At 40.4% G+C, this 144179-nt stretch overlaps 2 long non-coding RNA genes across 8 annotated transcripts; both read left to right on the top strand.

The window, feature by feature from the left end:
* The first annotated feature begins 30206 nt into the window (after nucleotides 1–30206).
* LOC107180494 lies at nucleotides 30207–97328 on the top strand. 7 transcript variants are annotated; one of them, XR_006220802.1, is made up of 10 exons: nucleotides 30207–30463; nucleotides 32514–32641; nucleotides 35651–35741; nucleotides 36409–36487; nucleotides 37789–37922; nucleotides 59529–59636; nucleotides 61673–61790; nucleotides 63093–63239; nucleotides 64572–64683; nucleotides 69887–70414. It is a non-coding gene; the product is annotated as an uncharacterized LOC107180494 (long non-coding RNA). The 7 variants fall into 7 exon arrangements; XR_006220804.1 differs by lacking the exons at nucleotides 59529–59636; nucleotides 69887–70414 and adding an exon at nucleotides 96829–97328; XR_006220806.1 differs by lacking the exons at nucleotides 59529–59636; nucleotides 69887–70414 and adding an exon at nucleotides 77710–77774.
* Nucleotides 97329–108423: 11095 nt separating this feature from the next.
* LOC107180497 lies at nucleotides 108424–132913 on the top strand. Its single transcript, XR_001511256.2, has 5 exons — nucleotides 108424–108557; nucleotides 111338–111384; nucleotides 111465–111568; nucleotides 127109–127177; nucleotides 132192–132913. It is a non-coding gene; the product is annotated as an uncharacterized LOC107180497 (long non-coding RNA).
* The last annotated feature ends 11266 nt before the right edge of the window (nucleotides 132914–144179 follow it).

Raw genomic sequence — 144179 nt, 5'->3', positions numbered from 1 at the left:
TGCTCCATGAGGGGTAAGTATTCTAGGTTTTCGAAACCCTAAGAATGGCCCAAGAACCGCAGCTTCTAAGGTCATGTGGGAGCTTGTTAAAATTGCAGAATCTTGAGTTCCACCTCTCACCTTCTGAACTAGAATCTGAATTTTAAAAGGTCCCTTGGGGATTTGTATACATATTAGAATTTTTTAAGTATTGTTCTAGCAATGGTTCTCAAACTTTAACCTGGATCAGACTCTTTTGGAGGGTTTACTAAAAAAAACTGCAGGGTTCTATCCCTAGAGATTCTGATTCAGTAAGTCTGGGTGCTCTCTGAGAACTTCTGTTTCTCACATGTTCCCAGGTGATGCCAATGCTACTGGTCCAGAGACCACACTGAGAACCTCTACTCCAGGCAGTGCTGTCTGATAGAATTACGATGTGAGCCACATATGTAATTAGAAATTTTCTAGTAGCCACATTTTAAGAGTAAAAAAATGAAATTATTTTTAATATCTTTTTTTAAAAATTTAAATTCAGGTTAGTTAACAAACAGTGTAGTTTTGGCTTCAGGAGTAGAACCTAGTGATTAATCTCTTACATATGACACCCAATGCTCATCCCGAAAAGTGCCATCCTTAATGCCCATCACCCATTTAACCCATCCCCCCACCCACCTCTCCTCCAGCAACCCTCAGTTTGTTCTCTGTATTTAATAGTTTCAAAAAAAAAAAAAAGAGTCTCTTATGGCTTGCCTCCCTGTTTTTATCTTATTTTTCCTTCCCTTCCCTATGTTCATCTGTTGTGTTTTTCAGATTCCACATATAAGTGAATATCTGTCTGTCTTTGAGTGATTTATTTCTCTGAGCACAATACACTCTAGTTCTATCCATGTTGTTGCAAATGGCAAGATTTCATTCTTTTTCATTGCTGAGTAGTATTCCATTGTATATATGTCATATATATAGATATATATGATATCTATTTATATCTATCTAATCTCTCTCTCTCTCCACACCACATATTCTTTATCCATTCATCAGTCAATGGACATTTGGGCTCTTTCCATACTTGGGCTATTGTTGATAGCACTGCTATAAACATTGGGGTGCACGTGCCCCTTCGAATCAGCATTTTTGTATCCTTTAGATAAGCACATAGTAGTGCAATTGCTGGGTTGTAGCGTAGTTCTGTTTTTAATTTTTTGAGTAACCTCCATACTGTTTTCCAGAGTGGCTGCACCAGTTTGTATTCCCACCAACAGCGCAAAAGAGTTCCCCTTTCTCTGCATCCTTGCCAACATCTGTTGCTTCCTGAATTTGTTAATTTCAGTCACTCTGACTGGTGTGAGGTGGCATCTCATTGTGGTTTTGGTTTGTGTTTCCCTGATGATGAGTGATGTTGAGCATCTTTTCATGTGTCTGTTGGCCATCTGGATGTCTTCCTTGGAAAAGTGTCTATTCATATCTTCTGCCCATGTCTTCACTGGATTATTTGTTTTTTGGGTGTTGAGTTTGGCAAGTTCTTTATAGATTTTCAGTACTAACCCTTTGTCCAACATGTCATTTGCAAATATTTTCTCCCATTCTGTCAGTTGCCTTTTAGTTTTGGTGATTGTTTCCTTTGTTGTGCAGAAGCTTTTTATCTTGATGAGGTCCTGCAGCAACTTCTTACTTGACATGTTTCCGGAGGCAAGGGAAATAAAAGCAAAAATATCTTTTATTTAAGGTAATATATCCAAAATGTTGTCATTTCAACATCTGATCAATGTAAAAATTATTAATGAAATATTTTACATTCTTTTTTGGTATTAAATCTTTTAAAAAATCCAGTGTGTACATCTCATTTCAGAGTAGCCATATTTCAAACGTTCAATAGCCACCTGTGGCTACTTGGGGCTACCTTACCAGACAGCATTACCAGTACCTTACCAGTACTAAGACATTGGCTTTCCAGTGTTACTTCAAGGACTGTCACTGTGAAACTTGCACAGACCTCGGGAGAGTTGAGAAATGTAAATTGAGTTTAGTGCATTTAAATGATGCTCCTTTATTCCGAGATTTCCTTTCCTCCTATTTGCCGTTGAAATGGCCTCTCTTCAGTCCTACTGAATTAGCAACTCTGCTAGGGGGGCCCACCGGATCTGCGTCTTAATAACCCTCGAGGTGTTTTGATGCATGCTAAAGTTTGAAAATCATTGCTTTAATGGAATGATGACAAAATAAGGGGTAGGTTTTAATTATTTTTTATAACTGTAATTGGCAAAACAAGAAATTGGCAACTTTATGATAGTCCCTCAATTAAAACATGTATTTTTTGTTAGTTCATGGAATCTGAAAGTCAGAAACCAATGTACTGGAGGTCAGTTAAATAATATTTTGTGCTGCTGTGGATAATAAATAGTTCAAAATTAGGAAGAGGCCAGGAAAATGATTGTGTATATAAGCATACAAATGAGTCCCAGAAAGTCAATGCTTGATTCTCATTAGTAACACCTTCATGCAATTACTGCTGGAAAATAAATACACTCACTAAACAACACTTACTAAGAAAATACACATTTCCTATGCAAAATAGTGAAATTAGAAGAAAAATCCCATAAATATTGATGATCTCATTCTCTCCTCTAGTAATTAGTCAGTATTTGGCTTTTATTGCAACAAAAATTGTTCTACAAAAATTATAATATCTGATCCTTAAAAAATCAGGACACAAAACATTTACCAATTGTATATTTCCTTTTAGAAACCTTACTAAATAAAGCATAGTGTTAGCATATTATATTTGGTTCCTGCAGCCAACTGAGGGCTGGGAGAATATTGAAATGAAATAGAGTAGGTGAAATATGAAAAATAATGGAAGGAATTAAGCATGAATAATTAGACAAGTAGAACCAAAAGAAAATCTAATAACCTTCAGAAACATGGACATATGCTCAGGAGACTCAGAATCTCAGACCTGGGCTCAGTTTCTGTCTCTATATTTGATGTTAATCATTCTATTCTAAGGCTCAATTTTCTTAAATATACATGAATTGCAATGGCATATTATATCAAGATTGTTGATTAGTGAACCAATGTGTTTGTTTGTTTTTTTTTTTTGTAACCCAATGTTCTTAAAATTTTTTAGATCCCTGAGGAAAATGGGAAAATGGGCTTAAGAAGTCCAAAGCATTATTATTTCCCTTTTACAAGAAGTTCCTGTTAGGCCTAATCCAGAGGAAATTCAGGGATATAAAGAGAAAAGATGAGATAAAAATGACCGGTTCTATTGTTCTCTATGAATAAGGTACCTACCTCTACTTAATGCTAAAATTAGAAATCTCCTTTGTAGTTTGGAGGTCTAATAGGCCTCTGGGTTTGGTGCGTGGGTCTGTTTTTAGACTTTAAAGCTGAAGCCAAGTGGATCTTTATTCCTTTGGAGACCATAAAGCTGTGCTGTCCAGTGTGTAGTCACAAGCCACATGGGGCCGTTGAGCACTTGAAATGAGGCTAGTCCTAAAGCATAAGAGACTCTTAAAAACTGAGAACAAACTGAGGGTTGATGGGGGGTGGGAGGGAGGGGAGGGTGGGTGATGGGTATTGAGGAGGGCACCTTTTGGGATGAGCACTGGGTGTTGTATGGAAACCAATTTGACAATAAATTTCATATATTGAAAAAAATTTAAAAAAATTAAAAAAAAAAGAAATGAGGCTAGTCCTGATAGAGATGTGTTTTAAGTGTAAAATACACACTGAATTTTGAAAATTTAGTATGAAAAAGAATGTCAAGTGTCTCATTAATAACTTTAAAAATATTGATCAGATGTTGAAATGAGGCTACTGCAAGTTTAAAATTACATCTTTGGCCTATGCTATATTTCTATTGGACAGCACTGCCATAGAGTGATATTTCTTGAGTATTATGAGTGCTGTTAAGAATTTAAGGGATATGCCATAATCTTCTACCATGCTTTGAGTGACTGAAAACCTACACTGTTTAACTGAAACCTGTTACTAAATATAGAGGGGTTGTGCATAAGATAGAAAGCTCAGGTTGTGGGACTCCCTTTTACAGGTGTGAAAGAAAAAACTGAAATAATTATTCTTCTAATTCAGGAAAAAAATAGTTTTGTCTGAAAAATTCAGATAATCAAGGCAAATGTCAAATGTTTTTAATCTCATTTTTTACTATAAGATATAGTGGCATACAAAAGAATGTATGAAAATGTATGTGTACAGTTTAAATTCTTTTTTTTATATTTTATTTTATTTTGAGAGAGAGATAGAAAGCAAGTGGGGGAGGGGCCAAGAGAGTGGGAGACAGAATGCCAAGCAGGCTCTGTGCTGTCAGTGCAGAGCCCGACGTGGGGCTCAAACTCATGAACCGTGAGATCATGGCCCTGAGCTGAAGTCAAGAGTCAGACACTTAACCGACTAAGCCAACCCGGTGCCCACCCTTATCTGTGTACAGTTTGAAGAAAACTAGAACAGATTCCTCTATATCTAGCACCCAGTCTGAGAAATAGAACATTACTGTAACCTAGAAATACCCATGGTGTCCTGCTTCTCCTCTGGCAGTATCTGCAATTCTGACTTTGTTAATCCTTTCCTTGCTTTTCTTTGTGGTCACCACTGACTATTTATATGTTCCCTGAACATTATATTGTTGAGTTCATACCATTTAAAAATTTTACATAAGTAAAAACATACCATACAGATTCTTCTGTGTCTTGCTTCTTTAAACGTTTTATTTATTTTTGAGATCCATTCGTGTGGGTTTGTAGCTGTAGTAAACTAATTTTTATTGCTGTATGGCATTTGATTATAAAAGTGTACCACAACTTACTGATCTCGTCTGCTGAATATATTGAAGTTGTTTTCCAGTTTTCACTGCAATAAACAATGCTGTTATACATATCCTTCTACATGTCTCCTACACACCTACAGATGTCTCTAGGATACACACTTCCGAGTGTGAACATGAGATCATAGAGTACATATGCATGCTTAATTTTACTAGGAAATGCCTAGCTATTTTCCAAAAGCATACCAATTTCCTTTCTTGCCAGCAGAGTATGAACATTCTTATTCTCATTCTTGTAAAGGGCTGGAACAGTTTTGGAACAGTCTTCCTGGTTTGAAATTCCATGATTTGCAAGGAAGGAACACCTTTTCTTGTGTTTATCGGCTATTTGTGCTCCATTATTCTATTTGGTTGTTTGTCATTCTTGCTGATTTGTAGAAATTTTAATATATATTTTGCATTATGATGCTTAATGTGTTACAGTTTTCTTCTCTCAGTTGGGCTTGTCTTTTCACCTTTTATAATGCTTTTCAATCAACAGAAGACATTAATTTCCATGCAGTGAGTATTTTCCTTTAGATTTTGAACTTTTTATGTCTAGTTTAAGACTTCTCCCTACTTGAGACCATAAAGATGTTTGACTACATTGTCTTCTAAAAGGTTTATAGAGTTATCGAGTTACCTTTCACATTTAAGTTTTTAACTTACCTGGAACTGATTTTTATTTATGTATGAAGTAGGAGTTTAATTGTTTCATACTGATAACAAACTGCTCCACCACTATTTACTGAAAAAAATCCATCATTTTGCACTGATCTGCACTAGCACCTCTGTCATATATTAAATGGCAGTTTATGTGCGGTTTGTTTCTGGACTCTTTATGCTGTTGCGTTGGTCTAAGATTCTAACCCCCTGGATTCTTAAAAATTATATGCCACATTGTATAGCTCTCATTCATTAAAGTCTTCTTTAGTATCTGTCAATAAAAATTTGCACTTTTTCCCTTAAAGATCTTGCACATCCATTGTTAGATTTATTTCTAAGCATGTTGTAGTTTTGATGCTGTGAGAAATGACACATTTAAAAATTTTTTTCTGCCTATTACTGGTATATAGAAATACAATAGAATTTGCATAATGGTTTTACACTTAGCATATACACTGAATTTTTTATTTTTATAGCTTGTATTTGTAGACAATCACATCATTTTCAAATAATGAGAGATTTGTTTTTTCTTTCTGAATCCTTATACCTTACTTCTTTTTCTTGCTTTATTGGTCTGGTCTGGACCTCCAATTTAATTTTGCACAGAAGTGGGGAAAGTAGGTAAACTTACCTTATTCGTGATCTTAAGTGGAATGCTTTGAAAAAAATTTTAAATTGAATATGTTGTTTGCTATAATTTTGAAGGTAGATATTCTGTATCAGATTAAGGGAATTCATTTTAATTCATGATTTACTAAACAATTTTACTATTTAGGAATATTGAATTTATCATGTGCATTTTATGCATTTGTTGAGATAGTCATAGTTTTCTCCTTCTATAGATTAATGTAGCCAATAACATTACTTATTTTTCCTTTTTTAATTCATTTTTATTCCTGAATAAAACCACTTGCTCATTTGTGTGTGTGTGTATTTTTTTTTATTATTAAATTTTTTTTTAAAACATTTATTATTGAGAGACAGAGACAGAGCATGAGCATGGGATGGGCAGAGAGAGAGGGAGACACAGAGTCCCAAGCAGGCTCCAGGCTCTGAGCTGTCAGCACAGAGCCTGACGTGGGGCTCCAACTCATGAACCGTGAGATCATGAGCTGAGCTGAAGTCGGACGCTCAACTGACTGAGCCACCCAGGCAACCCGAGAACCAACTTTTGATAAATCTTTCATTTTCTATCTACTTAGTTTTCTCCTAGCTTTATTATTTCCTTTCTTATCTTTTCTTTGTTTTTTTTTTTTCTGTCCTTTTACAAACTTTTTAAGATAGGCATAGTTTTCATTTTTTTTTAGATTAAAAAAATTTTTAAAGTAGGGGCTCCTGCAGCGGCTCAGTCAGTTAAGGGTCCAACGTCAACTCAGGTCATGATCTCACGGTTCGTGAGTTTGAGCCCCATGTCGGGCCCTGTGCTGACAGCTCAGAGCCTGGAGCCTCCTTCAGATTCTTTATCTCCCTCTCCCTCTGCCCTTCACCTGCTTGTGCTCTGTTTCTCTCTCCCTCAAAAATAAATAAACATTAAAATTTTTTTTTTACTTAAAAAAAACTTTAAATGTTTTATTCAGTTTTAGAGAGACAGAGACAGAGACAGAGACAGACAGAGCATGAGCAGGAGAGGGGCAGAGAGGGAGACACAGAATCTGAAGCAGGCTTCAGGCTCCAGGCTCCAAGCTGTCAGCACAGAGCCCAACATGGGGCTCAAACTCACGAACTGTGAGATCATGACCTGAGCTGAAGTCAGATGCTCAACTGACTGAGCCACCCAGATGCCCCCCCACACAAAAAATTTTTTTAAGTAATCTTTATACCCAACTTGGGGTTCAAACTTACAACCCCGAGATCAAGAGTCGCATTCTCTATGGACTGAGCCAGACAGGTGCTCCAGTTTTCATTATTTTTTAGCTTTTCTTATTTTCTATTTTAAGTTTAAAGCTGCATATTTTCCTCTAAGTTTCTTTAGCTCCATAATATAATAATTTGTATGTTACCAATATTTTGATATGTAATATTTTGTTTGTTATTCAGTTCTAAAGGTTTTCTGATGCCATTGTAATTTCTTCTTTGATCCTTGAGTAATTTAAAAGGTTGTTTCTTAATTTCCAAACATATAGGAATTTTTATAATTATGTGTTTTTGGTTGCAAATCCATGGGTTGGGGAATGTCATCTGTATGATACTATTTTGGGGGGGGGGGTAGATTTGTTGAAACTTTTTTGAAAACAGCATTTGACTAAAATGTTTCAAGAAAGTTTGGAAAGAATGTACATTATGAGCCCTTAAGTGTAGTTTTCATATGTATTCATTAGTTTAAATTTATTCATTGTGTTGCTTAAGTTTTCTATAAAACTACTGATTTTTATGTTAATATCTCAACAGTCAGTTGTTGAGAAAGTGTGTTGAAATCTTTCAGTATGGTGGAGGATTTGTCAATTTTCCTTGCTTTGTGTATTTCAGGGCTTTAACTAGTTGTAGGCAACTCAGAATTGATATCTTCCAAGTGAATCAAATTTCTGACCATTATATAATTTTTGTTTTTGTGTCTAAAAAGTTTGTCTATAAATGTTTTCATCCATGGAACTGGCTACATCAGATTTCTTTTGTTTGGTATTTACCTTGCATATCCTTCTGTATCTTTTTACTTTTATATTCTCAGTCTGTGTTTTTCAGCTTTAAACATTTCCCTTATAAATAGCATAAAGAAAGATCTAAAAAAGTTTAGCATCTTTGTCTTTTAACTGAAGTAATTAATCTGCTTATATTTGATGTAATTTCAGAATATTTAGATTTATTTTTATTGTCTTCTACATTTCCATTTGTCCTACCTTTTCTATACTAATGTTCTGTATCTGATAATTTAAGAATTTGAAGTGTTTTGGGTTTGATTGTGCTAACTTTTGTTTCTGTTGGCTCTTACTCATTGCTTTGACTCCTTGTTTAGTAATTTTGACACTTACATTCTTGAATTTTCCTTGGAAAATTATCCACTGAGATTATTTGTATCCTAGAGTGAAAGAGACAATTTCCTACAAAGGATTTTCATTTGCCTTTGTTAGACACCCTGGGGCATTACTAGTCCAGGACCACTTTGAATAAAATCGACAGGTTTTATTTAGGTTGCTTCAAAAGTGAAAATTTGTTGTGCAAACTTGTGGGAGGGTAGTTTGTGGTTATAAATTCTCAGGATATAATTTCCGCCACTCTACTCACTGCCAAGTTTTGAGACTGCTAGTTTTCCATGCAATCTTTTCGGAGGGGTGGTGGAAATGGGTAGTTTATTTTAGTTCCCTCTTTCACTGAGTTTCTGTGTTTGGGCCCCAGTTTTATGAGGGTTCTAATATAACACACTCCGACGTGGGTGGTCCCAGGGTTTTGTTTTCTGTTTCCAGAGCACAAAAATCTGTGCTCAAGTTCATTGGGTTCAGCAAATGCTGTGAGGGTAGAGTTGATTGAGTAATGCCTTTCTAGATATTCCTTATTCTTTTGCTTTCATATGGATGCATTCAAGATGTTCTTATATTATATCCAGCATTTTTAGTCACTTCCAGGAAGGGTTGGTACTGATACTTAGTCTGATATGTTGCCAGAAATTCAATTATCTTTTTTTTTTTTTTTAATTTTTTTTTTCAACGTTTTTTATTTATTTTTGGGACAGAGAGAGACAGAGCATGAACGGGGGAGGGGCAGAGAGAGAGGGAGACACAGAATCGGAAACAGGCTCCAGGCTCCGAGCCATCAGGCCAGAGCCCGACGCGGGGCTCGAACTCACAGACCGCGAGATCGTGACCTGGCTGAAGTCGGACGCTTAACCGACTGCGCCACCCAGGCGCCCCTCAATTATCTTTTTTGAGTTAGAATTATGCAGATAAATTCTCACTTTTGATAAAGGTTTGCTTATCAATTATGGATTTGTGGAGGGTCATCTTGGTAGGTAGAGTTTACATAATCATTGACTCCCTTCATTCCTTGAACTTCCAGGTATAGCTGGCAAGGGAAGGAAAGGCAAGGGCAATTTAAAAAGACATGATATATAATTCCATACAGTTTGAGAGGAAAGTGTGGAGAGGAAACTATCAACCTCTGCTTAATAAATATTAAATCATTTATGCTAGTCCTTCACCCATGTTATCTCACTATGATACTCTTATAAGGCAGACATAATTATGGATCATTTTACAGATGACATGGCAGCTAATATTAGTGTTTACTATGTGTTAGGTCATTGCCAAGTAACTTACATGTATTTTTTTCAATTAGCACCATTTTATAGATGAGGAGACAGAGGTTTAGAGAATTACTTGCTCAGTGTTACTCAGCCATGAACCAAATACCCGGAAAGTCCTTTTAGATAATGGTATTTGTACTATTCAGAATCTCACCTGCTTTGCCTCCTCATGTCTTCAACAGAATAGCACTAAAGTATTAACAACAACTAATACCTATTATGCACCAGATACTCTTCTAGTGGCTTTATGTGTATTACTCATTTATTCCTAATAACAAATCTGTAGAGTGGGTCTTATTATCATCTTCATTCTAAAAATAAGGAAATTGGAGTTTAGAGAGTTTAAGTAACTTGCTCAAGGTCATACAACTAATAAATGAGGAAGTGGATATTTGAGCTCAGGTGATCTGTGCCCATTGTCTGTGCTCTTGAGTACCATGCTAGACTGCCTCTCAAAATGTGACCCAAGACTTTGAGAATGGAAAGGAGATTTTACTTTCCAAGAACATCAGTATTTCTTTTTTTTTTTTAATTTTTTTTCAACGTTTTTTTATTTATTTTTGGGACAGAGAGAGACAGAGCATGAACGGGGGAGGGGCAGAGAGAGAGAGGGAGACACAGAATCAGAAACAGGCTCCAGGCTCCGAGCCATCAGCCCAGAGCCTGACGCAGGGCTCGAACTCACGGACCGCGAGATCGTGACCTGGCTGAAGTCGGACGCTTAACCGACTGCGCCACCCAGGCGCCCCAGAACATCAGTATTTCTTGCTAACAAGTAGCCCAAACATATTCACTGCAATCAGGGGGTGATTAAATAAGTGAGAGGATAAGGAAAAGACTGGTATCATGTTTTAGAACTCTTGATCTGACAGTGAATTATGGAATGGGAAGGCCATCTGCCACTGCCAAGATTGATAACCAGTGAGAAAACTGTTGTGTTGGGGAGAACAAGTGCACAGAAATGAAGAGATCATTGGAGAAAAACAGCTCTCCTGAGACCCACTGTCAATTTCTTCTTGTACTTGCATTTAGCCAATTGAAAATTATCCAGTGAAACAGGAAAGAGTTACTGGAACTCTGGGGTATGTTACCAATCTTAGAAGTAGCATTCATAAGCTACTCTTTCATCCACTGAGACTGAGGGCCCAAAGAATTACCAATGGGTTAAAATATTTTGCAATCTGTTTATGACACCGTTAAATATAAGTGGTTCTGTTTGCCTGGCTTAAATACTCATTTACTTTGTGAGAGTGAGCAACTGGGAATTTTAGCATTCATGCTTTCAATTATTTTGGTGAAATTTTATACCAAAGGAAGAAATATAATGACTTGCTCTAGATAAAAAATTTATTTCTCCCCAAATAATAAACCCAAAACTTGAACCATAGAAGCCTTTTCTAGAGGAAACTGAAAGAGTATTTTTTCTTCCATAGTTGGCACTTTCATTTAGCCTTCCAGTAGATGTGATTAATATATAGGGGGATCTCAACTTGAGCCTGAGCTGGGGTTTGACTATGTGTGGATATGTCTGGTAGATGCATGGGACAACACCTTAAGGCTATATGAAAGGGGGGTGGGGAGCTACCCAGGGGGAGAACTCATTTTAAAGAAAGGAGGAGCCAGGCACACCTGGCCCAGTGATAGAGTTAATCTGCTTCCTGTGGGGGAACATGTTGCCTATAAAAGTCAAAACACAAACAAAACCTAAAATTCTTTTTTTTCCCCATTTCTATTTATTTCTCTATTACATTTTTATTTTAATTTCAGTATTGTTAACATACAGCATTATATTAGTTTCAGGTGTACAATATAGTGAAAAACCTAAAATTCTGTATGGCTCAGTCACACAAACATCACTATGTTGGAACTTTTGAACAGGTTGTAATGTCAGCGTTCATCAACATCACGCAGGTGTTGGGCATCATCCAGATCCCACTGCACATCTCTGGTTCCTCTGGTGGCAGAAGAGCAGCAGTGTGGTCTGGCAGAGAGTGCAAGCCTGGTGACATGGCAGTCGTGCCTGGTGACATAGTAGTCTTACCTGATGACGTGGCAGTCGTGCCTGGTGACCTGAAAGTACCCGGCAGATGCCAGAGAGGACCACAGCAGATTCTCAGATTATTCATGAGCATGCCTGAGTTCCAGAAGCACCTGACTTTGGGGAACACTTGTACTTCCAGAAGCACTTGAGAAATTGTATAGGTTGTTGAGGTCCTGCCGGGTGGACTCAAGGACCATAGAATTTGAGTTCTAATCATTTGTGTGATTCCGTTTATATTCACAGGTTGATGAGGCCTGGGGGAGCTCAGGTTGCAGTCTTATTTCACAAGAAAATTGTTCAGCACAACTAGAGGCCACCAAACAGATACAGTCATGCTGCTGAGCATATGGATGCCATAGGATTTGTTATCCTTAAAGAGCTTTCTAAAATAGGCAAAGGTGATCAAAAGCTACAAACTTCCAGTTATAAGATAAGCAAGTTCGGGATGTCATGTACAGCATGGTGACTATAGTCCACAATACAGTATTGTATAGTAGAAAGCTGATGTTTACTTAAAAAGAAAAAGGGGGCTCCTCGCTGGCTCAGTTGGTAGAACACCCAGCTCTTGATCTTGGGGTTGTAAGCTTGAGCCCCATGTCGGACATAGAGATTTCTTTAAAAAAAAAAAAAAAAAAAAAAGAAGTTGTGAAGAGAGTAGACCTTAAAAATTCTCCTTATGAAAAAATATTTGTAACTATGTAAGGTGATAGATGTTAACTAAACTATGGTGGTAATTATTTTGCAATATATACATGTATCAAATCATTATGTTGCACACCTAAAACTAATACAGTGGCATATGTCAGTTATATCTCAATAGAACTAGAAAAAAAGGGCTTTCTAAGCATGCATTAATTGACACATCACTGATTGGAAGTGTGGCATTGTTATATATATTCTTAGGCTTTGTGAGAATAGAATCAGAATATAAGAGTAAGTTAAAGACTTTATGTTAATGATCCTGTAATATTTGGATTTTATTACTTTTCATCTCATGTTGGGTAGAGAAGGCTTTGAGGAAGAAGGGCTAATCGTCAACAGTCAGAAAAAGAATTAATGGGATGCCTGGGTTGCTCAGTGGGTTGAGAGTCCAATTCTTGATTTGGGCTCAGGTCATGATCCCAGAGTGGTGGAATTGAGCCCTGCATGGGCCTCTGTGCTGAGTGTGGAGCCTGCTTAATATTCTCTCTCTTTCTCTTTCTCTTTGCCACTCTCTTTAATTTGTGCTCTCTCTCTCTCTAAATAAAAAGAAAAAGAAAAAGAATCAGTAGTTTTAAAATTTCCACTGATGAAATAGTTCTTTCCTTTAAAAATTTTTTTTTTATGTTTTATTTATTTTTGAGACAGAGAGAGAGAGAGAGACAGAGAGTGAGCAGGGGAGGGGCAGAGAGAGAGGGAGACACAGAATCCTAAGCAGGGTCCAGGCTCTGAGCTGTCAGCACAGAGCCTGACCTGGGGCTTGAACTCACAGACTGCGAGATCATGACCTGAGCCGAAGTTGGATGCTTGCTGACTGAACCATTAATTTACAACTTTCAGGTCACCTAACAATCCTGAAGTTTAAAAACAAATTAAGAGGGGTGACTGGGTGACTCAGTAGGTTAAGCATTGACCTCAGCTCAGCTCATGATATCACACTTTGTAAATTCAAGCCCTGCATCGGGCTCTGTGCTGACAGCTCAGAGCCTGGAGTCTGCTTTGGATTCTGTGTCTCCCCCTCTCTTGGCTCCTCCCCCACTTCCACTCCCTGTCTCTCTCTCAAAAACAAATCAACATTAAAAAAATAATTAAAAAAATAAAAACAAGTTAAGAAGACTAAGTGTGAGATCAGAAAAAACCATGAATGTGCTTGACTGCAAAAACATACCATGTGACATTTTTTTGTTAATCTCTCTCCATATTCTTTTTTTAAAAATTTTTTTATTTACCTTTGAGACAGAGAGAGAGAGAGAGAGAGCACAAGAGAGAGCGGGGGGAGGGGCAGAGAGTGGGAGACGCAGAATCTGAAGCAGGCTCCAGGCTCTGAGCTGTCAGCACAGAGCCCGACACAGGTCTCAAACTCGAGAACCCCAAGATCGTGACCTGAACCGAAGTGGGAGCTTACTTGACTGAGCCACCCAGGTGCCCCCTCCATATTCTTATTGTACGTCCATTGCTACTGCAGAAACAAAAGCTCTATAGGTGTGGTATAAACTTTTCTTAGTTATTAGTTTTTGTTAGTGAAATTAGAACATGTCTGATTTCTATTTAATTTTACTTGATTTTATTTGAGCTTTACATAATTACCCAGAGAAATTCTTGTGAGAGTGGACAGGAAGCTCTGGGTGGTCCAGAGGTGACCATTTTTTCTGGGGGAAGCAGGGGGCAGGGAGAAAGGCCACAGTCAATTTTAATGAAGACTGTGGGCAGGATTGGGTTAATCCTAGCCCCATCAGACACTGTAAATTTTTATTTCATTACCATTTGGGTTAACGACTGAAATAATAGAAATAGAAATTTTATGACAAAATGAAATTTACCTGTTGACTATTTTGGTGGAAAATGGAGAATAGACTGCTAATTTAGGAGACTCTGTCTTCATTATTATAAATCATTACAGTAACTTTATAGTCCTATTAGCATTTATGAAGTAGTTACAATGCTAGGATCTATAGCATGACGATTTGAGAACTTGGTGTAAGTCAAGGATGGGTCTGAACTCCGTGCCCTTCAAAAAATGTCACAGCAATATTGTGTAGTTTTCCTCTATTGTTTTTCTTGTTTTGTACTAGTAATTGCAATTTTGAAATGTTCTTGTATTGCATTACCATACTGACAGTGCTGATTGAAAGCTATGTTGGGAGTTTTGGGAAAGGTTTGGTAGAGGGAATGTACCTTTTCACTTTTCTACTTTATTCCACACAGATTTTTTGGGAAAAGCTCAAGAAAATTACCTACTTGGGTTTCTTTTTTTTCTTAAAAAATTTTTTTTAACGTTTATTCATTTTTGAAAGACAGAGACAGAGTGCGAGCAGGGGAAGGGCAGAGAGAGAGAGGGAGACACAGAATCTGAAGCAGGCTCCAGGCTCCAAGCTGTCAGCACAGAGCCTGATGTGGGGCTCGAACCCATGAACCTTGAGATCATGACCTGAGCCGAAGTTGGACACTTAACCAACTAAGCCATCCAGCCGTCCCCCTATTTGGGTTTCTTTAATGTCTATAATCCTCTTTATTTGAAAAGTCTATGAAATATCTATGCAACTGTAAACTGTTATTTATCAAGCCTTTATGTCCTGAATTAGAAGGCACTTCTCGATCTTCTTTTTCTCTGTTCCTGCATTTTATAGTCTTCAGCACTTGCTCCTTTATTTAAACAAACAAAAAAAACCCAGTTAAACAAAAAAATTTTCCCCTAATTTTCAAAGTAATACATGCTTATTAACATAACGGTGAAACACATCACCCGTAGTGCCATTTCCCAGCGATAAGAGCGATGACTTTGATTTCTTTCTTTCTAGACCGATGTGGATGTACAACTTTTGGTTTTGTTTCTAAATATTGGTATTGTAAGGGATCTATGAGCAGGTACTGGCTCCCAACCGGTTCAGTGTTGTTTTATTAGAAATGGGTCTTACCTCTTAAAAACTGAAAACAAACTGAGGGTTGATGGGGGGTGGGTGTTGTGTGTTGGGGAAGGCGCCTGTTGGGATGAGCCCTGGGTGTTGTATGGAAACCAATTTGACAATAAATTTCATATTTAAGAAAAATAAATCTGTAAAAAAAAGAAAAGAAATGGGTCTTACATTTCATTGGTTTATTTACTTCTAAGACCTACTCAGAGAAGTGGAGTCTAATTATTATAGGCTCATCTCCTTTCTTATGCTTAGGAAGATAAACCTGAACCAATAATAGGAATCAAAACATTCCTTTAGCCAAGTCATGCTGATACATAAAAGTTTTCTGTAATTTATTTACTGAAAGCAGAGCATTATAAACTAAAACATGTTCGTTATGACTAATGGTCTTTTCCTAAGGCAAGATAATCACAACAGTATTCTTAAGAAAATTCTCTATATAATTGGAGTCAAGCTCATATATAGTTTTGTGTCTGTGTTTTCACTCAACGTTGCATTACCAGCATTTTTCATGTCACTAAGTGTTTTACAAAAACATTATTTTTAATGGCTTCATGAAATTTCATTGGATTGGGGATACCATCATTTACTTAACTATTTCTCTATTTTTGGATATTTTGGTTGTTTCCATGTTTAGAAACTTTTTTGCTTTTATAACACTGTGGGGAAAATACTTGTGTATAAACCTTTGACCTTATTTAAGACTATTTCCTTGAGAATATGTGCTTTAAGGATCTAATAACTTCTTAATTGGTCTCCATAACTTCAGAGTCTATTCTCCTGCCTACTGCTGCAAGACGAATTTTCCTCAGACATCAGTCACGTCACCCATCCCATGCTCAGCCCTCAATGACTTCTTGTTGCCTCCAGGAAAAATTCTGTGGATTCTTCAGCTTGGAGATTGGAGTACTTGACAGTCTTGTTCCTTCCAATTTCTATAACCTATGTACCCTAAGTAACTAGGCTCTGTGGGATGATTCTGCTCTTCCACAGCGCCCACCATGAGGACTTTCACTAATTATTTTATTTTTTTATTCTTAATGTTCATTTATTTTTGAGACAGAGAGACAGAGTGCAAGTGGGGAGGGGCAGAGAGAGGGAGACACAAAATCCGAAGTGGGCTCCAGGCTCCAAGCTGTCAGCACAGAGCCTGCAGAGCCTGACGAGGGGCTTAAAGCCACTAGCCGTTAGATCATGACCTGAGCTGAAGTCGGATGCTTAACCAACTGAGCCACCCAGGTGCCCCTCATTAATTATTTTTAACTCTCTCCCTCCCTCCCTGTCTCAACCAAACATAAATTATAACTCCGACAGCTCCAATAATGTATGGGTTACATTGCCTGTCACAAAATATTTATCCTCAAATCTCTCAGTGCTGTCCCCAAAGGTTCTCTTCTTCCAATAAATCTCCTGCCCCCATCCCCAGCTTTTCTGGTTTTGCTAGTACTCGTGTGTGTGCATGTCCATGTATAAATGCATTGTGTAAGGTCTGAAAGGGCACATATGCCAAACTTTACCTATGAGAAAAGGCTCTGGGATAGAATTTATTGACAGGATTAAGGGAAACTTTCACTTTTTACTCTGTATACTTCTGTATGGTTTTGAAAATTTTTACAAGTGTTCATTTATTTTTAACTTAAAAGCAATAAAATTGTATATATTTGTTTAAAAAAAAAACCTTGCATGGTTATAAGCTATAATGGAGGTAGGGTTTATGAAATTGCTTTCTAAAGTTTTAAAGCTCAGGGCAAGTGCTAATGTGGTTCCATCCCTAGCTTTGTTCTGATCACCTAGGAAGCACTCTGTGCACACTTCAACTCCTACCTATCTTTCAAAGCCCAGTTCAGTCTTCAGCAAAGCCTGCTGAAACCCACAGTTGTCTCTACAAACTTAAATTCCTATGACATCGACTTCCTTGATCTTCAGTCTGGGGCATATGATGATGGATAAAGAAAGGTATGTTTAGCAGCAATCTAAACCATGAAAAAATGGTTCAGCATAGCTCTCTCTTCATGTTAACTCTTTTCTACAATTTTTTTTTTTGTGCTTCATATATAAAGGTTATTTATTTTTGCTTTTTGTGTTTAGTGAGGGGCAATGATTGCAAGTGCACTGACTTCTATGTGATGTAAATGTCACAAGTGCTTCCGGGATTTCTTCATCCAGAATATGAAGGGATTGAATATTAGGGATCTTCCAATGTATCTCTGGTTCAAAAAGATTCTGTTAGATGATATGATCTAACACCATCTGTTAGATGATGTGATTCTGTTAGATGATATGATCTTACCTGATAACTGGCTTAATTTGAAAATGGTTACTTTCTCTTAAAAAATGTCATTTCAAATCTTTGTATACGAAGAGATTAAATAGGACAATTCAAAGTAGTAATCTATTTGATAGGGTGGGAAGGACATTGAAATGCAAAACACCTGCATTTGAATCCTAACTCCACCATTACTAAATTCTGTTATTTTATTTATTTATTTATTTATTATTTTTAACATTTATTCACCTTTGAGAGACAGACAGAGCACAGTGGGGGAGGGGCAGAGGGAGAGGGAGACACAGAATCTAAAGCAAGCTTCAGGCTCTAAACTGTCAGCACAGAGCCCGATACGGGGCTTGAACCCACGAACTGTGACATCATGACTTGAGCCAAAGTTGGACACTTAACCGACTGAGCCACCCAGGTGCCCCAAAATTCTGTTATTTTATTTATTTATTTTTAACGTTTATTTATTTTTGAGACAGAGAGAGACAGAGCATGAACGGGGGAGGGTCAGAGAGAGAGGGAGACACAGAATCTGAAACAGGCTCTAGGCTCTGAGCTGTCAGCACAGAGCCCTACACGGGGCTTGAACTCACGGACTGCGAGATCATGACCTGAGCCGAAGTCGGACGCTTAACCGACTGAGCCACCCAGGTGCCCCAAAATTCTGTTATTTTAGACAAATCACTTGACTTCTTTAATCTCAGTTTCCTTATTTATAAAAATGAGGATAATAATCTTTATCTCCCTTAACTATCCATGTGAATGTACCCAAGACAATTCCTGATACACAGTATGCTCTCAGGAAACATTAGTTTCCTTTCTTTTTTCATTAGTAACTTTGATGTGTGAAAGGTGCATCGGGCTCTGTGCTGACAGCTCAGAGCTGGAGCCTGCTTCAGATTCTGTGTCTCCCTCTGTCTGCCCCTCCGTGCTCACACTCCATCTGGCTTTCTCTCAAAAATAAACAAACATTTTTAAAAAAAGCAGCAAATGCTACTTTATATATTTATGTATCTACAAAGGAAATTCAAAGAGAATGAAGTAGGTGCTTTAAAACTGAGGTCTGGAGAGGTGCCTGGCTGGCTCAGTCAGAAGAGCAGGCGTCTCTTGATCTTGGGGTTGTGAGGTTGAGCCCCATTTTGGGTGTAGAGATTACTAAAAAAAATAAATAAATAAACTTAAAAACCCTGAGATGTGGTAAGTATGAATATGTGCACAAAGTTTGTGTAACCCTCCTCCAACTGTGTGCTGGAATTGCAGAGCTGCAACAGGCCTGCATATTATTTTCTTTCTTATAGGACTTTAGTCACAGGAGGGTTAGAAAAGTTGAATGCCTCTTTGATGTCATTAAATGAGTTGCTTAAGTAAGTCATATCAAATATGATAGTACCTCAAATACTTTCAGGACTGACATCTGCTGGACACAGTAGACACAATGCCTGTGGCCCACGATAGTTTAGGGACCCATGATATTTCTTTTAATTTCTTTTAAAATCAGAAGAACAGAGGTGCCTGAGTGGCTCAGTCAGTTAAGCGTCCGACTGGCGCAGGTCATGATCTCGTGGTCTGTGAGTTTGAGCCCCACTTTCGGTTCTGTGCTGACAGCTCGGAGCCTGGAGCCTGCTTCGGATTCTGTGTCTTCCTGTCTCTCTGCCCCTTCCTTGCTCGTGTTCTGCTTTCTCAAAAATAAAAATAAACATTAAAAAAATAAAATCAGAAGAACAAAATGAGCTTTTAGGTCAAAAACTATTTTAATATATAACATTAATATATACATCTTTATACCAATCAATTGAAAAATGTAATAAGTATGTATGTGTGTGTGTATAATGAAGGAAGGAGACCACAAAAGTCATAACATAGTCCTGGATGCTGTAATGAAGTTTTAGATTTTCTCCCAGGAAACACATCTTCTGAACAGGCTGAGTAGTGTTTGTCTATGCCATTTTCATCCTTTCCTGAGCTGCACCAGGAGAGGAGTCTCATTGGGGTGCTCAGAGACCCATTCTACTGCATGGGTCTTTCCGTTTTTATTCCTGCCCCATATGAAGGTAGGAGATAAACCAAACAGAAAAACAAAACAATAAAAACAGGTATTTATCCCAAGCCTCAGATTCTCCTAATATGAGGTTAGAATCTTAAGAACAGAATCTTCCTTCTTATCCCAGGTTTACATAAATTTAATATATAAAGTCTATGAATATTAGTAAATTTGTAAAGGAAGTTTTTGGGAAAAAAATTCAACAACAAACACACACATATACACCAAGATTGATAATCTAATTTTGGCTGAATAAAAGAACATATGAACTGCTTACAAATAAGATACATAGAGTAGGACTGACCTTCTGAGATATGGAAAAGCAGATACTGTGAGAAGGAAGCTGTGTGGCATAATATCTCCTGCAGAGGACTCATGTAATGTAGGACGTTGGGTCAGTAAATGAGCTGGCCTCAACTCTGCCTTTTAAGAGATCTTTTGGCAGTAGTCAGTGGTGTTGTAATAGTGTTGTATGTTGATAGAGGGTAGCTTCACTTGTGGTGAGCATAGCATAATGTATAGAGTTGTTGAATCACTATGTTGTACCACTGAAACTAACGTTATAATGTTGTGTATCAATGGTACTTCAACTGAAAAAAATCATTATGCTGAATAAAAGAAACCAGATGTAAAAAAAAAAGAAAAGGAGAAGGAAAAGAAAAGAAAAGGAAAAGGAAAGAAAAGAAAAGGAAAGAAAAGAAAGGAAAAGAAAAGAAATCTTGTGTTATTAAAGGGTGGGGCAAAGTGGAGACCAGTCACTGTAATTCTGTTTTTTTTTTTTCCCCAAATATTATATTTTGTTTGTTTGTTTTTTTAAGGCTATTTACTTATTTTGAGAGAGAGAGTGCAAAGGGAGGAGGAGTAGAGAGAGAATCTTATGCAAGCTCCACACTGTCATCACAGAGCTTGACGCGGGGTTCAATCCCACAAACCATGAGATCATGACCTAAGCCAAGATCAAGAGTCAGACACTCAACCTACTAAGCCATCCAGGCATCCACTGTCATTGTAATTCTAAGCCAACTGTTCCTGACAGTGTGGATCTGCGAGTCTGTCTTAATTTGAAAGGCAGCCTTATGTAAAGGGGACTTTAAGGTGGTTGGAGAGGAAAAGTAGAAACTGTTTTTTCTCACCACTGGGTTTATGACCTTCGCTTTTAGATTGATCATTTTGGTTAATAATAATTCATGCTAATAATAAGCAACATATCAGGAGCACTTACTATGTGCCAGACACCTAGCTGAACACTTCACATGGATTGACTCTTTAATCCTCACTGCAATCCTATCGGGTAGAAACTATTACCATTCCCATTTTACAGAAAGAAAAGGAGCTTAAGGAGGTTGAATGACTTATTGGAGTTGTCACAGCCAGCCAAGGGCTCTGATTGGACAACTGGAAACTGCATTCTAACCTCTGCCATTACCAGCACGGAACCCGTCTTTGCAGACTATATAATCAAGATGCAAGAGTGTTAGAGTTACGGGCTGAATTGTGCTCCTTTCCAAATTCACATGTTGAAGATGTAAAGATTTCTTCACATGCCTAGTACCTAAGAATGTGACTTTATTTGGAAATAGCATCTTTTAGAGGTAATCAAATGAAAATGAGATCATTATAGTGGACTCTAATCCAGTATGACTGTTGTCTTTATCAAAAAAGGAAATTTGGACACAGAGACTTCCATAGACATAAGATGATGTGAAGAGACGGAGAAAACAGCCATCTGCCTCCCAAGGAAAAGATGCCAGGAACAGATCCTTCTCTCACAGCCCTTAGAAGGAAAAAACCTGCTAACACCTTGATTTTGGTCTTCTAGTTTCCAGAAAAGGATGCAATAAATTTCTGTTGTTTAATCCACTCAGTCTTTGTGTGGTGCATTATTATGGCAACCCTGGAAGGCTGGTACAGGGGCTAAGACATCTTTTGTATGGACCAGTCCTACAAGAAGATAAGGTCCCAATGCTATTTTGGAGGGCCTGAGCAGACTTCTTATTTTCCTTGTAGGTAGAGAATAATCAAATATAAGTAACAGATATTTTTTTCAAGAATTTTGAACAAACTGAAAATAAATGTAGTCCAAGGATTTGGGGTTAATGGTGTAAGACCCCCCTGAATGGCTAATTCATGGCAAGTTAAGACTTGGTACACAGTAGAATTAAGTTGTCTTCTGTGCTTTCAAATAAATGACTTCTTTAACATAAGACATTATTATCCAAAATGAATTTTCAACTCAATCCAAATACTTAATGATGGTGGTAACAATGGTAGAGTCATTTGTGCTTAAGGACATTTGGACACCCTTGGGACCGAAAGAAATTAGACTGAGCTGAAGTGTTTTAATCACAATTAAAGATGTATCCAATGACACTTGGTTCAGATTTCATCAGATGCACAGTTATTTTGACATAAACAATTTAGTGGAAAATATGGTAGGATAAGAAGAAAAAGTTTTTTTAATTTTTCCAGGCAGATGAATTTAAAAAATTTCTTTGTAAGAGACTTTCTGCATTATAACTCATTTGCTCATATTCTTTGTGTATAAATAATTTATTTGCATGCTAACAAAGAGAGTGATTTATTTTTCCTAAATTTCTCCCCCTTCTTTCGTAGCACTGGATATCGTGCTCGCACTACTCTGTTGAGAAAGTCAGTCGTTTGTGTAACTGCCTTCCTGGCACAGTGACTGCCTAGAGAGCTCGCTTGGTTTCTTAGTGTTTCCTTAGAAGCCCTTATTTGATATTTATTTAATTCTGCTAATCTAGAGGCGCTTCAGCAAGCAAAAGTTATCCAGAAGATCAGCTGTTTCTTTCTTTGATGAATGCTTATTGTTTGTAAATGAAATTCATAGGTGAAAACAAATCCTTAAAAAATTATATACTATTATTAGATAATGTTTTTTTTTCAAAGGAAACCAGTGATCAGGAGGTATTTTCTCTTTGGTTGTGACTTGAAGACAGTTCAGACATATTTAACTGTAATTTTGGTAGCCACATTTGAGTAGGAAATAGTATACAAGACATTTCATTGCATATGGTAAGTGTATCAGAAATCTCTTTTGTGCCACCTCAGATGCTTTGCCTGTCTTGCTGGAGCTCTGGACGTCTCCCACTGCAGTTGCTGGGTGGTAACTGACTTGGTATGGCTCCAGGATCTAATAGATGGGAGGGTGCTGATGGGTAATTTATCTTTCTACCCCTTGATGGACTGTTCTGAGGAAAGCTTTCTCTATAGCTTATCCTGGGAGACTGTCTCTTTGTGAAGGGGCTAATTTTGAAAGACAATATCTTGCATTTGCTTCCCAGTCTTACCTGCCTCAGCTCTCTTTTCCGTTATCACCCTCACCTGGGATTCCATCTCCTTATGAAGCTTAGAATTTAAGCCTCAACCAGGCTCAATTTTCCAGGGCATTTATTCCAGGACTGTAAAAGTTCTGTAAGTGTTTAGTAAATTGAAATGAAGAAAAAATAGAGTCTGGGCTAAATGGGGGCTTTTGTTTAATCATTTTCATCTTTCTGTGCTTCAGAAGCACTTGGTCTGCACCTCTTGACCCAGTCACCTTGTGGATTAGTAGGGGTGGTGCCTGGAAAAAAAACAACCAACATATTAAAGTCTATTCCACTGATAGTAAGGGGTCTACCAGATGAATTGAAGAGAAGTTGCATTTCCAAAAGCCTGTTTTAATAAGGGAAGAGGAAGGGCAAATGATTCAGAGTGAGAATAGTCCAGACTGGGGGCCTGAAGCCCATCTTTCCTCAGAAACACAGTGTACTTCTAGATAAGTCATGGTTGCCTTCTCTAGGTACTTTCCCTGTTAGAAAAACCCCTATGTCATTTCTGGCCTTCATTCTTCCTTAAGAAGAAAACGGAAGTGTTTCTCCAGTGTCTTTTCAATTTCATTGAATTTATGATTGATGTGTATATGAGACTTGAAAGACTGAAAATGTGAAGCTTCTGTTAAAAGGTCAAAAGGAAATTATTATTATTGTTATTTACCACTCTCTTGCCTTTAGTAACTGGGAATTGTTAGAAATTTCATAGTAACTAAGGGAAAATTGTTTCAGACATTCAAGATGTTAAAAAAAAAAAAAGATACACAGCCTCTGTTGTATATTTTAGTGCATGTTGGTACCCAGGGCCAAGACCTTTGTGCTCTTGGGAAGAAATGTAGACATTATTATTACTTTTATTGCCATAACTGTTATTAATAATGAAGAGGATTGTTACAGAAATGAAAGTAAGGAGGCACCAGCTATGCTGACCTGTATGAAACCTTTTGCAATTTAATGAAAAAAGACAAGAAGAGATAACATTTAGAGTATTATCTATTTTTGTGTGTGTGTATGAAATTGGGGTCAAGCAACTATATCTGCAGGTAACATCTTTAAGGACTATGTAATCGATCAAATCCATAGTAAATGAGGAAAGTTCTAATTTTGTATAATTTGGCAACTGAAAAGTATGAAAAGGAAAGCTGTGTTGGGAACTTTAAAAAACTCCTGAAAGGTCTGCTTTTATCAAGATACATGTTGGGGAGGTTTATTATAAATCAACTGATCAGACCATGACTCATCTTCAGGGATGTTACTGGAAGTGGCTGTTTGGATCTTACCATCACTGGAGGTAATGCTTGATCTTGTCACTGACCATAAAGATGTTTCAAAAGCAGTGACATAAGCTGCACTCAGTAGAACCCACCAAGGCCACTGCAGCAGCAGTGTATTTAAGTGTTTAGTCCAGCAAAGACATGATGTTCATCTTGTCTTTACTTCTGCTGTAAGGGCAGACATGAAGAAACATTCATTTTGGCTAACATAAAGTCATTACAAATGAGGCAAGAGAGCAGTGGAGTGTAAAGCAAGCCGTCAGTCCTTATTAGTGGGAAAATTAAGAGAAGTTGTGGTGCTTCATGTTTGTGGATGTGGAAGGAATAGGATTCACATGTGCATTCATCGCCGCCATTTGTAGACTGGCACGAATCCTGGACTGGCACGGCTGACCTGGGGTGGGCGTGGGGATTGTGCTTCCAGGCTGCATCAATGTGGGGGGGGGGGGCTTCTAAATGCCATATGTGGGGCAGAGAAGGAGTGTAAGCAATAGGTAACACTAACAGGTTTTGGGTTCAGATAGAGGAGAAAAAAAGTAGAGGAAATAAAATGTAAAGGCTGATCATCCAACCCAGACTCCTCTTCAGTGAAGAAATCCCTTTCATTGTGTCCTGAAAAAAACCACAGTCAATAGTATAGCGCAGGGGACCCTAATGTCAGTCTGGGGATTGGCTGCATCAGAATTTTCTAGGGAGCTTTAGAAATACACCGCCCAGACGTTCTGATTCACTAATCTGAAGTAGGATTTGGGATTCTGTATTTCAAAAAAATCTCTCCAAGGGATCCTTCTAGCCAGTCATGTTTGGGAATTCCTGAACTTTATTTAAGCACCAACAGTAACGCTGAGCTCATTACTATTTCGTTCCTGGTTGACTGATGTGATTATAAGTTGTTATCTTATTTCAAACCCAAATCTGCATCTTCAAAATTTTCACCCATTTTTTTAAATTCTTCCTGGAATTCTGGGAGTAATTTAAAAGTCTTGGGTCAAGTTGGAGAACTTGAATTTGTGATGGACCTCGTCATCATAGATTTATGATCTTAACCAGCAGCAAGGCAATATGGGAGCAAAGAATATGAATGATGAATCGACTCAGATATGGGGATTGGAAGATCAGCGAACTGAAGAATTTTAGGATGCTGGAGAGGGTAAAGTTGAAATGACCATACATTACCGGGGGACTGTTGAGGCCTTCAGAGCAAGTGTGGACTGGGTATGGGGAGCTGCCAAAGGACTAAGAGGTCAAAGGGTAGACTCTGCTGATGGGGGAGATTCAGTATAGGCTGGGCTGGTAGTTAATTAGCCTGCCACTGATTTCCCAGGCCTGGATGCAGTAGGTTCTCAATAGGTGTTTGTTGACTGACTGACGATGGCAAAAGGCAGATAGAGTAGAGAGGTGAGGATGGAAGAAGAAAGTGAGGAGACTGTATCAGAAAATAATTGACTAGAAATCTTAGAGGTGAAAAGTTCTTAGCGGTGGGAAAACCCAAGTTGGGGCTAAAGTGTGATGGAGTTGAAAGTGACAGCAGTTGAGAAAGGTTGTGGTTGTCATCATGGGTGATTCTGTTACTGAGAATTATGGCCAAAGATTGGGGAGAGTAACTGTCACTCAGATGTGAGCAAAGTGTTTGGAGATGATACAGACATGAAATAGAAATGGCAAAGGGCATGAGAAATGGCAGAGAGCATGAAGTGTGAGGGCCTGGCTCTGTCTTACGGGTGAGTTTGGGCATGTCCCACATCTATTCTGGACCTCTGTATTCTTTTGAGTTAATAACATCTTTTCTACCTCTCGTTCAGAGTTGTTGGAAGCTTATATGAGATACAGTGATAGGTTTGTAAAAGTCACTTTGAAAGGTTAGATGATCTCAAAGGACTGTCCTAGTTTTGAGATCATGCAACATAACTATTCCAGTTAATACAACATATCGATGTTATGATATGTGACAAAATATGTATGTATGATAAAGCTACAATTGAACTTGAAAGAAAAATATCTAAAACTAGTACTCTAGCACAAGTAGCCAAACAACAATTAAGCTAAATGACTTCTATCTCTGAAATTAATAGGTCAAGTTTGAGGAAGATGATTCTAATATTTCTTTTTCTTTCATCAAGCACCTGCTGGCACTTTTTGAAAGATCCAGAAATCTACATGTTGGACATGAATCTTGGGCTGCTGTTGCTGTAAATGCACCTTCCACAACTTGATTTTCTGTAATATCCATTACTCAGGTAAAACTATGTTGCAACTAAATGCTGCTTTGATGCTGATACTTCATTTTCAAATTTATCACAATTAGTTATAATTCTATAACTCTAATTTATAAATTCTAGTGAGTAGGCAGTTTTCCATAATGTTTCTTTACACCTCTCTCTCTCTTTTTTAAAAGTAAGCTCTATGCCCAATATGGGGCTTGAACTCACGACCTCCAGATCAAGAGTCGCATGCTCTACCAACTGAGCCAGCCAGGTGCCCCTATGTATCTCTTGAACAATGGCTCCTCTTTTGACTTTGGAATATTCAAAACTCAGCACCCAATCTAAGAGGAAGATTGCAGTTAAAAAGATGAGTCTATACAGTTCTTACATTGGCTTTACTTTCTACATTATTGTTTCTGCTGTGGAGCACAATCTCAAAGTCGCACGTATATCCAAAGTTGGATTCAGGTATGGTTTCTATTAAGTGGTCTCTTGCCCCTCATTTCTAACACAGTATTTGCAGCTAGTCCTTTAGGACGTTCAAAAGCTTAAAATATGTTCTTTTGGTAAAAGAAGGAGATATTCCCAGATTCATAGTGTTCTTCCTTGAAGTGTACTTGAGAGAAACTGGAAGTCCATTTCCAGGAGCCTAGTCTGTGGCAGAGGCATTATTTATGGCCTAAGAACATCATAAATACTGTAGGTTCTTTATATAAACCTTTCCTGAGTGGTGTTGGTTCTAAGAAGTAGAGGCTAGAGGTGAAGAGAGGAAAAACATTCTTCTGAGAAGGATGAGGTCACTGTTCCAGCATTTGGAAGGGTTTTTATCAATTTACAACTAACGCATGTCTAATGATAATTACCATGCACATGTATTACTCTTAGCAAAATAAGATAAAAAACAAGGGGCTGCGAGTTATTCCAAATTCTCTTGCTAAAGAAATAACAAATACAGAAAACTCAGGGGAACCTTGTACCTAACAGATGAACCTATTTGGTTCAGCTAGATTTCCCAGAACAGAACTGGGAGAACTGTTTTCTTTGCTTTGAATTACAGAGATTGAAAGTGGAATGATGTACATGGTGGCTTGCAGGAAAGGAGACTAACAAATGGAGAGATGGTTTTAGAACAGTAGAACGGGAATATTTTATATTACTTTGGCATTTTTCCTGGGCCCCCCATTGCTGTTATATGACTGCACCATTTCCTTATTCTGTTTTGCTCAAAGTTTTGCCTACTATATATTATGGATTAAATAGTGTCTCCCAAAAAGGATTTGTTGAAGTCCTAACCCCCAGGTCCTCAGAATATTTGGAAATAGGTTCTTTGTAGAGGTAACTGAGTTAAAATGAGATCATTAGACTGGGCCCTAATCCAATATGACAAATGTCCCTATGTAAAAGAAATTTGGACACAGAGATAGGCATGCATGGAGGGAAGATGATGTAAATCCACACAGGAGAAAATGGCTATGTGAAGATGGGGGCAGAAATTGGAGTTAGGAAGCCATAAGCCAAGGAATGCCTGGGGCCACCAGAAACTAGGAGAGCCATGGAACAGATTCTTCCTCATAGCTCTTAGAAGGAACCAATCCTGTTGACACTTTGATTTTGGACTTGCAGCCTTCAGAACTATGAGATGATAGGCCACTCAGTTTATGGTACCTTGTTATGGCAGCCCTAGGTAATTAATACACTCTACTTACACCAAACCTAGGAACTTTTCATGTTTCCTCCAGTCCTTTGCTGTCTATTGAGAAGTAAAATTTCAGACTCCCTAAAATGTCCTTAACTCTATCCTCCACCCAGTTTCCTCTGCACAGCTGTAGATGAATGGCAGGTAAATATAGTCCTCGTTGGGAGGATTCTTACTTGTCCAGAAAGGTTGAACTGTGTAAGTGACATGAATTGTAATGCAGATTACTTCATGTCAGGACCAGTAAAACCTTGAACCTTAAGCATCTCCCAGATAAAGGAATATTGACAGATCTTAACTATGGAGATGGTGTTGTGATAATAACCAATTCAACGCAGAATATTGCTTTTTTCCAAGGAAGATTCAAGTAGGGAGTCAATAACATGAACTTTCACATCAGCTAGTCCAAGATGAAATACTAGCATGGGCATCGATTAATCAAGATGGTCTTGTCCCTTGTGTTCTTGTCTTGGGAAAGAACTTAGTTCAGTATCTTTAAGATTTATTCACCTTGTATTTGCACTGATCACATTCATTGAACTGCAGACTGGAGCCAAGAACTATATTTTGAAGCTGAGCTGGTGATAGGCAGTCTGTCTCAGTCCTTGGAGTAAATCCAGCCATCTTAAATATTGAAGTGTTACTTTATGATGCCCTGGAGACATTTTCATCATGCCATATTCTTTGTGATCTGCTGAGACCAACCACTGAATTTGAATGCTTTTCCAAGATAGGTAGATTCTCTCAGTAAAAGTTACTTAAAAAGCTGGTGTGAATGACTGATAGAAAAATACCTATCTGGACATTTAAGAAATATAAATAAAATATACCTGGTGGAAAGAAAAAATTATTTTGACTTAACACGTGTATAATTATGTCCATACCCATATTCGTACACAGATTTTCTTTGAGTCCAGTTTATGCACCTATAGAGAAAGGACTGGAGCTTTAAAAACTCATTTGCATGTTCATGAGTACTTTACTTTATATCGTCATGGTCCTTTACCAGTTAGATACTGTTAATTACCACTGCTACTACTCCTAACATTAGCATTTAGTGGGTATTTACTGAGTAACAGGCAATGTGATAATTGCTCTTTCTACATAGTCCCTTTTAATACCTTTGACAACCCTATGAAGTATATCTCTTTGTCTCCATTTTACAGACTAGGAAACCAAGTCTTAGCAATATTAAGTAGCTTTGACAAGGTCACACGGTGAGTGATGATTCAGGGATTAGAGATCCAGATCTTTCTGATCCCAAAGCTTGTATTCTTATCCACTTTGCACTTCAATCTCAAGTGTACTGTTAAGTACAAAACCTCTTTTGGTAAAGGCTCAACTCTGACAGTCCACTTTCAATTGGCAGAGATCAGTTCAGAGCTGACATGTGTACAAGGAAGTAGCAGGATGCCTCAGGGACTGAGTAATGCAAAAGCAGCACCAATGGAGAGAAAAGCCATTCCTGGCACTAAACAGCCAGCAACAGCACCTTTAAATAAACGTAATGGACACCATATGCTAACTAACTTGGATGTAAATTAGACAATAAAAAAATTTTTTAAAAAGGAAAAAAAGAAAAAGGAAACGTAATGGGGACTCAGTCCCTTGTGTATACCTCATGTAGCCATAGCCAGTGACTGAGAATCTTGTGTAATGAGGGTACAATTCAGGAGGTGACCATCCAATGCAACACTACAAGGGACAGGAACATTCAGAGTGTACAGAACAGGTAGAGGAAGGCTAGAAAACTTGGGTGACTGAGAAGAAGAAATGGGTGGGATGGAAATGGAAATAACTCTTGGCCAAGAAAAGGAATTATAAGAAACCCGTATGTATTTTAAAACATGGCCATGAGTCCTTTGATGCCCTTCTTATGAAGACATAGGGGTCTATGCCTCTTCTGTTGAATTGGGACAGGCTTGTGACTGCTTTGGCCAAAAGAATATTATGGAAGTGATGCTATGTCACTTCTGAGGCTAGGTCACAAAAGACATGGAACTTCTACCTCTCACTCTTGAGCCCTGAGACTCTAGGCAAGAAGTCCTATTACCCTGAAGCTGCCATACTGGCAGGGTCATGTTCAGGTGCTCTGGCTGATAGTCCCAGTGTTACAGCCACTTGCCTTCCCCTATAAGGTGCCAGACATGTGATTGAGGCCATCTGTCAGCTGAATGCAGCAGCATGATCACCATCAACATCATGTGGAATAGGTGAATCACCCAGCTGAGCCCAGCCCAAATTCCTGATAGACAAAATCACCAACAACAGATAAGTGGAATCCCTAAGTATGAATTCATAGTTTGTTAACCATTTCTATTCATTGACCTGGCAGAATAATTGCATGTGGAACTTTTGGGCAGATGTCGAACGATAGAGGTCTCCATTGTGAGTGGGATTATGAGATCTCAGAATATATGCAGTTTTATGGAATGACATTGGTTATATGGGAAAGCAATCTGCCTGGAGAAGGAATGGATTGTGAAGATTGTGTCTCAAGTACTGGGCTAGATCTTTGTGGTTTGGATTCTAGTTTTAGGTCTCCTACTGACACACTGCCAGAACTTGGGCAAGTTCTACGGCCTTGTTAATACTTGCTAATAATACCTGCTGTACTTACCACCTAGGGAACGAAACGTGGCCTTGAGAAAAACATGAGCTAGTATGTGTGAAAGTAATTTAAAAAATAGGAAGTGCTACAAAAATGTATTACTTCTTTGTTCATTTGTAGATCTTCACTGATACTGCTGCTCAGCACTTATTACACTGTATTCCCTACTCCTTGTACCTAGAATAGTACAAAGCTCAGAATAAGTGCTTAATGAATATTTGTTGTAAGGCTTCTTAGACTTAATGCTAGATAAGGCAGACTGGAGAAAATTTAGTTGGACACTAGTGCAGATTTTTTTTTTGTAATGTTTGTGGTATAAAAAACATTAGAGATAAACCATTCCCATCCATCTTAATTTTCTAATGCATTCAATAGAATACCATATGTTTGAGCCTGACAAATATTAGTAAAAAGTCAGATGAGATCTGTCATCCAGAGGTTGTAGTAGGTATAATACTTACCAGTTCTGCCTTAAAGTAGAAAGAAGCATGGTAGGAGAGAAGGATAAAAGGAAGACATAAAGAGGTGCATCATCTCAATGGTTAATAAGACAGCATTGTCCAGATGTTTATGGCCTGGAAACCAACCTGCTAGAAGCACTGAGTGTCCTTTACTGACAGGGAAATGCCTGCATGCCCTGAAGGGTTACACAGGAAGTTCCCAGGCTGGTACTGCCCTAGTTCAGTTAAACAATCACTGTGAGCCTCTTCTGTTCCAGACCCTGCTCTGGCTGCTCAGGAGTATAGACATGCCAAAGATGCGATCCCTTCCCGTGGGAGGCTTATAGTCTGATGCGAGGACGCTGTCTTCAAGTTGTTTGCGAACTTAGTCTGTGAAAGTGTTTCAGACGCCCTCCTTCCTCTGCCCAACACTTTCTTCCTTTTAGGATTTGGGAAATCTACTTGTAACAACAGAAAGCCATGGTGAAGTTGCACAGATGTGGAAAGCCCTCCATGTCATTTTATTTCTTTTTTTTTTTAATTTTTTAATGTCTAATTATTTTTATTATTTTTATTATTTTTATTTTAAATATTTTTTTTAATGTTTATTTATTTTTGAGACAGAGAGAGACAGAGCATGAATGGGGGAGGGGCAGAGAGAGAGGGAGACACAGAATCGGAAGCAGGCTCCAGGCTCTGAGCCATCAGCCCAGAGCCCGACGCGGGGCTCGAACCCACGAACCGTGAGATCGTGACCTGAGCTGAAGTCGGACACTCAACCGACTGAGCCACCCAGGCGCCCCAATGTCTATTTATTTTTGAGAGAGAGAGAGAGAGAAAGTGGGAGAGGGGCAGAGAGAGAGGGAGACACAGAAACCAAAGCAGGCTCCAGGCTCTGAGTTTTCAGCACAGAGCCCAATGTGGGGCTTGAACCCACAAACTGTGAGATCATGACCTGAGCTGAAGTCCGGCACTTAACTGACTGAGCCACCCAGGTGCCCCCCATGTCATTTTCTTAATCATTTCTGGCACGCAGTTCTTCCTTTATAAGGTAGAGATCATAGTTTCTTAACTATGTCTGGAGTAATTAAAACAAAACACCCAGAATGCATCTAGAACTCTGCTGACAATGTCAGCCAGGTTAAAAATATCTTTTTCATAATCTCTCTTTTTCTTTCAAAGGTATTAAAGCATTCTGTCTGCCCACACATTCTGTAACTTGTGCAGCCCTTACAGGGATTAGGGATAGATTTCTATGGTTTGACCCTGTTCCTTACCTCTCTGCAGAAATGGGGCCGTGAGTGAGAAGAGTCACTGGTATTGCAAGATGTAGAGAGTATCTAAAGACTTCTCATTTCTGAATAGCTCTACCTCTGATCATGCCTGAAATTCCATTACAAATCTATTTCTTGAAGGTATTTGGTTTTTATACTCCCTATTAAGATGCAAAATTTCTAAGTCCAAAGGAGGCAGTGTAAGTAGTGGAAATGAGAAGAAGCTTTAAGCCATATAGACCTGAGTTTAAATACCAAATCTTCTGCTTTGCTGCCTTGGGAAAGTTATTTAACCTCTCTGAGCTTCAGTTGTTTCATTCATAAAATATCTTGGACGGTTGTTATAAGGCATACAAGTAATGTATGCAAAATGGTAGCCAGTCAATGAATGGTGGTTGTTCATGAGCCATTACATCAGCTAATCGAAACTACCCTAGGGTAGGTGCTCTGGGAGGGAAGAGTCAACCAGAATAGTAAAGAGGGAGAAAAAGGAAGGTAGGAAGGCCTTCAAAATATTTCCTGAATCACAGTTTATTTAGAGCAGGGTATCCATGAATTTAGATGGGGAAAAAAAACCAGAAGTCTTTATTTACACTAAGCTCTAATTGAAATGTAACATTTTCTTTTATTATATATATAGCCAACAAACGCCAGCAATATTGGCAGTATCTGTGAATCATCACCAAATTATATATATATTTTATAACATATTACAGTTGTTGCAGGTATTTCAAAATATCATTTACACTAATTACTACTTTATATATTTTTAAGTGTTTATTTATTTATTTTTAGAAAGAGAGAGAGAGAGAGTGAGCAGGGGAGGGGCAGAGAGAGAGGGGGGGAGAAAGAATCCCAAGCAGGCTCCACTCTATCAGTGCAGAGCTCGACACAGGGCTCAATCCCATGAACTGCAAGATCATGACCTGAGCCGAAATCAAGAGCCTGATGCTTGGCTGACTGATCCATCCATGCACCCCATGACTACTTTAAAATTATGATAGATATTATTCCAGGATAATATGCTGATCCTGCTATTTAATACATTAATTAAAAAGCACATATATTACTATGTCACAAAATTGCATTTAAAAATATTTTGATAACAGTCTTTTAAGATATTTATCTGCTTTTGCAATGTTACTCATTTGTTTTATGTATTCTGAGAAGAGGTCTATGTAATCACCTCCCAAAGAATTGAAATGGGGATCCTAAAGAGATATTTGCACTCCCATGTTAATTGCAGTACTATACACAATAGCCAAGATATGGAAATAACCAAAATGTCTATTGGTGGATGAATGGATAAAGAAAATGTGGTATATTTATGCAACAGAATATTATTCAGCCTTAAAAAAGAAGAAAATCCTGCCATTTGAATTGAATGGATGGGTGGATTGGGAGGGCATTATGCTAAGTGAAATAAGCCAGAAACAGAAAGACAAATACTATATGATCTCACATGAGGAATATGAAATAGGGTTACAGAAGCAGAGGGTAGAATGCTGGGTAACAGAGGCTGGCAGTGGAGGAGACGGAAATGGGAGATGGTGGTCAAAAGGCACAAAGTTTTGGTTATGCAAGATGAAGAAGTCCTTGAGATCTACTGCACAGCATAATGCCTATAGCTAACAGTCCTGTACATACATCATACATCAAAATTCACTAAGAGGGTAGACCTTATGTTACATGTTCTTTTTAAGTGTATAATGCAATACAAATGTTCTTTTTAAGTGTATTGTACATGTAAACAATTTTGTTAAAAGGTACATCTCATGTTAAGTGTTCCCACAATGAACAAAAAAGTATACAGCCACACTGGGGGGAAAAAAAAAAAAAGAAGGATTCACCAGATGACCAAAGGGGCATGGGATGAAAATTTTTTAAATTTTGTCTAGAGCAAAAGCCAACTGGCTAGTGTAGCTAATCAGAGCCATCAGGAGTTTATCTCCTTTTCTGAGGTTTGTTGATAACAATAGACATTCTCATCATTCCAGCCTTCCATAAACAAAGCAAAGGGAATCGGAGATATCTCTACCTCTGCTTCTACATGTATCTATCTTTATCTATACATCTAAGTACTTTTTTCTTATCTTTACATCCAACAGTGGTCACTGTGGACAAAAAAAAAAAAAAAAGAGAAATGTGTCACTGGAATGCATTACAAACAAAGTTAAAAAGAAAGGTTGCATTCTGGAAAACAGTGAGGAACTTCCTCAAAAACCTAAAAATAGTAGTACCATGTGATCCAGTAATTCCACTTCTGGGGGTTTCCTCGAAGAAACTGAAAGCACTATTTGAAAAGACATATGCACCCCTGTGTTCATTGCAGCATTATTCATGATAGTCAAGATATGAAAGCAACCTAGATGTCCATTGATGAATGACTGGATAAAGATGTGGTGTATTTACATGATGGAATATTACATAGCCATTAAAAATAAGAAAATCTTGCAATTTAGGATAACGTGAACGGACCTAGAGGGTGCTATGTTAAGTGAAATAAGTCAGACGAAGACAAATACTGCATGATTTCACTTATATGTGGAATCTAAAAAACAAAGCAAACAAACAAATAACAAAAACCAGAAACAGACTCATAAATACAGAGAATAAATGGGTGGTTTCCAGAGGGGGAGGGGATGAGGGAATGGGAAAATAGGTGAAGGGGATTAAGAGGTACAAACTTCCAGTTATAAAATAAATAAGTCATGGGGATGACAAGTACAACATAAGAAATATAGTGAATGATATTGTAAGAATTTTGTATGGCCACAAATGGTGACTAGACTATGGCTATCATTTTGTAATGTCTGTAAATGTTGAACCACTATGTTGTATGCCTAAAACTAATATTAAATGTCAACTGTAATAAAATTAAAAAAAAAGAGACTAAAAAGAAAAGTTGCTACTTTGTTTGGCCTTGAATATCATATCTATCTCTTTTGAGTGGGAAGGAAATATTAAATTAGTCCAACGGGGAGATGGGGAACAGAATGAGTTCATTATATTTTTATGAAACAGTTGAGATATCCAGTCTGTTCTTCCTGGTCCCCTCATCTGTAAGATGGTCGAATTATTTAGGAAATATTTTGGGGACTTTATGCCCGGCTCCCACAGTTTCTCCCTCTTCTTTTCTGTTTTTTTCAGGTGTGTTTTAATTTGTGGGGGCTGAAAAGGATACTGAACACTAGTGACCAAGGACTCTCAAATGCTATGACTGAGAAGGCAGTAAAGTAAGGTAGGGAGAGTGAGGTATGGAACTGGGTGCAGAGAGAGGGGGAAAGAGAAGATACCAAGAAAATTCACGAGCACTCTGACCTGGAAAGAACCAGCTTGACTAGTGGCATCAGTCTTGTTTTTTGCTCATATACTCCATGAAAGAATTCTGCAAGGTTCTTTTTGAGTTGACATCTAAAATTTTTTATCATAAATTTAAGTAGTTGGAAAGTACATATTAGATAATGTCCTGAATATCATATCTGTGATTAAAATATATTTTCATCAAAACTTTGGAGCTGCAGATTTAGCTCATTAACTTTATGGAGAGTGTCCATCACATAAATTAATTGGCAAAGCTAGTCCTTATTGTCAAACTGTTCTGCCAAATTGGACTTGCTTTATGTCAGAAAAAAAATCTCACTTCATTTTTTAATTCAGAGAAGGGTGTTAGCATGCAACCCTTTGAAATCTTGCTCCTGAATTCTGACTCTTAAGAAGTGAAGGAAGAGCATCTCACACTCATTACATGCCAAATAAACTATAGAACATATAAAGTTAAAAAAAAAAAAGAGTGGAGGAAGAAAAGAAGGAAGTGAGGGGAAGGAAGAAGGAACAAAAGAGGCTCACAATGAGTTTTTCTCCTGCTTTCAATATGTTTCTGAATCTTTCTTGCCTTTCTCTCAAAGGACTCTCCCTCAGAAGGAAGCCATGGATGTTCTGACACCCCAGGACAACGCACCTGAGTAGGACCGTGGTGGGCGAAGGGTATGCTTTCCTTGCAAAGTAGAAAGAGAACTACTGGAGGAAAAAAGTCCTTGTGGCATGATCTTAGACAAATTAATTTCAGAAAAGAGGACTGAAGATTTACCAGTTGATTCCCCAAAGTTATCGCTTCCCTTGGAAAGTCTTCATGCACCAGGGCAAGTGTACCTGTACCTCAACTTAAACACCCCTGAACTAGTTCAGCTCCATCACACTTATTGCAATTTGCCCCCAGTTCGTCTTGATATTAATGGTGGAGACCAGAACAATCTACTGATCCTGAACTCTTTCCATCACTACATCTGCCACTGCCCCAGCGTGCCTATCAGAATCGATATGGGTGGGTTCAAGCACTGTCGTCCCCTCCAATTAACCAAAGTTAGTGAATGATGATGATGATGATGATGATGATGTTGATGGTGATGATTTTTCTCTGTAAACTCCACATGGTAAACCAGCCTTTTTGGTTTCACAAAACATGAATGCCCTGACTCTTTCTTTCTTTCTTAAAAAAAACAACAAAACACTGCCTTTGTTCTTGTGATCCCGCTGAGAAGGAGGGGGAACTTGACTTCCCATTTCCACGCAGTCCTTGTCATTGAGCAGCAGTGGGGAGTAACACCCCTTCGAAACACAGGAGTCGTTTATGTTTGGCACGCTCAGAGGGAGAAAAGCTGAACAGATAGATCTCTTCCTTCAAGCCGTGCCTCTACACCCCACTGGAGTGGGAAGGGGAGGTCCCATCAGTGTGGTTGTTGGGCCAATTGCATTTTCCCCCATAGGCATGAATTTGCATGGAAATTGCTGCTTTGTGTTGGCAGGACTCTTCTAAACATTTCACCCAAAGAATTATACCCACCATGGGAGTTTGCCCTCTGGGTTGTATCTCTGTTGGACCAGGAAAGTGAAATTCCTCCACAAGAAAGGGCTTGCCTCAGGAATTAGCAGCAGAACACTCCAGCAGATTTCATCTGTCTACTGCGTTGTCTGTGTCCGCGGCCTGAATGCTGGGGTGGTGTAGGGGTCGTGGGGCTGAAAGGTGGGTTAGGGTTTTGATCTTGCCTTAGGGACTGGAAGAAGTATTAAAGTATTTCCCCAAATTGTCCCCAACGGGCAGGCAAAGGTCCAGAATATGCTCCAGAGTTGCTGGAGGAGTGAAGTGGGAGGACAGTAGGAAAGAAATCCAGTCAAAATTGTGCAGTGGCCGCCCAGTCTCTCTTCTCAGGTTCCTCGTCCCTTCCTTGTGGGGACTCCCGCTGACTTCATGGCCCCTATCTTTCCTCACTGGCCTCTTGCTTTTTCAGGAAAATTCCTGACACCTGGTATCTACCCCTCAGGATGGACTGATGTTTGCTGATGCTTTTCCCTGGGGAACAGTCTCCCGCACTTCCATGGTGGAATGAAAAACTTGGCCTGAGGTTTTAGCCATCGTGAACAGGTAGGGAAGTTTTTCATTTTAATTGTATTTTTTTTTTTTTTTTTTTTTTTTTTTTACTAAATCTTCAGCATATAGGTGATCACCTACTCTCTCTTGATGCAAGATTGGCCCTGTTTTTGACATCTTCTTTCTGTGAAATGGCCAGAACTCAGGACGAATCCAGGAAATGTGGGATGAAAACACCTCTCAGTGTTGGCATAGAGTTGCATTGCTGAGGTGCTAGGTAAATATCTGCAGAATTACCCCCTCAGAGAGCTTCCAGTCACAGTCATGGTTCCTCAGACAGGTTAGAACCCCCAGAAAGTCCAAAGGGCCTTCTGGAACCGCTGTCAGCTGACTCCAAAGAGAGAGGACTGGAATGTTAGCATGTTTACGTTTGTGGAGAGGAACTAGGGGGCCTCTGGGAAGTGGTTGAACAGGAGAAGCTGAAGCGACCCTTTCACCTCAAGAATTTAAAGAGAAAAAGACCACATATGTATGAGGCAATATCAAATAGGAATAAAAAATAAATTCAAGTATGAACCTTTGAAATATTAATACATCTAAAGTGGCTTCAGGAGACAGAGGAGTCTACTAGGTGGTTTTTAATGCCAGGTTTAAAAATTTTTACTCATTTTGATTTTCCATAAATTGCTGTGTTTGATCCGGGGGGTTGGGTCTTTTTATATAATCATGAAGTGGAATTTTGCTAAAAGGACAGCATTAGCGAAGGGAGCAAGGGTTTGGATGGAAGGATTAGGATGATGTGAGCCAGCACAGAGGAGGAGAAGGCAGAGAAAAAGCAGTAAGAGCATGTAAAGAAAGAAGAAGCTGACCTTGATTTTTGGGCACCACGCAGGGGTTGCAAACTGTCAGTCTTTAGGTCACACCTGCGTGTCAAGGGCACATGTAGTTTAAAAATAGGTAAAGATTGCCAATAACATTTCAAAACTGGCAGACTTCACATGAAAATCTGGGTTTCTGAGTTCTCTGGGAAAATCAGAGGAGCTGGCAACACAGACCACAATCCTATATGGTAATAAGTGGGGTAAACTGAGAAGTGGCTGGCTCTTTCTGCTGGGAAGGAACGCTACAGTTTGCAGGTGTACTCCTGATTGTCACACTCCAGATCACCTCACTCATTTACATCACCTGCTCTGCCTGTGTGGCACTTAGTTTGTAAGCTCTGGACTCAGACTGTCTTGGCTGGGGGAAGAGAGACTGGGCATTGCCTGGCTTCCTGAGGGAATTGCTGGTCTCTGCTGATGTTCCTGTTGACTCCTCTGGTCAAAGTCATCAATGTAAAGGACATCGACACTGGCTGCTCTGCCTTGCTTTCATCACGACCTGCCAGGCCAGGCTACCTTTTTCAAGCATAGCTCTGTAATACAGAACCTTGGGCTGGAGTCTCTGGTAGGCTGAGCCTTTAAATGAGGGAGGGTGTGGGCATGGGCTGTGTTGCTATACAGTATGTAAACCAATTTTGGAGTCAGCCTCTAGGGCACTGGGTGGCCTGAGTCAACAGCTGTTATTATAACTCCCCAAGTACCTCCCTCTGCTCGACACCCCTCGCCACCTTCTTTACATCTTCTATACTCCTGTGGTGTTGCTTTTCTTTCCATGTTTAGTCCATTAAATTATCATAATTAGGGACAAACTAATAAAATGCTAATGGGTACAGAAAAATAAGCAAATGGTACGTAACATCAGAGTAAGCAGTGAATAGTAATAGAGTATAATGTCAGGGGTACTCTCTGCATTGACTGGAGAGGAAAGGCAGGAAAGATGTTCTGTTGAGCATTAAAGGGATGGAGTTGTAGTCATTTAGAAAAACGTCTTCAAAAAAGAGGTCATAGTACAGTTGAGTTGGTCAAGGGCTGCTGCTGATGTCTATGGATCTGAGAAGGCAAAGAGTGTGCATCACAGTGGGGTGTTAGAAAGCTAGGAAGACGTGTCATGACATCTTGGAGGGCCCATGTGGACAGCAGTCATGAGCTCTGTTGGACACGCTTAAGATCAGAAACTGGAGGGGCATCTGGGTGGCTCAGTTAGTTAAGCATCCAACTCTTGATTTCTGCTCAGATCATGATCTCATGGTCCAGGTTCATGAATTCGAGCCCCATGTTGGGCTCTACGCTGACAGTGCTGAGCCTGCTTGAGATTCTTTCTCTCCTTGTCTCTCTGCCCCTTCCCCCACCTCAAAATAAATAAATAAACTTTTAAAAAAAGATCAGAAACTGGAAATGGCGCTTTAGGGAAAGGACTTTTCCAACTTAAATACAAATACTAAATTAATAATTTTTATAATAATTAATGTACCAATGAGGCTGTGAGATGAATAATTTTTCTGAACTTTAAATAGTTCCAGAAGTGCTGTGAAAGGCAAATATGTAAATTATGTAGTATTCCAAGAGAATAATGCATCTGAGAAATGCGTCTGAGAATACACAGATATGAATGAGGTGAAAAATCAGACCCACATGCCTTGTTTACTGAGACATTTTATTTTCACATTCATGATGCTATGAATTCCATTATTTGGAATTGTTCTTTATCTGTTTACTGAGGTAGAGTTGACACAAATGTTACATTAGTTTCAGGACATTATTATTGTTTTAAATGAATATATTCCTGTTCCTCTGCATAGTAAGACGCATTGGTCCTCCCTTACAGCAGAGGCTCATAATGGGTCAGGAGGCATTTCAGGAACTAAGATTACCCTGTCCGGGACACCCGAATTCAAATCCTGTCTTTACAATTTACTAGCTGTTAATCTTGGGGGATATTTATCTAAACACTCTAACCTAATTTCTCAAATGAAGATAACAATACATAGTACTTTGGGCTGCTGTGGAGGTTAAAGATAAATGTATAAACCACACAGTTTAATGTATGGGACCTAGTTAGTCTCAATAAATACTGACTTTTTATTATAATGGTAACAATTTGTGTTGCTATTCCAGAAACTGCTTTTGGAGGGTCCCAGATTCTCTTATGAGCCTATCAAGCTGTGTAGCATGAGACGAAGTGAGACTATGAGCACAGATGTGATTGTTGCCACCAATTTAATATCTTTTGACATCATGTCACCTTTGCAAAGCATTCATGACACTTATGTTTACTGAAGAACCCTAGTGGGTAAAGGTAGTGAAGGGAAAAGCAGAGATGGATATTTAGCACCAGGACTGCGATATCAAACAAGAGAGAAGACAGAGGCCCTTTGCAGCTCTCTAGGTGTACCTGGTAGAGAAGGAAGGCAGGAGAGAGCTGAGGTGCTGGGGGCTCCATGGTGGGACCCTGCTGATTGTGCTGGGGGAGTGGCAGCCTTGAATCCCTTACTGTGGTCTGAACTTCTACAGCCTAGAAGCTAAATAAGCCTAATTAAGCAAGCAGGCAAGCAACTTTTGCAACTGGGGGAGCTGGAAGGGAACCCATTGGCTGGGGGAGCTTTAAAAGAAAGAGACCAGGGAAGTGGCAGTAGCCTTGGCCGTGGCCAGCACTAGCTGTTTACATGTTCTCTTCTCCAGCATCAGTGGTGACTAGGGAAGGGCAGCAGGAGGAAACAGTCTACAGTAATGACACCTGCTGGAGTCAGTGGCACCTGACCCCCCCCAGTGAGAACGGCTCCAGCCCAGGGGGAGGGAGGTGCCGAGGTGTGCTCTGTGCTGGTGAAGGAGACTTCCCCAGGCTCCTTTGAACAGAAATTTCTTCTAATGGTAGTAGATTTTCTTCTAACCAAATTTCTTTGTGATTCATGTGGCCAATATGCTGCAAGTGGGGGAGTTGGTGCAGCTTATTGGGCAGTCTAAATTTCCTCAGCTTTCTGAATGGTGCTTAAAACGTGAAAATGCTGACCTGACCCGCTAAAAGAATCAAGTACAAGTATTAGAATGGACATACTTTTGAGATTTGTCGGGTACTGAGAGCTGTATTGGCTGGTCACCCCTCTCCTACTTTCCCTGCCTCCGTCTCCTCTGCTTCACTATAAATGCGGTGATGATTCCCACTTGTGACTTCAGACCAGCTCCAGTACCTGGTCCAACTGGAAGGTGGGGGAGGGGAAAGAATATAATCTAGATTATTAAGAAACTCCCTCCCACCGGAAGCAGGTGTATCTCCACGGACTCACATTGAGGGGTGCAAAGTGTGACTTCTGGGCTTCTGTGTCCTTCTCTCCCAGGGTGTGCTTGTATGTTCTCAGTTTGTCCCAGCAAATTCATTCGCCACACGTGTGCATCCTGAGCTGTGCTCTGAGGGCTGTCTAGTGTATCCCCTCCCATCCCCTCTGCTGCATCTGGCCACGGAACAGAAGACAAGGATGTGTCTGTGTGCGCCTGGGCTCACTCCCTGCCCGGCCTGCGTTGGCAGTGGCTCTGCTCCTCCTTCAGGGGGCGCACCTTCTGTTTGGTGGCCCTCTCTTATAGCCACCCCGACAGCTCTCTATGTCAAAACCCCCTGAGAGACAATTCCCACAGGCTCCTTGCCCTTGACCCAGCAGGCCCAGTGTTAACTCCTCCCTCAGCCTCACTTGGCAGCACAGTGGGTCCCCGGTCAGGTTTCTTTAACCCCGTCCCCTCCGTTGAAAATAGTCTCTTCATGAAACTCTCCATTTCCCTTTCTTGCGTGCATCTCTTTTCTTCCAGGACCACGACTATCCATCACCTGAGCCCTGGGAGCCCTAGGTGTGGTTCCCCTAGCCACAGGGTTATCTGCCTCCACCGTCTCTGTCAGTCCAGGGGCTAGCTACCTAGTTGCTCTTCTGTAAACCAAAGACTGCTTGCCTGACCTGTGTGCAGTCCCTCCCCCAGGGTGTTGGCTGCTTGTGCAGAACTGTACAGACAGATCTCCTACAGCTGCCGCTGAAGCCCTCAGACCCCTAACACTCTATTGCCATCTGCTTCTCTAGAGGTTCCCTGCCCTGCAGATCAGATCAGACAGCCTCACACCCATCTCAGTGCCCTCATCATAAGGGCTGAGACCACTGCACCCGCTCCTCCGTTGCATGCCTCCCCCCCCTCCCCCAGCCTAGTCTAGCCCCCAGTCTGTCTTCTTCCATCCGACTATTTCTCCTGCCCCCTGCCCTCCCTTGTCTTAGTGAACCTGTGTCACCAATGGCATGAACCCTTCTCCCCTGAGCTGTGAAGGAGAGCTGTCTTCCAGAGGCTTCCCACTGAAATAACACAGGCAGAGTAAGAGCTTTGCTGCTGCAAAAAGTGACCTCTGAAACTGCCCTTGAATTTGGAATGAAGATTTAAGAGGCAGAGTTGAAGAGTTAAACTGTCTTTCTCAAAAATCTGAAGCATTTTCCAGGGAGAATACGCATATCATATTTTACATCACCTTGATTTGGTATAATAGTATGTGTTTCTGAAAATATTTTCCTGAAGTTTATAGGATGAAATAAAAATGTATAATGAATATAAAAGTATAAATGTGTACATATAGTAGTCTTTTAGAGTATACTGTTAATGTATATTTTCTCCTTATCCAAGTATGATTGTATGATTATGTGCTTTTAGTCAATGAAAGCTATCAGGGCAAACTATACTGTACCTTCTCAGCTAAGGAGCATTAGCTCACCACACTGCATCTGTGGTCAGCAAGGAACCCTCCACCTCCCTAACTTGAGTGGAGGGTATTCAGCAATGCCTGTGTTTACTTTGTGCCACTTAATCTAAAGAATATGTTTAATCTCTAATTGATGATATAAAGCCACCAAGGGATAGTTCTGGACTTGCTGCAAAGAAACACAACATCCTGGGTGTTTGTGATTGGAGGAAATGTCAAGTAAGTGGTTGGGAATGAACAGTCAGTTAGGGATGGGTGAGAGGCCTTTGCCATCTTGAGGAAACTCAAAAACATTCCTGTAGCCTGGGAGGGTCATCCAAAAATGATAGCCATGGTAGCTGGAAGAAACAAGGTAAGAGACTTCTCATGACTTGAAGGGGGTTGAAGAGAACGAAGGGAGGGTCTGTCTGTGGATGGTGACATTGGTATGTTATTTCTTATTCTATAAAGAGACTATGCTCTAAGCACCAGGTCCAGCGACTCTGCCTGTTTCCAGCATGGTACCCAACCTCTGTGCTAAAAAGACTCTAGGAACCATTTCTTTTCTGCTCTTTGTAACAGTTACCCTGAATATATTCTGGTAAATGAAACAAAGGGAAGAAATGGACTTTCTATCTAGAGCTAGCTACAGCTATGCAAAAGAGGCCAAACAATGCTAGCTACAGCTTTGCAAAAGAGGCCAAAATAAGCAGCTGTCATGCATTTATCAAATTCAGGACTCTCTCAAGTATTAAATCAATCCCATCAAAACAGTTTTATTGCTGATGGATGAATGGATTGAAGTAGATGTATAGCTTTAAAAGGGCTTGCCATTTGGAGTAGGAAACTTGCTGTGAGGCCCAGTGGCTTGGTGCCACTCTCTCAGAGCCCAACAGTATTTACTGAGTAGGTTCCAATTCTGTTGCTCCTGGGCTTACTTTTCTGAATTGTGCTATTTTAAGAGTATTCTATTTTCCAAGGACTTCAGATCAAATTCAGAACATTTCCGTAATTCTGGTGCATTGTAAATAGCCACGGTCATTCACTCAAAATCATTTCATGTCTAGGCCAGTGCTTACCCCAGGTTAGTTTTTTGGTGACTATAGCAGAAGGAATAGTATCTGGGTCTAATTGTATCATAAATTATTTTACTGTTTCTCTAATTAGCAATTTGACTCTGTAAACATGGTGACACAGTGGAGTCTCTCATTGTAATTATTGGTGAAATTAAAAAAAAATTTTAGTGTTTATTTATTTTTGAGAGAGAGAGAGAAAGGCAGAGAGAGAAGGAGACACAGAATCCAAAGCAGGCTTCAGGCTCTGAGCTTCCAGCACAGAGCCCAACGCGGGGCTCAAACTCACGAACCGTGAGACCATGACCTGAGCCGAGGTCAGACGATTAACTGACTGAGCTACCCAGGTGCCCCTATTGCTGAAATTTAAATGGAAGGCCCTGTTTTATGTATAAAGACAAGCAAAGCGTAAGTTGTGTTTCTTTCCCGGAAACAATGATGAGTTTACATTGATGTACTTATTTTCTTTCACCTGTCTTCATGCTGTGTAGTAAGTGGCTGGGGTTTGTGAATTCATCTGGGACACAGTGGCTCAACTAAGTCTAGCAGCTTCAAAGAGCCAGGCTCTGTTCCCTTGATTTCTTGGGTCTCTAGGAGTGTTTGTATTTCCAAGGGACCGGCAAACTGAGTAGTGAACAACAAGTGGGCAACAAGAAACCAACTGTCACCTGTATGGTCATCTGTATGGAACAGCTTCTCGTTAGACCACTACACCTTCAGTATCTTTAAAAGGACATTCAAAGGACTTTTCTGAGGAACTTTAATGTGGGAATTAATTTGTGAGAATGAGCAGAATTCCCCAGTATGAGAAGAATTCTCATAGCACATTTGTTCATTACGGAAGTGTTTCTTTTATTAGCTCAAAGAAACCAAAAGATTTGACCTCCCTACACTTGCTAATCACAGAAGCATGTTATTCAGAGTTGAGAATACTACAAAGTACTTGTCAGCTCCCTGAAGATAGGTAGAAGTGAGTGAATTTAAACAGAACAAGACAAGGGAAAGGGCTTTCTCATTGGAGAAATTGGTGGACGTTGAAATGAGCTACTTTTAGAAGACTATGGAATTTTTTTGGTTTAAAGACCTTTAAAATTAGGCATAGATCCCTATTGGTCTGTAGTTTATTTGATTTATAGACATAAAGGAATGGACTAGAGCAGTGCTTTTTTTTAAAGTTTGTTTGTTTATTTTTAGAGAGAGAGTGTGAGCAGGGCAGGGGCAGAGAGAGAGACGGAAAGAGAGAATCCCAAGAAGGCTCCGCACTGTCAGCGCAGAGCGACACAGAGCTCCATCCGACAACCCACAAGATCATGACCTGAGCCAGAATCAAGAGTCAGATGCTTAACCAGCTGAGCCACCCAGGTGCCCCTAGAGCAGTACTTTTCAACTTGTGCTCAGTGAAAGGTTTCTCAGGGTTGGGTGGGAGAAGGTCAAGTGGAGGCTGGGATGAGCTGGTCAGACACAGGCACATGCCTCTTCTGTGAGGCATGTGCTACTAAACCCAGAAGAGATACAATCTTCATCTAGTTATTTAGTTCCAAACTTTAAAGTCAGGCAAGGGATGATCAGGAAGCAAATATTAATGGCTATAAAGCATTGAAAATTCACTTTGGAATGAGAGCATTTCTTCTTTAAATATTGTGGCTAGGAGAACTCTCACCGAGTTTTAGTGTATGTACATTAGAGATCTCATACAAAGAGGTCACTGTGTGTGGCTTATAGTAGGAACTAAATAAATGTTGAATGAATGGGTGCAGAGGAAAGGAAGTTTGGCAAAACACATTTAGCTTATTTATTACTTGAATATTATTGGTAGAAGAAACATTGAACATATTTGTTGTGTAGAAAAGGGGTCAACATATCTTTTGTTCTGTAAGTATTCAGTTTTGTGGGTCACTTTATCAATGTTACAACTACTCATTTCTGCCACTGTAGCATGAAAACAGCTACAGCTACAGGTAATATGTAACTGAATGGACATGACCGTGTTCCAATAAAACATTATTTGGAAAAATGAGCATCATGTCAGATTTGGTGGGGGCCGTAGTTTGGTGATCACTAGTGTGGAGCACAGATATGATCAAACCTCTCAGCTTCAAGGTATTTTGTGGGTAATGAATAAAAATATTAGGTGTTAGGGGTGCCTCATTGGTTCAGTCAGTTAAGCGTCCAACTCTTGATTTTGGCTCAGGTCATGATCTCACAGTTAGACAGAGCCCTGAGTTGGACTCTGTGCTGATAGCATGGAGCCTGCTTGAGATTCTCTCTCTTACTTTCTCTGCCTCTCCCTGATTGTGTGTGTGTGTGTGTGTGTGTGTGTGTGTGTGTGTTTGTGTGTGTTTGTGTGTGTGCACGCACACATGCACTGGCTCTCTCTCTCTTTCAAAATAAGTAAATAAACTTAAAAAAAGAATATTAGGTGTGAGTATCATCAATAATAGTGGCTTATTGTTTGAATCAACATTTTGTGTAAATTTCTATTTCAGGATAGCCGAATAGAAAGCAACTGCATGTATATGTGGACAAATGTTCATTTCATTTTGCTATCATTCAGCAAACTATTTCTTTCTCCTATTTAAGCTCCTGTAAGGTGCCTCTAATAATAGAATATTAGAAAAAATATGTATTTAACAGAATAAAAAGTCTTATTTATGAAAAGCTTTGTGTGCCATAGATGCAGAATTTTTAACCTATGGAATTGATTCCTTTTCTTTCTTTAAACAAAATTTTTTAAGCTTATTTATTTTGAAAGAGAGAGCACAAGTGGGGTGGGGCAGAGAGAGAGGAAGAGAGAATCCCAAGCAGGCCTTGCACCATCAGTGCAGAGCCTGACACTGGGCTTGAACTCATGAACTGTGAGATCATGACCTGAGTGAAAACCAAGAACCAGATGGTTAACTGACTGAGCCACCCAGGCACCCCTAATTCCCTTTCCTTAACACTGATAAAACCTTTCTTTAGGAAGGACCCAGTAGTAATGGAACCAGATAAAGTCAGTGTATTAATGGTAGGCAATCCAACATGACCAAATGCAAGATGTTGAACACAGCAGAAACAAAAATGGCTGACTCATAAATCGGCATGAATTTTGTAAATGTCTCATGTACTACAAAGCGACTCTCTTTATGGAAACCCTGACATATTTATTCTCGTCCTCTCTCTGTCTCTATCTCTGTCTGTCTTTTCACACACACACACACACACACACACACAGAATTTTGTATAATTACTGGCACTTTTAAAATATTTTATTATTATGGCATCTCAATACTTATATTGATTACAATAATTGCATTAGTTCAAATCATTTCAAATTTGAACTACTTTATAAGAAGATTAGGACATTAATTGTTTTGAAATTAGAACAGTAAAAGGAAGCAATCTTTATGCAGGGTGGATTTACGATATAATACTAATTATCTCATTAACCTTACCTGTAGAACCATTAACATGGTCAAAAAAAATCCAGGAAAGTATAATATTTCAGTGCACAACATTTGTTAGAAAAACAATTTATAGCTAACTTGGAATAAATATCATTATGCAAATTCCTTTTTAAAAAATATCTGATAAGTAGCAAGAAGATAATTAATACAAACTTGCATGGTTGTATCTAGAAAATATCTGGAAATTTAGCAAACTTGGTCCTGGGATTTGTGTGGCCCTAAGTAAATATTTTAGCCTTTACCTCAGATTTTCCACTTATAATGCAGGGTGTCATTTTTTAGAATCACAAATGTAAGATAATGAGAAATTAGGTGAATTTATCTGACAATAAGCTTTTATTTTTATTTTGTGTTATTTTTACTAATAATGTTCCTGAAACTCAGATGAAATGATTTGTTTATGGTCTCATAGCTCACCGGAGCTTTAGGGGTGCTGGGGGTGCTTTTCTATGCCAGTGTGGCCTGACTTTGACAAGAATGGGGATTTCTTGGTGAAAGCAGGTGGTCCAGGCTGGGATGGTGAGATCATTTACTCAATAGTCTCATCCGGCTTCCCTCTGGCTCCACCATCCCTACAGTTCTCCCTGAATTCAGTCTTCTCTGGCAGAGCTAGAGAGACAGCGGGGAGGTTCTGTCAGCTGTTCATGTGAGGCTGGTGCCTTGGAGTCCATCTCAGAGAAACAGAAGCCGTTTCTGGCTTCTGTTCTGTAAAACAAGATGACGGTAAATAGGATGTTCTGGGAAACTGACGGTTCTGTTTCTTCCTTGTGTCTGGCACTGTGCTACTGCTCTCGGTTCTCACCAATTACGCATGCCCTGCACATTTTTTTTAAAGGCTTAGACAAGAGCACAGCGACGTATGTTGTTCTCTAAGATAATGCACTTTCTTGGAGTAAAATCACCAGATTTTGGGTGAAGAGACCCGGTCCCAATTGTGGTTCTTCTACCCCAGATCTTCTATTATTTGCAGCCTTGGGCTTATGGCCTGGCCTCTGAGCCTCGCCTGTAAGGAGGGGATACCGCTATCTACCTTAAGGTATAGTGGTAACGAGAAAGAGAAATCCCAGCTCCACCATTTCTTAGTGGCAAGTGATGGAGGGAAAGTTACTCAACCTCTCAGTGCCTTGGTTTTCTCATCTATAAAATGAGGATAATTACATAATATCTACCTCATAGGGTTGTTGTGAAGATTGAGTCACTACATGTGAAACACTTAGAGCAATGCCTAGCACATAGCAAGCATCAATATATGTTAGCTATTCCAATTACAGTTATAATATAAAACTGCTTTGAATAAAAGAACTAAATTAACGTAAATAATTATTTATTAGTGCCCAAATAAGAGTTGGCTTTAAATGCATTTCTCAGAGTGTGGGAATCCATCGATTCTTGGTAGAAAGGACTTGTTCCAAATATTACATTCTCTCCATTTTCCTTTTTGCTTCTTTTTATTGTGGCTGATTTTTCTTCTCCTTATCTTCAATTTCTCTTCCATACTCTGGGAAATGAAAAGTGATCTTGAAGGGAGAAGATGAAATTCTTTCTACTCCTCAGAAAAAAGAGGCTATAAAACTGCAATATAATAATGCTAACAATAAAAATAATATGTAGTCAAATCTGCAAGCAGCAAAAACAAACTCAGCTCGGCTTTGTTCTTTGGTGTGGCTGATGAAAGCCTGCAAGTTTGTTCAGTGAGTTGTAGGAGGCAGAGCACAATTCAGGTTGTAAGGCATCCCTGCAGTCCAGTAAAATTGTTGAGACTGGGTGGGGGAGGGCTTTATCAAATGTTTCTCTCCCATGTATTTGTAAGTTTGAAATGACACAGGCTTATTAGGTAAATAGATTAAAAATGTGTTCCACTGTGAATGATCTATTGTCTGGGACAAATATTCTGCACATAGACTATTAGGATACTAATCTGAAGAGTGGGTGTTGTAAAGACGGACAATGGTAAGGATGTGGGTTATGTGTTATTGAGGCGACTGGGTGGTGACTAGGAGGCATTTGAGTAGATTTCCTTTAAGTTCCTCATGTGCTTCTGTCTGATTTACACAGCTGGCTCCTTGGCGGGGGACTCTGCAGGACACTGCTAGCTATCTATAAATAACGAATGGTTCTACAGAGAGAAGAGGACTCTGAGACCACCAGATAGTGGTTGATATCCACTGCCGCCTCTACCCCAATCTGTCTATTTCTGTCTCATCTATTTCTGTCTATCCATTATCTATCTATCTATCTATCTATCTATCCAACCATCAATCATCTGTTATCTGTCTATCCATATATATCAATCATCTATTATCTATCACATTTATCTACCCATCTATTAACTATTTATGCATCCATCCATCATATGAATTATGTATGTATGTATGCATGTATGTATGTATGTATCTATCTGTCTATCTCTCTCTCTCTCTCTCTCTCTCTCTCTATTACCCTCCCATTCATCTTTCCATCTATGATCTCAGATTAAATTGAATTCAAAGACACTGTTGCAGCGCACCTGGGTGGCTCAGTCATTAAGCATCTGACTTCGGCTCAGGTCATGACCTCACAGTTCATGAGTTCGAGTCCCACATTGGGTGACCTGGAGCCTCGCTTCAGGTGGGCATGAGCCCCGCTTCAGGTAAGCATGAACCCCACATCAGATAAAACATGAACCCTGTTTCGAGTGAGCCCCACTTCTCTCTCTTTCTGCTCCTTGCATACTGGTGCCCTTTCTCTCTCTCAAAAAACAGGACAAAACAAAACAAAAAACCAAGACACTGTTGCAGGAATTGTCAAGAATCCACATTATGAGGGGATACTAAGTGTCTTTTTTTTTTAATATGCAATTTATTGTCAAATTGGTTTCCATACAACACCCAGTGCTCATCCCAAAAGGTGCCCTCCTCAATACCCATCACCCACCCTCCTCTCCCTCCCACCCCCCATCAACTCTCAGTTTGTTCTCAGTTTTTAAGAGTCTCTTATGCTTTGGCTCTCTCCCTCTCTAACTTCCTTTTTTTTTTTTTTCTTCCCCTGCCCCATGGACTTCTGTTAAATTTCTCAGGATACTAAGTGTCTTAATCCACATTAAGGACAAACTGTGAAATGGGTTTAGACAGTCTCAGTGGACTGGAATATCAATAGTTTAGTGGAGAAATCCCTCATCTGCAAATTGAGAAAGTCCTCATTAAAGCTATGTGACTTAGCTGATAAGAACAATTTCAGAAATTATACTGAGTTTGAGCAATAGTATACATATTTAAATTCCCCCAAGAATGTGTATATGCAGAGAAGAGCAACAATGGCCTATTGTACCCATAATCTGTGCATTAAGGAGCCCCTCAGTGCACGTTTACACAGCAGACCATGGCCTGACTTCAGTGGCAATGAGCTGTGGACTGAACACTCATTGAGGGCTCCCAGGCACTTTCCCTTGCTTGGTAGTAATAGTGCCAGTGGAACCGTTACATGTACTTAGGATCCTAGTGTAACAAGCAGGATGAAATGAATGCATTTCTGCCTTTACTGCTACAAAGTTGTTATTTTTTCCTTTAAAGGCTCATTTCTATTGGCATTAACTAAACACAAGAATTCCCAGAAATCTAACTTGAAAATGAGAGTTGAAATCTATGTGAACAGTGTTATTCAGAATTGAGTCATGTTATAATATACTATATATCATGTATTGTCAAATATTGCTTTGGTCTGCAGACATAATTAATATAATCCAGCCATTAATAGTATGATATATGATCCAGGGACCTTAAATATAACAAAATGCAACTAATATTTATCTCTAATGTGCTATAATCTTTATTCACATCACAAAGCATTAACAAAGGGTATATTCTTTAATGCTACACTCCCAAGGGTTTATTTGGACTTTTTTTCTGGTTTAATTAGCTTATTCATTTTAATTAGAGTACAGTGCAACATTTACATGGTGTTTAATCTGAAAGCTAATCCTGTTTTCTTAAAAGATTAAGTACAGTAATAAATATAAAATAATGGTGGCTGTATCTCATAGGACTGGTACTTTGGCTACATGAACATCTTCTACTGGAAATTGAAGAAACATAGATTTTCTCTAGTATTCTTTCGTTAAGACATAAATGCCACAAGAATGGTTTTCGAACTAATTAAGAGCTTCCACAAAAGCCAGATTCCTACCCTGCCCCCTGACTCATGGATGGTCATACTTTTTGGATTTGAGGAGGAACTCCCATCTTACAGCCTGTATTCGTGTGTTTAAGCTTTTCTTTCATGCCCCCGCTGAAATTCTCCCCTCTCATGCCCAGTGCATCAGTGCATCCTGATGAGGGAGTCAGACCTTTTTATAGAGACAAGCATGTTTGGCACTGGCATTCTTCCCCAGCCCAGCTCCTGCCTTTGCCTTTGGCAAATTCGTCACCCATGTGCGCAACCTGTATAGTGAGCACCCTGTCCCTCAGTTCCTTGACCTCCACATCGATAATGACTTTCTCTTCCACTCGGAAGTCACTCATTTCCATGGTCACACTCTAGACTCGCCATGGCCATAGACTGCACTGCTTTGAAGTCCCTTACTCAAACGTGCTACTCTTCAACCCCTACTTCTTCTCCTTCCTGCTTCTGCTACAGCAGTACGTGGCTAAGACTTCTAGTCCATCAACTTCTCCACTTCCTCCTATCTTTAGTTTCTTCCCAATCTGCTTAAATTTCATGGTCATTTCAACCTCTTTCTTGCAAAGGCCGTTGGTCCCCTTGCCTGACTCATTCCGTAATAAAACTATATTGGATGACCCCAGTCATTCACTCACCTTCCCGGTGTCCATTCCCAAACAAAATCTTTCCCATCACTGTTCAAATGTGCGTTTGTATCCCCTGCTTAAAAGAGCTCTCCCTTAGCTTCACCTTCTCATCAATGGCCTCTTTCATAGTGAAGAGTCCGAGAAGACTTGTACATACATAATTATTTCACTTCCTCACTTCTTATCTGCTCTCTGTCCAGTTCCAATTTGGTTTCACCCTCACCTCCCCACCAAAATTCATCTTACTAAGGTTGTCAATCACTTTCATGTTATCAAATTTAATTGACACTTTTTAGTCCGCAGACCATCCTACCTCACAGCAGCATTTGTCAGAACTGTCAATTACTGCCATTTTGAAACACTTTTTCTCTTGGCTTCAGCAACACATTTAACTTCTACTCCCTCCTTTCTTTCCAACTCTATTTTGGGAGCTTCTCCTCTTCTTCTCTCTGAACTCTATGTAGAATATCTCAGAAATTGGTCCCGGGCTCTCTTTTTTTCTCAGATTCTTGAGAAATTTCATTCAAAAGATCCTAAAGATCAAAAGACCCATCTATTTGGAAAACACAAGTCCACAGAAAGACTTGTACATAAATGTTTGTAGCAGCTTCGTTCACAGTAGCCCCAAACTGGAAACAACCCCAAAGTCCATCAATGGGTAAATGGATAAACAAATGTGTTATTTATATAATGGAATACTACTCAGCAACAAAAAAGAATGAAAAACTGCCACACACACCATGGATGAGTCTCAAATGCATTATGCTAAGTAAAAGAAGGCTGAATAAAGAGTATATACTAGATGATTCCATTTATTTAAAATTTTAGAGAATGCAAGCTGATCTGTAGTGACAGAAAGCCAATCAGCATTGCTTGAGGCTGTGGGCAGAGGGAGGGATGGACTGCAAAAGAGCATAGGGAAACCTTTTGGGGTGATGGAAATGTTTTGTATCTTTATTGTGCAGTGGTTTCATAGAGGTATACAGTAGTCAAAACTCAGGAAATTGAGCACATTAAATAGGTGCAATTTGTTATAAGTTATACCTCAATAAGGTTGACTAAAATCTATCTGCTGACAAGGCTTGCATTTCTGTCTATAAACACAGATCTCTCTTATGAGCTTCAGACTGTGGATCCAAGTATTCATGTGATATCATAATTTTTATATTTCATAGGCATTTCAGACTCAAGTATAAACCTGAACCCCCAGGGTGCCTGGGTAGCTCAGTCAGTTAAGCGTTCAACTCATGATTTCAGCTCAGGTCATGATCTCACAGTTCACGAAATTGAGCCCTGTGTCATACTATCAGTGTGGAACCTGCTTGGGATTCTCTCTCTTTCCCTCACTCTCTGCCCTTCCCCTGCTCATGTGCTCTCTCTTTCTCTCTCCCAAAATTAATAAATGAACTTGGAAAAAAAGTAAAATAAAACTGAACTCTGGATTTATTCTCCCACAGGCTTCCCCACCAACACCTAGATAAATTGCTATCTTAAGGAGACCTCAAAATACAGTGGCTTAAATTAAATAGGATTTTATTTCTGTCTCCTAGGACAATCTAGAGATAGGGGAACCATTGCCTGTAGTGTGACTCTGCCTTCCTAATCCCAAGACTCCATTTCCGGTTCTAAGCGTGCTCCAGTTCTCTTCCTGTCCCAGCCAGCAAGGGCAGGGAAAGGGTCAAAGAAACACTTGCACGTTTCTTTTTCAGAGGCATAACTTAGAAGTGTCAAATGGCCATACTTCACAACAAAGGAGGTTGGGAAACATTATCTTTATGAGATTATATATATGTTCAGCTAAAATTTTATTTCTGTGGTAGAGGGCAGAACTAATGTCAAGAAACAGCTTCTGGCTTCCTTGAGGGCATGTGGAGACCTGGGCAAATATGTTTTTGTGGGACTCCATCTATTTATGCAATTTGATTAAAAATGTGTTGCAAAATCCACGGCCTATGTGAAGTTAAGTGATTTGTTCATGGATATTTAGATATACAATGGGTATAGTATAGAAGAGATACTTACATATTTGTGTATTGTCTAATCAGTGTACATGTCTAAGCATCTCTTTATGTTCTTTATTGTTAATTGCGTTATTCCTGGATGGTTTCATATTTCCCATGAAATAAAAAAGTAGAAATACTGTTATTACAATGACATGGCTTTCCATAACTTTTTGCATTGAAATAGTATACATCTTATTGTTGTGGCAGTAACTAATACCATTTATTTTAATGCTGGTTATATCGCTACTCATGATATGACATCATCTACCTTGCCACCCTTGAATACTGCCTTCCAATGATCTCAGATTGTCCTGTGCTTCCTTGATGACTACAAATGTAAGTCTTACCCAGAGTATGTGGGAAAAGGCAGTTATTTTCTTGTAGTTTAAAATTTGTCATTCTTAAATTTATGGCATAAATGTGGAACAACACATCTTCCAACCATGCCTTTTCTTGAACTCTTCAGGTTGGAATCACTGCATTCATAGAATGTGATCTCTTACAGTGTTGACTGCATGTCTGTAGGGCACAGGGATGAAGGATCCATGGGCAGAGAGGAGCAGTCTATTTGCAAAAGGAATGTCCGTTCTTCATCCAGCACAGTTTAAGATTGACCTGAGACAGTATGGTATCACCACATCCATTGAGGGCAAGAGAAGGCATTGCCTGGAAGGGTGTATTGACATTGGGGAGCAATGGTCTTGAAAGCCCTCAGAGGGGATACACACTCCTCTGGCCTTGAGATGTCTTTTTTTCCCGCCCTCCTTGGTGCAGGCCCTGGGATGCAGGCTGCTTTCCTCTGCAAAAGCAACCAGCAGCCACATTTCACCCTGCTGTTCTTTTCTCCAGAAGATAGCTATAGAGTGAGATATGGTGTTCTTAACCTACTGACTCCCAGCTGACTTTGAGTTTAAGCATCCAGTACCCTTAATGAGAAAGGTATGGGATAACAAGAGGAAGGTGTAAGCTTTCAGAAAAAAGTTGCTGAGTTCTCATGGTCATGGTTCCTAGGATAGATACTGTTCCTTTAGAGTACTGTAACTGGAAGGACTTTTGGACTATTACTCTCAGTTTTAATTTCTTTTTTTTTTTTAATTAATTTATTTTGAGAGAGACAGAGACAGTGCGAGTGGGGGAGGGGCAGAGAGAGAGGAGACAGAGAATCCCAAGCAGGCTTCGTGCTGCCAGTACAGAGCCCAAAGCAGGGCTTGAACCCACGAAACTGTGAGATCATGACCTGAGATGAAACTAAGAGTCAGACTCAACAGACTGAAACACCCAGGCCCCCGTTAGTTTTAATTTCTAAAATTACTTACTCTTAATTTAATTTCTTTTTTTTTAAATATATGTTTATTTATTTTTTGAGAGAGAGAGACAGAACATGACAGGGGAGGGGCAGAGAGAGATGGAGACACAGAATCTGAAGGAGGCTCCAGGCTCTGAGGTGTCAGCACAGAGCCTGATGCAGGGCTCAAACTCATGAACTGTGAGATCATGGCTTGAGCTGAAGCCAGATGCTTAACTGACTGAGCCACTCAGATGCCCCTCTTAATTTAATTTCTAAAGGTGAAGTTTCTCAAATCACTCTAAATGCAGAAGGCTTCTTAGCTTCTTAGGAAGTACTGTCCAGACCTGGCCAACCAGTCTAGGCAGAATCAAAGTTGTCGTTTTATCTCTAGTGAACAGAGGCCCATAACACCACCTGTCCCTATTTTCCATTGGTGGGTGGCCTTATACAGTTTTTTTTTTTAACTTTTAATTTTTTAATTAAAAAAATTGTAATTCCAGTACAGTTAACATACAGTGTTATGTTAGTTTCCGGTGTACAATATAGTGATTCAACAATTCCATACATCACCCAGTGCCCATCACAACAAGTGTACTCCTTAATCTCCGTCACCTATTTCATCCATTCCCCCCCCCCCCCCACCTCCCCTCTGGTAGCTGTCACTGCAATAAGACTGATGAAATCTATTATCTGTTACATTTTATAATCATCATGGGAGAGTGATGATTTACTCCAATTTTAAAGATGAGCAAAACGATATGCAGAAAGATTAAATAATTTTCCAAAGTGTTTCTACCTCTAAAGAACTCAGTGTTTGTATCTCAGTTGTTTTCTGAAAGGGAATAAAACACAGTGTATGCATCTGACTCTGATGTCACCTGAGAAACTGGTTTGGAGAAATTTTGATGAGCCAGTGCCAGATTGCTGTCTCATAGGGTACTTGTTCTTGGAGGTTGTAAGCTGCAAGAGGAAATATACCTCCTTAGGAGATTAAGCTGGACACAGCCTGGCCATCTGCTCTCTTGGCAGGGGCTGACATAGACTGCCTTTATGAATAAGGGAGATGGAGCAGGGCATGTCACCGGCCAACAGTGCTGCTGGCACTGAGGCATGGAGGCAGACAAACTCCTAGTCTGGTTGACTGCTGTCAACATCTTAGAGTCCATGGAGTTGACCTACTGAAAATTGTAGGTCTGGAAGGAAAGGGATGAAGGGGAGTCTTGATAGCAGTACAGCTCCAATGGTGGAAGGAGACCCTATTTTGGCCAAACGCCTCTGCTGGGTATCATGCTGGGTGCTGCGGTTAGAGCAATAAACAAGAGAGTATAGTGGGATAGCAAGACATTAAGTATACACTGACGCACATAATTATTTGATTACAATTGTGATAAACTCTATGATAAAAAGTAGAGTGTTCTTTGATAGCATATAGTGGGGAGGTCTGAGTCTGGGTGTGGGGTGGGTTTCAGGGAAGTCTTTCCTTGAGAAAGTGACATCTGTAACAAACCCAATGGGTTGTTTGTAGCGCACCTTATAGATTGTTTACCAAATATCCAATTTCTGTTTCCTCTTCTTTCCTTAAAGGACTACCATCCTCCATTTTAATTTTTATGTATCCAACTTCCTCTATCCAGCCATGTTCTTCAGGGAAGATGGCCCCAGAATATAGGTCTTGATTGATCTGAGTTAATAATGATTGTTTTGCCATTGATTAGTTTAGGTATGTGTTAAGTTAGGTATATGTTAAGTTTAGGTATGTGTTAAGTTAGAGCCTAGAGGCAACCCTTTCTTCCTCTGAATGTTGTCATGTCTGGTGACCTTGAGTGAAGCTTACTTGAGGACAAATCCCACTCACCAAAGGCAGAGCAAGAAGTTGGAAAGAATCTTGGTTCTTAGCTTTCTGAGCTCAATAAATCAACTGTGGAGCACCCCTAGCTTTAGATTTTTTGAAGTGTTTCTCAGTATGTGAACCAGCTGAGTTCGAGTTTCTGTTATTTACACCTCAAAAGATAACAAGAATTATCTAGGTGATGAGTGTGAGTGGGAAGACCACTCCAGACAGAAAAACAAAGCCCTGAAGTATGCCCTGAAGTAAAAATGGAAAGTAGTTCCATGTGGCTGAAGAGCAGTGAGCGAGGAGGAGTGGAATAAGATGAAGCTGGAGAGTTGGCAGAGGTCAGATCATGCCACTGTCCTTCTTGGACATTACCTAATAATTTATATTTGAGCTCCTTACAGGCATATCCAGGTTTATAATTCTTTTTTTTAATGACTCCAACAGAATGCTGAATGAATCTTACTTTTACTTCTGTATAGTGGAGAGTGGGAATACTTATATACCTTGATGGTTTACAATATGAATGAAATTCACGTGTAATTGCTCAGTTCTCTAAATTACTTGGCTTATGTAACTATAAGCTTGAAGTGGTTTCTATATTGTAGCTCCTGACCTGTTGTTTGGTGGGACTGCCTGAAGGTTACCCAGTCTCAGTGGCCTTGAATTGGATCTTCAACATATAAGCATTTGGGGCAATACTTCAGAGAGTAGTTACTCTGGTTGTGTTTGTTATTATGAAGCTGGAGATATTCAAATTCTTTGGTCTAGGGATCTGAGGGAGAATCTGGGAATTCTATCAAGTAATGATGAATAAGTCCATTGGCTCTTGCAGAAGAGTTCCCTTGTGATCTCAGCAGGTGGGAGAGGCTCAGAGGAGTAGTAGGTCCAAATATATATCTACTGAGGGTACAGGCTCTAAGAAGCTAAATTATTAGACAAGAAACCTGCCTGCTCAGCTCAAGCTTGCCCATCGTCTTTGACTTTTCTGCACTTGTGGGGTGTTTGCTTATTTCTTACCAGGCTCCTCTGGCTATCTGCTGGCAGGGGAGCCTTCTCTGGATGTTAGCCTATAAGATTTGGGCCCTGGATTCCAAAAGCTCGGGCTTTGGAAGCAGATGCCACCTAACAGCTGTGTGAACTTGAGCACATTATATTTACTCATCTATAAGATGGTAATGATGATAGAACTTAGCTCCTAGAAATGTTGTGAAAATCAAAGCAAGTAATCTATGATGAGGGCTTAGCACAGTGCAGATATTCAGTCTATGATATTAATTACTAAACTCACGATTGCTAGTCATTTCTACCATCAGTATTTGTGGGTTGGGTCCTGATCCTCCAATGAACACAGTATGGAGGACCTTATCACCTCTGCCATTGTCTCGGTTAATACAGTGCCACAATACAACGGTTTACTGAGCTATGTCTTAGGCCCTGTGAAGCAACAACAACAACAACAACAACAAATTCTACAGCTTTCAGTGTTCACAAGCCAGAAGGAATACTTTGGCTTCACCATTTATTTCTCACAGTAAGATCTAATCCAAGAATATGATTGTTATTGTGAGTCTGAATTTTAAAAACTAGGGCTGTAAAAATCTTTTAAAAAGTTTCCTGGTAAAAACAGTATTTTGATTTGCGCTCTTTGATAGATATGTTGAACCACCTAAATCTACAGATTCATTACAAGTGCCACTTCATATTCAGAGAGAGTGATTTTTTTTCTCCCTTTATGTGGACCCCTCTGGGATGTCTCCAGTGTAAGTACCGCTCTGAGCAAACCATGCTTTGCAAAGTCAGTTATTTCTTTTACTTCTGCCAGAATATTGAAAGTTTGCCTGGCGAACATTCCCTGAAATCAAAATGACTTATTATCAGGCTTCCTTTGCTTTTGATCCTGCTGCAGGATGGTGTGTTTTCCTAATGATGCAGAATCTCTCGTTAAGTTCAGGAAACAGGATATAAGGATAAGTCAATTGACTCAATTTATGGACATAATAAAACGGTCCCTATTACCTTCAGCAGTCAAGGCAAGACAAGGTGAAACACAGTGTTGTAAAGTTATTATGACAAAATAGTTTAGTATTTACCTGACCAAATAAAGTGAAAATACTGCATTTATTTTTGAAGCGGCATTTCAGACATTATGACCGAAAATTAATAGTGGTAGACGATCATTTATCCTGTCGCACTGGGATATTGCAGAGTTCACTCAAAGCCAGGAATATCTGCTATTAAATCATGGCAAACTAAAAAAAAATTTTTTTGAAGTATTTCCTTGTGTCTGCTCTATGTCTACTGTTGGCCCCACTGAGCCAGTGTTAACAGCTAAGGCATTTCTTTTTCCATCTTGTAATATAATTAAAAACAAATTTAGAAGCAGAATAGATGTTTTGTATGTTAGAGCCCTGTTAGTTTTGGGGAAGGCATTGGCAATGCACACAGCTGTTCCTGACAATTATAAACTCAGAAAAGAAAAAAAGAGAGGACAGAAACCAAATTGACCAAATATGGTTGCTTTTATCTTCCAGTGGGAAGCAAGTCTTTGGGGTGGCCACAGGAAGAATAGATGTATATCAAGTATTTTTAATCTGCTTTACGTTAAAAAACGATGGACATAAGGCTTAAGGGGTATAGAAAGTTTTAAGTAAAGATACCCAAGGGGTACGCAGGATATTAGTAGCTTATGAAAATACTTGAGGTTTGGACTAAATTTCAGTTTACTTCTGGTTTTTAGTTAATTTCTAGACTCTGGAGTCTAAGGTAATTTTATGTTTCTAAATTAAAATGGGACTGTGACTCTAAGTTGGGTAAGCAAGACTGTTGACATCGAGCAAACATGAAAAACTCCTAAGTTTTATTTTGAATTAGTAATAATCTGTTTGCATGGGTCTATTGTGAGTTGCAGAGTGACCAGCAATAAGATGCTTCAAGTCTTTGCTAGCTATCACTGGTATTAGGCCTATCCTTGACTATGAAATTGCATCTGGCCATGCTCTCTTCCTTCTCCCCCACTCTCAATCCATCTTAGCCTGCATGGCTTCGTTTTTAAATTTTTAATTGTTCTATTTGTTCTATCTCCTTCTAACATTCTGAATAATTTATTTTTTATGTTTAGTATTAATTGTTTGCCTTTCCCCCCCCCTCCACTCTGCCATGTAAAGCCTGGGTCTTTTGTTTTGTTTTGTTTTTCAGTAGGCCGCACGCCCAACGTGAGGTTTGAACTCATGACCCTAAGATCAACAGTCACACCCTACTGACTTAGCCAGCCCTGTACTCCCAAGCCTAGATCTTTGATTTATTCACCAATTTATTTTGAGCATCCAGAGCAATGCCTGGAACATAGTAGGTGCTCAATAAATATTTTTGAGTGACTGAATCATATCCTTCTTTTGCCTAAAACATGATAATCATTTTCATTGGCTTTGTGATAAAGTGTAGCTTCTTTATGTGGCATGTACAATCGAGATCCAGTTTAAATGTCCAAATATATTTCTTTTCACTTTTCTCCTGAATGGTTCCAGCTGTACCAAACTATGGCCTACCTTGCTTGTGGGCTTTTGCACATGCTGATTCTTTTGCTTGGATTTCTCTTTGTCCTCTTCCTGAATAACTGATCAGGTTTTGGGGACTCAGTTTAGATTTTTTTTTTTCCCTAAGAAGCCTTGCCAGGCCTTCCAAGTCTGGGGTAGGAGCCCCTCCTATATATTCTGCCCTTATCATAGCAGGTTTATATGATATTGATTGCCATGGACTAACCATCTTTCTTTTTTCTTCTTTAACTTGTCAACTCTAGGGAGCAAGAGCCAGACCTACCTTGTTCATAGTTTTCTTCATATGAAATGCATTGCTTAGCACCTTGTAGGAGCTTCATTGTATATATGTGGAATCAATGAATCAACATAAAAGGAAGGGTATGTAACTCAGACATCAGCTCTGACCATCCTACTCAGAAAGATCTGTGGAAGACTGGCTCAATGCCCTTGTCTCAGGCATTTTGACTGTTTCTCAGGGCTTATCACCTCCAGCCCCAATTTCCTTTTTGTCCCTTAATTTACGATGGTGCAGTGGTTAAGCATGTGGTCCTGCAGCTCCATCATCTAAGCTAAAATCCTACCCTTGCCATGCTGTGCTGATGATGAGATCAGAGGAATGCAAGAAGAAACTCATCCTCCCTGATCTTCCTTGGGTTGATCATCCTTTCAAGGATAGAATAAAGATTAGCTCTAGAAATGTATCACATTCAGCAGTTGACACCAGATTAAAAAAAAAAAAAAGTGTATCAAAAGGTTTCCCTTCGTTTGAGGAATTCAAGGCATTCTTGTGTTATGTGGGAGGAAATCATGCTTGATCCAATTTCCTGAATGTATTTGTGTGTGGCTCTAGTCTATCCCAAACGGAATATTGTTGACAGTAGAGAGGTATGGAAAGGGGTTCCTGTTATCAGTCAAATGAAGGTATTAAACACAGAAAAAAAAGTCCTCCGTGTTATAGTTGAACCCTGTGTATCTTTTTAAAAAATGAACATTTCTGCATTTGTTTATTTATTTGAGAGTGAGAGATAGGGAGAGTGCATGAGCAAGGAAGAGGGGCAAAGGGAGAGAGAGAGAGAGGCTCTTAAGCAGGTTCCACATTCAGCGCGGAGCCCAATGTGGGGCTTGATCCCACGACCCTGGGATCATGACCTGAGACAAAGTCAAGAGTTGGACTCTCAACCGACTGAGCCACCCAGGTGCCCCAACATCTGCATTTAAATTATATTGTGTTTCTTTGTACTGTTAACAATTCATCAGAACTGGATTTTTTTCCTCATCTGAACATAAAATAAAAATTTAAAGAGTATTGGGATGCAAGCTTACATGCACGAACATACAGACATAGGCATACACAAAATTAAAATTGTGTTTGAGGGTATTAGAGTCATGTGCATTCCTGGTTAGACAGTTCCAATTCAGCTGGAGAAAAAAGAAAAGGTTTTGGTCTGTGATGGTTTTACTTTGCAAATTCAGAATGCTAAACGATATCAACACAAAAAGTCTTCTTTGAGCTCTTCTTTTTGTTATGTGAGAACAAATACATATTTTATGAAAAAATAAAAAATAATAAAAAGTATTGTGATGTCAAGCACTTTAACATACATAGCAGAGAAACCGATGTGGGTGTTTTGGGTTTCAGAGGACATTTAAATATGACTTTTCATACTTTGTTCTTTACAGATAAAACTTTGGCATTGATAAAATAAGAGCAACAGCAAATCCCACCCCCGCCATTTACTGGCCTGTTAACTTCTCTCTGCCTGAATTTCCTCAACTGCTAAGTGGGAAGGATCGTGATAATCACAGCATGTACCTCGAGATACCTTGGTAAGGATTCAATTCATTTGTACTTGGGAAGTACAGAGAGTCTAAGACATAGTAGGTCTCAGTAAGTCTTAGCCCTCCTGATCAACTACATAAACAAGGCTGTTGCATTTAGCAGAGTCTGCAGTGAAGTTTGACAGGTCCCATGGTTACCTCACAGCAGAGAAATGAGGCATCCCTTTTGGGAAAAGTCCTCTCCTCCCTCCCGCCATCAGGATCTCTCCCCAGTGCACTCTCCAGCAGAGAGCTCTGGCCTTTGGCTCTCTTGCCAGCCCTTCCCTTCCTCCCCTGTGCCTTTGCTTTTCCACGGTCCACACCTCTGCATTTCTCTGTGCCATGGCGGCTGGAAATGCCCCCTTCTTCCCTCTGTCTCTTGCAGCAAACGTAAGCTCTCCTCTGCCTCAGGCGGACTTCCAGACTGGATCGACACCCTCTATGTGCTCATTCCAATGACTGGGCCGTCTCCAGCGTTAGCAGATGCTCATTCTTCCTTGAACACGGCCATTTTCCTTCAGAGGCAGCTGTGGTTTTAAATGGCAGATTGCTTTTCTTCATTACAAGTAGAAGGAAAAAATAACGATAAATACCTTAATGGGTGTGTGTGTGTGTGTGTGTGTGTGTGTGTGTGTGTGTGACAAGTAATCACATTGTTTGTGAAGCAGAAAACACTAACCAGTCCCAAGCTTTTGCTTTTAAGTCAATGCAGTACCCTTTTGTGTGAACAGGCCTGGTGGAGGCCTTTTACTCTAGAGAAGCATCCTTTTGCTTTCCTCTCAGAAGTCCTGCCTAAGTGCTGTGTTGGAAGCAGCCACATTAGCAGCGTTGAGCTGCTGCAACATTGTAAATGCCAGCAAATAAAAGTGTCAGCAGCCTGGCTGTGGGAGGCTGGCAGGGCCCGGAGTTTAGTGCTGTTCTGTCCAGATCGGCCTTTCAAAGGGGGCTGGTTCATATCCAGCCCACACGAGTAGTGATTCAAAGTTATTTCCTACTGATGGCTCTTCCTGACCCCAGGAAAAGGTGTTTGGAGTTCTCCAGCCGCAGCCCACCAGGCAGGAGGAGAGCCTAGTCAGCTTGAACCGCCCTCTCTCTGCAAGAGACGGCTCCATTCTAGTTAATTGGTGGCATTTCGAGTGGTTGGTGGAAGCTTCCCTACCCCCGCCTATACTGATAACAGAATTTTTGTATCACTTCTGATGGGACCCATAATCACAGGAAAAATATAAGCAGACTTGTTTTCTTTTCACCACTGGATGTATTTATTTACAAAGAGGGACTTTAAACCACCAGAGACACATATCACTTATGGGTAGTAAAACTCTTCCCCGTGATTCACAGATTTCTCGGGCTGTGCTTCCTGCAACATGGAGGGTCTGTAACAGCACAGTGCTCATAAGGGAACTTCAGCCATGTCTGTCTTGGGCCATCGCACAGATGATTCCTGCATTTGGTGAGTTGGCAAAAGCAAATAGTGTTTTAGGCCTACGGGTACATTTTACATTTGCATTTGAGAGGAAAATGCAGCCTTGGGCCTTGGAATTGACTGTGTAAAAGAAAATGCTTGTTGTGTGTAGTGAATATTCAGTGGCCTGGCTTTCAAAGCTCGTCTGTCCACCGACAGCAGGATCCTGGCTGTCTAGCCAGGAAGGTTTCTCCAAGGTGAGGTCTTAGGACAGGAGGAAAACAGAGCCCCCTGTTGCCTAACACTCTTTGTAATGGGCATGTTAAAGTCTTGGGAAACCACAGCCAGCCATTTCAAACATGTTTTGAAGGCATGGGAAAATGCCACAGATCATTAATAAATGAAGGAAACAAGCATGATGTCAAATATACAAGTATGATCTTAAACCCTGTGAAACAATGGGTGTTAGACGTACACCAAAATGCCCATGGTTGGTGGCAAGCTTGGGCATCTATTTCAGTCTTGTGTCTATTAATAATATCCAGTGATTTCCAGGCTTTCCATAGTGAGCATATATCACTTTTTAAATCTGCATAAAATAAGTGTTTATTTAAAAAATAAAGTGTAACACCCTACTCCCATCAGTGATGGTTTTAAAGGTTTTAATTTTACAATGAGGCAAAATCTGTTATTACTCTCTTTTATTATTCTCTGTTGGAAGGTAAAATGGCCCCAGCCTACTTTATCCATCTCTTGTGATTACTGTGTCTATGTTCACCTCGAAAATAATGACGTTTTACCTATGCCCTGGGTTAGTGTATTTGTGATAGATGCTAACTTTCAGGGGGCAAGTCAGAACCACTTGGTTTTAGCTTTGATGTGAAAACTTTCATGTTTTCATTTTAGAGCAAAGTGATAAAATTCTGTAAACTAAAATTGCAGCACACACACATACAGCACATATATCTACATATAAACACTTGCCAGCGACGGGGCACATGGGTGGCTCAGTCGGTTAGGTGTCCCGACTTTGGCCTAGGTCATGATCTTGCCGTTCCTGAGTTTGAGCCCCACATCAGTCTCTGTGCTGACAGTGTGGAGTCTGCTTGGGATTCTCCCTCTCCTTCTCTCTCTGCCCCTCCCCTGCTCTCTTTTTCTCTCTCTCTCAAAAATAAATAAATAAACCTAAAAAAAGAAGTTGCATAATGGTGGAAGGTAGACTATGATAAGTTAAAGATGAATATTGTAGGGGCGCCTGGGTGGCTTAGTCAGTTGGGTGTCCAACTTCAGCTCAGGTCATGATCTCACAGTCTGTGAGTGGGAGCCCTGCATCTGGCCCTGTGCTGACAGCTTGGAGCCTGGAGCCTGCTTTGGATTCTCTGTCTCCCTATCTCTCTGCCCCTCCCCCATTCATGCTCTGTCTCTCTTTCTCTGTCAAAAATAAACTTTAAAAAAATTTAAAGATTTGCCACTGTTATTATTGTTATAATAAAATCTTATTTTAAAAAAGTAATCAGGTAATTAGATAGCCTAAGTTGCCAAGCTTTTATTTCATTTCATTTCATTTTCTTTATTTTTTTGCCAAGATTTCGTTTTTGATACTTGACTATTATAGGGAGAAAAGGAAAATTTCTTTATGGGATAGCTCCAATCTATTTCCTTTCTTTATTAAAGTAAGAGTGGCATATATGTTTTTAATGGGTGTTTTACAAGATATAACCTTAGGTTATATCTAGTCTGCCTATTCTCATGAGCCTTTCATATTTACATTTATGTTCTCAAATAGAAATTCTAGAAGTGTATTTTGAGGAATAAATAGTTCCATGACGTATTTTTGATAAAAGGATTCTGTGCCTCAAAAGTTTTAGAAACACTATGTACTATGTCACTTTCAACTCTATTCTCAATTCATAGACTCACATTAAATGTTTTTGAAATGTTCTGCAACTAAGAAATCCCTTAAACTCTGTTTAAAACAGTATTTCTCAAATGTATCCAACCAGGATATTCAGAAGTACTGCTTTCAAAGCACTACATGAACCCACATCATCAAAGAAATATTAACTGACTTTCTTTTGCTGTTCTGAAAAAGAAGCAGGAGAGAAGACAAATAAAATGAGCAGAATTTTCTATAAAAATAACTCAAGAAGGGTTTTATGCTTAAGTCATAATCCTCTGCCCCCTAGCCCTTTGATTAACTGCAGAGTCTCTCAGCTTCTCAAGGGACTGTAGCAGCCATTGCTTAAATTCAGGTCACAGAAACACTAGAAGCCAGAGTGTAGTTCTTTCTGGTCATCTCTGATAATTTTGATTTATCACCTAACTTTAGGGTAGTGATTGTAGTAGCTGCATGTTGATGCATGTTGTAGACTGTTACCACGACCACCACCCAGCTCCCGCCCCCAACCCCAACACCATCCTTTCAGCTTCATGTCTTTCTTGTTTCTTGACCCCAAAGTGACTGCATGAGTGCTAGAAGTCTCCTTTTGACACCTCTTGTCCTCCCAACCCTATTACGTGGGTTGGCCAATGGATCTGCATTCTAACAGGTACATGCATGGTCTGCAAAAGAATGGCTTTAAGCTTCTTAGAGGCAAAACTTTGACAGTATCGTGCCTTTGAGAATGTCCATGAAGTCTTCTGGGCCTAGTTTGTCTGTGATATTTATAGTTTTCAAGGGCTGTGGCTATGTTTGTTTGTGCAGTGCCTAATGTATCGGAATCTTTCATTATTATCTCTTGGTGCTTTTGAAATTAGTTTTTGCACTTATTGAAGGATGGGCAAATCCGTAAACAAAGAGAAGTGGTTGGGATGTCATAGCTGTTTTATAAAAGGTATCCATGACAAGGCTAATTGATTCAGGGGACTTCGTTTTCAATAAAGGAACAGAGATTAGTTTACTGTCGATCTTAATTATTCCATCCATCAACCATTTGTTGCCCGGGGCAACTGGCATCATCTTTGCTGCTTGCTAATTTTAGCTCATTTTACTTAGTGAGGCTTGGTTCTTTTGTTTCGTTTTTGTGGATTTGGATGAGGAAAGAAGGACCTGACATTTCTATGGGTGAAATTCTAAGCTGTGCTATGCTGAATTCACCAACAGGCGACATTTCTGTTTTTAAGCACTTGATTGAAATTCATATACTGTAGGTGTTTGTGGATGTATGTGCAGATGTACAGATGAACCCATAAATAAACGTAAATAACATGAACCTGTAAGTGAACATCATCTAACCTACTTGCAAACAAGCCAAAAGTGAAGAGAAAACATAATTACCATCGCCAGAGGATATTTGGTCAAAGTCTCAAAAGAGTACTGAAGTTCTGGCTCTTGGAATTTAAATACGCCTAGTGTTCTCTAGTTATTATTTTTAAATTAGTTTTTGGTTTTGTTCTGCTGAACCCCAAGTACTATTTCACCTTCCTGCACATCTCCCCAATGGATTCTGTTCCTTCATGTACCCTTGCTCTGTCTGCCTCTGCATTGCACTCTCTTTCTGGACTGCTTTGAATATGTGCAATTTGGATAGAAGGGCATTCTACCTGGATCCATAATGGAAGGAAGAGAAGCAAAAGACAGGAATTTGCACAGATAAGACAAAATAATAATTTTTCTTTTAGAAAAAGAGCAATTTTGGGCGCCTGGGTGGCTCAGTTAGTTAAGTGACCAACTTTGGCTCAGGTCATGATCTCATGCTTCATGAGTTCGAGCCCTGCGTCAGGCTCTGTGCTGAGAGCTCAGAGCCTGGAGTCTTCTTCGGATTCTGTGTCTCTGTCTCTTTCTGCCCACCCCTCCTCATGCTCTGTCTGTCTCTCTCTCAAAAATAAATATTTAAAAAAAGAAAAAAAAAAGAAAAAGAACAACTACACGGCTAAAAATGCTGTGCACATATATTGTGAATGCAACATCATAAAACTTGTTTAAATACTGCATTTAGATTTTCATTTGTCCGGAAGGTAACTTGACTTATTTGGAGTTTTATGTTGGGGCTCAGTCACAACTGCTTGGTACCTGCTATTCCTTCTCATTGTTTTACATTCTCATCATATGACTATACTGGGTAAATGCAATCATACCTATGCAGTTTTCTAGGATAACCAGATGAAATTCATAACAACCTAATCCAACACATTTAACTGATTTCTCTTCCCTTTTTTGCAGCATAGCAGTTAGCATAATAGTCCCCAGGTCACATAAACAGCTCCTGTCTTTGTCAGATATCCTGTTTGCAAGGAACAGAAATCCACTTAAGGAAGGTTAAGTCAAAGTAGTGCTGATTAAAATGGTATAGCGTTAATCTCATGGAACCCAGTTATGGGAAACGTAGCTGGTCTTTTTGGGAACTAGAAAGCCATCAGGAAGCCACTCTCAATCTTTCTGGTTCTCTATTTGGGCCTAAATATTTTTGCATCTATGCTTTCCTTTTATGCTATTCTCTTCTGTGGTGGACAAGCTTTCTTAGCAAGACTCTCAGGTTTTTCTCCTTCAAAATTTATGCATGCACAGAGTCTGGCCACCACTTGTGATGATCTCATGATTTCAGGCCTTAGACCATCAAATGGACTCTCACTGACTTTTCATTTCTCATCTTCAAAAAAATTTTTTTAATGTTTATTTATTTTTGAGAGAGAGAGAGAGAGAGAGAGCGTGAGTGGAGGAGGGGGGAGGGACAAAGAGGGAGACAAAGAATCCGAAGCAGGCTCCAGTCTCTGAGCTGTCGGCACAGAGCCCAACGCGGAGCTGGAACTCAGGAACTGTGAGATCACGACCTGAGCCGAAGTCTAGACGCTTAACTGACTGAGCTACCCTGGCATCCCTATTTCTCCTCTTCAAATGAGGGATAATTATTGATCTGTTCCAGCAGACTAATGCTTCATGAAGGCAGGAGTCATAACTGTTTTGCTCATCAGTGTATTCTCATTGCCTAGCACAGTTTATAACATGTGAACTGGTGAGTAAATCTTAACTCCAATATCTGGATCTCCTGACGTTGTCTCCTATATTTTCATCTGTTGTCTCCTATATTTTCTGTTGTCTTCGATATTTTCATCTCTTGGGTTAACTAAATGGTCTCTTATTGAGTGCTGAACATGGCATATGAAAAATTGAAGAGATCATTTGGAGTCCTGGATATTATCATTCCCCAGAGAGGATATACTTTCGCTGCTGATGCTTGGACAAAACTAACAGGATAGAGGCTAATTACCTTAATCCAATTTGAGATTGAGCTAATTCAAATTTGTGTTTCAGTCTTTACAGAGACTGTTTCTAGTTATTGGTTCACCACCTCCTCGGAAGCTTCCTGGGTATAATCTGAAACCAGCTCCCTTATGCTGAGGGCAGAGAGAGGGGGAAGAAAGAAGCAGACCACTCCAGACTGGTAGGTGGCAGGTTCAAATAAGAAGAGAACTTATGAGGATCGTCTCGGTGGCTGCAAGAGGAGTGCATCTCCACACCTCTCTGCCCAATCTGAAAAGTTTATGCCGAAGCCTTAACTGGGTTCTGTCATGTAGACTATCCAGATGGTCTCAACACCACATCACTGTCTCAAGGCTGTATCCTTGGGGAAGCTTCTGAGAATGGGGAAGGCAGCAGTGGGTACATTCTAAGGACCAGGGTGGGGGGTAAGGAGCCTCTGAATGCCCAGATCCAGCTCAGGGGACACATGGTGGGCATGTGCTCTTGATGATCTCCCCCAGTACTAGTAAGCTCTTATTCTTAGGGTGTCATCCTTCAGTGATTCCAGTGGAAAGTTTAGGGGTGTTTCCAGGACCCTTATTCTTGGTGGGCCCGGAACTCTAATGTGTGTGTGTGTGTGTGTGTGTGTGTGTGTGTGTGTGTGTGTGTGTGTCAGTAGCAGAAAACTGAAAGCAGAAAGCTCTTCTCAGCTTTCCAGTCTCTTGGCCACTATTTAAAATGTCTCACGGAGAAAAGTGTTATTGAATGTCAGGCTAATGTGTGCGTGCTTTCTTTTCCTGCTCTCTAGGATCTTAGATCTCAGGTCTTGCTACCTTGGTGGCTATTTTACTTTAATTTTTTTGGTTTAATATTTTATTTTATTTTATTTTATTTTATTTTATTTTATTTTATTTTATTTTATTTTATTTTATTTTATGTCTTAATTTTTTGAGACAGAGAGAGAGAGTGGGAGCAAGCACATACAAGCAGGGGAGGGGCAGAGAGAGAGGAAGAAAGAGAATCCCAAGCAGGATCTGCACTGTTAGCGTGGAGCCTGATGCAGGGCTAGATCCCATGGACCATGGAATCAGGACCTGACTAGAAGAAATCAAGGCTCAACTGATTGGGCCACCCAGGTGCCCCATGGTTTGGTATTTTAACTTGTTTGGCTGTTCTTGGTGAGAGGGTTGGTTAGATACAAGTGTGTTCTATCATAGCCAGAAGTGGAAAGCAAATATTGAGTAAATGAATAATATATCCTAGAGAAGGAATCTGATGGGCCTATCTTGGATTAGAAGTTTCCATTCATTTAATCAACTGTGGCCAGAGGGGAGCGATAATGTAGGACTCAGAGAGCACCATTGCTCCCAGCCAGCCGGCTGACCCAGGGAGGAGTGGGACAGGGCACTTATTGTCAAAGATGTCTGCCTCAGTGATCATCATCATCATCATCACTCTTATTAATTAATGCCTCATTTTTTACACTTTATGATTTATAAAACTCTGCAATCTGGATTTTCTCCTCTGCTTTCATTACTCTAGGGTCTGTCATTGGTATCTATGTTAACATTCACTCTAATACTCTACAGCATGTATCTTCCCTCATTTTTACCACTGTCATCAACAACCCACCTAAAACTGAGTGTTATGGATCTTATAAAGACCAGTTTTCCATTGTTCCCAGCATTGTCTCTTTCCTCTTGCCTCTCCCACCCCCAAACTTCCTGATGCCCCAGGGCTGGGATAGCCCGTGTTTGGTCATTATACCACTTCTCTCTCTGTCCTCTTCAACACTTTCCACTCCTTGTGTGCTGAGCTCCTGAACAGCTAATATGTGTTTCTGTGCCTCAAGCCAAGTGTCCAAGAGGGCTGGAGGGTTTGAGGACAATGCATGATAACTGAATAGCAGGGCAGAAAGAAGGACCAATGACAATATAAGTTTCAATATAAATTTAGTAAGAGGCCCCACCAGTTACCTCTCTTACCTAGAATATATTGCTTGGGGTTTCCTGAACAAAGACTCTAAATAAAAATACCTAGGCGAACTTGTGGGTTGATGGGAACATATCCATTTTTGCTTGACTGACAGGTTAGAAACAAGCAATAACTCTGGGGAAGAGGTGCTTCATTGGGGGAAAAGAGGAGGAAGGCAATGAGTAAAAAAAACCAACTTTTTGTTTTTGTTTGTTTGTTTTCTATTTTGCATCATCAGTTTTGGTTTGGCTTATCTGAGTCTGGACAAATTGAAGCTATATTCCACAATACTTTTTTTCCTATATGGCTTCTTAAATTGGTCACTTAAACATAGCAACAACATTATCATTATCATAAGAACTAACACCTACTGAGAACTTACCATGTTCTCAATGTGCATTATCACTCAATTCTTACTACAACTTTATGACGTAGGCATTATCACTGACATGTTTATAGATGACCAATCTGATGTTAGAAAGGGTGAGTAATTTTCCCAAAATTACATAAAGCTTAGAAAGTGGCCAATATTTGAATTCTGGGGCCCTGACTTCAGAACCCTCACTTTGCTGCACTATGTACATATAATACAGATTTAAATGTTTACTTTTTTGAATTTCCACATAGTAAGAAAAATACATGGGAGAGTACAATTTTCTGTAGGAAAGGGGCTATACAGTAAAAGGTTAAATTAGTATTTCTGCCTTTGAGTATTTACTAAACTGCTGTAACAAAATGCAATGTTCAGTCAAAATAGATGATAGATGCCAATCTCTATTTCATACAATAGCCTACGGGAAGGCAGGGGTCCAGTATCATCTGGGGATTGAGACTCTATTCTCCTGTTACTTCTGTTCCCAAAGTGTTGCTCATGTCTGCCTGGTTGAAGCTGGCATCATGTCCACATCCTAGCAATGGGAAGGGGAGAGAGAAGGGTGTATATTCAGACTTCTTAAAATGCCAAGAGCTGGAAGTTGCACACATCCCTTCTGCTCATGTCCTGTTTGTAAGAACTTAGTCACGTGACTACACACAGCTGCAAAGGAGGCTGAGAGATATAGTCTCTATCTGGTTGGGTTTGTGCCTGGCCAGAACCTAATAGGGCATCTACCTCTAAAAGGGAGAAGGAGAAGATAAATACTGGGGGACAGTCTGGCTGATTTCTCTGACTGATTTCCAAACTAGTAACACAAATGATGATATATTTATGAGTTTGGAATTTTTAAAGTTAGCTGGCATTGGTTATAAGTGATTCTTTTCGGGGTGCCAGGGTGGCTCATTCGGTTAAGTGTCTGACATCAGCTCAGGTCATGATCTCGCGGTTGGTGAGTTCAAGCCCCACGTCGGGCTCTGTGCTGACAGCTCGGAGCCTGGAGCCTACTTCAGATTCTGTGTCTCCATCTCTCTCTGCCCTTCTGCTCACGCTCTGTCTCTCAAAAATAAATAAATGTTAAAAAAAAAACTTAAAAAAAATAAGTGATTCTTTTCCTTATTTTAGATAAGACTATCCAGTCTTGGATACAATCAAGATAATCTGTATAATACTCTAACTCAAAGCAAATTCCATAGTCTAAATTATATTAAAACCAGAAGAGATTACAGGCCATTGTTTTACTGCAAAAGAGATTATAAATACCATTAAGATAAGCTTCACTTTATAACTAAAGGATATTTATGGGCGCACTTGTATAGGGCAACTGACTAGATATTTGGAAACAGCTTACAGGGATTAATTATAAACATGCTATCCCTTCTCTATTTGATTTGTAAAATAAGATTGATGGGTGTACACGCAGAACAAAAGGGGATTTAATAACAGAGATCAGCCTCACACCAAGTAGGCGGTCTGATTTAAAACAAACACAGCACATCAACAAGCTCATGACTCTTAAGCCTCTAGGCTTGATTAGCATCTTTGGGTAAATTAAGATTTCTTAAGCCCCCTGTGGGGGCCCAGTCACCTGAGTGACTCACAGCCCAGGCAAGATGATGACATCTAGGACTGCAGTTTTTATTTCCAAAGAATGTTTGCTTTGGAAATTTCTGTGCGTGGGTGTTTATGAAAATTCACCATTTTCACATATCCCACGTATCATGTAAAAGGAAATGCCCTTTTGGGTGCAGTGAGCCCACGAGTTACTGCCGCTTCCCATTATTTGGTGTAGCTTGGTCTCTGAAGTCAGGGCTTGTTTGTTTTGGAGTTGCACATTCTCTTTTTTCTCACACAGTTTCATGGTCTTGCTTGCTTGAAGCGATCGTTAGTTTTAGTTCATGGACCAGGAAGGAGCTTCTCCAGGGATGGGCACTCAAATCATAGAACATGAAGCTATAAACATCTCCCATAGCACAGTCCAGCAATGGATGGACAGACGAGAGAACTGAGCCCTGGGAGGTTAGGGGCTTCATCATGGTTTCCTGGCTACCGCGGGACATTTGGGTCCAGGACCTATGTCCCTAGACTCCTAACCTAGTGCTCTTTGATGCCCATTGGCATTTATTAATTGTGAATCTTAGGCAATTTGGGAATTTAATAAAAGTTCTCTGAAGTCCTATCTCTTTGTTTAAAATCCATTTTAGAGTCTAACAATGTTTGGATTCTCTAGCAAATTAGGCATTTCCTGGCACAGGTAGAGTCTGTCCCAAGGGCCAGGAAGGTCTCACCTTGACCTACTAAGATTTTGTCCAAATCTTATCTATATCCAGTCGTTGTAATTGTGTGTATGTATGTTCAGCACATTAATTTGTTAATGCTAAGCATTAGAATAGCCTCAGTTTTTGGAACTATTTTGCATAATAATTTTGTTTTAATAAAATAGGAGTCTGGACAATTGAATGCTGTGTGGGGGGGTCTCATGATTTTATATATATATATATATATATATATATATATATATATATTTTTTTTTTTTTTTTTTTTTTTTTTTTTTTTTACATTTGTTCATTTTTGAGAGACAGAGAGAGACAGAGCATGAGCTGGGGAGGGGCAGACAGAGAGGGAGGCACAGAACCTGAAGCCGGCTCCAGGTTCTGAGCTGTCAGCACAGAGCCTGATGCGGGGCTCGAATACACAAACCATGGGATCATGACCTGAGCTGAAGTCAGACGCTTAACTGACTAAGCCATCCAGGCGCCCAGGGGTCTTAAGCTTTTTAAGAGATGTTTGGGGTGTTGCCATGCGTAGGCACAGAGTTAAAGCTGAGCAAACATTCGTTGAACTGAGTTTGAGTTGAGTTTGAATCAGAGAATTAAACCTCTACTTGATTGCTTTGCTGTTGATTTCATTTCTGGTGAAAATCAGCAGAGTCTAGCAGAAAGGGCATAGGAGCTGATGTGAGGACATTGACACCCAGCACTGACTCTGTTTGTGAGTTGTGTGGCCCTCAGGCAGTCATTTACGCTTCCAAACCTCAGTTTTCTCATCTGCGATGTGGGGAGAAGATCACTTACTTCATAGCAGGGCTGTGAGGCAAGGTTATGTCTTCAAGTGAGATGATATTTGTGAAAGTCTTTTAACTTGGGAGGCACCATTCAAATGTGAAGCACATTGGTTTTTGTTATTGTTGTAGTAGCTTTATTGCTGTATCAGTTCATTTGTAGTTGATTTCCAGTTTAGTGGCTGTGTTCTCGTATGTTAGGTTTTTGCATGCTAGATGGAAACAGTGTCGGGCTGATTATAAGGAAGTGTTTGGCCCATACATTCAGATGGGGACCTGAGAACCAGACATCCAGCAGCACACCAGCAGATCCAGAATATCTTTGTCAATTGATGGGATACCTTCTTTGGGTACCCCCCAACCTGCTGGGGGAGGCCACTCAGCAGCTTCAGATCTCCCCAGGAAGTAAGCAAGGATGAGCTGTATCTGACCAGCAACACACTCCTCTGGTCTCTAGGGTATTTGTTCTCTGCAAATCGCCTTCATCTCCTGAAGTCTACAAGGCCATAGTAAGATGGCCAAGAAGGCAAATACTGTCTTTGAGCAGTCACAGGAAGTCTCTGAGCAGTCACAGGGACTTCCCTGTCTTCTGCACATGCATGACATTGCCAGTATGAAACCCTCATCTTGCCTTGGTTTTGTCTTATTGTCTTCTTCCTCCTCTCCTCTCCTTCTCATCCTCCCCTTCCACTTCCCCTTCCCCTTTCTCGCCTTCTTCTTCTCCTTTTTCTTCTCTTCCTCCCCCTTTTCTCCTCCTCCTCCCCTTCCCCCTCCCCCTCCTCCTCTTCCTCCTCTTTCTCCTCCTCCTTCTCTTCCTCCCCCTCCCCCTCCTCCTCTTCCTCTTCCTCTTCTTCTTCTTCTTCTTCTTCTTCTTCTTCTTCTTCTTCTCTTCCTCCCCCTCCTCTTCTCCTTCCTCCTTCTCCTTCTTCTTCTCCTCCTCTGCCTCTTCTTCCTTCTTTGCTTTCTTCTGGTAATGAAATCCTACAAACACAAAAATCTGGGAACTTTTGTCCCAGACATAAAATGCTGCTTCCAATAGTTATTCACTTCCTTCTTGGAGCTCTACCTTTGTGAGGATTTTTATGTTGCTTCTGCTGATCAAGATGGGGAGAAAATCTTAGCAGAGGCCTGGCAAGGAAACTGCACATGCAGAAGTTTGTAGGTCATTAAGTCCTTGGAAATCCAAGTACCTGAGGGATTCATTTTGTGAGGCACTGAGACAGGAGAGGGCAAAGGGTCAAACAGGTTGGCCTTGTAAGCCAATGGCAGGAGTTTGCGGGTGTCCCAGTGGGCAGTAGGGAGCCACAGAAGTGTGTTAAGCAAAAGAATGACATGACAAGATCAGGTTTGTATTTGACCCCCCTACTCCTTCTTGGAACCTTTGCTTGGAGGGCCACAGAGCTCCTGTGTCTCTGCATGTGGGAACCAGAGAAGTGATATCTGAAGGCTTATGTTCCAGAAGAATAGACTAGTGGAAAAGAAGGGTAAGTGATTTCCTCCATAGGGAGAAATAATAAAGAGGTACATTATTTTTGGCTTTATGGCAGCAGAGAAGATTAAGTACTCTGAAGTCAGAAGTGCTTGTTGTCAGGGCCTGGTGTGAGGGGGCCATGCCCAAAAGTCTTCCACAACCTTACCATGGTCACATACATGCTGCTCCCACTGACTGGGGCCTACACACTGTTTGAACAAGTTCAATTTTTTTTTTTTAATTTAAGAGAGAGAGAGAGCAGGGGAGAGGGCAGAGGGAGAGAGAGGGGGTGAGTAGAGAGAGCAGGAGAGAGGGCAGAGGGAGAGAGAGAGAGAGAGAGAGAGAGAGAGAGAGAGAGAGAATCTTTAGTAGGTTCCACGCTCACTGTGCAGCCCAACATGGGGCTGGATCCCATGACCCTGGGATCATGACCTGAGCCGAAATCAAGAGTCTGGATGTTCAACTGACTGAGCCAGCCAGGTGCCCCAGAACAAGTTCGACTCTGATCAGCCCTGACCAGATCCATCTCCAGCCAGCCTGTACTTTCTCTGGTTTGGAAGGAATAGAGCACAGCAAGCTAACTTCCATTGGAGCAAAGTTGTCCCTAAAATCAAAGGAAATTATACTAAGGTGGCATGGTTACCAAGAGAAATCACTGTGTGATCAGAAGTTGTCCTACCTCGTAGGTCAACATTCTTGGCCTCTCAAGACAGACACAGCTTTGGGCACAGAATAGAGTTTGCTGGTTTACATGTGGGCATGTTGGTAATTCTGTAACAAACCTGAGTCACCAAGACCCATCCTGAAAATTATCATGTGAACAGGCTCTGTGTAATTCGAGGCACAAACTCCACAAGAAATGGGGTGATTTGAACTACTCTTTGACAAACTTATTTAATACAATTAGGATATTTTGGCAAACTATACCATGAGGGAATTAACATCTTAACCTACAAATTGGAGTAGGACTGGAAGGAGCCAAAGATGTCCTTGAATGATTTTACAATTTTGCCCAGGTCTGGCCCTGGTCTCTTCTATCCTGAGAACAATTGGGAAGCAGCTTTCCTTTTGGAAAACCAGACATGAGGTAGGGGTGTGCGTGCATGCGTGTGTGTGTGTGTGTGTCCCTTTTCCTCTCTGACTGATTTCACCCAGAACACAGGGACTGCTTTTGTCACACACAGTTAGTAAAAAGACAGAGCAGTGCCTAGTCTGCAGGGCTGGCCAATTGGTGTGCTGTACTGTCTCAAGAATTGCTTTCAATTTTCATTTCTTCAAAGAGCAGCCTAGGACCCAAAGTGAGAGTGACAGAGAGACCGGGAACTTCTCTCGCTTTCGGGGGTGTCCACTGGCAACAGAATGACCTGCCTTTTAAGCAAATCAGCTAATGCTTTGACATGATAGGCTGGCATCTGTGAGGGATGCATGGAGGACATTCTCATATTGATGGAAGATGAGCTCAGAAGGCTGCTGAAGTCCCCTCTAATTGTAGGGTTCTGCACTCTGGGGAAAGAGGGGGGCAGGGAGACGAGATGGGAGGGAGGGGGGAGGAGAAGGATGAGGAGGGAGAGGGAGAGAGAAACAATTACTTCCTGTCCTAACTGTAAATATGCCAGTTGAAGTGTAGAGAGATTATCATTGCAACTATTGTGTGAAGCCTGACTTAATTTCCTTTTGATTTTTTCTTTCCCCCTCCCTCTATTTTGTCCTTTTCTTCTCTCAGTTTGCTGCTGGTACTGCTTCTCTTTTTATTTCTCATTTTCCTTTCAGAAGAAACTGGTAAATAGAAGTTTTTCCCAATCTAGTACAATGCTACTGGGAAAAAAAAATCAAGAGTTTATTTTATCTTGGGATTTTGGAAACACTGACTCTAATAGAAACCATGAGAATGTGTGGCAGAACAGAATTGTAAAACGTTCAGTCAGTTACACAAGTATTTTAAAACGGATGGTTCTGAGGGGTGATTTGATTAGGTAAATTACCCTTGTAAAAGAGTAACTTAATCTGTGAGACACTCCCCCAGCAGAAAATTCATACTGCCCTGGTTTAAAATAATTTCTTCACAAATTGCACTTAAAAATAATTGGAAATTTTAAAAAAGCAAATCTAATTTTTCAATAAAAAATCAACTTTTAAAATTCCTCCCTGGTGGTCCAGTATTATTAAATATTCTTCTGGATTTTTTTTATCTTGCTTTATTGGAAGGAGAAAAACAATTATCTGTAAACGTAATTTTTAATGCATGGTAATAAAAATAAATGGCATAGTTCTGCCGCAGTTCACCTAAATCTTCTTCCCTGGTGGTCTAGTGGTATTAAATAATCGGTACCACATGTATTCATCATTTGCTGACAGCAAAAGAAAAACTTTGGCATTTTATTGTCTAAAGAAACAGGCATGATGTTATTTAGGCTTCTGGGGTGACTTTGCTGATGGTCTGTGAAGAAAACATTTTCCTTGCTGGTTGGGGCTGTGCTTTTTGTTAATTTACATGGCAATTAGTACAGAACCAGAGACAGGCACTCTTTACAAGGTTGACTTGAGTTCCTCTTGCAGGTTGCCCTGAGAATTTTCTAGCTTTTTTTCTGCATTAACTGGGGCAATGAAAATGTATTATATATGGTTAACTCTGTGTTAGGTGGTAAACTATTGCAATTGGGTAGAGCCAGAAAATGGGTGTTGGAAAAGGTACAGTTTTCTTTGCACTGGTGTTGAAGGTGAATTGTTAGCAATCAATCTCAGGAGAACACCTCAACTCTGGTTCCTTGCACCTACTCCCTTAACTTGGATGAGGCTGAATTCATTGCTCCTTATTTCAAACTTGAAAATTGATTAATATTTCTGCAGTGTGTATCAGAAACGATGCCTTGTTTGCTTTTATGAAAAAAGGTAGACTTATAAAAGCTAAGGTAAGAAAGTAAAGTCAGTGCCCTTCCTGGTATATGTAATAAATCCGGTGGTTGTCTGGAGCACCAGAAAACACACTGGTTGTCTGAAGTTCCCAGGTGTGATCTGTGCGTCAGGTTTTAGAAGGTACGATGAAAGACAAAGCGATCTCATTTGCACATCTATTCATTTATACATATTTATTGCAAAAGCAATAACGTGACTTCTCCCTTAGAAATACGTACCTTACATAACTAAAGTGATCGGTAAAAAGTAGAGGCATGATGGTTATGGATATTGCTAGGTGTAATGAGGCAATTTTGTTCCCCGATGCATCAATAGAGAGAAAATGGAGGTCCCACACCAGTGTGTCTTCTATTGTTATTTCTGATGAGGCAGCACCATGTCAGAGCAATAAACTTCCAGACAGTGTTGAGTTCAAATCCTACCACCATGCCTCATTAGCTGTGTTGTATCAAACAACTTAATTAAAATGCTTAAGCCTTAACCTCTTCACTTATAAAATAAGAACACCTTACTGGGCTCTATAAGGATTGAGTGATCTCTTAGGACAATGGCTAGCACATGGTAAGTGTTCAGTATTTTCTAGCTTAAAAAAAGAAAAAGAAATTTACAGAGTGAATTACCACTTTTCATGTTTTGGGGGGAATTTGTTCCCTTGAATTAAAAAAATTCTTCTCCGGGGGCGCCTGTGTGGCTCAGTCGGTTAAGCGTCCGACTTCAGCTCAGGTCATGATCTCACGGTCTATGAGTTCAAGCCCCGTATCGGGCTCTGTGCTGACAGCTCAGAGCCTGGAGCCTGCTTCGGATTCTGTGTCTCCCTCTCTCTCTGACCCTCCCCCATTCATGCTCTGTCTCTCGCTGTCTCAAAAATAAATAAACATTAAAAAAAAAATTAGGGGCGCCTGGGTGGCGCAGTCGGTTAAGCGTCCGACTTCAGCCAGGTCACGATCTCGCGGTCCGTGAGTTCGAGCCCCGCGTCAGGCTCTGGGCTGATGGCTCGGAGCCTGGAGCCTGTTTCCGATTCTGTGTCTCCCTCTCTCTCTGCCCCTCCCCCGTTCATGCTCTGTCTCTCTCTGTCCCAAAAATAAATAAAAAACGTTGAAAAAAAAATTAAAAAAAAAAATAAATAAATAAACATTAAAAAAAAATTTAAAAAAATTCTTCTCCAAAACTACTCAATCTTGGGTCATTCCGCAAAAATGAGATCTTTTTTAAAAGGGAGATAACAACCTTATAAATTCATAACCCTATATGGCTCCAAATCTAGAAAAAGCATCACTCCCCAAGCCCATTTTCCTTAGAAGCTCCCCAAACTGCCTTCAGAGCTGTTTTATTTGGACTGCCTTAAGCCCTAGAAAGGGCAGAATGTGAACATTCGATGTTGTCCCAAATGTCCAGAACTTGCCATACTCCAGAGTCTATAAACAAGAAGTACTTGTTAGATTGTCATGAGATGCAACTTTGATTTCACTATTTCAGGAAGGTATGATGATAACTCAAGGAATTCAAACCAAAGTTGCACAACAGATTTCACTTTACCAGAGTCTCAACACTTTCCCGTCCCTGAATTGGACATGGTATGTGTGGGGGTGCATCTTCTCGAGAAGTCCAAGCATGTGAGCCGTAGACATTTTCTCTCCTCAAAGGGTTTCTCCCACACCAGCGGTATAAAACAATTAATTTTGACTCTGATAGAAATCTCCAGTTTGTAATTGAAAACATGTGTGCTGGGATTGTGGCGTTGTTGCTGCCAAGCTGTGTGTGGCAGGAGTGAATCTCCGCTGAGCTCCAAAACATTCCTGATTTTATGACAAGTCTCTCCATTGGAGTCCTTATTAGTAGGTTTTATGTAGGTGGCTTTTTCGTGATCGGCTGGAGAGAAGAAAACTTTTTGTAAAAGCTTGGAAAGCTGCATTAAAGCCTTGGAGGAAACAGGTTTTAATTTTGTGGTGTTTTGATTTTAGATGATACTTGATGCTGTGGTTTTACCTTTCAACGTCTCCCTTCATCGATGCTAGCAGCATCCCTGCACTTGTGGGGGAAACTCCCTCACAATGTAGCAATTACTGATTTATGTTCCAGTGATGAGAATGTGTTTTATTGTGGTCATAATATTTGTTCAATTTAACTACTATGTACTGGAAAGTATCATAAAAACTTTTCCTCTGATCAAATGTTATGAGACAAAGGATCATAAGCTGCTGTTGATCCATGCACTGTACTCCCATGGTATCTGTGTTCATGCCACCGTGAAGAGAGGACAGGCTACAGTCCTGTAAGTTTCTGTGTCCTCCTACCCAATCTTAAAGTCAATCCCCAATATAGGTCGTTTGAGCATTTCTGATACGTTCTTGTCATCAGTCGGGCCCCTTTTCAAGACTATCATCTATTCCTTTATAAAAAAGTTGAGAAAGAATCTTCATTTCTCATGGCCAGATCTCAAATTCCCATTAATCTTTCCCCAGACAGTCTCTTTTGGAAGTTGTGAATTCCACTGTGTTTTGCTGTTAACATTTGAACCTTAGGCTCCTACATAGTCTATGATCATTGCTAAAGAAAAGGAAAACACAAAAAAGACCCTTCTTATCTTTTATTTCGATCTATTATTATTAGGGGCAATGTGGAACCTCTACTAAGTAGGCAGGGCTATTTCCCTGATGCGAGGTCACCACACAAGTTCTAGGGAAAGGGCTTTATATCTGTCCTCTGTACTGCTACTGACAGAGGAGTCTTCCCTGGTTGGTCTTCTCCAGCAGTTCTCCGTACCCTTCGGAGTCAAGTCTATACACCCTCAGTGATCTAGCCCCTGGTTATGTCTTTATGCCCATCTCTAGGAATGCCCCACCTCACTCTCACCCTCTGTTTTACCCACTACTCTATCCTTCAGTCATAGGAAACGACTTGGATTCTCCAGCGGATTTACCATGTCATGTTCTTCAAGGCCAGCATCTTCTGTGAAGTCTTTCCTGCTGCCCCAATGGGGCATGGAAATGTCATAGCATTTCCATAGCATTCAGTGTGGACCAATGGAGCTGGACAGGTGAGGGGATATACTAGATAGTGCAATGGAACCACCACAAGAGGATTCTAGATGCTGATTCTGATCCATTGCAATGTGAAATCAAACAAGAAATGATTTTTTCATGGCTCTTTACATCTCCTGATAGGATGAAAAGAACATTTTTTTTGTCTATGCTTTGTTCCCTCTTTCACTGAGGACAGTGCTGACGCCAGCCTGTTTCTCAGCAGACTCTGCCAGAGGAAGTCCCAGGACTGAAGGAGAAGAGTAGAAACTATTTTAATGTGTAGTTGTTGGACAGCCCTTTGTTCCTTTTCCTCTGCAAAATGTGGTGACTTGTGTGGTGGGTATAGCGGAGGACTCCTTCATCGTTTAGCCCCAGGTAAAGGGAGAAGCAGAGATGCAGACAGGGATGGGACATGGTCAGTGGCTGGGGTTCCTCCCAGGGAATAATCTGTATTCATCTTTTGAGACCATGTTGGTATTTCGATTCATAAGTGGAAGAGTTTACAAATTCGACCCCGCTATAGATTTTAAATGCCATTTTTATTGAAACACTAATAATTCATTATACTTTAAAAATGAATCATTGAACTTCTGATAACTTAATTTGTAATCATTAGGTCTGATAGTCATGGAGGGATTAGGGAAGGGAGTAGGAAGATAGGTTGAGGCAGGGTGGCACTGTGGTAAATCAGTGGGCTCTGGAGACCGGCTGTGTGGCCCTAGGCAAGTTACTTAGTCTCTCTGTGGCTCAGTCTTCTCATCTGTGAAAATGGGGAATAATAAAAGTACCTACCTTACAGAGTTGTTACTGGGAATCATTGTGTCAGTAGTAAAGTGCGCATGTCAGCGCCTGACGCATAGCTTATATCTCCTGAGTACTTGCTATGATATGTTGGTCACTTATTTCTTTTAAAATAGGAGCTGTCAGCTTCGAATACCTCTAAAGAGATAGCAGCCTCGCCTGTTTACTTGCCTTTCTCCCCACTAGACTCTGAGTTCCTTTAGCCATCTTCGTATCCCTAGCCCTTAGCCTGCAGGAGACACCCATAATTATTTCTTGAATGAATTAATGAGCAAATGGTAGTGAGCTACTGCTTCTTCTTTCTTTCTCCTTCATCATGGAAGAATGAAAAAGGAGCGTGAATTCTGCCACGGTGTATGATTACTCTCTGGGGGTTGTCTGACCACAGCAATTAAGAATTCACAAAGATGATTAATCTTACACAGCTGTGCTAGTAAAATAACTTTGATAGGCTCATTGAACGGGAATTTCCCTAAAGGGTCATAGAAGCCATCTCCCTGCTTTTGGGCAGGTGGTTCTAATATAATGCAGAAATGTTAGCTGTGTACTATTTCTAATAAATCTCCAAAAGAGAGAATTACTTATCTTCCTTGATGCTAATATATAATAATTTAGTGGCCTATATCTCTTATATAGGAACTGTATTGGGTAGTTTCAAAGGCATTAAAGATTTAGGTGAGGTACAATGAAAATGGATGTCAGATTTTGGAATGAATTCTCATTCAAGTGGCTGTTTTTCCTACATTAGAGATTCTTTGAAAATAAAGTGACTAAGTATCAATACTATGTGGCCTACTTGGCATTGTATCTAATGAGAGGTCCGTTGATACACCAAGTGATTTTCCTTTGTGAGGTCTTTATCAAGTGCCTTCTGTGTAGTAGGCATCTGCTTGGGGCCGGGATATAGTAGTGCATACTGTACACATGGTCCCTGTCCTCTTGGAGCTTGTACTCTAATGGTAAAGTTAGAGTCTGAGCAAGCAATTAAGAGGGCACTGAGTGTTTTTAAAGAAGATCTTGGTCAAGGGATCTTTCTGGGGGAGTGACCTTTAAGGAATGAAAAAGGTAGAAATTCACTCAGACGAGGATGGAGAAGTAGGTAGGGGCTAGATCATGCCAGGACTTACAGGTCACGTGTGGTGACTTTGAACCATGTCAGCTTACCTAAGCTGTATCATGTTTCCCAGAAATCCTTTCCTTGTATCGCTCTGGCTTAGTGTAGGTCATAAGAGACATGTAGCAGACTTGGAGGGCAGAAGTGAAGCATAAGCCACACTTTTCGTGTTCTGAAGGTTGGTGCAGGGCTCCATGTGCTATGGCAGGTTGTGTGTTGAGATCTGCCAGCTCACCCCACTGATGTGGGGCAGCCCCCACCAGATCTCTTCCTTCAGCTTCCTCAAGCACTGGCCAAGTACGTGTTCAGCTCCATGGCTAAAGTTGAGGTTGGGGTTGGTGAGTGACACATGGGTTCCAGTTTGTCCTCACAGTTTCCAGTTGTCCTGAGATCCCAGTTCATCCTCAACGTTTCCAATGTGTCCTTGCTCTTGTCCACATCTGGCTGGCCTTCTGATCACCAGTCTGGTTGATCTATGATAACTGCTGGCTCAGAACTGGAAGCAGAGGCAATGGTTAACACAGACTGCTCCATCAGCTCCCACAATTGTGTAGTATCTACACCCTGTGATGAATCTCTTTCTTTATCATGGTGATTCTTCTTGTTTGATCACATGCCGACTGATACATCATAAGAAGGATTTTGGTGTTTATCCCAAGAGCAATGGTGACTATTGAAAGGTTCTAAGCTGGATCAGAATTTTTTCTATTCTTTCTGCAGCATGAAGACTGGCTTAGAGCGGGGGTGGTTAGGACAAGGACAGATATGAGGAGATCTATGGATAGAGAATGCCAATGTTAGCCAATAAACAAGTTTGTTTGTTAGTTTGTTTTTTTCTCTCCGTGGCCCAGAATTAGGTTACTTCTCCAGCTCTTTCACAATTTGGTAAGTCCCCATGGCTGGGTCTTGAACAAGGAATGAAAATGGATGAGATGTTTGCCTTTTCAATGCTTGGCAACTCTTTATGCTCTCTCTCTTCCCCGATCTGCTAGCCAGAAGCAGAAGACCCAGTAGAGGACTCAAAAGCCCTAGAAGATGGTGGAGCCATAGGATAGCAAGAGTCTGGGTCCCTGGACAACAGTTTGCAACAGGAGGTCCAGCACCAACTCTCATTGAACTTTGCTGGTTGGAGAAATACATTTTTATTGTGTTCAATCACCCAGATTTTGCGCTTGTTTGCTAAAGTAGCAAGCATTATTTAACCTAAGTAATATAGAATGTGGACAATAGATAATCATGGAATAAGGTACTGGCAATAGAAATAGAGATATTTAGAAGGTAGAATTAGTAGTTCCTGGTGGTCGATTAGATGGAGTGGTGTTAGAGAAGGACACGTTAATCATTAGACAAGAATGTGTCCAGCGTTCCTAGGTTGAATAGCAGGGTGAATACAGTGAACTAAGTGAACTTGATATTGGCTTGACCAATAGCTTGTAATGTCTCATGATCCATATGGCATTTTGTGTTGTTTTTTCCTTCTACTTCTTAAAGCATCTCTAAGATTATATTACAAAGTCTTATCTCTATCAATTTCTAATTTTTAGATATAGGGGTCAGCCTGCAAAAGAGGAAAGGTGGTTATCATCGATCTTGCTAGGTCATCTTCCTCATTTTTGTCCTCATCCGGGCCTCTTTTTTTTTTTTTTTTTTTTTTTTTAGAATAATCATTTCTGTGTAATTTCTTTTTTTTTTCTTTTTTTAATTTATTTTTTAATATATGAAATTTACTGTCAAATTGGTTTCCATACAACACCCAGTGCTCATCCCAAAAGGTGCCCTCCTCAATACCCATCACCCACCCTCCCCTCCCTCCCACCCCCCATCAACCCTCAGTTTGTTCTCAGTTTTTAACAGTCTCTTATGCTTTGGCTCTCTCCCACCCTAACCTCTTTTTTTTTTTTTCCTTCCCCTCCCTCATGGGTTTCTGTTACGTTTCTCAGGATCCACATAAGAGTGAAACCATATGGTATCTGTCTTTCTCTGTATGGCTTATTTCACTTAGCATCACACTCTCCAGTTCCATCCACGTTGCTACAAAAGGCCATATTTCATTTTTTCTCATTGCCACGTAGTATTCCATTGTGTATATAAACCACAATTTCTTTATCCATTCATCAGTTGATGGACATTTAGGCTCTTTCCATAATTTGGCTATTGTTGAGAGTGCTGCTATAAACATTGGGGTACAAGTGCCCCTATGCATCAGTACTCCTGTATCCCTTGGATAAATTCCTAGCAGTGCTATTGCTGGGTCATAGGGTAGGTCTATTTTTAATTTTCTGAGGAACCTCCGCACTGCTTTCCAGAGCAGCTGCACCAATTTGCATTCCCACCAACAGTGCAAGAGGGTTCCCGTTTCTCCACATCCTCGCCAGCATCTATCGTCTCCTGATTTGTTCATTTTGGCCACTCTGACTGGAGTGAGGTGATATCTGAGTGTGTATTTCCCTGATAAGGAGCGACGTTGAACATCTTTTCATGTGCCTGTTGGCCATCCAGATGTCTTCTTCAGAGAAGTGTCTATTCATGTTTTCTGCCCATTTCTTCACTGGGTTATTTGTTTTTCGGGTGTGGAGTTTGACGAGCTCTTTATAGATTTTGGATACTAGCCCTTTGTCCGATATGTCATTTGCAAATATCTTTTCCCATTCCGTTGGTTGCCTTTTAGTTTTGTTGGTTGTTTCCTTTGCTGTGCAGAAGCTTTTTATCTTCATGAGGTCCCAGTAATTCACTTTTGCTTTTAATTCCCTTGCCTTTGGGGATGTGCCGAGTAAGAGATTGCTACGGCTGAGGTCAGAGAGGTCTTTCCCTGCTTTCTCCTCTAAGGTTTTGATGGTTTCCTGTCTCACATTCAGGTCCTTTATCCATTTTGAGTTTATTTTTGTGAATGGTGTGAGAAAGTGGTCTAGTTTCAACCTTCTGCATGTTGCTGTCCAGTTCTCCCAGCACCATTTGTTAAAGAGACTGTCTTTTTTCCATTGGATGTTCTTTCCTGCTTTGTCAAAGATGAGTTGGCCATACGTTTGTGGGTCTAGTTCTGGGGTTTCTATTCTATTCCATTGGTCTATGTGTCTGTTTTTATGCCAATACCATGCTGTCTTGATGATGACAGCTTTGTAGTAGAGGCTAAAGTCTGGGATTGTGATGCCTCCTGCTTTGGTCTTCTTCTTCAAAATTACTTTGGCTATTTGGGGCCTTTTGTGGTTCCATATGAATTTTAGGATTGCTTGTTCTAGTTTCGAGAAGAATGCTGGTGCAATTTTGATTGGGATTGCATTGAATGTGTAGATAGCTTTGGGTAGTATTGACATTTTGACAATATTTATTCTTCCAATCCATGAGCAGGGAATGTCTTTCCATTTCTTTATATCTTCTTCAATTACCTGCATAAGCTTTCTATAGTTTTCAGCATACAGATCTTTTACATCTTTGGTTAGATTTATTCCTAGGTATTTTATGCTTCTTGGTGCAATTGTGAATGGGATCAGTTTCTTTATCTGTCTTTCTGTTGCTTCATTGTTAGTGTATAAGAATGCAACTGATTTCTGTACATTGATTTTGCATCCTGCAACTTTGCTGAATTCATGTATCAGTTCTAGCAGACTTTTGGTGGAGTCTATCGGATTTTCCATGTATAATATCATGTCATCTGCAAAAAGCGAAAGCTTGACTTCATCTTTGCCAATTTTGATGCCTTTGATTTCCTTTTGTTATCTGATTGCTGATGCTAGAACTTCCAGCACTATGTTAAACAACAGCAGTGAGAGTGGGCATCCCTGTCGTGTTCCTGATCTCAGGGAAAAAGCTCTCAGTTTTTCCCCATTGAGGATGATGTTAGCTGTGGGCTTTTCATAAATGGCCTTTATGATCTTTAAGTATGTTCCTTCTATCCCGACTTTCTCAAGGGTTTTTATTAAGAAAGGGTGCTGGATTTTGTCAAAGGCCTTTTCTGCATCGATTGACAGGATCATATGGTTCTTATCTTTTCTTTTATGAATGTGATGTATCACGTTGATTGATTTGCGAATGTTGAACCCGCCCTGCAGCCCAGGAATGAATCCCACTTGATCATGGTGAATAATTCTTTTTATATGCCATTGAATTCGATTTGCTAGTATCTTATTGAGAATTTTTGCATCCATATTCATCAGGGATATTGGCCTGTAGTTCTCTTTTTTTACTGGGTCTCTGTCTGGTTTAGGAATCAAAGTAATACTGGCTTCATAGAATGAGTCTGGAAGTTTTCCTTCCCTTTCTATTTCTTGGAATAGCTTGAGAAGGATGGGTATTATCTCTGCTTTAAACGTCTGGTAGAACTCCCCTGGGAAGCCATCTGGTCCTGGACTCTTATTTGTTGGGAGATTTTTGATAACCGATTCAATTTCTTCGCTGGTTATGGGTCTGTTCAAGCTTTCTATTTCCTCCTGATTGAGTTTTGGAAGAGTGTGGGTGTTTAGGAATTTGTCCATTTCTTCCAGGTTGTCCAATTTGTTGGCATATAATTTTTCATAGTATTCCCTGATAATTGTTTGTATCTCTGAGGGATTGGTTGTAATAATTCCATTTTCATTCATGATTCTATCTATTTGGGTCATCTCCCTTTTCTTTTTGAGAAGCCTGGCTAGAGGTTTGTCAATTTTGTTAATTTTTTCAAAAAACCAACTCTTGGTTTCGTTGATCTGCTCTACAGTTTTTTTAGATTCTATATTATTTATTTCTGCTCTGATCTTTATGATTTCTCTTCTTCTGCTGGGTTTAGGCTGCCTTTGCTGTTCTGCTTCTATTTCCTTTAGGTGTGCTGTTAGATTTTGTATTTGGGATTTTTCTTGTTTCTTGAGATAGGCCTGGATTGCAATGTATTTTCCTCTCAGGACTGCCTTCGCTGCATCCCAAAGCGTTTGGATTGTTGTATTTTCATTTTCGTTTGTTTCCATATATTTTTAAATTTCTTCTCTAATTGCCTGGTTGACCCACTCAGTCGTTAGTAGGGTGTTCTTTAACCTCCATGCTTTTGGAGGTTTTCCAGACTTTTTCCTGTGGTTGATTTCAAGCTTCATAGCATTGTGGTCTGAAAGTATGCATGGTATAATTTCAATTCTTGTAAACTTATGAAGGGCTGTTTTGTGACCCAGTATATGATCTATCTTGGAGAAGGTTCCATGTGCACTCGAGAAGAAAGTATATTCTGTTGCTTTGGGATGCAGAGTTCTAAATATATCTGTCAAGTCCATCTGATCCAATGTATCATTCAGGGCCCTTGTTTCTTTATTGACTGTGTGTCTAGATGATCTATCCATTTCTGTAAGTGGGGTGTTAAAGTCCCCTGCAATGACCACATTCTTATCAATAAGGTTGCTTATGTTTATGAGTAATTGTTTTATATATCTGGGGGCTCCGGTATTTGGCGCATAGACATTTATAATTGTTAGCTCTTCCTGATGGATAGACCCTGTAATTATTATATAATGCCCTTCTTCATCTCTTGTTACTGCCTTTAATTTAAAGTCTAGTTTGTCTGATATAAGTATGGCTACTCCAGCTTTCTTTTGGCTTCCAGTAGCATGATAAATAGTTCTCCATCCCCTCACTCTCAATCTAAAGGTGTCCTCAGATCTAAAATGAGTCTCTTGTAGACAGCAAATAGATGGGTCTTGTTTTTTTATCCATTCTGATACCCTATGTCTTTTGGTTGGCGCATTTAATCCATTTACATTCAGTGTTATTATAGAAAGATACGGGTTTAGAGTCATTGTGATGTCTGTATGTTTTATGCTTGTAGTGATGTCTCTGGTACTTTGTCTCACAGGATCCCCCTTAGGATCTCTTGTAGGGCTGGTTTCGTGGTGACAAATTCCTTCAGTTTTTGTTTGTTTGGGAAGACCTTTATCTCTCCTTCTATTCTAAATGACAGACTTGCTGGATAAAGGATTCTCGGCTGCATATTTTTTCTGTTTAGCACACTGAAGATATCGTGCCAAGCCTTTCTGGCCTGCCAAGTTTCAAAGGAGAGATCAGTCACGAGTCTTATAGGTCTCCCTTTATATGTGAGGGCACGTTTATCCCTCGCTGCTTTCAGAATTTTCTCTTTATCCTTGTATTTTGCCAGTTTCACTATGATATGTCGTGCAGAAGATCGATTCAAGTTACGTCTGAAGGGAGTTCTCTGTGCCTCTTGGGTTTCAATGGCTTTTTCCTTCCCCAGTTCAGGGAAGTTCTCAGCTATAATTTCTTCAAGTACCCCTTCAGCACCTTTCCCTCTCTCTTCCTCCTCTGGGATACCAATTATGCGTATATTATTTCTTTTTAGTGTATCACTTAGTTCTCTAATTTTTCCCTCATACTCCTGGATTTTTTTATCTCTCTATCTCTCAGCTTCCTCTTTTTCCATAACTTTATCTTCTAGTTCACCTATTCTCTCCTCTGCCTCTTCAATCCGAGCCGTCGTCGTTTCCATTTTGTTTTGCATTTCGTTTAAAGCGCTTTTCAGCTCCTCGTGACTGTTCCTTAGTCCCTTGATCTCTGTGGCAAGAGATTCTCTGCTGTCCTGTATACTGTTTTCAAGCCCAGCGATTAATTTTATGACTATTATTCTAAATTCACTTTCTGTTATATTATTTAAATCCTTTTTGATCAGTTCATTAGCTGTTGTTATTTCCTGGAGATTCTTCTGAGGGGAATTCTTCCATTTGGTCATTTTGGATAGTCCCTGGAGTGGTGAGGACCTGCAGGGCACTTCCCCTGTGCTGTGGTGTGTAACTGGAGTTGGTGGGCGGGGCCGCAGTCCGACCTGATGTCTGCCCCCACCCACCGCTGGGGCCACAGTCAGACTGGCGTGTGCCTTCTCTTCCCCTCTCCTAGGGGCGGGATTCACTGTGGGGTGGCGTGGCCCGTCTGGGCTACTTGCACACTGCCAGGCTTGTGGTGCTGGGGATCTGGCGTATTAGCTGGGGTGGTAGGCAAGGTGCACGGGGGAAGGAGGGGCAGGCTTAGCTCGCTTCTCCTTAGGTGATCCACTTCAGGAGGGGCCCTATGGCAGAGGGAGGGAGTCAGATCCGCTGCCGGAGGTTTGGCTCCGCAGAAGCACAGAGTTGGGTGTTTGCTCGGAGCGAGCAAGTTCCCTCGCAGGAACTGGTTCTCTTTGGGATTTTGGCTGGGGGATGGGCGGGGGAGATGGCGCTGGCGAGCGCCTTTGTTCCCCGCCAAGCTGAGCTCTGCCGTCCGGGGGCTCAGCAGCTCTCCCTCCCTTTGTCCTCCAGCCTTCCCGCTTTCTGAGCAGAGCTGTTAACTTATGACCTCCCCGACGCTAAGTCGCGCTTGCTGTCGGAACACAGTCCGTCCGGCCCCTCGGCTTTTGCCAGCCAGACTCGGGGGCTCTGCTTGGTCGGCGAGCCGCCCCTCCACCCTGGCTCCCTCCCGCCAGTCCGTGGAGTGCGCACCGCCTCACCGCCCTTCCTACCCTCTTCCGTGGGCCTCTCGTCTGCGCTTGGCTCTGGAGACTCCGTTCTGCTAATCCTCTGGCGGTTTTCTGGGTTCTTTAGGCAGGTGTAGGTGGAATCTAAGTGATCAGCAGGACGCGTGGTGAGCCCAGCGTCCTTCTACGCCGCCATCTTCCCTCCAACCCTCCATCCGGGCCTCTTAATGAAAGACAAAGGTGATATAAAATGAACATCCCCAGGCACATTTTTTTGTGTGGGTTTTTATGGATTGCAGTTGCCAAGAGGTGCTGAGGCTGCTTCTCAGGGAAAGATGATTGCTAGCCTCTACTGTCCAACCAATATTTATGTCTTGGAGGATATTGACAATTAAAATGGACAACAGTGATTCTTCATTTCCTCTGGCTTTGGATATCGGCCCCTTGGAGGGGTGTTAATACCTATGGCCAAATGGGAATTTATTGATATCAGTTTTTATAAGTCACCTACCAAATTTGGGTGCAAACCAGTAATCCAGAAGTGGGAGACATAATACGCCATCATTAGTCTCTAGATCCACAATCTTCACTTCCTCTGCTTGCCTTCCTTTCCTTTCTCTGGATAACAATGAATTGTTAGGCTGGTCTAAGTGTGCTGATTTGTTCACTCATTCATTCAACCAGTAATCTGTTCCAGGTAATGAACAGAGTACTGGGGATGCAAACCCCAACAGGTCGGAGGTCCTATGTTACAGGAGTTATATTTTAGTGAAATTATAGAAAAATGATTAGGCAGTTTTAGTCCAGAGTGGTAAGTTCTATGGAAACGTGTAGGAAGGAAACCAAACCCAATCTTAAGGAATCAGGAAGGCTTCCAGAGGAGTGGCAGAGAAGGGGTCATGAGGGGAGCGGAGGAAGGAAGGAAACGCTTTTACTAAGGGGAAGTGTGTTGGACGGGAGCAATTTCTTGATCTTACACTGGTGATCTTTGCGAGGCACTGTCCACCACAAGAGAGGATTCCTTAGAGCTGCTCTACACTGTTCACAAAAGACTCTGTTTCAAGGAAACTGGGAGATAGGGAATGTCTTCAGCTTGTTCCTCCTTTGGGATTTGTTTGGGGTGTGAGTCTTCCAATATTTTAATCTAAATTTGTCTCTGGTTGTGTGTACACATCTTCCTACTTCTTTTACTCCTTCTAATATCGTCAGACTGCAGAAAAAGACCCCGATGAACTAGATAGGGTAAGGTCCTGGGACTGGATTCAAACATACATTATTTTCATTCTTCTACAAGTGCCTGGTTATGATGTGAGGGAGAAAATGCTTAAAAACACAAAGGTAAATGGACCTACAATTTTAGGCACCAACATACAGGGGCAAATGTGCCTGAAAATGATAGTTCAAGAAACATGGCTCCTGATGTATGTATGCAGCTGTGATTGGCAAGAACATGATTGTCAATGTGGGAAAAAGCTGAAGTAACCTGGAATACACAATATATAAAACTTCCCTGGGATCTCCAAGGAATGCTCAGGTGATTCAGATGCAGAGGTCCACGGAACACGATTTTAGAAAATGGTGCTCTAAAGAAAATCAGCTTAAAACGAGAGGTTTAATTTCTTTTTTTCCCCAAAGCTCCATGGAATTGTTTTCCATTCGTTTTTGGCTCTTCCTGAAGACATTTCCACATGATGACATAGGGAGAGCACATTTGCAAATCACATTCAGGGTGGTGAGAGATAATGAAATTGAAGTGTCAGCAGTTTGCAAAAGGAAGCTTTCTTTTTTCCCCTCCCAAGCCCTGTTATTACCTTATTCGATTTGCACTTTATTTTGAAGCACATATATAGAAATAAGCAAATTATTAATTCAAGCTTGTCTTCAATTTTGTGCTTGGCCTGCAAACCTCTAACATCTCCCCTAGTTCCCCAGGCGGACTGCTGAAGGCTTGGTGATAGGCTGAGGCGGGCATATTCATTATTCAATATGAGCTGCAAGCAATTTGATATTTCATGTGAGCATGTGGCAGAGCTGAGGGCGGGGGGGGGGAAGTGTCATTCAGGGGAACATGGTCTAGGCTACTACCATTTTCATGTTTAGCTGAAGGCTTAACATTAGCTGTGCTCACATGTTTCAAGGATAAGGATAATTCCATCGAGAATCATGGCTGCAACCAGGTGTTTTTGTCTCTGTGACATGTCCTATTTCTCTGTGCAGGGAGCACTTCTTGAACCAGGCCATATGCTCAGCATCACGGGAGCTTCATGTGTTCCGTCTGGAGCACTGGGAATAATGAGATCCTGAACCGCAAAGGGCAGAGTCCCTGGAAAGCAGCCATACTTGGTGGAGGTGGGGAATGCTCATGGTCCCCAGTTCCTGAGGCCTGGGAAGCAGTTCTATATGATGTCTGCATTGTCTGTCCACACCTCCATTCCCAGGGTGGGCATACACACTGCTTGAAGGAGTCCTGGGCCTTCTTAGTCCCCTGTATAGGAGAAATGGGCCCTGCAGTCCTCCTTCTGCACACATCAAAAAATGTCTTTTCTTTTGCTTAAGAAGGTTACCACCACGCTTTAAGATCATAGAGATTTAGAATGGAAAGATCATTAGAGTTCACTTTTTTTTTAATGTTTATTTATTTATTTTGAGAGAGAGAGAGAGAGCAAGTGGGGGAGGGGCAGAGAGAGAGGGAGACACAGAATCAGAAGGAGGCTCTGTGACTCGATCTTACCAACTGTGAAATCACGACCTAAGCCAAAATCAAGTCGGATGCTTAACTGACTGAGCTACTCAGGCACCCCAAATTCACTTGTTTTAATGCCCTCATTTTTACCTATGTGCAATCTTGATATTAGAGAGATTAGGTGATTTGTCTGGGGACACACAGCTAGTTAGATATAACCTGGGGACCAGACCCCAGATATCTGGAATCTCATTTGAGTGCTCTTTCTACTAAGACACCAAATACTTAGAACAGCGCCTAGAACGCAGAGGGAACTAAATTTATGTGTGCCGAGATGAAAGTGTTTTTTGAAAACTCTAATGTTCTCCTGAAATGTTCGGTCCAGCACATGTTCATTTTCAAAACCTTTCCACCATGTCGACAAAAGTTCTGAAAAATGCCCGCTGGGCTATCTGAGAGAGCTGGTCTGCAGCTTTTGGAGTTCTGGAGACTGAATGCACACCCCTCCACCACCCAACCCCCTTTCCCTGGTGTTTCGTGGCGGGATGGCTCAGTCTGCCATGGCTGATCTGCTAACTGAGTAATATCAATGGTCACTTTGGGATGAGCACAGTCTGCGTGTTTGGAATAAATAATGAGTAAAATGGTATTGGGTTATTAGGGACAATAACAATGAAAAAGCCTGGGCTGCCCTCACCCCATTTAGGCACTAAGTGGCTTCCTTAAGCAACAGACCTGCAGCTGATGGTCTCGGTGGCCTCCTTGTGGCTGACTAACGTGTCCGGTTAGTTGACAGACGAGGACACTCAGGGCACAGAGCACAACTGAGGAGTATGGGAGACGACAGGTTTCAGCTGAGGTGCTGGGCAAATGAGCACAAGGCCCCATTAGGGCACCTTGTGAAGTTAGAAGTGAAGTTAGAGACATGAAGAGGGAGAAATAGGAACATCAGGGCAATGTGAAGAAGCTACTGACATCTCATTCTGTATTTGCTTTCACTTTAGTTTGTACACACACATGCGTGTACACACTGTTGAGTTTATGGTCACACTCCAGGTGTGACTTTAAAGTAGTAGTTTTCCCATGTGATCTGGGAAACCTGGAGGTCCTGAGACCTTTCCAGGGAGTCTGTCAGATCAGAACTACTTTCATCGTAACATTAGGATATTACCGGTCTTTCTCACTTTCATTTTCTCAGAGTGTTTTCCAGAACGCACAACATGTGACACACAGCAGATTAAATGTGGGAGGAGGTATGAAAATCTGGTAGTTTTCTATTAGCCCAGGTATTGAAGGGATTTGCAAAGATGCAAAACCATGCCATTATTCTTACTACATTTTGTTTTGCTCTGAAAATGTAGTCATTTTTATATAAAAGTATGTTATTTATATTAACATGTAGTGGCTTTATTATCATTCTGAAACGAATCAACAAACATTTTAGACATTTCTCAGTTTTAATTTCTAATATGGTAAACATCAATGGCTAGAACTCACATAAACAAAAGTTCTCTGGAGTCCTCTGCAATTTTAATAGTCTTTTTTTTTAAATGTTTATCTTGAGAGAGAGAGAGAACATGTGCTCGAGTGGAGGAGGGGCAGAGAGAAAGGGGGAGAGAGAGAATCCCAAGCAGGCTCCACACTGTCAGTACAGAGCCCCAAACGTGGGACTCCATTTCACAAACCATGAGCTCATGGCCTGAGATGAAATCAATAGTTGGACACTTAATCGACTGAGCCACCTAGGTGCCCCTTGAAGCCTTGTTTTTGATCCATAATGTGTGATCCTTATCGATAACCTACATTGCTAATCAAACCGGGCTTCAAGTGACTTTGGATTCTTTGCGCAATCAAAATCCATCGCTCGAGGTACCAACATCTGCAACCGATGAGGTTATAGCAAAAGGATATGCCTGAGTTCAGAATGCAGATCCTCAGTATCATGGAAATTAAGTAGCTTTCAACGATTCTGCTTCGAGGGAGATATGTGTATTAAGAATGTTTAAGTCCTGGCATTTTTGTTAAAACTTGATCTCTTATTACTTTATAGTTTTATCTCACAAAGCTCAAAACCATACTACACATACACCAAGTTGCTATCAAGCAGAGTGCTTATTTGTATACTAAAATAATACCTTATGTGTTGTCAAATACCTTTTTGATTGGGTAATGTCTTTATTTTGTTTTCAGTGCTCTGTGCTAATCCTCAGAAACGGATACGTACAAGTGAATGCCTTGCTCCACTGAGGTCTCACGTCCTCCCATCCCCCACCATGGAGCAGGAAGCCTGTTGGTGCTACTTTTGAAAGGGTGCATTATTTTTGTGTGTGTTCACAGGAACCTGCCTGGTGATTATATTTTAGAACAATTTGCACATTTTCTAGGAAAGAAAAAAAATTGGTGTAGTGTTTTGCAAAGCTCTTAGGAAAGAGAAATCTCAGCGTTTCCCATTAGAATCACCTTTCACTAGGCTGTGTGGCATCCTTTGCAGGTGAATCACTCAGGGCAGTTTTGGTGGTGCACACAACAGGACTGAAGGGTTAAAAGGCAAATCAGAACTCTGATCGGTGGAGGTTTACCTTTTCTGTCTTCTAGAGATACGGGGTATTGATCTAGTTCTGCTGCAAAGCTCTTTGCTTTATCACTGAATTTTAAACAGAAAGCATCTTGAAGTGCAGAGGCTGGTGAATTACTAGGAGCAGAGGTATTTTCACAAACATCAAGGATAGGCAGGCTTTGGAGTTTGCAATGGCAGGGCCCATGGCTACATCACTGTATTATCTAATGTTAGTGCTTTTTTTTTTTTTTTTTTTTTTAATGGGAAACTGCATTGGTTGATAGATTATAAACTGCCTCTCCCACCTATTTACCCCACTTCTCTTGACTTTTCCACTTCTCCATTCCAATCTCTGGTACTTGTGACTTACTTAATGTGTTCCTTTCTGGAGACTCTGGGGAATAATCTCTTTCCTTGACTTTCCCAGCTCTTAGAGACTGCCCACATTCCTGGACTTGTGGCCCTCTCCTTCATTTTCTTTTCTTTTTTTTAAATTAATTTTTAATGTTTATTTATTTTTGCAAGTGGGGGAAGGGCAGAGAGAGAGGAGACAGAGGATCCCACGCGGGCTTTGACAGCAGGGAGCCCAATACGGGGCTGGAAACCATGAACTGTGAGTCCACAATCTGAGCTGAAGTCGAAGGTTCAACCAACTGAGATGCTCAGGTGCGCCCACCCCTGCCCCCCTTCATTTTCAGTCACAATGTTGCATCTCTCAGCTCATCTTCTCTGATCATACTCCCTCTCACTGACTAGGGACAGGTCTTCTGCTTTTGGGGACTTGTGATCACATTGAGCCCACTTGAATAATTCAGGATAATCTCATCTCAAGGCCCTTAACTTTAATCACATCTGCAAAGTCCTTTATGCCAAGTAGGATAACATGTCCATGGGCCCAGGGGATAAGGGTATGGACATCTGTGGTGGGCCATTATTCTGCCTACCACACACATGGAACCTGGCTGAGTGTGCCAGCATCCCTATGAACAAAAAGCACCAATCTCTTCTCAGAGAGATGCCCCTGTGTCCAAATGAACCAAATGTCATGCTGAATTAGTGACTTTACTCAGTAAGTATTTATTAAGCCCGTTGAACACTCAGTATTTGTTGAGATTAGCATTCCTTTCCTAAATTAATGTTATATATTTCTTTTAAAAAGTTTTTTTAATGTTTATTTATTTTTGAGAGAGAGAGAGAGAGAGCAGGGGAGGGGCAGAGAGAAAGGGAGACACAGAATCCGAAGCAGGCTCCAGGCTCTGAGCCGTCAGCACAGAGCCCGACGCGGGGCTTGAACCCGAGAACCGTAAGATCATGACCTAAGCTGAAGTCGGACACTTAACTGACTGAGCCACCCAGGCGCCCCAAGCTATATATTTCTTTAGCCCAGTTTTAGGTTTACAGAAAAATTGAAGAGAAAGTACAGAGAGTTCCCATATATTCCCTCTCCTCTGATTTTCCCTTAGTATTGGCATCTTGCACTGGTGTGGCACATTTCTTACAACTGACGAATCAGTACTGATACATTAACTAAAGTGCATAGCTTATATTAGGCTTCACTTTATGTTGTGTAGTTTAGAGGTTTTGCCAAATGTATAATGTCCTATATCAGCCATTTCAGTATCATACAGAATAGTTTCACTGCCCCCAAAATTGTTTCATCTGTTTCATCTGTTCCTTCTGTCCCCCTGTCCTCCAGCTCTTGATAGCCACTGATCCTTTTACTTTGTAGAATACCTGGGCCTTTTTCAGAGTGTCATACAGTTGGAGTCATAGTATGTAGCCTCTTCAGACTGGCTTCTTTCACTGCATAATATACATCTAAGTTTCCTCCATGTCTTTTCGTGACTTGACAGCTCATTTCATTTCATCACTGAAAAATATCTACTTGTACAGATGCACTGCAGTTTATTTACTTTTCACCTAATGACAGAACATCTTGGTTGCTTTTGATTGTTGGCAATCAATAAAACTACAATTAATATCTGCATGCAGGTTTTGGTGGGGACATTGTTTTTATCTCATTCAGGTAAATATCTAGGAATGCAATCACTGGATCATATAGTAAGACTATATGGAGCCTTGTAAGAAACTGCCAAAAGATCAGTGTCTTTCTCTTTCTTTCTTTCTTTCTTTCTTTCTTTCTTTCTTTCTTTCTTTCTTTCTCTTTCTTTCTTTCTTTCTTTTTCTTTCTTTCTTTCTTTCTTTCTTTCTTTCTTTCTTTCTCTTTCTTTCTTTCTTTCTTTGTTTCTTTTGTTCTTTCTTTCTTTCTTTCTTTCTTTCAAATATTTTTAATGTTTATTTATTTTTGAGAGAGAGAGAGAGACAGCAGGAGCTGGGAAGGGGCAGAGAGAAAGACACAGAATCAGAAGCAGGCTCCAGGCTCTGAGCTGTCAGCACAGAGCCTGAGGCAGGGCTTAAACCCACAGACTGTGAGATCATGACCTGAGCCAAAGTCAGACACTTAACCAACTGAGCCCACCCAGGCGCCCCATCAGTGTTTTCAATTTGGAACTTCAGAGTAATTGAGGAAGGTTGAGCTGGCAGTGTCCTGGGCCTGCTTCTAAAACCTAGACCAGAGAAGTACTGTTTTTATGAACTTTACATATTGAAGTTCTGAGTAAGATGCATTTACAAAAGAATGATGCAGCTGGAAAGCAATTTGAACGCTTTTGAAAATCTGATGTGCCATTACAGATGTCCTTTCCTCCCACCTTCTCCTCCACTGTTCACCTTGCTTGGGAGCCCCGAAGGTGACTTGTATTATAACAGGGGGTAGTTAGATCCCCCCTTACAGAATCAGTGACTTTGAGGGTCACACTGCCAGGTCTGATCACGCTGGTGAGAAGGCACACAAACTTTTCTCTCCTGGAGAAAGATAACACTGCAGTCTGGAAATGATGAAATTATTGTCCTAACAATAACATATGAGAGTGCTCTGCAGAAGAACATAACTCCCTAAGGGCTTACAGCTATGCAGCTATTTGTCTAGATAAATACACACACCACATGCCACCTACTCGTGTACACTCCACTGATGACTGATATGCACAGCCTTAATGGACTCTTTTATGCTGCTACGGAGACTGTGTCTTAGTAGTTGGCAGGGTGACCGCAGCGCAGGTTTGAATTCCAGTTCTACCACTAACTTCCTGTATGACTTTAGGAAAATGATTTATCCTCTGTAAGCCTCAGTTTCCCCATCCATAAAATGGAAGTAATAGTAGTATCTACCTTGTAGGGTTGTTGTGTGGATATGATGAGACGATGTGTGTAAAGCCCAGTTCCTAGCACCATAGTAAGTCTTCAGTAAGTGCTGGATATACAGAAACCACTATTCTTCTTAAACCCCTACTTTTTGGTAGGAGAGGCCATTCCCCCCCCCCCGCCCCTCCCAGTGAAATCCCTGAGGCAGGATTAAGTAAGGATGGTGTTTAGTACCCTTCATTTATTCCCCTCAAGAATCCCTTTCATCCTGGCAACTGGGTCTATTTAATTCCCATCCTCCACCTTCCCCACCTTCCCAGCTCATTCTGTCCAATATTTTAGTTCCATCCCTGACTCCAGGCAGATGGTTTTAAGGAGTCTGAGGACATGTGCTCATTGATCTGGTGTGGTCGGCTTTTGCATCTGGTCTCATTCTGAGCGGACGGCTCAGCTTTTCTGTGGCTGAGTCCTGACATGTGTGCCTCTTCATCATTAATATATATTTTCTTCCCAGCATTTTATTTCCTGAGTGGATTTCTGCCTCTGAACTCAAGTTCTCTCCATATTTGAATCATCAAAAACTCAACCCCTGCTAACCACCTCCACTCCCGACCCCTCACTGAATGCCTGTCATTCAGCTGGAAGCTGATTGCCTCCCCTGCCTTGTCCCAGATTACACCACTTGGCACTTGCGCTGGTAGTTCTTTGTGCCTCTCGGCCTGGGCCGGACAAGGCTTCAGCTTCACTTTGCAAGATGTCATCCCTCTTAGCTCAGCTCCATTTTTGCGGCTCCCAGACTTTGCTGTCTCTTGCAATGTACATGCCGGGCAGTGACTCTGACCCTTTCTCGGTCTGACATATCCCACTGTGGTCAGAGGCCTGGATCTGTTACTAGGACCTGAGCTACTGGCTATAGACCCCGGTGTTACAGAAAGGCATACCCTGATATATCTTGGAAATTGGTCCAAGATGTAAATTGTGATGTAAGGAGCAAATTATTCAGGTCTTTGGCAAGAAACAGATGGCATATTCAAGATGGATAACTGAGGAGAGATTAATAAATGGACTATTTAAGTGTGGGGGTAGGGTTTATAAAAAGCAATAAAGTATAGTGCAGAACTGCTGGGTTAATCCCAGGAGAGAGCTATGCCACCACTATGCCTTGGTGGAGGAAGGGGAAAAGTGGTAACCAGAACTGGGAGGGAGACAGTGTGCATCATGGGGAGAGGGCTACTTGGCAAGGACTGGGGTCTTCAACTGAGGCAGGCAGCCCACCCAAAGCCACCATGCTGGGAAGCAGTCAATAAAATAAATACCTTTATATCATTCTCCCCTTCCCTCTGACCTGCTGATATTCCCATTGGCTGAACCCGCCTAGAAGCCTGAGAGCAAGGAAGCTCATTGATCCAGTTCACACAGGTTACCCAGAGTTGTGAGGACAGTGGGACCTGGAGAGGCAAACAGAAACAAGGGGTCACCAAGCTATGCATGATATCTGGCCGTGTATGGCTGTGTTCTTTGTGTACGTGGAGCCCAATTATGTCACTGTAGTGTTAAGGACATTCTACACCTTCTCAGTGACCTTATGGTTTACACTGTCTATGACCACTGACTACAATTCAGGCAGAGTTGTATGAGGTTATAGATCCAGGACTTTCACGATAATAGCAATGCTGTTTTGAACCTATATTTTTTTGTGATGGGTCACAAGAAATGACACCTTAGAAATGATGCATTGAGGATGGAAAGAGAATCTATTGTTTTATTTATGATTATTAAGTAAATTCCATGGGCTGAGTCACAGTACTCCAAAAAAAAAAGCTCATTTCTTCAACCTCCATAATTCATAATTTTATGCTCTTGTAGAAGTATAAAATCTCTATTAATAAATTGTAGAATGTGCTGCTTGAAAAAGAATCAAATGGGTCCAAAAAAATCTAGGATGTCAAGATAGGCAAAAGGAGGTTATTCACACCAATAAATGTTTCTCACCTCTCAAAGTGATTGAGTATATGTTCCTTTAAAGTAGCAGAATCACAACAATTGAACATGAAATATGATGATTCAAGGATACACCTTGAGTAAATAAAAGTAAATTAATATTAATAATACTTGTAATGGAGGTGCCTGGGTGTCTTAGTCAGTTAACATACAACTCTTGATTTTGGCTCAGGTCAGGATCTCATGGTTGGTAAGATCAAGCCCCAAGTCATCGAGCCTGCTTGGGATTCTCTTTCTTCTTCTCTCTCTCCCCTCCCCTGCTTTGTCTCTGTCTCTGTCTCTGTCTCTCTTTCAAAATAAATAAACAATAAAAATAATAATACTTGTAATAATAAGTAATATTTAGAATTAGCAATAACTTCATCGATTCTGTGGTTGGAAGGGTCCTTGAGGATATGTGGTACATCTACTCAGCTAACTCCTGAATCCTCTCTTCTGTACCCTCCTAAAGGGTTATACAAGGTTTTACAACCACCTTGGTCTATGTAGAAGTCCACTGACATTATTTCCTCAACCAACAACAGTTGTCATGGTTCAGATAAACATAATCTTAATCTATCATAATAATGTGGCTAATTGCATTATAACTGTCTATTATTGAAACAGAAATTTACTAGTGGTTTTAAAATAATCAATCAGATTTGAACTGAGCCCTCATCTGCATCAAATCGTTCTAACTGGGGGCAAATGACAGGGTCGAGATGAAATTAAGATAAATTCTGAAAGAGACCTGGAGAGAGGGAGGGGCCTAACATCTCCTTGTGGATAGGCAGGGACCTGGATACTTGGATGCCCATTGTACAGATGCCATGAAAGGCCCCCTAAGGGTGAGTATGATGCTCAAGGTTGTAGAGTTGCTGAGTTGGAACTTGAACTCAGAGTGCCCTTCTCTAAGTCAGGATTCTAAAGGGACTGTGAAGAGAATGTGAAGAGAGAATCTTCCCCTGGCTGGGTTGGGAGTGTACTTTGCAGAGTGTCCTTCTGCTACTTGGCGTTAATGTGAGGGCTCTACTTAATACAGAGAAAATGGAAGCGATCATTGCTCAACATCGGTCTGGTGGGGAAAGTGGGTGATGCGCATTGAGGAGGGCACCTGTTGGGATGAGCACTGGGTGTTGTATGGAAACCAATTTGACAATAAATTATATATAAAAAATAAATAAAATCTGTGACCTGATATGGGGGAAAGAAAAAAACAACGCATGTCAGACTGGGTTTAAGGGACGGCCAGGGTTCATTCTCATATCAAGGGAAGGAAAGGAAAGACCTTTATATGCACCTATAAATCCTGCCTTTTACAATTGCCTAATGGAATGAAGAAGTTAAAAGTAGCCAATGCCATTTTCTTACTGGATACAATTAGCTGATCAAATATGTCATCTTGCAGATTCAGCTGATTGAATTGAAGCTAGCATCCTGTTTAGCAAAATAAAATCGTGGTGAATGTAACTGATTCTTTTCTTCCGTTTTTGTGAATATCATGGCTTTCGCCTTTTCTAGTTAATTAATCCTCTCAAGCTCCCATTTTAACTTGTCAAAAGCAGGCCCAGTTTTGGAGAAGGAGCTTAGTTAGTAGATCATTTGATGATCCCCAGCAGACAAGCTGCTGCTCATCCGTGGCCTGGGCAGGGGTGCCTGGATGGCTCCACTGTTTGAGCATCCAACTCTTGATTTCAGCTCAGGTCATGATCTCATGGTTTGTGGGTTCAAGCCCCACACTAGACTCTGCTTTTACAGCATAGAGTCTGCTTGGGATTCTCTCTCCCTCTCTCTCTGGTCCTTCCTTGCTCTCTCTGTTTCTTTCTCTCAGAAAAAAAAAAAATTGCTAGGGCAGATTACTCGACTGCCCTCTGCCCTCTAGAATTTCCAGTGTTCTGTGGAACACATCCAAGAATCTGTATTTTTAACAAGTTCTCCAGATAATTTTGAAAGTCCTCTAGGTTTGGGGGCTAATGATCAAAGATTATGTTTCTAGAGACTTGCAATTCTAAGTATAATTTTCTCCCTAGCCTTTAACAGTCCTCTGAAAAAACGTAAAAATCCTGGCTAAGTTAATACTGAAGGCTTTTCATCTTGTAGGGGTGAGCTGTGGGGCTGGGGAGGTGAGGCAGCTGAGAGAGAGTGGGGGTAGGAGGCAGAGGACGATGGTGGTGGTAAGGCCTGAGGAATGAAGACTCAGGAATCAAAGGGTCTGGAGTGGGGGTGGGTGGGGGAGAATAAAAGAGAGACTTGGTGTATTGGACAAACGTGTTCAGGGCCAGCTCTGGGTGAGTGAACACAGCTCATAACCTTTGCTCTCCTACTTCCTTTGAGATGAAGATGATAATAGTAAGTGGGGTAGAGGGTTGTTATGTTTTCAGAATTTATATGGTATTGTGGTTTTTATCCTCTTCTCAACCCAAGAAACCACACGAAATTAAGCAGTTACGTAAACTAACCAGTAGGTCTGAGTACTGAACACAGTTTTAGAATTTATTAGATGTGAAAATATCTGACTTCGCCGTGAGGGGGCCACTTCGGCAAGTAGATGGTGGAAAGCTGAATGTTCCAGTTTGTTAGTCCTGTATTTTTCTTAAGGCTGAAGAAAGTAAATACACAATAATTGAGCATCTTCTGCGGACCTACGGGGAGTAGAGTCCTCACGTGATGTGTGGTGGGAGAAGTGGAGTCCTGGGTTCCTACGGAACTCCTCAGTGCCACCCGGGCTGGGGCTGTGAAGATGAATGTCGCCCCAGCACTGCCCATCCACCTGTGTGTGGCCAACAGCCCCAAAACCCAACAACGAGCACTTCAGTCAATTGAAAAATACTGTCATTTGAAAAGAACTACTGGTACTTCTTGCTCAAGAATTAGAAAGAAAAAGGACCCCATTTTCACAAGTAGTTCAGCAATTTTTAGGTTGTCTGAGATTTTCTCCCCAAGCTTTAAGGCATTAGCTTCTCCTTGAATCGTGCCTTTTCCCTTTTTCTTAAGACTATGACATGTTAAACTGTGATTTACTCATCTCTGTAATTAGATGCAGTGATTAGAATCCTCTTTATCTTACTCTGCAGTTTTCCTTTATGGGGAATTATGAAAGAATAATAGGTAAAAAGTTCAGAATGGGGGAAAGAATAAACAGAATGCTGAATGGTAAAAGGAGACAGAATGCTGAATGGATAATAAAATATTTAGTGCTTTTCAATTAACTGTTCTCACGATTAGTACACTAGTATATTATATCATAAAAATCATGTCTATTAATTTTTTGCAGCCATTATCTTGACTGTGATTTACTCCCCTCAAATCATTAACAATGCCATTAAAAAGGTGGATGGAGATGAACGTCCTGGATAGAGTTCAGGGATGTAATGGGATTATTGTTCAGGGTCATGGAGAGATTGAAGACCAGCGAATAGAAGGAAGGGGGTCAGAGAGTGTGGAGTTGGTGAGGGGAGAGAGTAGAGGAAGAAGGTGCAGAGCCCCAGGGTTTGAGAGACAGCCACCCACTTGGTGCCAGAGTCGGGGAGGAGTGCCTTAGATGAGGCGATGTTGTCATCACCCCTGGAAGATGCAGGCTGAGGGAGCCCAGTGACTGGAAGAGCATGGGCTTTCCTTCCTGTGGAATTTCACACGCACAGAGAGGAGAAGATAAATATGTGTGTGTACAAGAGTCCCCAGGGTCCCATCGGAGGCAATGGAGCGTTCTTGTTCCAGGTTATGCCGGTGGTTTGAGAGCAGCATTTCCATCCAGCCAAAGAAAGGGCCATGACTCTTCATAAATAGTTCTCTTCTTGGGAAAATGAGATAAGCTGTAGAATCAGAAAAGTGTTAGTCAAGTAGACCAGGGAAGACTGAGGTTCTGTGGACTTGTACTACAGCTGTGCATTTTGAGAAGTTTGCTCGTGGGAACACCTGTCCATTGTTTTCTTTACCTGCCTGGGTGTCTACCTTCAAGTAATCAGTTAATCAATATTCAGTTTATCAGTCTGTTCTTGGTTCTGCATCTTTAGAGTCTTGAAATACCTTTTGGCTATATTTAAAGATAGGAATTTTATTACTATAAAATACAATGTTTTCAAGATTTTATTCTTTTTTAGTTCACACCCCCTCCTGCCCACCCCCCCCCCAACTTATCACTAGCACCTTGGACAATCACAAGGCCTTTGTGAATATAGAATCTATTTTAATTCAGGGTCTGAAATTCTAATTTTCTATCTGGGCTCCTTGGAGTGTACATTGGAGATGGGCCAGAGTCTCCTTTATATTTATATCGTGTGAGTCAGTGGTAGAGGCCAGAGTCAGAAGCCTCTGGTTTTTAAATTTTAAATGTTTTTTTTTCCAAGTGGTTTGACCACAAGACATGTCCTCCTAAAGCAAGTTAATCTGTCATAATTTCATAAGCAGGAAATTGGGACTGACTAGTCAATCAGACAGCATTTTTAGCAGCTTAGTAGTATACTTATGAGTTAATATCATTTAGAAGTTGTTCATTATAACTAGGAAACAACATTTCTCTAACAGCCATGGAAGGTAGTATAGCTGGTCATGGTCTGATCTTGAAAGATGTCACTGAAACCTCACGAAATCTTGAAAACAAAGTTTAATAACAATATTTTATTATATATATATATATATATATATATATATATATATATATATCTTAATGTTTATTTTTTGAGAGAGCGCAACTGGAGGAGGGGCAGAGAGGGGGGGATAGAGCATCTGAAGTGGGCTCCACACGGACAGGCTGACAGCAGCCAGCCAGATGTGGGGCTCAAACTCATGAATCGTGAGATTATGACCCAAGCCAAAGTCAGATGCTCAACCTACTGAGCCACCGGGTGCCCTGATTATGACAGTTTAGATCCCAGGGTTCAGGTGTCACATTTTTTTAGATTACTGTCTTCTTAATTCCCATTATGAGATTTTATGTATAAATATATAATAATTTGTTATATATTTAAATGTATAATTTATATTTTATGATAGATAAAATTATATCATAAACAATATATATTTTGTAAATGTTATAGATAAATATATTTAATAAATTATATTTATGTGTATGTATATGAGTAGGATATATTACCCACTGTGTGTGTGTATGTATATATATATATTTTATACATACATATATATATATTTTTTATATATACATATATATATATATATATATATATATATGAACAAGCTCATAATAAAAACCTGTGTGTCAAATTTCTAGATATATAAGCCTTAGTGAGACCTAACACCTTTTTACTAGAACTAGGCACTCTGGGATCATCTTTATCACCTCCTCCCCTGTTCTCTGCTCCCTCCTCTTTTTTTTCTTTTTTTTTCTTCTCTTTTCTCCTTCCCCCTCCACTTCCTGCTTCTTTTTTTCTCTGGTGCAATTAAAACAAATCTCAAGAGCTAACTCTGCACCTCAGAGCTTCCCTGGCATTACTGAATGTTGCATGGCCAGCTCAAAAATCTAACGCATCATTCCAACTAGTGTAACTTCCCAAACATGCGGCTACATGCTCCAAAGCAATGCTTAGCTGTTGTTAGCGTGCTGCCTCTGAACATTAAGTATGCCAAATCCATGGTGTCTGTAGCTGTGAGGACGTGCCCAGAGATGCTACCAGTAGTCTGCTGTGATAAGCAGTCTTATTATATACTCTTGGCCCATAATGGTGACAGGTGACATTTTGCCTAAACAGTGTCATCAGGGGTAATCCATCACTGGTTACCCCTAATCACTATGTGCCTTTCTATGGGGATCATGTCCTTTCAATACCATTCAGAACGTGCCTTAGCTAATGTAATTTCTGGCTCTGAGATATATCAGGGGAGACAAAGTCTAGATCACTCACCATCGGAAACCAGAGGAGCGTATTTTGCATTAGCAAAACGTGGATGCTTACGTAGATGTCACCTAACATAGGTCTCCAGTGTGGTCCCATTTACATGTCTACTATAATTGCTCTATGTTCTCATATTCTCAGCTTTAAATCATCAATAAAAAATGAATTAAATAACACTGTTTTCTTTTAGCCCGGGGTGCACTGCCCAAATCACCCCTCAGAACAAACACTGCCCTTCACCCTGCTGTCCAGACTTTTGGCCCCTGACCCATCACAGACAAGTCCCTCAACAGGAATTGCCCTTGACTGAAGGCAGTTTCCTTACTGAGGTTAGTCCCCAACTCTGGAGGTGGGGAGGGTGAGGGAAGCTCACATTCAACGATGGGTGGCTAGAGAGGGTTCAAAGGTCTGGCCCCCTCACCTCCACTGGGACAACTCTGTAAGTTTATCCCAGTCACAGAGCTTCCTATAGGACCAGCTGATGCCCTGTGTGTCTTGAGGCTGCGCTTGCAAAGCAAGCACGCACTAATACTATTTGTTGGGGTCACGTGGCAGGAGGCTTATGGAAATTACAGAGGACCCCTCAGCCCTGAGCCGTCTTTGAAATGGCCATGCTTGTGAAATGGGAAGATATTATTTTTATAGAAATTGGGAACTGAACCAAGTTTCTTATTACCACAGCATCTGCAGGTTGTTCTTTATCGGAAGCCACCAGTCCCTTCCCAACCACCTGAAAACACTTATCTGAGGCTATTTTCATGGCGTAACTGGTCCTGGTGGTAGAGTTAGTGCTACCATTTCTACCGTCATTACCATCCTGTTCTCCCACCCCAGGGGGACGGAGCCCCAGAGTAACTGAAATGGGCCTTTCTCTGAGAGGTTGGTGATTTCTTCGGCAGCCTGCCTGGCCTGTGACATGGGAGCTTTCAGCATGGCGAGGAAGGGGAGAGGAGGGGCTGGAGGTGGCAGGTACAGATAGGTAGTCTGCCAGGAGCGGAGTTCAGAGATTTAGATCTTAGCCCGGCGTTGCTGCGTGGGCCTTGGCAAGCACTCCTCATTTTATCACACAGCACTCTACCTCCGTTTCTATAACCTCCTGCAGCCTTCCTCCCAAGCAGCGTGGGAAGACAAAAACAGCTGTGCACGTTAGCAGCTTCAGCTGTTCCCACAGCAGCGCTACGCTGCAATATCCCAGGGGTCATCAAATATTTAGGAGGATGTTGCAGACCTTTGTATCGTGGCCAGAAATGCCATGTGCTCAGGTCTGGATTCCACTGGGTTCTTGTTCGCGTTAGCAGAAACTTGTGATGAAAAGGAAATGGCTCTTTTACCAAATTGTACCGCACTATAAGATCAACTGTGTCTTCATGCTCACCAGATACAGCTACAGCTTTTCAGTTTCTTGTTAGAGAAAATAACTAAGCGAGAACAATACTGGAATCAGAGTCTGTCCCAGATGCAAAACACTTTAGAATATTTATTTCTCATTATAATCTATTCATTAAATGTCATAGCCTGGCCCTCTGGGGAGAGTCACATATTACAACCCGTACTGGAGACGAGGTTGTGTATTTAAAGTCGGCCTTGGCTGATAAACGTGGAAAACTACAAGCTGCCTGAAAATTCCCTGGTGATGGTTGATGCTGGAGAATGCAGCTGGGGATGCTGAGAAGTATGTGCTATTACAGCAAAGTATGGTCTAAATTTCCACTAAATATTTCCTTTCAGATGTGTGACTTCTTTGGGGGAGAGATATATAGCTCTTGTAATCAGGGACTAGAATACCCACTTTGGTAAAATTTGTTCTCAATTTAAAGTTGTTTTCTTTTTTTCTTAACACAGCTAAAATGGCTTTAGAGTTTTGTCTTTTTCTGGATGACTGCAAAGCCAATTTTTAGAGACCTGCATTGTAGCTTAATATTATGTCATTGGTTCCGTGTCAGCCAATGGGAAGATTAAGTGGATTTCCATATCCATAATGGCCATCTTCAGTCCAGTTCTAGTCAACATTTCCTTAATGACTGGAATGATGGAATAGGAATCTGTTCATTAATTTTGCCAATAAAAACAACTGGTGGGTGGCTTGTGTTTTAGACAGCCAGTCTTGAACTGTATTAAACAAAGAAGAAATGGCTGATTAAAAACCATAGAAGTTTAGAGAGTGGTTACCAGGTAGTATTAGGGAGAACCACTAAATTGCATAGCACAAAAGGGTACCTAGTTCCTGGGACATAGGCATTGTAGGCAATGACCTGAAAGCCATAACAGACCCCAAACCATAGCAAATGGAAAATCAAGATGTATATCTTGAAATAACCAAGTTAGCGTCTACAATTCCAACACTGGGTCTTTTGACTGCTTCCTGGTTATGAAACATTTACTCTGCACTGGAGGTGGTGAAAATGGATCCCTTTGCAATTTTGATGAAGGCTGGTGTTGACTTTACAAAATCCAGATTGCAAAAAGCCCTGGAGTAATGGTTTCAGTGGGAAGAAAGGACCTAACTAGATATATGGATTTAGAGTAGAAAGCTGTCAACGCTCTCAATTGAGTCAAAAGATTCAGTTCCTGGCTCAGATTTGATTTAACTGGCTAAGTGACCTTGAACAAGTCCCCCAACATCTTGGGTCCTCTATTTCTTAGCCTGGAAATGAGGAGTTGCATTAGTACAGAGATTCTCAATCTGTGGTCCTTAGAGAGTAACGGGAGACTGAACCATTTTCAGTGCTTAGAAGACCTAAAGAAATAGTCTATTTCCTAATAAGGAGGCCATATAGACTATTATTTAATTAACCCTGATGATAGATGAAAACTTTTGAAACATGAGTACACATAGGAAAAATAATAAAAGTCTTTTTCTTGGTAATCAAAAGTCAGGAAGCATTTTAGTCTCTAAACTAAGGCTTATGATGACCCTGGTTCCCAATAGAACTGAGAAACCCTGAAGACACTGCATTTGTATTGCATGAAGAGGGAGCCAGGGAAACATCTCTCGGGGGCAGGCTGGCTTTGGGTGCAAGATTAGAAGGAAGGCAGGGGGTATCACTAATACTAGCTATGTGACAGCCACTTATCTAAATGCATTATTTCATTTAATCCTCAAAACCAGGTACTGTTAATATCCCACCTTGAAGATGAGGAATCTGAAGCACAAAGGTAACACTTACTAAACTCTTTAAATGGTAGTTATTATTACTAACCATCTGGATTGTTCCCAGTGGCCATTAATCCCACAGAAATGAGAGGGGCTGGATAAAGAGAAGAAAAAAAAGGCTTCTCATCTTCAGGCTTCTTCAAGGAGAAAATTTATGGTCTCTGGACTAGAGGACCTATGTTCCAGGTAAGCCTCTGTGTGATCTTGGGTGAGTCATTTTACCTTTCTGAATCATAATTTCACACCATACTGCAAGATTATTGGGAAGACATAGAATAATGTATCTGCAAGTGCTTTTGGAACCTAGGAGGTGATACACATGTGGGAGAATGAGGGATACCTGCCTCAGTGGAACTGCTCCCCAGTAGCATCAGTCATTCACTTAACAAACATTCATGGTATGCTCATTATGTGAAAGTAGAAGATTAGGTAACCCTTATCTCCTGTGTTGAGATGAAAAAGTGGTTAGTGGTTCTGTAGCTCTATTCCTTGCTCAGGTATTCTTGCTATGATATAATATCTTTAGATAGCAATGTGTACCAAATTTGCAGTAACCCAGTGTCCTGCAGTTAGTTCATGGTCTTAGTTGGCGAGTGTCAACATTTCCCTGCTTCTACCCCATTACCTCCCAATGATGTGTGTTGTCATTGCTGCTTAGTGTTCAGCATCAATTTGTGACCTGCGGCCGATTTTATTCCATTCTTAGAGCTTATCATTCCCCTCCAGAAAATGAGATCAAATACTTCACATGACTGAGATCAAGACCAGTGAAAAGGTTTTGATGTCTCCCCGGGAGGTGGGGTGGGCAGAGTCATTTGTCTATGCAGTTTCCTGTTCGTGCACAACCACCAGACGGGTGCGTAGAGGCATGCATTCATCTTGATAGGTGGATGTTGTTTCTGGTTGTGTGATAAGAGTGGATAGGATGGGAAGGCAAACCGTTCTCAGCCTTACACATGGAGAACATGGTCTGGTTTCAAATGAAATGCCCTCAGCTTTCTGCTGTGATAAATTATATCCATATAATGTCACCATCTCTCAGGTCATAGGTGATAAACTAATTAATGCTGTCTCAGTAGTGGAAACTCTATATTGAGCTCGGAATCCAGAAGTCTCTTGCTGGAAATAGAAAACCTTGTTAAGGGCTCTTTTTCTACAGTAGGCCGTGGATAGCTGGTATGTCATGCCAGACTGGCATGTCCAAGATCGGCTGGAGAGCGGGCTCTGGAGATGCTGGGATGTGATCATTCAGGGACAAAAAGGTTTAGTTTTAAAAAGGAGAACTCAGAGTGCCTGGGTGGCTCAGTCGGTTAACCATCCGACTCTTGATTTCGGCTAAGGTCATGATCTCATGGTTCTTGGGTTCAAGCCCCACATAGGGCTCTGTGCTGACAGAGTGGAGCCTGCTTGGGATTCTCTGTCTCTCCCTCTCTCTCTCTACCCCTTCCCTGCTCATTCTCTCTCTCTCTCTCTCTCTCTCTCTCTCTCTCAAAATAAATAAATAAACTTAAAAAAATATAAAAAGGAGAACTGAAAATAGAGACCACAAAGATCCAATGACTTTGAACATAAGTGCCTTTAAATTGAATGTAAATGTTAAAAGAAAATACAAATAAATATTTACCATTGAGTGGTTTATAAAGAGTGAACTCTTAACTGGGTGGGTTGAGAGGGAGCTGAGAACACACAACATGAGTATTTTTGTATTTTAACCTTTATGTTCATGATAGCATCTTGTGATTTTCTTTTAAATATATATTTTATTGCAGATCTTAAGTACTTAGCTTACTTACTAAGTACTTAACTAGAAGTATTTCTTTTATTTTTTTGCATTTTTTATTGAAATGTGGTTGATATATGTTATTATATTGGTTTCAGGTGTACAATATAGTGATTTCACAATTATGTACATTACAAAATACTCACCACGATAAGTATAGTTACCATTGTCACCATACAGTGTTATTACAATATTATTGATTATATTCTCCATGCTGTACTTTTCATTTTTGTGACGTATTTATTTGTAACTGGAAGTTTGTACCCCTTGATCCCCTTCACCTATTTTGCCTATCCTACCATCCTCCTGCCCTCTGGCAACCACCAGTTTGTTCTCTGTATGTATGAATCTATTCCTGTTTGTTTGTTTGTTCAGTTGTTTTTTAGAATCCACGTATAAGTGGAATCATATGGTAGTTGTCTTCTTCTTTCTGACTTATTTTACTTGACATAGTACCCTCTAGGTCCACCCATGTTGTTACAAATGACAAGACTTCATTTCTTTTTTATGGCTAAGTAGTAATACTCCATTATACATATATACCATGTCTTCTTTATCCCTTCATTTATCCGTGGACACTTAGGTTGCTTTCATATCTTGGTTATAGCAAATAATGCTAACACTTATCTTTTCAAATTAGCGTGTTTGTTTTCTTTGGGTAAAAACCTCATAGTAGGGTTATAGGATGATATGGCATTTCTATTTTTAATTTTTTGAGCAAACTCCATACTGTTTTCCACAGTGGCTGCCCCAATTTACATTCCCACCAACAGCGCATAGGGTTCATTTTTCTACATCCTTGCCAATATTTGTTATCTTCTGATTTTTTGATAATAGCAAAAATACTGCTATTGCCTATTAATATCCATGGAACTTAGAGAAACATTCTATTCTCTACTCCTTTCAATATCCATAGCATCGTGTATGTGTCCTATTATGAAACTTTAAAATTTTGTAATTATTTCCATGGTTGTCATATTTCTTAGTGGAGAATGTATCTTTTAAAAAGGTTTTTTTTAAATGTTTATTTATGTTAGAGAGAGAGCGAGAGGGAGAGGGAGAGCACCAGAGAGAGAGGGAGACAGAATCCAAAGCAGGCTCTAGGCTCTGAGCTGTTAGCACAGAGCTCGAGGCAGGGCTTGAACTCAAGAACTGTGAGATCATGACCCCCACTGAGCTGCCCAGGGGCCGCTAGTGGAGAATGTATCTTAATGCACGTGTGAGAGTTTTGGATCTATATGAGAGACCCAATTTTGCATTATGGTTCTGACAAGATGCAGGACCTTGGGCAACTCACTTTACCTTTCCCCAAGCCTCTGTCTCTTCTGATAAAAAGTGGGTAATAATATGTATCTCCAACTCTTGAAAGAAAGAAATAATACAGTATCTGTAAAAGCACCTGGCACAGGGGCCAAAAGATATTGTTTCTTTTTTACATCTATTTTTCTTAGCTTCTTAAGTTGTAGAACCAAGTTTTGTGTTTCCTGTAATGCATCATAGAATATTTATTGGGTACTCAAAAATACTATTAAATGAGAGAATCTATTCTATGTTAATACCAAAGACATAAAAATGTCACTTTCTTGCCTTTTTAACTTACCTTTATTCTGGGGCAGTTGATTATTTTCCCTTGATAATTCTGTTTTACAACTTATATCTCTCTTCTGCACAAAGTAACATTTGATAGGTACTGCTACAGGGAGGATTAGTTGCTCGTCCAGTTATGAATCTCATTTAAGTTTATACTGCCTTGTTACTTTGGCTCAAGCCAATTCCAAATCTGTAGAGAAAGAGTAATGCTATATATATACATCCTTTAGCAAAATTGTTCTTTATGACAATTATATTCTTGATGGGAAGATAGGCAAAAATATATGCCCAATGAATGACTAAGTTTATGCAGTAAGTTCCTGTGAGAGCCCTGTTCCATTTTCCCAGGCTTCGTTGTTCTCGGTAACCATTGTCTCTTGCCATTAACAATCTCTTTAAATGATGTATGGGGGCTGGGGAAAAAAAGGAATAGGGCATGAAAATATTCTGAAGAATTTTTTCAGAAAGAGTTAGGCTAACAGGCCAAGAACCTTGGCATTAGTTTGGCTCTTAAAGGTCTAAAGAAGAGATGCACATCAGCAAACATCATGGGTGAGAAATTAATCATAAGGCTATGTGGGAGTGCTGAGCAGCTCCAGGAACCCTCTGGGCACTTATACAGTTGCTTCGTATCCCAGTGGTAATGTCACCGGAGTTCAGCAGGACTTTCCCTAGTCTTGGGAACCTGCTTCCTTCTCAATCATCTGACATTTATCCTGCCTAAGAAGTGGGCTCTGATTGGATATGTTTGCCATTATACAACAGCTTTCCTGGAGGGCACAGTTTTCTAGAAGTTGTCCGGAGTTGTTTGGTGTCTCCAGTGTCTGCCATATTCTCTGACTTGAGAATAATCACTTTGGAAATGGGAATAGGGATTTGGGAGCCTTGTAGGTGGTTGGAGCCATGAAAAGGGAATAGTATGAACAGAGGCAAAAATTGCTGCATGGAGCATGTTTGGGGGGACATCAAACAGTTCATGTTGGTTAGTGAAGTGTTTCTCAGTTAGGGGTCTGTGAACTTCTAAGGGGCCATGAAGGTGTTGTTAGGGCAGCTGTGAGTTCTCTTTATGCATTAATATAACTTTAGTTTAATTGCAATAATAGCCCTAAAATAATGAACATAAGCATGTATTTGACCAGCGATGTGGCCACCTTATATATAATCTGCACTGAGCAGTGTATACCATATTCATGGTGGTGTGAGTTTAATTAGAACATCATGATTGAACACACAAAGTTGATGTTATTTGAATTTTATTGGTTTTGTGAGATTATTTACATTTAATTCATAAATAATTTTTGGTTTGTAGTGGTTTAAAAGCTAAGAGAATGGGGTGCCTGGGTTGCTCAGTGGGTTGAGCATCCAACTTCAGCTCAGGTCATGATCTCATGGTTTGTGAGTTTGAGCCCTGTATTGGGCTTGCAGCTGTCAGTGCAGAACCTGCTTCAGATCCTCTGTCTCTCTCTCTCTCTCTCTCTCTCTCTCTCTCTCTGCACCTCTCCCACTCATACAGTCTCTCTCTCACACACACACACACAAAACATTAAAAAACTTAATTTAAAAAAGTAAAACCTATGAGCATAAGGAGGTTTTTTATTTTTATTTTTTACTAAGTTTTTGTTCACATTTGATAACATTGTAATGAAATGATTTAATTCAACACTGGGCACCTGAAAGAATATATTAAATGGGTCCATGTTCATTAAGAGTGCACTTATCATGATGAGCACTGGGTTGATGGATGTATGGAATTGTTGAATATAGTACAATATAGTGATATTGTACACCTGAAACTAATTAACACTGTATGTTCAGTATACTGGAATTTTAAAAAAGGGTCCATATTTTACTCATATTTGAGAAACAATTGGCTAGAGTAGGAGTTGGCAAACTCTGTGAAGAGTCAGATAGTAAATATTTTAGGATTTGCAGACCAAGAGGCAGAACTGAGGGCATTATATTGGTGCTTATATAATAAAAAAGCAAATTTCCAGATTAAAAAAATTTTTTTAATTAAACAAAATTTAAGTTTATTTATTTGGAGAGAGAGAGAATGAGAGAGCATGAGTGGGGTAGGGGCAGAGAGAGAGAGAGGGAGAGAGAATTCCAAGCAGGCTCCACACTGTTGGTGCAGAGCCAATGTGAGGCTCAAACTCATGAACCATGAGATCATGACCTAAGCTGAAATCAAGAGTCGGATGCTTAACCTACTGAGCCACCCTCATGCCCCTCCACAGGTTTTTTTTTTTTTTTTTTATTGATGAAATACAAACACCAATGCTGTTGCTACTGCTGCTGATAATGATGGTAATAATATCTGAATACATTTTATTTTTATTTATTTTTATTTTTTAATTTTTTGGTAATACAGGCCTACTAATGAAAAGAATGAAATTTCTCTTTTGGGGAGGATAACATCTCATTTAATTGGGGTCCAAAGTTAGTGTTCCCTGTCATCAAATAGATTATAAACATTCATCTGTGAAAACAATTGTGAGCTTGCATGTTGTACAGAAACAGCCAGCAGGCCAGATTTGACCTATGGGCCAAGTTTGTTGACATCTGAGTAAAGTATAAGGTATGTGTTGTGGGTGGAGAAATTTAGTCAACCTCTCCACACTTATTTTGTCTTCTGGAAGCTCTTCTATAAACTGGGGGCATTAAAAGTAGCAACCTTTATGGGATATTGTAAAGATTAAGTGTGATGATTCATAAGAAGTATGTTGATCCCTGTCTTATCATCATCCTTACATTTCAGAGAATATTTTATACTTACTTTGGAAAGTAATATAGGTCACTGGAGGATTTTGAACAGGAAATAAGCAACACTGGAGCTGCACTTTGGAAGAGTCATCTGGCAACAGCATGAGGGATGGATCAAGGCTGGGGCAGGAGGACAGCGAGGAGGCAGCTAAAATAGCTCTCAATCCTATCATGGCTTCTTGATACTTTTATCCATGTCGGTTTTATCTACCCCAAGTGAGGGGCTGTGGGGGGAAGAAACTAATTGTGGTAGACAGAGTAATGGTTCCAAAGATGCCCTTACTGTAATCTATGAAACCTGTGAATATGTTACCTTACATGGAAAAAGAGACTTTACTGATGTGATTAAAGTTAAGTACCTTGAGATGGGGAGAATGTCCTGGATTATTAGGCCCAGTCTAGACACATGAGTCCTTAAAATCAGAGAAACTTTCCTTGCTGTAGAAAACCAGAGGTAGCAATGTGAGAAAGTCTTGGCCCACCATTGCTGGCTTTGAAGATGGAGGAAGGGGACCATGAGCCAAGGAAGGTAAGCAGCTTCTAGATGCCAGAAAAGGCAAGGAAATGCATTTTCCCTAAGAGCTCCCTAGAAAGGAATATAGTCCTGCCAATACCTTGATGTTAACCCTGTGGGATTTGTGTTGGATATCTGAACTATAGAACTATAAGATAATAAATAAATTTATGTTGTTTAAGCCACTGACTTTGTGGTAAGTTGTTATGGCAGCAATAGAAAACTAATACACCAATACTATCCAGTTACACATGATAATAAGAAAGTACAATGAAAGACAATTCCAGTAAGTCTAAATATTTTAATATAATTTATTGTCAAATTGGCTTACATACAACACCCAGTGCTCATCCCAGCAAGTGCCCTCTTCAATGCCTATCACCCATTTTCCCCTCTCCCCCTCTCCCCCACTCCCCCATCCACCCTCAGTTTGTTCTCTGTATTTAAGAGTCTCTTGTGGTTTGCCTCCCTCCCTCTCTGTTTGTAATTATTTATTTCCTCTTCCCTTCCCCCATGGTCTTCTGTTAAGTTTCTCAAGATCCACATATGAGTGAAAACACATGATATCTGTCCTTCTCTGACTGACTCAAATAAGTCTAAATATTATGTTGCATTCCAAGCACTTTCCTTCTTTTGGAACATAAAGATTATTTTTTTTATGAAGATAGTTTTTCTTGACCCCAGTGAATAAATGACAAACCAATATTTAAGAATATTTGTTTGAAAGACACCAAATATTGGCATACATGAGATCTCAGCTTGGAAACATGTGGAGGTCTACCTAAGGTTGATTCAATAAATTCTACCAGTACTTCATGAGTACTTTATTCCAGGTGGGGCTTTCAAAAATGGTTATTTTATAGTCCCTGCTAACAAACTAGTGATCCATGAATGAATATGAGTAAGGATATGAACCAGGTATTACAAACTGAATTCCTAAATGTTCCTAGGAAGTGTGGATGGTGCTATAGCAGCTGACATTCTTGCAGATGACCCCAGTGCTTGGTCTTGAAGGATGAGCAGGAGTGATTGGAGGAGGAAAGATCCAAGGGTAGTCAAGCAGGGGTACTCAGTGCATAGTGGGATGAGTTTGCAGAGTCCTAGGCAGTCTTGGAGAGCTCTGACAATGAGCTGGCCAGCTTGGAGCTTTCTCTTTCTCCTTTAGCCGTCACAGTTCTGTGGAGTTGAGTGAAAAAGAGGAGAGACGTCTGGGCAAAAGGTCTTATTCTCTAAATCTTGCATCTTGACTTAACAAGCTGCTTGGCCTGTCCCGCACTCTTTTCTTCCCACATTGGTCCATTCGACATTTAGAAAAATTGGAAAAAAAACTATTATCTGTAGAATAGCAGCAAACGTGTTTTTCCCCCTGTCCTGTAGAGAGAAGGAATATTTAATTAGTCTACCTGTGGACCTAATAAACAACGGGGAGTTATCTCAAGAGGGGGGAGAATTGAGGATAGAGTAAACTGAATGATACTTATACATATTCCACAAACTGACTGACAGAGTTAGGCCCGAGATGGTGTGGAGGTATGTCAGCACTTGGGGGAAATGGGGAAATTAATGAGGCAGAGATGGAAGGACAGATCATCTGGATGGGGGATGGTGAGGGCCTTCGTTAACCTTGAAATTTGCTTCAGGGGAAGGCATGTCCTGGAGGTTTCTTACCCAAGACTGTGAATCCCAGACTTTGAGCGGTGGAGAAATTGCTAACCATGATAACTCATTCATTGTTGCATCTCTTAGCTGAATCGGTACTCATAACTCATAAAGCTGCCTCATAGCAGTTTGCACATAAGTCAGACACATAGCTCACAAGATAGCTTCTGGTGCTTTCAGGTTTCTGCAGGGTCTGGTTGGAGTCTACCTGGTTCCTGAGCAAATCCTACTTTAGTAACAACAAAATTCGATTAATCATCATCGTCGTCATCGTCATCATCATCATCATCGGTAGCAGCAGCAACAGACACCCAACATTTCTCAAACAAAGAATAGTTTACAAATACGTTCATGTGTGGGGAACCATTTGCTCTTCTTCAACTGCCTTCTACGGCCAGGCGGGGTATGTAAGAATGTTATCAGGACACTGAGCCACTACCTGGTGTAGATCAATGCAAACTGTGATGTCGTGTTCACTATACCCTTAAATGAAACCTATACCTGAGGAATCCTTTCTCGAGATGGGCTCAGATATTATGGATATGAGAGGAAGTCTGCTGGCCTGGAGCATGAAAACAGCAAGAATTGAAATATATAAGCAGAGAGAAGAATTCTGTACGTTAGTGTTATGTTTCTGAGTTTCTCCTGGGACGAGGGTGATTCATTATATAAACAGGGATGAGATCACATGGGCCGATCAGGATCTACAATAAATCTTGAGACAACTCTGGGAAGGGTACTCTGTGGTGTTAGCAATCAAATGTGAGGAGACCACACCATCCCCTTCTTAAGTATCAACGGCAACAAAGTGAAAGCACACAGGTGTCTGATTTGTTCTTTCTAATTCGCTATGATGACTTGGGGAAGTGTGGCTGCCAAGTGCCGGCTCCTAGTGTGCATAAAGGCAGTGATTTCATGAGAACTATCAAAAGATTAAAAAATGCAAAGACGGAGGATGACAAGAAAGATGAACTGAACTAAAGTAATTAGGTAAGTATCTGTGAGTAACAGAAGCCTCAGGATGGTTGTCCCGAGTTTTTGCTGTAAAGTACTTGTCTGCAATATTTTAAGGACTTAGTAGAATTTTATTTTAAAGCCATGACATTAGCACAGTTAAGCCAATCAATGTTTTTTAATAGCCTTTTAAAGGTGCCTTTTTAATTGTGCTCTGTGGGAGGGAAAGGCACATGGAGACTGGAAAAACATCTAAAAATGGCTTAGTCAGATCTTTCAAAACTATTTGCAAGTGCAAATTTCTGGCTTGGTTTGATTGCTGTAGAAGTGGGGTTAAAGTGCGAGATCTAAAGGGCTTATTCCCCAGCGAAAAAACAAAGACTTAGCTCTTGTGTACATTCATTCGGCTTGGCCCCAGAGCAAAAATATTTAGAATCTGCACCATTTTCCCTTTAGAGATGCAAGAGAGTTGCGGTTTCTCTTAGAGGAGAAATAGCTCTATGCGGAATTTTTCCTGCCCACATTGGGGCCCAGGAGGGCCAGAGAACACTCACGTTGCTCCTTCTAGCAGTCCTCTGACCTCCTGAATGTTTGCCAGTGATCGCTTCAGTTTTTTATAGTTAGAATGTGCCTAACATCTGGATGAATAGCAAAAAGTACTGTTAACTTTCCAACTTGCTATTTGGCGCAATGCCCACGTTATTGGCAGAACCATCATAGTTCATTCCCCTTTCTTCATAGCTTAGTTTTGTGTGATGCTTTGTTGTTTAAAAAATGCTTTCATATATATTATCCTGTTGGGAGCCCATGATAGTCATGTGATACAAGGAAGCTATTATTAGTTTCTGTTTTATAAATGTAGAAACTAAAGCTTGGAAATATGGAGAGGTCTATCCAAGGTCGGTTAAACAAATTCAACCAGCATTTCATGAGTACTGTAGAATGCTTTATATATCCCAGGGGGCTTTCAAAAATGATTATTTTATAGTTCCTGCAAACAAACTAGAAGCCACATATCTACCATATCTCACTTCTTCTCCAGTGCTATTTCTATGAAATTACATTGTCTCTTGCATGGCATGTGGACTTCTCTGAAGAATTTACTTAAAAAAATTTTCTTTAATTTTTTCGTTTATTTCCTTGAGTTTTACTGAGATATAATTGATATACAGCACTGTAAAAGTTTAGCATGTATACCATAATGACTTGACTTACATATGTTGTGTAATGATTACATTAGCAAGATATAAAAAAAGAAAAAGAAAAAAATGGATTTTTCCTTGTGATGATAACTCAGAATTTACTTTCTTAATAATTTTCACATATACCATATTGATAATTATATTAAATTTATTTTATTTTTTTAATTTAAATTTTTTAAAATTTCCGTCCAAGTTAGTTAGCATATAGTGCAACAATGATTTCAGAAGTAGATTCCTTAATGCCCCTACCCATTTAGCCCACCCCCTCTCCCACAACCCCTCCAGTAAACCCTCTGAATCCTCTGTTTGTTCTTCATATTTAAGAGTCTCTTATGTTTTGTCCCCATCCCTGTTTTTATATTATTTTTGCTTCCCTTCCCTTATGTTCATCTGTTTTGTATCTTAAATTCCTCATATGAGTCAAGTCATATGATATTTGTCTTTCTCTGACTAATTTCGCTTAGCATAATACCCTCTAGTTCCACCCACATAGTTGCAAATGCAAGATTTCATTCTTTTTGATTGCCGAGTAATACTCCATTGTATATATACCACATCTTCTTTACCCATTCATCCATCGATGGACATTTGGGCTCTTCCCATACTTTGGCTATTGTTGATAGTGCTGCTATAAACATTGGGGTGCATGTCCCCCTTCGAATCAGCATTTTTGTATCCTTTAGATAAACACCTAGTAGTGCAATTGCTGGGTTGTAAGGTAGTTCTATTTTTAATTTTTTGAGGACCCTCCATACTGTTTGGAGGGAATGCAAGCTGGCTGCCCCAGTTTGCATTCCCACCAACAGTGCAAAAGGGTTCCCCTTTCTCTGCATCCTTGCCAACATCTGTTGCTTCCTGAGTTGTTAATGTTAGCCATTCTGACAGGTGTCAGGTGGTATCTCATTGTAGTTTTGATTTGTATTTCCCTGATGATGAGTGATGTTGAGCATCTTTTCATGTGTTGGATGGCCATCTGGATGTCTTCTTTGGAGAAGTATCTATTCATGTCTTTTGCCCATTTCTTCACTGGATGATTTGTTTTTTGGGCGTTGAGTTTGATAAGTTCTTTATAGATTTTGGATACTAGCTCTTTATCTGATATGTTGTTTGCAAATATCTTCTCTCATTCTGTCGTTTGCCTTTTAGTTTTGCTGATTGTTTCCTTCGCTGTGCAGAAGTTTTTATTTTGATGAGGTCCCAATAGTTCATTTTTGCTTTTGTTTCCCTTGCCTCCAGACACGTGTTGAGTAAGAAGTTGCTGCGGCTAATGTCAAAGAGGTTTTTGCCTGCTTTCTCTGCAAGGGTTTTTTTGATGGCTTCCTGTTTTACAGTTAGGTCTTTCATCCATTTTGAGTTTATTTTTGTGTATGGTGTACAAAAGTGGTCCAGGTTCATTTTTCTGCACGTTGCTGTCCAGTTTTCCCAGTACCACTTGCTGAAGAGACTGTCTTTATTCCATTGGATATTCTTTCCTGCTTTGTCAAAGATTAGTTGGCCATACATTTGTGTGTCCATTTCTGGGCTCTCTATTCTGTTCCATTGATTTGAGTGTCTGTTTTTGTGCCAGTACCATACTGTCTTGATGATTACAGCTTTGTAATACAGCTTGAAGTCTGACTTCTTTAAAATTTTTCAATCCAAGTATTTGTTGATTTGGAGTTGTGACATAATGACAGAGTGTGGTATAGATAATTTGAGGAAATGAATTAACCAATAGAAAAGATTATCTGGTCTTGCTTTTTTTTTTTTTGGATTAGTTTTAGAAAGAAGAGTGATTTGAGGTATTTGTTTTTCTGTGCATTTCACTGCAGTGTTCATCACAGTACTACGTGCTGCTGTATTGACCCGGTATGATCAGTTCCAACAAGAGGCCACGAATATACGTACAAAATGGAAGAAACTGAACAAGGTGGAGAGATGGGTTGGAGAAGAGGGGAAGTGCCTCTGGGCCACCATGGCTATCTGTGACCAGGCAGGCACTACACCAGTACATTTTAATGCCTTTGTATTTGGCCTTACACTTGGCTAGTCCTATTAGTAAGTGACATGCTTGATGGTTTGTTGTTTTCCTTAATTTCCTAAAGAAAAGGTCTCTGAAAACTCTAAACTTTTCTGAGTGAAACTAAAAGAAACAGTCCCCTCCCCCCCCCCCCATCACACTCCCACCCACCCGCCCTGCCTGCATTTCTCAGTTTTGACTGAGGGTCCTGGATGAAAAGTTTGTATGAAGCAGAAAGTAGGGGGATTATCAGGGATGGTGCTGTATTGAAACCAAGGAAAGGATGTATTCTAGGGCAGAACAATGTGGAGTAGTCTCACAGAGCTGAATTGGCACACTAGCTCTGCTGTGAGATCCTGAAGCACTTAAACCTTGTGAGACTCAGTTTCCTTACAGTAACATTGATCTAATGATGCCTATTTTAATTGGCTGTTTAAAGGTTTACATGAAATAACATATCTGTGAAGGGTCAAGAGGACTGTGTGGTATACAGCAGGTACTCAGTCATGGTAGCAGCTACTTCTACTACTCTTGTCACCCGCACTGCCACTAGAGCCATCAGGTTGGAGAAAGCAAGAAACCAGGTTAGCTCTTGTCTGCCACTTTTCCATTCTCTTGGATCCTGTTATTGGGGATAGAAAGGGCAAGAGTTCTCTCAACAAAACCAGTTAGAAACCCATGACTCCATTGTTTTAGCTAAAGAAGTCAGTCCTGCAAAGATTTTACCAATAGTATTTTAAAACTGCTTTGGTCTGGGAGGCTACACCAGGCACTAGAATTCTGATTCCAGGTATGTTCCCAACTGCAATTTAACTGTTCAGCCACTGTGATGACATGTCTTAGTTTTCTGAACTTCAGTTTGCCTTTTGCTAAATGAGACTGGAACTAGATCTCAATCCAATCAAATTGGTAGAAATGTTTGAATTACAAAGGCCAAATAGCAAAGGATTTCTTGTGTATTTCTTCTGCTCTCTTGTCTCCCACTTTTGCCACAAACACACACATTCCATCGCTCTTTTTACAATAAAGGTTTTGATACAGTGAAGACACAACTGGGGAGCCCATGCGTCCATTTGTTCACTTACTCAAGGACCCTTTCTGAGCACTTATTACACATCAGGCATTGACCTATTAGGGAAGTGCTTGGGCTCCCCCAGGCATTGTAATGGAGGGTGCATGAATCACAGCTTCATATATGATCTGGCAGCATAAGAACTTTGTAAGTGGAAACAGTGGGTCAGGAAGCAAGGAGGCAAAGTCAGTCTCTGCACAATGAGAGACTGAGCTTGGAATGGTGCACTGTGATCTGGGAACCTCATTATTAGCAAGTTGGAGACACACTGGAGAGTGTTCAGAGAAAAGCCACAAGGATGATAAACGGGCGGAAAGACTGATTTATGAAGACTTACACAACAAGATATGTATTCTTGGATCAACAAAGACTTCAGAAGAAAGTGATCACTATCAACAACTCTCTGAAGGTTGTGAATTCCCCAGAGGCACCCCAGAGGTGTTTGCCTGATATGTGAAATGTGACAAGGAATCAGAAGATGGCAAATTTAACCTGTGGATCAGGGAAAAACGAGAAATATAAATCTATCCAGGCCTTATTGATGGGAAGTAGCTTCCAAGGGCAATATCCTTAATCTGTTTTATCTCCTATATACATTTCTGCAGTTGTAATTATGCAAATCATTTGTTGTTTCTTTATGTTCAGGGGTTTTATGTGTGTTTCCTATTTACACACACCTTCCCTGAAGATGTCAAGAATGAAATATTTGATTTTTTTTTTTTGTAACCTTCCACTTCAAAGGCTTAAAGATAAAAGCAGTTGAGTTATGGACAAATTGTTTTTTTAAACCAAAGTTTGCATGCTTAACCTTTGTTGAAAGTCGTTGTCATAATGTGAATTTTATTCCTATGAAAAGCCAGATGGGTGACTCTTTACAAAACTATCCCTCAGTGACCTGATCAACAGTTTTACGCACACGCACACACACACACACACACGCATACACATGATACACCATAAAGCTTTCAAAGGATATAAAATCAATTTAAGGGCAGAATCCAATCCCATGCAATTTTATGTATTCGGGACTCCTGTGAGCACAGCAATTTTAGCTATGGGATAGAGGTGCAATACTTCAAGAAAATAGCCCAAGTGAGACCTGGACCTAAGGTTTGGGCCACAGAAACCCTCTAAAGAGCTGGGTCCTATGGACTGGCAGGGCTATTTGCTCTCAGCATTGCTCACGTCAGTGTCAGGACATGGAACTGGGTCCAATAGAAGACTAACATTATATCTATTAAAATACTTTTTGGTCTCACAACCCTGGTTTCCACTGATGATCCAACTGGTTCCTGGGTGGTGAGTCTATGTCTGGATCAGGGCTGGGGTCGAGCACACAGCCAAGCTAAAACTGTGGGCTTGGTCCATCTCCCTGGCCACCACAGTGGTTGGCTCAGGGGCAGGCCTGCGACCTGAGCTGGGACTCAAGGACATTTTCTAAGATGGTACAGCCCAGATCTTCTCTTCATGGCCAGGGCAGCATGAAGATATGAAAGCTGGAACTGCTGGGGTAAATTTTGCTGTCATGATGGGGGCCGGCCCGAGAAGGAGGCCTGTGCACGGACCCATGCAAAGCCAGAGGAAAATCACGGGGGTAGAGCCAGAGTCCTGCTGACAAAATCCTATCTGGCTGCCTATCTCTGCTCTTTTCAGTTATTAGCATTAATAAATGCCCTTTCATTATTAACTGCTTTTGACCTGGGCTTTGGTGTCTTGTGGCATAAAGAATCCCAATTACTATTTGAATAAGGGACCAGGTTGTATGGTAGAGGTCATGATTTCTGTCTAAGTGTGGAGGAGAGAAGGTCCATGTGAGCTGGGAGATAGTTACAGCCGTCGCTGCAGGGTGGGGAGGAGGGAATAGAAGGCAGGAGGTAACTAACAGTTGAGTGTCTCCTAGGTTCCAGACATTGGGACTAATCCTCACAGTCCACACCCACAACCAAACTCTTCTTTTTGTCGCCTTATCCTATTTTGTAAGTGAGAAAACTAAGGCTTGGACTAGTGGAGCAACTTGCTCCAGTCAAGTGGGGGAGACATAAAGATTTGATGAACCTGTGCTCTTCTCACGGCTCCACGCTCTTTCAAGCCTACAGCTTGGGTTCCGGATACCTGTGTGTCAGTCCCAGTTCTAGGTGTTCAGCCTTGGACAAGTCACCCATGTTCTCTGTGCCTTCGTTTCCTCCCACGTAGCATGGTGATGATGATGCCCGCCTCTCAGAAGCATTCTGGAGCTTCATGTGTGGGAAGCCCTTGTGAGAGGTGAGTGTGAGGCATTATTTTTACTGGGGAAAGCTTCAGGGAGGAAATAACACCTAGCCTGGGGACAGTAGTAGGGGTGGGTTTCTGTGGGGAGTTAGCAGGGGAAGGATGAACCGAACAGATCGGCTGAGGCAAAGGCGTGGAACACAACTGAACTTTGGTCATTTGTGCAAAAGAAAAGAAACCGCCCCAGCAGCTCCTGATGTGAAGCTTTGGGGAATAAGTTCCAGGGCAGTGTTTCTTTATTTGTTTGTTTATTTGTTCATTTATCTTTCCACTTATTCAAGGAGAAATATACTCTCATAACTCCATTAACTTTCTTCCTCTTGCCTAAGTGCTAGTAGTCTACTGAAGTCACTCAATATGTGTAATTTCCCTAGCTTCTGTATCCCATGTGGCTTTCCTTCTCTCCTTGACACTTTCATCCTTATTTAATTATATAGATATTTATATATCAATATATAAATATTAATAAATATATCTCATTATGTGTATTTGTACATAAACATAAACATATATTTAACTAAAAATTAAAAAAATATTTTAACCTTTTGATCTCCTTCACTGATTTCTCTTACCTCCCATCTCTGACAACCACCAATTTTTTTTTTCTGTGAGTTTATTTATTTTTATTTTTTTATATCCCACATCTAGTGGAGATCATACAGTATTGGTCTTTGTCTGACTTATTTAACTTAGCATAATGCCCTTAAGATCCATGCATGTTGTCACAAATGGCAAGATTTCATTCTTTTTTAATGGCTGAATAATATTTCATTGTGTGTGCATATATATACACACACACATAACATATATACCCATATGTATATATACACACATATATACATATATACTATATATACATACTATATATACATACATGTGTGTAGATAGACATATATGTCTATAGATAGATACACATTAAATTTTCCTTATCCATTCATCCTTTGATGGCCACTTAGGTTGTTACATATCTTGGCTATTATAAATAATGCTGCAGTGAACATGGGGCTGTGTATATCTTTTCAAGTTAGTGTTTTCATTTTCTCCAGATAAATGCCCAGAAGTGGAATTGCTGGATCACATGGTAGTTGTATTTTTAATATTTTGAGGAACTTCCATACTGTTTACCATTGTGACTATGCTAATTTACATTCTCACCAACAGTACACAAAGGTTCCCTTTTTTTCCACATTCTTGCCAATACTTGTTATCGCTTGTCTTTTTGATTCTAACTGGTGTGAGGTGACATCTTATTATGGTTTTGATTTGCATTTCCCTGATGACTGACGATGTGTCTGTTGGCCTTCTGTATGTCTCCTTTGGAAAAATGTCTAATCAGATCTTATGCTCATTTAAAAAAATTTTTTTTAACATATATTTATTTTTGAGAGAGAGAGAGAGAGAGAGAGAGAGAGAGAGCACATGCAGGGGAGAAGGAGAGAGAGAGGGAAACACAGAATCCCAAGCAGGCTCTAGGCTCTGAGCTGTCATCACAGAGCATGATGCAGGGCTCAAGCTCACAAACCATGAGATCATGACCTGAGCTGAAGTCGGATGCTTAACCGACTAAACCACCCAGGCACCCCTCTTTTGCTCATTTTTAAATTGCATTGTTTGTTTTTTGCTATTGAGATGTATGAATTCTTTAGATATTTTGGATATTAACCCCTTACCAGATATATGACTTGGAGATAATTTCTCCCATTTAATAGGTTGCCTTTTTATTTTGTTGGTGGTTTCTTTTGCTGTGCAGAAGCTTTTTTGTTTGATGTAGTCTCACTATTTACTCTTGCTTTTGTTGCTTCGACTTTTGGTGTCAGATTAAAAAAATCATCTTCAAGACCTATGTCAAGGAGCTTCTGCCTATGTTTTTTTCTGGGAGTTTATGGTTTCAGGTCTTACATTCAAGTCTTTAATCCATTTTGAGTTAACTCTTTTGTGCGTATGTTATAAGATAGTAATTGGTTTCATTCTTTTGTCTATGGCCGTCCAGTTTTCTCAACACCATTTATTGAAGAGACTGTATTTCCCCATTGTGTATTCTTGGCTCCTTTGTTGTAAATTAATTGACCATGTATGCATGAGTTTATTTCTGGGCTCTCTATACTGCTCCATTGATCTAAGTGTCTGTTATGCCAATATCATAATGTTTTAATTATTATAGCTCTGTAATAGGATTTGAAATAAGGGAACATGATGCCTGAAGCTTTCTTCTTTCTCAAGGCTGCTTTGGTTATTCAGGGTCTTTATCTTTATCTCATATGTACTATATATTTTTATATTTTATTTATTTAAATTAAAAAAATGTTTATTTACTTTTGAGAGAGAGACAGAGTGCAAGCAGGGGAGGGGCAGGGAGAGAGGAAGACACAGAATCCAAAGCAGGCTCCAGGCTCTGAGCTGTCAGCACAGCTGACATGAACCATAAGATCATGACCTGAACCAAAGTCAAACACTTAACTGACCGAGCCACCTAGGCGTCCCTATATTTTATTTATTTAGTTTGTCCCTCTGTTTCTTCCATTGGACTATAAGCTCCCCAAGGGCAAGGATTCCCCCTCCCCCAAGCCATTTTGTTTGCAGTTATATCCCAGTACCTTGAACAGTGTCTGGCACATAGTAGATATGCAATAAATATTTGTTGAATCAAAGAACCATTTTTATATCTATCCTATCTGTGGTGGGCCATACATGGATATCATCTGAAAGAGAATCCTCCTTTCCACTGATCTTCTCACACAAAGAGTTTAAGAATTGTCAAGAAACATTTCTCTCCTCATCCTGTCAGTCCATCTAGCTCCATCTTAGAAGAGGATGCGTCTCCTTTTTATGGATCCTCTTTCACTTCTCCTCCTCACAATCCCATTGACCTATTTCTAACCCTCTGTCTTTTCCTGCCCGGGTGCTTTCATCTTGGAGGGTTTCTATCAGTGTTTTTGAGGTCCTGTCCTTCTATCTTTCAAAGTCTTCAGAGTGTCACATCTACAAGACAAACTTTCCCCCCTGCTAATGCTGATCTTCTTCTCTTGGAGCCTAACTTTGATGTACCAACGTATTCTCAAAGTCTCTTTTCCTTGGCTCCTTTCAAAGGCAACTTCCTTTCAAGGAGAGGATGAAGAAGACCAGGAAAGAAGGGACAAAATGAAAAAAAGAACACTTCACCCTGTCTTACATGTATTCCCAATTCCTTAATTAAGAGAGGAGATAAAAATTGAACTCTTGATTTGTCTTAATTGGGCTGAGAAAGCATATCTGGCAACAGACCTATTATTGGAATCACTAATTTTATTTCTCTCACTCTTACCTTCCTTTTGATTTAATGATACCTATACTGAATAATGGACAGAGATACACTGGAATATTTCTACTGGTGCAATGGCTAAAATATTACATCAAACAAACAAAATACCTATTTATATCTACTCTGCTCATATTTCTTATACTAGGTAAAACCTTGTTAATTTTACTGATTTATTTTTACTAGGTGACTCACAGGTTCGCATCAAGTCTTTTTTAATTAAAATATCTATTTTGGGCAAATGAAAACATACAATCAAGAAGGTGGTCTTAATTGAAGAATAGCTGAAAGTAAATCAGTAAAGCAGCAAACTCACTGTTTTGTGTATTCATTTATTCCAATCCCTTATAATTTCAGTTGGAAATTTCAAAGAACCATAGAGTAAGAGATGGACAAATGCTATTAAGTCACAGTATCTATTCTTTGCCAAGATTCTCTCTTTTTTTAAAAAAATATAATTTATTGTGAAGTTAGCTAGCATGCAGTGTGTACAGTGTGCTCTTGGTTTCGGGAGTAGATTCCCGTGATCCATTGCTTTCATACAACACCCAGTGCTCATCCCAACAGGTGCTCTCCTCAATGCCCATCACCCATTTTCCTCTCTCCTCCCCCTCCAATCAACCCTCAGTTTGTTCTCTGTATTTAAGAGTCTCTTATGGCTTGCCTCCCTCTCTGTTTGTAACTATTTTTTCCCATTCCCTTCTCCTATGGTCTTCTGTTAAATTTCTCAAATTCTACATGAGTGAAAACATATATCTGTCTTTCTCTGACTGACTTATTTCACTTAGCGTTACCCTCCAGTTCCATCCACATTGTTGCAAGTGGCAAGATTTCATTCTTTCTCATTGCCAAGTAGTATTCCATTGTATATATAAACCACATCTTCTTTATCCATTCATCAATTGATGAACATGGGCTCTTTCCATAATTTGGCTATTGTTGATAGCATGCAGCTCCTGTCTTGATGCCTTTTCTGCTCTGGATAAAGTTAACAGATAGTTCCTATGTGGCATTTAGGCTAGATCCTTCCATGTGGGAGTGGAAAAACACCCATTTCTAGGCATCTGCTTTGTGGACAAGGTGTTCTGACTTGGCGATTCTTCCTGGGGGCCAAGGTTGCCGGTGTGGTTTCAGGGATCCCTTGGTGAAAGAGAGCCTGGTGTCACGCTTTGGTCAGCAATAAACCACCATGTGATAAACAATGTGATGTGATGATTCTGTTCACTCCTTGGTGCTGCCAAACCTGGGGCAAATCTCACCAGTGCAGGCTTCCTGGAAGACATTTAGTGTTTCCTGCTTCTGGCTGGAAACCCGGAGGATGCCAACAATGAAAAATAACAGGGTGAAGAGACGTGCTCAGTTGACATGTGATGGTGATTTTAGGAGAAGATATTTCATCTGGGGGTTGATTTTGGTTTTAAATTGACCATTAATCTTGCTTTATGACTTTTAGAAAGAAAAGGGATATTTTTCGATCATATTTTTATTCATGTGTGCTTCATGCCATTGTATTGATTTCCAGTTGGAAGTTTAATTGTTAAGGATATCCTTTCTTTCCTATTTGCCACATTGTGCCAGTATTAATTCTTAAACTTCAGGAAAAGATGTCTGTAAAAGCAGAAGACTGAACTCAGATGCAAAGCAGGGTCTTTGAAGATCAACTGGAGTACAGAGTTTAAAATGCTAATTTAATTATTATTATTTGTATTTCAGGAGAATCAAATGCCAAGCAGCAAAGGCCAAGAAGGTCAAAGTGATATATTCAAGTTCAAAAAGCGGGAGGCTGCAAGAATGGTGGGGTCATGGTGCTTTCAGGCAGAGAAATACCAACCAGCCCGATGTTTTATTTGTTTGTTTGCTTTTGTTTTGTTTTGTTTTGTTTTGTTTTGTTTTGTTTTGTTTTGTTTTGCTTTGAGTAACAAGTCAACCAAAAATGTGGTGGTTTACAACAAAAATAGTTATTATTTCACAGTTTCAATGGGTCAGGAATGTGGGCTTGCCTTAGCTGGGTCCTGTTTTAGGGACTCTCCCAGGCTGTAGTAAAGGTGTGGTACAGGTACCTCAAGTCTCAAGTGCAAAAGGATCTGCCTCCAAGCTCACTCATGTGGGTGTTGGTAAGATTCAGTTCCTCATAGGTGGCTGCATTGAGGACCTCAGTTCCTTGCTGGCTGTTGGCCGGAGGCCCTTTCTGAGTTCCTTGTCCCATGGGCCTCTCCATAGGGCAGCTCACAACATGGCAGCTGGTTTCTATAAGAGAGAGCAAGCAAGAGTGAGCAAGATGGAAGCTGCAATCTTTTAAAACCTAATTTCAGAAGTGACATCCTATCCCTTTTGTTTGTTGAAAGCAAGGCACTTGATCCAGCTCACACTCAAGGGGAGGGACATACACAGGGTTCTGGAATATCGGAAGGTAAGGATCATTGCCGCCATCTTAGAATTCTGCCCTATACTTAGCATATGCTACATAATAATGAAAAATAAAGAAGAGTACAATTCCAATGGGATATTTGAGAAATTATGTTTAGGTATATTTTATCTATTTGCATATTTATATTTTTGTGTCAATATGTGCATACAAAGTATACAATGTGATCATATACTTAGGTAGAGCCAGCCAGGTTTTCTTTTTGTTTTAATTTTATTTTTTCTTTTTTAAAATTTACATCCAAATTAGTTAGCATATAGTGAAACAATGATTTCAGAAGTAGATTCCTTAATGCCCCTTACCCATTTAGCCCATCCCCCCTCCCACAACCCCTCCTGTAACCCTCAGTTTGTTCTCCATACTTATGAGTCTCTTCTGTTTTGTCCCCCTCCCTGTTTTTATATTATTTTTGTTTCCCTTCCCTTATGTTCATCTGTTCTGTGTCTTAAAGTCCTCATATGAGTGAAGTCATATGATTTTTGTCTTTCTCTGACTAATTTCACTGAGCATAATACCTCCAGTTCCATTCATGTAGTTGCAAATGGCAAGATTTCATTCTTTTTGATTGCCGCCTAATACTCCATTGTACATATATACTACATCTTCTTTATACATTCATCCATCAATGGCCATTTGTGCTCTTTCCATACTTTGGCTACTGTTGATAGTGCTGCTATAAACATGGGGGTGCATGTGTCCCTGCGAAACAGCACACCTGTATCCCGTGGATAAATGCCTAATAGTGCAATTGCTGGGTCGTAGGGTAGTTCTATTTTTAGCTTTTTGAGGAACCTCCATACTGTTTTCCAGAGTGGCTGCACCAGCTTGCATTCCCTACAACAATGCAAAAGTGATCCTCTTTCTTCGCATCCTTGCTAACATCTATTGTTGCCTGAGTTGTTAATGTTAGCCATTCTGACAGGTGTGAGATGGTATCTCATTGTGGTTTTGATTTGTATTTCCCTGATGATGAGTGATGTTGAGCATTTTTTCATGTGTTGGTTGGCCATCTGGATGTCTTCTTTGGAGAAGTGTCTATTCATGTCTTTTGCCCATTTCTTCACTGGTTGGTTTGTTTTTTGGGTGTTGAGTTTGATCAGTTCTTTATAGATTTTGGATACTAACCCTTTATCTGATATGTCATTTGCAAATATCTTCTCGCATTCTGTTGGTTGCCTTTTAGTTTTGCTGATTGTTTCCTTCGCTGTGCAGAAGCTTTTTATTTTGCTGAAGTCCCAGTAGTTCATTTTTCCTTTTGTTTCCCTTGCCTCCAGAGATGTGTTGAATAAGAAGTTGCTGCGGCCAAGATCAAAGAGGTTTTTGCCTGCTTTCTCCTCGAGGATTTTGATGGCTTCCTGTCTTACATTGAGGTCTTTCTTCCATTTTGAGTTTATTTTTGTGTATGCCATAAGAAACGGTCCAGGTTCATTCTTCTGCATATCACTGTCCAGTTTTCCCAGCACCACTTGCTGAAGAGACTGTCTTTATTCCATTGGATACTCTTTCCTGCTTTGTCAAAGATTAGTTGGCCATACGTTTGTGGGTCCATTTCTTGGCTCTGTATTCTGTTCCATTGATCTGAGTGTCTGTTCTTGTGCCAGTACCATACTGTGTTGATGATTACAGCTTTGTAGTATAGCTTGAAGTCTGGGATTGTGATGCCTCCTGGTTTGGTTTTCTTTTTCAAGATTGCTTTGGCTATTCAGGGTCTTTTCTGGTTCCATACAAATTTTAGAATTGTTTGTTCTAGCTCTGTGAAGAATGCTGGTGTTAGTTTGATAGGTATTGCATTGAATATGTAGATTGCTTTGGGTAGTATTGACATTTTAACAATATTTGTTCTTCCTATCCAGGAGCATGGAATCTTTTTCCATTTTTTTGTGTCTTCAATTTCTTTCATAAGCTTTCTATAGTTTTCAGCGTATAGACTTTTCACCTCTTTGGCTAGATTTATTCCTAGGTATTTTATGGTTTTTGGTGCAACTGTAAGTGGGATCGATTCCTTGCTTTCTCTTTCTATTGCTTCATTGTTGGTGTATAGGAATGCAACTGATTTCTGTGCGTTGATTTTATGTCCTGCAACTTTGCTGAATTCATGAATCAATTCTAGCAGTTTTTTGGTGGAATCTTTTGGGTTTTCCATATAAAGTATCATGTCATCTGCAAAGAGTGAAAGTTTGACCTCCTCCTGGCCGATTTGGATGCCTTTTATTTCTTTGTGTTGTCTGACTGCAGAGGCTAAGACTTCCAATACTATGTTGATAACAGTGGCGAGAGTGGACATCCCTGTCTTGTTCCTGACCTTAGGGGGAACGCTGTCAGTTTTTCCCCATTGAGGAGGATATTAGCATTGGGTCATACATATATGGCTTTTATGGTCTTGAGGTATGCTCCTTCTATCCCTACTTTCTTGCGGGTTTTTATCAAGAAAGGATGCTGTATTTTGTCAAATGCTTTCTCTGCATCTATTAAGAGGATCATATGGTTCTTGTCCTTTCTTTTATTGATGTGATGAATCACATTAATTGTTTTGGGGATGTTGAACGAGCCCTGCATCCCAGGTATAAATACCACTTGGTCGTGGTGAATAATTTCCTTAATGTATTGTTGGATCCAGTTGGCTAATATCTTGTTGAGGATTTTTGCATCCATGTTCATCAGGGAAATTGGTCTATAGCTCTCCTTTTTAGTGGGGTCTCTGGTTTTGGAATCAAGGTAATGCTGGCTTCATACAGTTTGGAAGTTTTCCTTCCATTTCTATTTGTTGGAACAGCTTCAAGAGAATAGGTGTTAACTCTTCCTTAACCAGAACCAGTTTCTGGTTTCATTGATCTGTTCTGTTTTTTTTTGGTTTCGATAGCATTAATTTCTGCTCTAATCTTTATTATTTCCTGTCTTCTGCTGGTTTTGGGTTTTATTTGCTGTTCTTTTTCCAGCTCCTTAAGGCATAAGGTTAGGTTGTGTATCTGAGATCTTTCTTCCTTCTTTAGGAAAGACTGGATTGCTATATACTTTCCTCTTATGACCGCCTTTGCTGCATCCCAGATGTTTTGGGTTGTGGTGTTATCATTTTCATTGACTTCCATATACTTTTTCATTTCCTCTTTAACTTCTTGGTTAGCCCATTCATTCTTTAGTAGGATGTTCTTCAGTCTCCAAGTATTTGTTACCTTTCCAAATTTTTTCTTGTGGTTGATTTCGAGTTTCATAGCATTGTGGTCTGAAAATATGCATGCTATGATCTTGATCTTTTTCTACGTACTTAGGGCTGATTTGTGTCCCAGTATATGGTCTATTCTAGAGAATGTTCCATGTGCACTGGAGAAGAATGTATATTCTGCTGCTTTAGGATGAAATGTTCTGAATATATCTGTTAAGTCCATCTGGTCCAGTGTGTCATTCAAAGCCATTGTTTCCTTGTTTATTTTTTGATTAGATGATCTGTCCATTGCTGTGAGTGGGGTGTTGAAGTCTCCTACTATTATGGTATTACTATCAATGAGTAAAATAGAATTTGAAAAAATATACACAAAAGTAAAGAAAATAGTAGAAAAAAATTAAAGAAAAATATTTTTAATAAAAATTAAAAATAAATATGATTTTTTTCTTTTTCTGTATTCAAGAAAAAGAAAAGAAACTAAAAAGAGAAAAGAGATAAAAAAAGAAAAAAAGGAAATAGTTTGAAAATTTGAAAAAGTGAATACACTGTAGTAGACTAAAATAAAATGATGGAAGTAAAATAGAATTTGAAAAAATTTACATAAAAGCAAAAAATATAGTAAAAAAATTAAAGAAAAATATTTATAATAGAAATTGAAAGTAAAAATGAAGTTTTTCTCTTTCTGCATTCAAGAAAAAGAAAAGAAACAAAAAAGAGAAAAAAAGAAAAAGAAAGAAAGAAAAGAAATCATTTGAAAATTTGAAAAGGTGAATACACTGAAGTGGACTAAAATAAAATGATGGAAGTAAAATAGAATTTGAAAAAATTTGCACAAAAGTAAAAAATATAGTAATAAAAATTAAATAAAAATATTTTTAATAAAAATTGAAAATAAAAATGAATTTTTTCTCTTTCTGTATTTAAGAAAAAAGAAGTGTAAAAGAGAAAAAAAAGAAAAAAATAGAAAGAAAATTGAATAGATGGACCTGCTAACAGATTGAAGTAGGACTAAAATTACTTTGTTTTCCCCTAGAAGTCAGTCTCCGTAACGCTTTATAGTCCATAAACTAAGCCGGCGGTGAGACTTGTGTTCTTGAAGAGCGAAGTTGGCCCAGTTGGGTGGGGCTCAGTGTAACAGCTCTGTTCTCCACTAGATGGCGCTGCTAGCCTACTGGGGTGGATTGTTGCAGAGCTCGTAGGTGCGTACGCGCATGCGCGGTAATGGTGAAAATGGCGCCATCCAGCTACCCAGTCTGCTCTTCCCTGTCAGCAATCGCGCACCTGTCCTCTGTCTTCAGCTTTCGTCCACTCCCCGCTTTTTCACTCTCCGTGACCAGGCCCCAGGCAGAACCTCTGTCCTGAGTTTTGTCTCAGATGCGGCTGTTTTCCCCGGCCCCTTACTTCTGAAAGACTGCGGCTTTGACCTGGTCCACCCCTCTGTGGAGGGTCTCACCGAGCAATGGCCAAATGAGCAATGGCCGAATGTCGGCTGCACCCAGGGACGCTTGCTGGACCCTGCTGCTGCCAATGCCCAGAGACTGTGGCCAGGTGCCAGCCCGCCCCAGAAAAAGTTCGCGAGATAGTGTAGCAGCAGCGTTTCAGGGATTATGGAAAATCACAACACACATCTGGCACCAGGCTTCACCCTTACCGACCTTGTTCCAGCACCAGCGAATGCAGCCGTTTTCTGGGGTCTGCTGGGATCAGGTGGCTTCAACAGTCTCTACCAAATGTCCTTCCAGCAGTGGAACCGCTTTTCCCCATGTGGCCTGAGAACCCCCTGGACCCCACTCTGTTCCTGGGGATTTGCCCTTCCCACCAGAGCACCGCCAGGTAATGAGCTGCGGAGTTGCAGCCTTTGTGTTCCCCTTGTTTACAGTCTTAGTGGAATTTAAACCCTCTCCTTTCTCCTTTCTCCCTTTTTAGTTTAGTCCCTGTGGCTGCTGTTTCCAATTTTCCACTTTCTCTCCAGCTGCTCTTGGGGAGGGGTGCTGTTCTCGTATTCTCCCCCGCTCCCCAGTCTCCATCCTCTCTCTGCCCGCAAAGCGGTTCCCTACCTTCCGCGGCTTCTTGCTCCCCAAATTCACCTCTCTGTGCCGTGTACCTGCTGAATTCTGTGGTTCAGGTTGTGCAGATTATTGTGTTAATCCTCCAATCAGTTTTCTAGGTGTGTAGGATGGTTTAGTGTTGGTCTGGCTGTATTTCATGGATGCGAGACACACAAAAAACTTCCATGCTGTTCTGCCATCTTGGCTTCTCCCGCCAGCCAGTTTTTTAAGACCGATGACTGAAAACATTATCCACCTGCATCTCTGAAGCATACTTGAATCTGGATAAAGGCTTGGATCTGCCAAATGACCTATTCCTCTATAAATCCTGGAATAGCTGCTGGTCCTTTTTAATTTTCCTGTCCTTAAAAGAAAATTTTTTTTAAGTAGGTTCCACGCCCAACATGGGTCTACAACTTATGATCCTGACATCAAGAGTCACATGCTCTACTGACTGTGCCAGCCAGGTGCCCCTAATTTTTTTCTTTCTAATTTTACAATATGCTTTGACTATCTTGTTGAAACCATGGGGCTCTATTTCTGAAATCCTCACTTTTATTTATTTATTTATAACATTAAAAAAAATTTTTTTTAATTAATTTTTGAGGGAGAGAGAGAGAGTGTGAGTGGGGGAGGGACAGAGAGAGAGAGGAAGACACACAATCTGAAGCAGGCTCCAGGTTCTGAGCTGTCAGCACAGAGCCCGATGCAGGGCTCGAACTTAGGAACTGTAAGATAATGACCTGAGCTGAAGTCAGACAGGCTCCCCTCTGAAATCCTCATTGTTAAATAATTCTCTGCAAATATGCTTCCCGCCCCCCCCACCCCCCATAAATAGAATGAAAGACTTGACTTGTGAATTCTTGCTTATGAACTCAGGTCTTAGCAATATTACATGTAATATCATGGAAAGATGTTTCATTTGAGAAACAAGTGGTCCCATTGAATATTAAGACGTTTTTCCAATTGGACAGTAATTCATAAGGGGAGCTGGCCTGGAATCTATAACTTTTATTATGGAAAGGTGACTGAAAAATAGGTGCTTACAGTTAGGTGCTTATGGATAACCATGATGACCACTGTATGAATAACAATAGATCACTGTAAATGAGGTTGAGACTCGGTGTCTCTGGGCAGTTGGGTAATATTTAGGTACTCCCCTCCCACCCCCAGGCATTAGGTGGATTAAAAACCATTGGTCCCAATGGCACCCATTGATCATGGGTACGCATTGCTTCAGGGATGAACTGGGGCTGCTTCTGGACAAAGTATTTTTTTTCTCTAACTCTGGTGTCTGTGAGGTGGCCTACCTAATTTAGGTGTTCTAGACCTTCCTGGACTCACCATGAGAATGACATCAAAGGTCCTGAGTCTGACTGGTTGTTGAGGGTACAGAGGAGAGGAGCACCTGGTGTAGCACTGGCAGAGGTAACACTAGTCCGGAAGGAGCAATTTGCATGTCCAAGTCTGTCCAACTCTAGATGAAGGTATAAGAATGATTAGTTTGTGTGTGTGTGTGTGTGTGTGTGTGTGTGTGTGTGTGTGTGTAGAGCTCTAAAGGGCAAACTTATAACTAACAGGCCAAAGTTATTAGAAGGAGAATTTCCACACTACACGCAGAGGTTTCTAACAGTTGAAAGTGTTAAAAAGGAATGGGCCACCTAGTAATGTAGTCACTGGAGTCTGAAAGGCTGTTCATGAGTCAGGGCTGTTGTATGGAAGGGTAGTGGACAATCATGAGGGGGAGTGGGAAAAATGAATTCTAGAATGGGTGGAAGGGCAGGGAACTGGGCCTATAGATGTTTTATTAGTGGAGTTCAGAAAGAAAACCTGGAAAAACGAGGCTGGTGTTAGGAGGGAATGGGATAAAGACCACCTGTGTGTGGGGCTTGAGAATATATTGGATACGTATGATCTTTCCCAAATCTTGCCTTGTAATATTTTGACTTTCTAACTCTAAGAATCTGTGAAAGAATACGTATTCCTGGTGGATTTGTAAAACCACCCAAATCCAACAGGCCCTATTCTTAGTTTCCGAGACCACCTTTCAGATGCACTCTCTTGATACAGTTATTTGAAGATCTACTGACTTTGTTTCATTATTGGAACTTTTCTAGTGACTTTAATGTGGGGGAGGGGGAAGAAGGAATGACAACAACAAAAACGAAAGCCACAACAGCATGATTTATTACAGGACATATTTCTCAGAAGAGACAAAAACAGCATCAATGAAGAGCAATCATAGGAGGGTCACAGTTGTCGCAGAATCACCTGAGCAATTCATGGAGGTTGGCTTCATATAAATAGCTGCAGAAAAGCAGTTAAATGATTTTCTTCATGCTCTTTGGGGGAGACTGTGTCTAATCTGATGCAGTTGCTCCAAAGGAGCGCTGTTAATGACATCTACACCAAATATCAGTTCAATAAATTGCTTCCCTTCATTAATCTGAGTGTCAGTGTCTGCATTAATGGCGTTTGCACAGCAGAAGGTCTCAGGGAGAGATAATAAGGACGTGCTTTTAGTAACATGTGAGGGTGGCTTCGTAAAAACAAGCAAATATATAGCTTGTCCTTTGACTCTGGTAAATCAAAATCACTTCATTTATTCATTTTTTCACTCCACAATTACTCTTTGAGTGACTACTGTGTGCCTGGCACTGTGTGAGGTCCTGAGGTCCTTACATTCATGAACAGAAGTCTTTGGGGAACTTAGTCAGTGGGAGACAGAAATCATCCCCCACGTATATGATGAACTGGGATGAGAGCTATGAAGGAAAAGTACAGATTTCTTTGAAAGAGTGTAACGGGAAACATAGAGATTGACTGTTTTTCTAGAAAAACCTGGGCTTCAGGCTGGAAGAGCTTGTAATATTATATGGGTGATGGTGGCTGTCTTTGGGAGTCTAGGTAGAAATGAATGCTATGTTTCCATCAGCATAACATCTCAGCGGGACTGTTTCAAGAAAGTGGAAATTTCCTTGTATCGACTATTGAATAACAGAGTTCTGGCTACAGCCTATGGGTAACAATGACCATTTGTGTAAATAACATTAGGTCACTATAAATGACACAGTGTCTCTGGGCAGTTGGATAATATTTAGGCACTCCCCTCATATCTCCATGCCTTAGGTGGATTAAAAACTACCAGTCCCTATGGTGCCCACTGACTATGGATGTGCATTGCTTCAGGGATGAACCTGGTTTGCCTTTAGACAGAGTATTTTTCCCCCCTCTGGTAGCTGTGAGGTGATTCACTTGATTCAGGTGTTGTAGGGCTTCCCAGACTCACTCTGAGAATGACATCAAGGTCCTGAATCTGACTGGTTGTCAGTGGTTGCAGAGGAGAGGAGCAGTCTGGCTTAGAATGAGCTGCAGTAATGCTGGTCCAGAAGGAGCAACTTGCATGTTCAAGAAAATGCCACTCACTGGTGGGAATGTCATAGCACCTGGAGAGCTCATAACATAGCATAAGAATATGCCTATACCATTTCTGCCTCTGTCCCATTTAGTGAGGGAGTCATTATCATGTGTTGTCATGTGACTTGAATGTAGAATCATCAGCATGCTCGTCCTCATGACTATATTTATTGAAATCTTGTATGTCAGGCACTATTTTAAATTCTATCAATTATCTATCTAAGATCTCACTTCATTCTCACAGTTGATCCCCAAAATGTAACTTCCAAACACTGGAGTTTTCACATCCAACCTCATTATCAATGAGAAGATATCTTCTAGTTTCTAAAAGAAAGGAGTTAATAATTTTAAATACAAGGTGTCCTCTCCCCACCCCCACCCCCCGACCTGTCCACCTCTTTAGAATGTTATCTAGAATTTGACTGCCATATTTGACTTCAAGGGCAGAGTAGTTTGAGGGCAATCTGCTATGTTCTTTCAGTCCACAGATCCTTGGTTGCATAATATATATATGTCTTCCAACAGTGTTCTGAGGTTGTAGGGACTGTAAGCTTCATGAGAACAGACATTTCATCCACTTTTCAGTGCTTTTCCTCCACTCACTAGAAAATGCTTGGTATGTAGTAGGGGCTTAGTAAATGTTCTCTGATCAAAAGGAGATACTTTGTTGAACTACAAAAGGAAAAATCTAGGATTTCTAATTAAAACTGCTTCTGAGTCACTGTGTAATGTTGGGCAGGTCCCCTAATATTTCTAATTTACCCCTTGGTTTGGTGAGAGATGAAATAGTGGTTGGAAGCCTCATGGAGCTGAGAAGGTAAATGTTTGCTTAAGAACTAAATATTTTTCATTGATTCATTGAAGGTAAGTGAAACAAGCAAAAGTCACCAAGTGACCTTAATGTTTTGGTATGTGTTCATCTGTGTTTTACTATAACGCATGTCACCCGAAAAGCTGTATGCCCTAAATCTTGCTCTGCTTCACATTCGCGTTGATGGTGGTGAAGATAAGGGATGTCGTCAAGGCATTTGTGCACATGCTTGGTATCTTTCAGCTTAGCAAGTACTAGCTTGGAATCCTCAGTGCCAAAAAGATGTCATCAGCCCCCACTATTTTATGAGCCTCTTAAAAGGGTGAGTACCCAGGAATGATACTCAAGCAGTTTGTCAGGGCACTGTGCTATAACTACCTTGAGGAGCTGCTTCTTGGACCGAAATCAAATTGCAACGGCTCCACACAGCCGATGGAGGTTTTAATATCAGTCCAGTCCATCACCCACAGAGAACACTATTAATAACCAGGTAAAAGCCTTTGTGTATAAGCCGATTCCATTTACAGTTATATCATGTCAGGCGGATGTCAGTGTCCTATCTTGTCTTAGTCATAATGATGGCTAATATGATCCATACAGGATAATAGATGGGGTGGGAAGGATTACGGAGTTAAAAATCAATCAGGGCTTCTCATACATTTCTATGCTTTTGTGGCTGGTTAAATCATCAAAGTCTGAAGATTGATTTTTTTGCTTTAGTAATCAATCCTTCACAATCTGTTACCTTTTCCCTCCTCCTTCTCCCAACCTACTGTTGTTTTTTGTTTTGTTTTGTTTTGTTTTTAACATGTAGACAAGAGTTAAAGTCTCCTCTGGATAAATACAGAGATGCACTCTGCCCCAGAGGGAAGATTTATCACATTTTGAAGGCAGAGCTGAAAAGTTGTGCATGCTACTGTACTGGACAGGCAAGATATGGGGATTGATAAGTGTGAAGTAGTTTTTTTTTTTTTCCAGAAATAAGTCATTTATACTTGGGTATTTGGCATTTTATTTTCATCAGCTAAAGCAGAGGCTCAGTTTATATCATCAAAGGAAATCTGAGCATAACATTTATACAGTGAGACAGATCAGCATGAAACACTGGCATCCTCAAACACTGAACAGCAACAGGCCAGGTCTCCTTGGCTTGGAGATATATGATACATATGTATGTGCATATTCACCAAGGTTCCAACATTCAACAATAAGAGTGCTAATTTGATACAGAAAAACTCAAAGGGGAAGCCATATATCTGTTATTACTGAGAAGTCAGAACTTTTTGGACAAAAACTATAAAGATTCAGGCAATTGTCTCAGAGCAGACTGACAGCCTTAAGTAGGTACATGGGGAGTAATTAGGGGAAAGAGTGGGACATTGAGATGGACAAGAAGTGGGACGGGAACCCTGTGATGGCCCCATCTGGGAGGAGAGCCAGTGTGTCCACACAACTTGTGACATGGAGGTACTATTACTTGTACAGCAGTTGGTGTCAGAGAAATCCAACATGGAGTAACAGTGTTCCATAGGTGTAGGAACATAGGAACCCGAAGGAGCCATTCATCCATTCACTAACCATAATGTTTCATAAAACAGCCACTCTGCTGGGACCAGCAGATACACATGGACATCCTCAAGAAGCTCACTGCCTTGTGGGGAAAAGAATATTAGCAAATAATTTGGCTAATTGTGGAGATTAACACAATTGATGGGTGCAAGAGACCTGGCATTCTGAGCAGCGGGGCAGGCAGGAACCATGCATCCTCATTTACTCTGTATGGACCAATATTTCCCTCTGGTCAACAGTGAATCCTGACAGGAGGTTGGAGGGTGAGGTA

The sequence above is a fragment of the Panthera tigris genome, chromosome C1 (genome assembly GCF_018350195.1).
Source record: "Panthera tigris isolate Pti1 chromosome C1, P.tigris_Pti1_mat1.1, whole genome shotgun sequence".
NCBI classification, from domain to species: domain Eukaryota; kingdom Metazoa; phylum Chordata; class Mammalia; order Carnivora; family Felidae; genus Panthera; species Panthera tigris.
The sequence above is the reverse complement of the archived record's forward strand: the minus strand, read 5'-3'. Positions and strand labels throughout refer to the sequence as shown.